At 53.4% G+C, this 140148-nt stretch overlaps 3 protein-coding genes across 9 annotated transcripts; 2 read left to right on the top strand and 1 right to left on the bottom strand.

The window, feature by feature from the left end:
• The first annotated feature begins 3419 nt into the window (after positions 1 to 3419).
• On the top strand, positions 3420 to 26439 carry GLTP (glycolipid transfer protein). 2 transcript variants are annotated; one of them, XM_061169539.1, is made up of 6 exons: positions 3420 to 3672; positions 19383 to 19441; positions 20408 to 20541; positions 23306 to 23456; positions 25278 to 25454; positions 26186 to 26439. In XM_061169539.1, exons 1-6 carry the CDS (start codon positions 3570 to 3572, stop codon positions 26246 to 26248), a joined length of 687 nt encoding a protein of 228 aa, XP_061025522.1. In that variant the 5' UTR covers positions 3420 to 3569; the 3' UTR covers positions 26249 to 26439. The 2 variants fall into 2 exon arrangements, with proteins under 2 accessions (XP_061025522.1, XP_061025523.1); XM_061169540.1 differs by having other exon boundaries at positions 3422 to 3672; positions 25278 to 26439.
• A 9958-nt stretch (positions 26440 to 36397) lies between these two features.
• On the top strand, positions 36398 to 76754 carry TRPV4 (transient receptor potential cation channel subfamily V member 4). Of its 5 annotated transcripts, XR_009697437.1 has the most exons (18): positions 36679 to 36756; positions 50639 to 51055; positions 54005 to 54177; positions 58594 to 58746; positions 59467 to 59607; positions 60267 to 60565; positions 62056 to 62235; positions 63526 to 63684; positions 64055 to 64147; positions 64290 to 64363; positions 65073 to 65238; positions 65478 to 65544; positions 68327 to 68643; positions 70035 to 70162; positions 71762 to 71883; positions 72354 to 72617; positions 74744 to 74998; positions 75930 to 76754. XR_009697437.1 is itself a non-coding variant. In XM_061170476.1 (16 exons), exons 2-16 carry the CDS (start codon positions 50670 to 50672, stop codon positions 72509 to 72511), a joined length of 2616 nt encoding a protein of 871 aa, XP_061026459.1. In that variant the 5' UTR covers positions 36398 to 36506; positions 50639 to 50669; the 3' UTR covers positions 72512 to 73053. The 5 variants fall into 5 exon arrangements, 2 of the variants coding, with proteins under 2 accessions (XP_061026459.1, XP_061026458.1); XR_009697438.1 differs by lacking the exon at positions 74744 to 74998 and having other exon boundaries at positions 75930 to 76753; XR_009697436.1 differs by lacking the exon at positions 75930 to 76754 and having other exon boundaries at positions 74744 to 75346.
• A 6859-nt stretch (positions 76755 to 83613) lies between these two features.
• Positions 83614 to 138938, bottom strand: FAM222A (family with sequence similarity 222 member A). 2 transcript variants are annotated; one of them, XM_061169725.1, is made up of 3 exons: positions 138855 to 138938; positions 110258 to 110389; positions 83614 to 85072 (listed from the first exon to the last, which is right to left on the bottom strand). In XM_061169725.1, exons 2-3 carry the CDS (start codon positions 110337 to 110339, stop codon positions 83790 to 83792), a joined length of 1365 nt encoding a protein of 454 aa, XP_061025708.1. In that variant the 5' UTR covers positions 110340 to 110389; positions 138855 to 138938; the 3' UTR covers positions 83614 to 83789. The 2 variants fall into 2 exon arrangements, with proteins under 2 accessions (XP_061025708.1, XP_061025707.1); XM_061169724.1 differs by lacking the exon at positions 138855 to 138938 and adding an exon at positions 115280 to 115348.
• Between the last annotated feature and the right edge of the window lie 1210 nt (positions 138939 to 140148).

Here is a 140148-nt window from a genome sequence, read left to right as displayed (position 1 = left end):
CCCAAATAAATAATAACAGTAATGGATTGTAACCCATGGAATCGAGAGTCTGTACTGATGGAAATAAATAAATGGAAAGTTTGATGAGAGATGGAATATTTACCTAGTCTCAGAGTACCTCCCTATGAAATATTTATTAATTTCAAAGAGGAAAAGAAGAAATTCAGAGTGAGAAGCCTGGAAGACACCATCTTATTCAAGTGATCACAATTAACATCATCCATAATCGGACAAATTAAAGTCACCTATCATCTGTTATGATGCAATAAGGACACAGCATCACTTCTGTGATATTTCATGATATACAGAATCCACAACTTGCATCTAATCTATGATGCATGGTCTGAACCCAATTAAGAGGAAACATCAGACAAACGTAAACTGAGGGGCATTCCCCAAAGCAACTGCCCTGCCTCTTCAAAAGAGTCCAGGTCACGAAAGCCAAACAAAGACTGGGGAATGTTCCAGACTGAAGGGGACTCAAGAGACAGGACCATTACATGCAACATGAGATCCTGAACTGGACCCTTTTGCCACAAAGGACATCCTTTGGACAAATGGCAAAAGTTGATGAGCTCTGAGTATTAGATACATTAAAAATGTATCAGTGTTGGGGGCTTCCCTGGTGGTGCAGTGGTTGAGAATCTGCCTGCTAATGCAGGGGACACGGGTTCGAGCCCTAGTCTGGGAAGATCCCACATGCCGCGGAGCAACTAGGCCCGTGAGCCACAACTACTGAGCCTGCGCGTCTGGAACCTGTGCTCCGCAGCAAGAGAGGCCGCGATAGTGAGAGGCCCGCGCACCGCGATGAAGAGTGGCCCCCGCTTGCCACAACTAGAGAAAGTCCTCGCACAGAAACAAAGACCCAACACAGCCAAAAATAAATAAATAAATTAAAAAAAAATGTATCAGTGTTAATTTTCTGCATTGATGGATGTATTGCGATTCTGTAGGAGAGCATCCTTGTTTGGAGGAAATACACGTTAAAGTATTTAGGGTGATGGGGCATTGTGTCAGCAACTTAGGCTCAAATGATTCAGGAACAAAAAGCTATTTGAATTGTACACCTAACTTCTATGTAAGTTTGAGATCGTGTCAAAAGAAAAAAGAAAAAAAATGTTTTGTGTTGCTCACATAGCGTTAAAAAAGTTTTTTAAAATTAGTTGCCAACATCTAAAAATCAAGAGATTTTGCCCTCAACTCTAGGTTTCTGACTTCCCTTGAGGAATCTGAAAAGCTAGCAACTCCGGGAATGAGTTGGGCCATGGTGCCCTTTAGATGGTCTTTGTGATCCCCAGTTCTCCACAGTCCCCTCCACTCCTTACTGTGTAACCCTCAGCCCACAGCATCTATTTATGCTTCCAGCCTGGCCCCTGGGACCGGCCCAACCCCTGTCATAAGCTATGGGAATCCATAGAGCAGGCACTTAAAACATTTGTTGGATGGATGGGTGGGTAGACGGATGGATGGAAGAACTTTCAAGACATCGCATTAACCCAGAGCAACAACCTATCGCAGCACCTCAAACCCATGTTCCATGGCAAGACAATTCTTCCAGACTTGAATTTTTTATATCAGCCATAATCTCTGGTGGTTTGGCTGCGATGGAGCAAGTTGAGAAATCAGGGCATTGTCTGAGGATAGAGGTCCCCAGGTGGGTTGTGATCTTTCTGTGGAATTAATGGCAGTGTCTGAAATGTAGGTGGGGTTCTGGCACTGGGTCAAAGTGCTGGGAGGGCTGGTGAGGGAGGCTTCAAGGAGATGGTATCTTAGGATGCCTGAGGGGGTGAGGTTGGGTGGGGTGGGAACAAGCCAAAGTTGATGGCTTGGGCTTCCTATTAGTGGGTGAACTGACTTTATGGGACATGTCAGGGTTTGGGTCATGGGTGAAAAGTGATGATAGCCTTGTCTCCCCCACACCCTCTCATTTCCTGACTGTATGTGGGTCGTGTCCTTGGTTTGGAACAGCCTCTTCTCCCATTTGCCCCCTGAAAGATTAAATTGAAAATATTGACTAAGGTCTGGCAATTATTTTTCTGACACCGGTGATTTCTCATTGCCCTTAGGATAAAATCCAAACTATACCACCCTCTACCTAACCCAACAAGCCCCTGCTCACCTCCCTGAGCTCAATTCCTATCCCTCCACTCCTCTGCCTCTTCCTCTCACTTGCTCCACTCCCATTCCCTCCCCCGTTCCCCCTGGCTCCTTGCACACGCCAAGCTTTTTGCTACCTTAAGGCTTTTGCACATGTCCCAGCCACTCTGGCTGTCTCCTACTTCTCCCTCAGGCCTTGGATCAAATGTCACCACTTCATAGGTACTTACTGCCCCTAACTCCCTACATCCTATCCCAGTCATGTCCTCAGTCATCCCCTGGCACTCCACCTTGTTTTATATTCTTCATTTACACTTAGTACTTGAAGTTGTCTTATTTGTGTATTGTGTTATAATGTATTGTACTGTGTTGGGTTGTATTGTCTCCCCAACTAGAATGTCAGCCTCACAGGAGCAGGGATTTTGCTATACTTTTCATCACTTTATCCTCAATGCTTAGCACAGTGCATGGCACATAGTAGGGGCACAGTTAATTATTTATTCTGGAATGAATGAGGAGCTCTCAACAACCGTGTGCTAGATTTTAGGACACAAGCATCTAGGTGGGTTGTGGCTGAGGTGAACTGCGCTCCAGGTTGTGACAGGCATGTGCTCTGAGCTATTGGGCTGAGGTCAGGTTTGAGGAAACAAGCACCTGTCAGGTGCTGATTGAGTTGGATTGTAAACTGGGCTGAATCCATCAGGTAATATCAGACTGTTGAAGTCAGACTCGACCCCAGATTTCAGGTAACAGGAGTCCCAGTTAGGCATGGCTGAGTTAACTTGTGACTTGAGCAGCGTCCAACAAGCATAGGATCACTCACGGGGAAGAATTATGCGTCCCCAGTGGTTGTAGCCAAAGAGAACTGTGACCACAGCAGTGTCCAAAAAGTCACTGGGGGCTGTTGGAGGACAGGCTCTGTTTGCGGGGAAACAGATGTCCTTAGGGACGATGGCTGGATTGGGCTGTAACCTGGGATGGTGGATGGGTTGTGAGTTGTGACCTCGCCCATCAGGCGAGGACCCGGCCCGAGCCAGCCCGCCTGGTTGGGGGTGCCACGCCGGGGGCAGCAGGTAACACACCTGGGGACGGGTCACCTGGGAGCGGCTCACCTGGGAGCGGCTCACCTGGGCGTACCTGGATCCACGAGTCGGAGCGCTTTCGCGCCCGGCGGGCTAGCCCCGCCCCTCGGCCAATGGTGACGCTGAGGTCCGCGACCGTGGGCGAGGATTGGGCGCGGGCGGACGGGCGGACGGGTGGGGCGGGGCGTCCGGCAGCTTAGGCGCTCTGCCTGCGGGCGGCGCTGAGTGCTCGTCTACGCGGGCGCGGCGCGGGCGGAAGTGGCGACGCTGGCGTCCCTTGAGCCTGCGGCGGGCGGCAGTGACGGCCCCGGCGCTGACGGCGGCGGCCCGGGGGGCGGCGTGGACGCCCGCGGCGCCGGCTGGGGCATCACCAAGGGCCTCGACCCCGAAATGGCGCTGCTGGCGGAGCACCTGCTGAAGCCGCTGCCCGCGGACAAGCAGATCGAGACGGGGCCCTTCCTGGAGGCGGTGTCCCACCTGCCGCCCTTCTTCGGTGAGCCGGGGTGAAGACGGGAGCTGGCCCGCAGCCCTGACCCAGAGCGCACCCGCATCCTCCTTCTCCCGAGCATCCCCCAACCATCCCTCAACTAGACACCGCAAATCCTAATTCCCCACGCATTCGAGATCCCCTTTTTCTCCAAGCACCCCAAATCTTCCCTATCCCGGCCCGCTCCCAAATCCTCTTTCCCCCGAACATGTCACATCCTTCATCTCTTCCCAGACACCCCCAAATCCTCCATCTCCCTCAGACTCTCCCAACCCTCTGTCTCCCCAGACACCTCACATGCCAACATGTCCTTCAGATGCTCGCGGTTCTCCACCCCCTTGTGCACCCCAGTCGTCCATCTCCCCACAAACACCCCCACTCTTCCAAATCCTCAATCCTCCAATCCTCCATCTCCCCGAAAACATCTCTCACCCTATCATCCCCCTCTTCCCTTTCAGAGTGGCTCTCAACTCCCCTCCTTAAAATGAATCCCCCCCCCATTTCATAAACCCCCTCTGTTCTGTAAATTCTCCCAGCCTCTCCCTCATGGGACCTTGTGAACACTTCTTTCCTTAGAATTCCCTCATTCCAGATCAGAGACACCACCCACCACCCCCACTCCAAGGGCAGGAAGCCTGGCAGGGTGAGGAGGGTCCTTTTGGAGACGGAGTCGCAAAACTCTGGGGCCCCTTCCTAGGGAGAACCACCTAAAGCTTTCCCTCCATTTAGAACAGGGGTCAGGACAGGGGGGCTGCTATGTGGGACGACATCAGACATGCAGTGCTTGGGATGGGGTCCAAAAGAAAAAGACCCCTCCTTCATATGTCATGCCCTGGGAGGTCATAGGAGCACTGAACCGGTTGCAGACCTTCCTTTCTCCCATCCCTCAGCCCAGCCCACACCCTGGATGGAAAATGGGAAACAGAAGACAGTACCATCGGCCCCTGCCCGTTGCTTTGCTGGTCCTGAGTAAAGGGTGCAACCTGAGCTGTGCTTTTTCCTCTTCTATGTGGGCTTGCCCAGCGCCCCGCCCTGCTGTTTCATTTGGTGGCCTTGCAGGAAGAGACCAGTCCGGAGGGCAGAGTCTAGCCGAAACCCGCAAACTGACAGAACCTTGACACTGACTTGGACTGAAGGGAAGTGGCACCCGGGGCAGTCACTCCCTTTCTCCCCTAGTGGGTGACCAGGGCTCACAGTGGGCAGTAGTCCCTGAAGTGCCGTGGGCTCTGGGGTGGTTGTGACTATGTGGAGTCGTGTGCATGCTCTCCTCCTCCACCTCTTGAGCCTCAGTATCCCCATCTGTGAAATGGGCATGCTGATCTCCTAGGCTAGCGGCAAAGAGTAAATGAGGTGGTGTGTGTAAAGTTCTGAGGCCTTAAGTGCCAAATAGATCTTAGCTGTTGGCAGGGGGAGGTGTGTGGCTGTTATACAAGTTCCTGGATTCAGTTTTGGTTCCTTCATAGAGTGGATGATTGATTAATGAGTAGTATTTGAGTGAGTGCCATTGGCTGGTTTGTACGATTCTCAGACCTGGCTCTTTTACATCCACTGTTACATCCCTGGTACCCAGAACAGTGCCTGGCACACAGTAGGTGCTCAGTCAGAACTTGTTAAATGTATAAAACATTCTTATTTTCTGTATCTCAGTGTTGAGATAACACTGACTCTCCAGGCAGGAGCTTGGGAGCTATCTGGTTTGAGCATTGAGGAGTTGTTGATTTTTGTGACAGGTTTTTCCCCCCTCCTTGGTTCTATGAGCATTTGCCCTGAACAAGGATTCAGAATCTGTTTAAGCTAGTCGTTCTCAACTGAGGGTGGTTTCACCTCCTCAGGGGACATCTGGCAATATCTAGAGACATTTTTGGTTGTCACAACCTGGGGGGGGGGGGCACGGGGAGATGCTACTGGCACCTAGTGGGTAGAAGCCAGGGATGCTGCAAAACATCCTCCAGTGCACAGCACAGCCCTCACCACAAAGAATTGATCCAGCCCCAAATGTTAGCTGGATCTCAAGGTGGAGAAACCCCGAGTTAAGCTCTGTGGCCCTTTCCTCCCTCATCTTCAGCAAGGTTGCCCATCAGTTCTGCATTTGGGGGCTTCTTCATTTGATGCGATTATCGGGCCGGTTTTAGAGGAAGGGGGTGGTGGCGGCTGGAGCTGGCGGTGATCTGGTGCCCCAGCTGGAGAGCACCCCCTCCTCCTTTCCCTGATCTCAAAAGACCCTTGTCTTTGCTGCGAGCCTGGTGCTGTGGGCCGTCACATCTGTTGACAGAAGCACCATTTATACAGAGGCCTCAGTGGGTTGGCCCACAGAGGATAATTCTTAGCACTATTAAAAAATCGTGATGATCCATTTATTTATTTATTTATTTATTTATGGCTGTGTTGGGTCTTCGTTTCTGTGCGAGGGCTTTCTCTAGTTACGGCAAGTGGGGGCCACTCTTCATCGCAGTGCGCTGGCCTCTCACTATCCTATCCCTCTCACTATCGCGGCCTCTCTTGTTGCGGAGCAGGCTCAATAATTGTGGCTCACGGGCCTAGTTGCTCCGTGGCATGTGGGATCTTCCCAGACCAGGGCTCGAACCCGTGTCCCCTGCATTGGCAGGCAGACTCTCAACCACTGCGCCACCATGGAAGCCCCTGTGATGATCCATTTTGAAGCATTAGGCTCTTCTTGGGGGAGAGTTCCTCCTGAGGGTTTAAGCTTTAGGAGGATGCTCCCACCAGTGGCTTTTCTCTGGCACTCAGGGGTCGATGGAGATCCGCCGTCAGCTCTGACACACGGGCTTTGTCTAGGTCTTGGGAACGTCTGGTCCCCTGGATGATCTGGGTGGCATGTTTCTGGAATGGAGCAGGCCTGGGATTATGGACACAAGAAGTCTGAAAGGCATTCGGTGCCAGTTTCCTCCAAATCAGGGTTTCTCCACCGTGACACTGCTGACATTTGGGGCTGGGCCATTCTTTGGGGTGGGAGTCTGTCCTGTGCTTTGTAAGACGTTTAGTGGCATCTCTGACCTCTCTCTACCAGATGCCAGTAGCACCCCATCTCCCCAAGTTGTAACAACCAAAAATATCTGCAGGGAGACCGAGTTGCCCTTGGTTGAGAGCTACCGCTCTTGATATAAATAGGGCAGAGGGCTGAAAGCTGTGTTTTTAAAAAGTATTTTAATTATGCAAGGAAGATCTGTTTCTCAAAGGAAAATTGAGCAAGAAGAAATGATAAATTAAAAATCTCCCTGCCATTTATTGAGCATTTACTGTGTGCTAAGCATTCTATGTTGATTAATTCACTTAATCGTCTCACAACCTTTTGAGTCAGAGTTTGTTGTTGTTGTTATTGTTATTTAAGAGAGAATCAATGCTGACATTTCAGAGTATTTTCATTCCAAACCCATTTATATCTTTATCTATGTTTAAGGGGAAATGTATAAGCTGCTTTTTTACACCCAACAATATAGCATAACCACCTTTACCCGTCAGTCAGCATTTTTCATAGCTGCCTAGAACTTCATTGTTTGAATGTGGCCATAATTTATTTAACCAATCCCCTGCTGTTGGACATTTACATTGCTTCCTTTTTTTTTTTTTTTTTTTTTGCTCTCGTAAACTGTGCTACAGTGAACATTCTTGTATATATTTCTTTGCATACTTCTTTGGTTATTTCTAATTTTTAGAAGGGAAATTGCTGGGTCGAAGGCTGTGAAGGCTTTTAACCTGTTAGCACAACCCCATTTCTTAAACCATCATCGGTGGTGGTTTGGGACAGAATTGGTTGGGCTTGATGAGTGCTGATTCTTTGGGCTGCAGGTCAGATGTAGCTCAGAACATCTGCATCCTGGTCTAACACTTCCATATCTCCAGCCTGAGTCTCCCGAGCTGTATAGGTTTTGCTATGTCCACTTAAAGGTCAGCCCTTTGTCCATCTTCTTTCTCTACCTTGACCCAGTAATTGGATCTCACCTCTGACTGATCAGTTTGCAGCTGACTTCTGTGAGGCCCTGCTCTCTCATCTTTTATGGTCAATTATGCAGCTGTTCTAGAGCATTTGCAATTGGAGGATGGGGGGGTGGAGGGAGGGGGAGGGAGAGGCTTAATCATTTAGTCTTGCCACTCCCTGCCTAGAAGCCTCAGTGGCTCCCTGTTACCCCGCCTTGATGTCTGTGCTGTAGCCTTTCTGAATGGCTTGCAGCCCCACAGAGGGTACCATGCCATCATCTGCCTCTGGCACTTTACCCGCATCAGTTTCTCTGCCTGGGGTACCACTCCTCTCTGGCCCACCACCTTCCTTTCACCTGGCTGGGTTCCACTTATCCTTAAGGAATCAGCTTAGGGGTCACCTCATCTGGAAAATCTTGCCTGACTCCCATGGAATCTACCCCATTCTGACACTTTGAGTTATTTCAGTGCCTAGCACTTGGCGAGCTAGTGATGTTTGTCGAGTGAATGCTTTTGGCTCCATTCCCATTTTTCTGGGTTCTTCTAAAAGTGTTTTGCTTTCTTCTCTCTTTCTAAGTTAAAATATAGGATCAAATTAAGATACATAACTCATATCCTGTACCCATGGCAGACGTTAATAATCAATCATGATGCTGTTTTTTTCCCCTTTAAGTCTAAACACAGCCTCGGCCACTCCGAGGTCCATTAGAATTGATGCATGAGGTGACACCTGTTTGCTCTCACTGTTTAGGGAGCAACCAAAGATTCAGGAGCTGAAAGTAATTATTTCTACCTCTTGGTTCTTGAGATCCAGATTCCAGGGGTGATTTTACTTCCTTCAGGCTTCTTAGCTTAATTAAATGGATGTCCATAGAATTGAGCCTTACAGATATCTGACACTCACGAAACAGTCCTAGAGTAGCCCCAGAAAGAGTGGTTTTGCATCACTTTGGTTCAATGCTAGCTCTATTTGGCGGGGAGTGGTGGGGGGGGGGAATGGCAGCCCAGAGCCACAGAATTATCTTGTTTTACAGCCAAAGAAACCAAGGCCAGAAAGGTTAGGTGACTTGCCCAAGGTCACACAGCCAGCAATTGACCACAGAGCCAGACTAGAACTCAGGCCTCTGGACTCCTTATGCAGTGCTTTTGCTGTTGTGCCTGCCTGCTTTCCTGGCTTCCTGTCTGGTCAGTGGAGCCAGCCTGTTTGGCCACCGAAGTCCTGGAGCTCTGCTGGCTCCACTGTGGCTTATCCAAGACGCTGGGAACCCCAGACCAGCTATGCAGGTTTCCTTGGAGCTGCGTGCCTCATAATCATCTTGCCAAGCTGGGACCATATCTCTTGCCTATTTGAACGCAGATTTGACGGCTGGGGCATGGAAGTCATCCAGTGGGGAGGCCCCAGACAGCTCAGTTTTTCCTTTAATTGGGACACTGAGTTAACTGCCTGGGGACCAGCCTCACCCACACCCCTTGGCCTCTAAGAAGTTGTTCTTACCATTGCAACAAGCACCTTTCAGGACTTGGGACCACAAGTTTTTTGGTATTTGTTTTTTAAGTTGATACAAATATATGTTTATTTTTGGTTTTGTATAGAATATCCCAAGAAAGAGAAACAAGAAACTGTATTAACCCTCGTCCAATAGCAGGTTAGTTATCATTTTGGTTGAGTGTCTGTTGAGAGCTGGATGCTGTAGGAACCGGAAGTAGACCGCTTCTAGGAGGAAGAAACAATGTACTTTGCGGAGGGCGGTGGATAAGTCACTTTCAGCGATGGGTTTTGCAATTTTGAACCGGCCTGCAGACTCCTCTCATCCCTTGGAAGTGTGTTTGCAAGTAGTGAGTGAGGATTCATTAGCCTTGAGGAGCACCTACTGCGTGCTGGTGAGACATACTCATGAGCTCACCTGGCCCAAGTTAGAGCCAAGTAACACCTGTATAGAGGGCTGCCGCTGGCCCTGTTGTCTTATCCCGTCCATCTGTATAACAGCCCATGAGCTGGCTGCTTTGAACCTGGGTCTATTGTCCACTGAAGTCCATGAATCGAAGTCTCTAGATAGATGGATATTGGCATCAAGCAGCCAGCCTGAGCTTGAGTGCTGGTTCCATGGTGCCCCAGCTGTGTGCCCATGCCCTACTGCTTCCCCTCTCTGAGCCTGCAGCCCCAACTGTACAAGGGGGAAGCTGGGCCTCCCAGGAGGGCCGATGGAGGCGGCCTCCCCCAAATGATGTTGGCGCCCCATGCCCAGAATTACTCCATCTTTTTGCACAGGTGGGACAGACATCCTCAGACCTTTAGAATCTGCACTTCTTGCCACACAGCCCTTGGGAAACAAGGTTCTTGCAAAAAGAAGCTGCCTCTGGCTCTTGCTAACCAGCTGCCAGGGCTTGGGGCCAGCTGAGCTGCCTGGCTACTGAAGCAATTCTCACTTAAAACATCCAAAGGCCAGTGCAGAGCATGGACAAATGGTGCCCACCTGCTCTGTTCCCCCAGTGATAAGGATGAAATCCTCTTGATCCTCTGGGTTCAGAAAAGTCCGGCCCTGAGGTCAGGGACGGAGGTCTGGCCTCTGCTCCTGGAGGGAAGTGGATGGAGAAGAAAGAGGGAAAAGACCCGAACGTCCACTCTGTCACCTGCTAGCTCATCCAGCCCCCGTTTCATTCCTCATCTGTGGGGTGTCTGTCGCATAGGGCTTCTTGGAGGAACAGTGCCCCATTGTGAATCGCCTCCCAGGCCCCAGCAATGTGCCTGGCAGAGCGTAGGTGCCCAGCCAACATGGGACTTGAAAGGGAATGGAAAGAATGCGTGACAAAGGGCTTTGTAAAATATAATGCATGACCCCATCATAGCTAGCGTAACCCCTGTTTTGAGTGACTCCCATGTGCCAAGCATCGAACTAGCCGATATCTCATTTCCAGTCCTTATCATGACCTTATGAATTAGGAGGAATTCGTGCCATTTTACAGAAGAGGAGACCAAGGTTCAGAGTGGTGAAGGGATTTGACCAGGTCACACAGCTAGTAAGGGCTTTGTAGGGGGCCAGCCCTGCCACAAGTCTTCCAGAGCAGAAAGGGCCTTTTTGAGCTGTTTGTCAGGGAGGGGAAATGATAGGAAGTAAGTTCCCATCTGGCAGTGTGCTTATTTCAATGAGCTTATTAGAATGGAAATGTAGGTTGCATTGTTTCAGTTTTAAAGTGGCCTGGATGGATGTTAACTCCTTGTGTTACATTCTTACAGAGTTACTTGTAACAGGGTTTTTTGTTTTTGTTTTTAATTGTTACAGTGTTAACTGTATCTGAGCTTTTAAAAGTCATTACAACGGATCAGCCCTCTCCAGGGTCCTATAAAACCTCTGCTTTCTGTCCCTGCAGTTGCGCAGCCAGCTCACACTTCCCCTGGCTCAGAAATGATTCATTTTCTGCACTGCCGTTCCCCCGAGTTCCTTTCTCCACTCCCTTCTGAGATCTCAGACATTAATGGTCAGGAATACATGGTCCTTATTTTATAACTGAAGGGCTCCTGTTAATTTTACCCATATCAATCAACTGATAACACCTTCTTTCTCTACCTCTCTCTCCTCCCTCCCTTCCTCTCTTTCTCTTTTGTTTTCTTAATCATTGGAATCACTCTTTTCTGGATTTCTTCTCTAAAGAATGATGATATAATGTATAATAATAGTTATTATAATCATAATCATAAAGAATACTTTTAAAAAAATTTAGCCAGAAACTATGAGGTGAGGCCTGTTATTAGCCTCATTTTACAAATGCGGAAACTGCGGCTCAGAGAGTTTAACTAAATTCTCCCAGGCCACACAGCAAGTAAGAGAAATCATTTTCCCATCTGCATTCCCGATTGAAGGCTGGTTTTTGCCAAAGGGGTCAATTTTGGATAAAGAGAGTTGGCATGTTATGGAGGTGATTTTTAAAAGCATCATTTTGTAAACATTCTTTTCTCTTAGATATTAGGATAGTAGAATTTAAAATGGGAACTAGTTTTAGAAAGGTGGGCATTCTCAGGGCTCTTATGCTTCAAAATAGGCCTTATTGCAGACTGAGCCATCTCTCACACACACACACACACACACACACACACACACACACACACACACCACATACCCGTGGATTAATAAATGATTCATCTCCATCAGCTGTAATTTGAGTGCCTCCCATTATGATCCTTGTAACCCAGGATCTGTAAAGTTAATCTGCCCCATGTGTTTAACAACAAAACCTTATTATCCAGCTATTGAAAAAAAAAAAATTGAATTTGAAATAGAACCTCCCCAAACCAGGCTCCTAGAGTCATGACACAGGTACCCTCTTCTTCCTTTTTCAAATAAGTATTTATGGGTTGGGTCTGGTATTCCCACACTGAATCACACAGGCTGAAAGTGAAGCTGTGCGTCTTAAAAATGGAATGCTTTTTGTTCTTGAAGGAAAATTATTCCTGAGATGAAATGAGAGGGCGGGCCAGGGCGGGGGCGATTCTGTCACTTTCTTGCCTAATGTTGGGAACATCACCTGTGGGAAGATATGGTTGTCTGAAGAGGCAGGCGTTGAGGCGCAGCTTGGATGGAAATTTCCAAATATGTGCTGGGGGCTTGCTCAGAGCATGATGGCAGGTGCTTTCCAACTACGCTGAGGCCAGGAAAAGAGGAAGTGAATGTGATTCTGTGTGGCATATGGTGACTGCTGGCTTACGGGGAATTCTGCTGTCTGGGCAATCTCAACCATCTGAACTATGACAGAGACCCGGGCAGAACTGTCACAGAGGTCATGCACAGAATGCTTGCTTGGTGCCTGTTTCCTCTTATTTTGCAGGCAATGGTGACAAAGTTGGCTATTTGTTTTCCAAGTATCTAGCAGAATCAAAGCACTGCAGAGAAAACAAGAGGAGTTTTTAAAAAACTACACAAAGCTGTCCTAAATCCCTGAAAACATACCATGTAGAGCCATTTAGAGAAGAGTTGAGGGGGCCTGTGATGTCACTGGGTCACACTTTTATCATAATTCCTGTTTTTGATGATGGCCCTGTTTAGAAAACTGCAAATGGTTTGCTGTACAAAAGCAGGGACATTTGAGTTACATTTTGAGAAGTTCCATCCAGAATGGCTGAATGTGAAAGTTCGTACATTCATAAAATTTGGTAGATGGAAAATATTTCACTGTTTTATTTTCTTTTTATTATTGAGATTAAATGTCTTTTCCTTTCTTCTTTTAATTGTCCATTTTTCTATAAGGTGGTTGTTGTTTTTTTCTTATTGATTTGTTCGAACTCTTTACACATTAGGGATGATAGTCTTTGGTCTATGGTATTTGTTACACAGGTCATCCCCTCCCCCAATCAGTTTGCTCTTTGGCTTAGATTGGTGATGGGATCCCCATCCCCACCCCGACCCCATCCCATATAGAAGGTTTCTGGGTTTTGTAATCAGACTTATTGGTCTTTTCCTTATGCCTTTTGGGTTGAGTAGCATGCTTAGAAAAGTCTTCTAAACAGAAGGGGCCATTTGCCAACGTGTTCCAGGTAACCAAGGCTTGACTGTGTTTGGAATCCGTGCCCATTAGAGTTGGTTTCATGAAGCGAGATGGTGAAATTGTACCTGATTTTTCTTTTGTTTTTGAGACAACTTCCTTTCACCCTGGAGGTAAGACGATGAATGAGAAAAGCGCCCGAGCGCCCCCGCCCCCGCCCCCTGCCCTTCCCTTCTGGCAGGTTCTGGGTGTCATTCTAAAGAGCCTGTTGGCTGACAACAGTGAAAAACAAGTTTGGGTTAACTGCAAAACAGGTAAAACAAGAAAGGTAATTTTGAGGCAGGGCTGCATTCTGTAGGAAAGGTAAAGCTGGATAACCCTCCAGAAGCATGTCGCGTCGTATCCAGAGCAGCGGCCAGTTTGAGTTTCAAGGCTTAGGCCACGGTGTGCTTGGGGGTTACAATCATTGCAGGGTTCTCCCGTCAGAGTCCTTTCGCTTTTGTTGAGTTCACACACACAGATAGAAACGTTCTAGAAAGAAAGGCTAGAGGGAGTGGTGGCACCAGCCTTGGCTAATTGTGTCTGCGTGCCTGACTCTCGCCGTGTGACCCTGGGCCAGTCACTTGGCTCTTCTGGGCCTAGCGGCCTCGGGCTGCGCCAAAGCAAACATAAACCCAGAGCCTTCCATGAGGCGTGTTGAAGCTGGCTTCAGCTTGCCTGGAGCGCCTCCTGTTTGCCCAGCACTTCAGGGCTCTGGAAAGGGAGGGGCCTGAGCCCAGCGTGGTTCAGGCACTTGTCCAGACACCAGAGCTGAGAGCTGAACCCAGGACCGGGGCTCCGGAGCATGACCGTGCTCCTCCCTTGATCACAGGTGGCCCACCCCCAGACGCTGCCAGCCCGACTCCTGTGTGCCCATCCACGTGTACACAGTGATGCCTTTCCTGCCGGCAATCGCCCCCTCGCCCTGGCCCCATGCAGCGGGGAAGTGGATTCTGGGGTCGGTCGGCCTCACCACCTCCCTCTGCTGGGGTCCATCTCCCAGCCCTCGACTCTCCCCTCTCTTGCTTCTGCTCTACAACTGGCTCCAGAAGTCCATCCAGACCCCACATCCTCCCCTACAGTAGAGCAGAAGCTCTGTCCCTGCATGGTAGCCACGACGCACAAGAACAGCTGCCTTGGGGCCCGGCTCCTGCCAACCACGGCAGCCTCATGACCCGAGTGACACGCTGTCGGGAGAAGGCGAAACAAAAAGCCTTTCTCCCCGCCATCGCGGGGTGGGGCGGGCACTCAGAACCACACAAGAGCCGTTTCTAGAGCCAGGGAAGCTGAATAACATTCTGTGCATGTCTAAAATGCATGCCCAGTGACCTGAGTCGCTGGGAAAAGCTAGGAAGCCACCCACGCGTGGTTGATGATGATCTGTCGCCAAGCCCTGGTTCCACATCTCCAACGTGGGATGGCTTTACTCGAACATCAGCCGGCGGTGGGAATCAAATCACGGCCAGGCTCAGGGCCCTCACTTGGCACATATGGCGCCTGCCCCATCACAGCAACTCTACAGGGGTGGTCCCTTTCCAGGCGGGGAAACTGAGGCCAAAGCCCCTTTCCATAGCCTCTGCCTTGTTAGTCACGTGGGTCCTTAGACCCGGTGCATTGGGTCAATCTTCACTACAAGAAAGTGGCTAGAAGAAGAACCTGGCAGGAAATGTGCCTCTAGATTCACGTTTCCTATTATCTGCCCCCTCGTTCATGCTGGGGTCCAGCTCCATGCCAGGTGCGGGGGGCACAGAGGGGGACTGAGGCCCCCTGGTCTCTGCCCTCTCTGAGCTCAAGTCCATGGCAGGGATCGGTGGAAAACAGAGTTACACGTGGAACCACAATCACGGTAGCAGTGCAGTGGACTTGGAGAAAAAGTGGAAGGAAGAAGTATGACTTTTATGAGCAGAAAAAAGTGTCTGACATTCTTGTTCTTTTTTTTTTTTTTGGCTGTGCCGCACGGCATGTGGGATCTTAGTTCCCCCACCAGGGATTGAACCCGTGCCCCTGCAGTGGAAGCACAGAATCTTAACTGCTGGACCACCAGGGAAGTCCCAAGTCTGACATTCTTTTCCAACTTTATATATGAAAATTTAAAAACATACAGCAACCCTGTTTGGGAAAAGCATCTTAGGAACTTGTGCAGAAATCAGCGATTTTTAGAAGATGGCTGCTGTCATCTGCCGATGCTGGCTTTCAGCTGCGACATTTCCAGCCTCCAGCCAACCCTGCTCACTTCAGACTGGCCCCCACAATCTGAATTGGCTCTGGCCAGTCCATCCTGTTACTGAAGGCAGTGGTTTGTGTATACTGACAGACTCCCTCGGTTTGTCTCAAGTCTGAAGTCAAGGGGAGATTCTGTCAGCAACCAAAGACCTCTGTTCAGTCCTGAATGGCGGGGCAGGTTTGTCTTCCAATTCCAGGGCTTGTTCCTATACTTGGTGCTCCTAAGGGAAAAGTCATACCCCTTCGATTGTCTAGTTGGTGAATATATGGTGCAGTGTTAAATACATCGCAGCCTTAAAGCTGTTTGCCCATTTTGTCTTTAAAAATCTGAACAAATGGCTAGCGAACTCTTGGTGAAATTTAAATGTTAATAAAATAGTATACCCATAAAAAAAATAAATAAATAAAAATAAAACGTACAGCAAAATTGAAAGAATTTTACGGTGAATATTCATGAATCTGCCACCTAGATTCTACCATTAATACCTGACCATACCTGTCTATCCACCTCTCCATCCGTCCATCAGTCCACCTCATGTCTTTGGACAACATACATTTTGAAAGATGTGGAGGTGAAGCCATTGGCCATCCCTTCGGAAGGGTTTTTTTTTTTTTTTCGGCTGCGCTAGGTCTTCGTTGCTGCGTGCTGGCTTTCTCTAGTTGCGGCGAGCGGGGGCTACTCTTCGTTGCGGTGCACGGGCTTCTCATGGTGGTGGCTTCTCTTGTTGCACAGCACGCGCTCTAGGCGCGCTGGCTTCAGTAGTTGTGGCGTGTGGGCTCAGTAGTTGTGGCTCGAGGGCTCTAGAGCGCAGCCTCAGTAGTTGTGGTGCACGGACTTAGCTGCTCTGCGGCATCTGGGATCTTCCCAGGCCAGGGATCAAACCCGTGTCCCCTGCATTGGCAGGTGGATTCTTAACCACTGCGCCACCAGGGAAGCCCCCCTTTGGAAGGGTTTCGCCAGTCCCTATGCTGCCCATCCATGGCACCTGCCCGGCTCCTGTGAGGCTCGAAATTGGTGACCCTTGGTGGCACAGTCAAGAGGGGAAGAGTCTCCAGTGGTGGAGAGTCCTGGCTGTCTTGCATTATTATTTTTTTTTTAAAGGAGGTTTCTTTTTATTTATTTATTTTTTGGCCACGCCGCTCGGCATGCGGGATCTTTGTTCCCCAACCAGGGATTGAACCCTTACCCTGAGCAGGGAAAGCGCTGAGTCCTAACCACTGGGCCGCCAGGAATTTCCTGCATTCTTATTTTAAGTCTGGAATGCGTTGTCCTTTGGGGGAGCCAGTGGTAAATGTCCCGGGAGAGAACACGTTGCAGGGCTAGCAAATTGCACAGCCTCCCAGGTTGGCCTTGCAGGATGAGGTCAGCGATACATCAGGGAAGATGAAAGGGTGGGTGGAATCATTACCTCATTAATGCCCTTGGCAGGTCCACCTGGGAGTGCAGAGCGCCCAGGATCAGGTGGGACAGGCAGCCTGCATCCCCCCACCCAGCACCTCGGAGCAGCTCCTGTGGCCACCCCGGGGGAGGTCCAGCGTAGCCCCGTGGAGGGAGATGTGCTCCCACAGGCGTGGGAGAGAGGCCGGTAGCTGAGAGCAGTGGGCTCACCTCTCGGCCCGAGGAGTCTGTGCCCGGGAGCCCGCAGCAGGGCGAGGCGGCCACCCCGGGCCCCATGAGGGCCTCAGTCGGGAAGCAGGAGAGTAGAGGTGGCAGGGGACACAGGCCCAGTGTTCCCACTCAGCGGAGGTCCTGAAGGACCTGGTGCCTTCCGAGCCTGGGTGACATTTGCTGGACCGTGGAGCCTGGCCCTGGTCACGCTACAAAGTCATAAAGATGGTCACAGTTCGTGCACTGAGGGTTCCTGTGCTGGCCACTCTGCTAAATGCGTTCAGTGCGTGCATTTTAATCCCCACGTCAGCCCTATGAAATAAGTAGCACTGCTGCCCCATTTGACATGTGAGGAAACTGAGGCACAGGAGACTTGCTCAACTGGATTCAAACCCAGGGTGTCTGGATTTCTACCCAACCTTCTTTCCATTGGGTTTTGGGGTATTTCATTTATAACATCCAATGCTGTTTCCCCAATGCACCTTTTTCGTAACGGCTGCGATTAGAATGTTCCAGATGGCCGGCCAGGTGTGCTGGGTCACCTTGGGTGGAATTCAGCCCACAGGTGTCCCTCCCCCAGTCCTCCGCCCCTATGCGGTCAGTTGGCACGCGCACCGAGGCCCCAGCCTGGCCAGCAGACAAGGGGAAGCTGGCGCTGGTGTTTCCCCACCGTGGGTTTGGTACCCACTTGTGGCCTGCTTGGGCATCTTTGCCCCCTGGGCTCTGTATCGAGGACGGTGAGAGGTGTTGGGGAAGCACAGCTGTCTTCAGGCTCTGAGGTGAAGTCCTTGTTGAGTCTGCTCAGGAGAGAACCGGCCCTTCCCCATGTGTTTCCTCCTTGCCCAGCCCTTAGCAGGGAGCTCTGACCTGTGGGCTGTCTCTGGTCCCCGTGACAGCCTGCTGGGGGATCACAGAGGAGGGAAAGGAGGAGAGACAGTCCACAGTCAGCTCACATTTCCCATGGAGTCCTGAGTTCCAGGCACTGCCAGTTTCTAGGTCCACATTTCATCAACTCAAAGGTGCCACCTATTTTAAAATGCTCTGTTGTTTTATGAACCACCAAGACAGGAAAAACGCCTCCAATTAAGAACATTCCGATTCCAGAGGTGAACAAAATATGTGTCTTGGAAGTGGGTTGTTTCACATCATCCTCACAGCAGCTCTGATCGGTTCTGTTGGCCCATTTGCTAGATGGAAAGCTGAGGCTCAGAGAGCAGAAGGGACATGACCAAGCCCACACTGCCAGTGTGTGCAGAGCGGGTATGGAGCCCCAGTTCATCGAGCTCTGTTAAGTGACCAGAGTCCCACTCCTGGTGGGTTCTCCTGGGCTCTTATGCAGAGTCTCAGAACGGTGGGGCTTCTGGGTCGCCAGCTCACTTCTTCCTTAGAAGCTGGTGAATGAGGCGGGTAGGATGAATTGGGAGATTGGAATTGACATATATACACTATGGGTACTATGTATAAAATAGATAACTAATGAGAACCTACTGTGTAGCACAGGGAACTCTACTCAGTGCTCTGTGGTGACCTAAATGGGAAGGAAATCTAAAAAAGAGTGGATATATGTGTAACTGATTCACTTTGCTGTACAGTAGAAACTAACACAACATTGTAAAGCAGCTATACTCCAATAAAAATTTTGAAAAAAAGAAAAAAAAAGCTGGTGAACGAGCTCTTCTTCCAGCTCGTAAGATTCCTCGAGCTGCCTCCTGGCCAGCTGGTTCATTAGTGGCCTCCGCCTTGTCAGCCAAGATGGTTTCTTAGAGTATTAGTTTTGCAAGATACTCTACACTGTGCTGTCCACTTTGGTAGCCACTGGCCACATGTGGCTATTTAAATTTAAATAAATGAAAGTTAAATCAAATTACAAATTCAGTTCCTCGATCACATTCACCACATTTCAAGTGCTCAATAGCCACATGTGGCCCACGTTAGACGGTGCAAATATAGAACATTTTGTCTTAGGAAGAGAGGGTGCCGTGGACAAAACAGTTTGCCCCCTAGATAGTCCAGTTGTATTTTTTTTTTAGTATTTATTTATTTATTTGGCTGCGCCAGGTCTTAGTTGCAGCACGCGGCCTCTTTTAGTTGCGGCATGTAGGTTCTTAGTTGCAGCATGCGGGAATCTAGTTCCCCGACCAGGGGTCAAACCCGGGCCCCCTGCATTGGGAGTGCGGAGTGTTAACCACTGGACCACCAGGGAAGTCCTAGTCCAGGTGTATTTTAAAGGCTCTGACAAGTCCTGCAGTAAGAAACTGGTCTCACTCAGAGCCCAGCACTCCAAATTGCCCATGAACCATTTTAACACTTAACAAACAGCTCTGCCTTTCCTTAAACACACCAAGTGACCTCCCCTCCTGTCCCCATGGCCCATGGAGGTCCTGAATATCACCCTCGTTGGGAATCTAAATCTCTCTTCTTATTTTGTCCCTAGATTGCCTCGGCTCCCCAGTGTTTACTCCCATCAAGCTGGACATAAGTGGCAACATCACAGTATGTACTTGGCCCTGCAGCCCCGGTACCCAGATCAGGACTCTGTAATCCCGCCCCGTCACCAGTGCCCTGCTCCCTGCCACAAGTTCCCCAGGCCGAGGAACAGGAAGGAGATGTGGAAATGGGCCTGGCCCCCAGCTTCTCTGACTTGGGGCTCCAGGTTCTTGGTCCTCTTTGCGGTCATGCCATCCAGTCATAGCCAAACTAGGACCACAGTCTGGAGGGTTGACCTGAGAAGGAATCTACTGGTTCTTGTATTCACTCTACCAAACAAAAAATAAACTCCAAGGTCCATAGGTGCACTGACCCTGCCCTTCCCTTCCCCAATCCTGAGAGTTCCAGATGGCATCCCCTAGCCACTGACCCTCCCCCCATGAGGATCCACTCTGAGGCTGGTTCTGTGTCATTATCCCCATTTTATAGACGAGGAAGCTGAGGCTCAGAGCGGTTGAGGGGCTCATAGCACGGAAGTGGCAGAGGTGGAATTCACTCCACCAACTCAGGAGCCTTCTTCCTGGACATCTCAGAATCCTAAGAACCTATTTCCATTTGTCCACAAAAGCGAAACTTCAGATGCTTGGGGTTTGAGGCACTGTCAGTAGTGGCTGGAGAACGTGGACTCTGGGGCCTGGCCAGTGCTGGAACCTGCTCGCACCTGCACCAGCTATGTGACCTTGAGCACGTCATTTCCCCTCTCTGAGCCTCAGTTTCCTCATCTGCAAATTGGAATTATGACAGCAGCATCAGGGTTGCTATGAGGATCAAATGAGGCTGTGCCCATAAAGTACTTCGCAAGTCCTGTAAATGCGAACAGTCATGGTTATTGTCATGACAAGCCCCACTGTAGGTCCTGGCGCTGCGGGGCAGGAGAGCGAGGCTCTGGCGGGGCGCTCCTCCACCCAGCACGCGGCAGCCGTCTATGGGGGCAGCCTTCCTAAGGGGGAAACCCTGTGTGCTCCGTTTCAGAAAATCAAAGCTGTGTATGACAACAACCCGGCCAAGTTCCGGACCCTGCAGAACATCCTGGAGGTGGAGAAGGAAATGTATGGAGCAGAGTGGCCCAAAGTGGGGGCCACGCTGGCGCTGATGTGGCTGAAGAGGTGATGGGCTCGGGTGGCTGGGTGTGTGTGGCTGGTGGGCCTGGAGGCCTGCTCTGCAGAGGAGGGACGGCCAACCTTGCCACTGCCCCATGGTGTCTGCTCTGATGGGGCAGGACGGGCACTTCCTGTCTTTCACATAGGCACTCTTCTTGTGTAAAGCTAGTTAGTGACAGAGAAAAAGCACCCTGGGGGCCAAGGCCAGCCTGATGGTGACGCTTCCTTGCTTGTTCCAGCCCCACCAGAGGCATAGCAAGCCGGTGGGTACTCTGGCCGTTGTGCTAAGCTGTTTAGACACCCAATCGCATTTCATGTGCTGTGAGTTAGGTGTGGTTATCCCCATCTCCCAGAGGAGGCCACTGGGGCTTCTGGTGGCCAAATCACATGCCCAGGGCACAGGGGCAGTGCTGGGACTGAGTGGCTGAGCACAGTTGTGCAGGTTGTACACTGCACAAAGATGTTCCGTCTAGGGCCGGTCACATCACACACATGGTAGATTTGTATATTATGACAGCTTCTTGACAGAAATACAGCATCTTGAGGACAAAGGACTCTAATTTGCACAAAATTCGTCCTGTGGCCTGGGGGCAGGGTACCCCGATATGGGATATGAACTCAGGCAGTCTTACCCCAGAGTTGACAGTGCTTGTAACCGTGATACATATTGTCCTCATAGCACATATTTGGAGCCGCATACAATTGTTCCATCTTACAGATGAAGCCATTGAGGCTCAGAGAGGCCAGCCAGCTTGCTTGCTGAGATCACGCTGCTCTCTACCAGCTCCAGAATTCTCCTTTAGCTGTGCAAACTGCACAGTCCCTGGCAACAGCTGTGAAGCCAGGGACCCATTCTCTGCCTCACGGATGTTCCCAATGTTGCCCTTTCTCTGGGGCCTTGAGTCAGGAGCCAGGAAAGGCGCTATTCCCCTGTCTCTCTCTGCATTCCCTGAAGCTACCCCACCCCTACCCCCATGCACTTCTTTGGTGAAACAGAACAGGAAGAATCTGCTCCCTGGAGGGTGTGGCCTGTGTGGGCATCCGGGGGTAAATGGGCTATAATTAACAACCTTATGGCCTATTTTATGACTCGCCCCCACTGAGCTACCTACTCTTGTCTGTCAACAAGAGAATCACAGACCTGGAATAAGGAAAGCCCCTGGGTCTATCCATTGGCAGGTTCCGTAGGTTTCTCAGGAAGAGCAAGCCAGAGAGTGATGTTCGGATCAGTTAGATTGTTTGTGTCCAGATCAGACATGGGCAGAGCCAGGTGACTGGGAGAGCACATGCCGGTGGATGTCAACAAATCGAGCACATAATAAGCACCTGCTGTGTGCTGTGCATGGTGCCGGGTGCATGGGATGATGCTTGGAGAGGCATGGTCCCTCTTAGGGTATCACAGCCTGGGCAAGGGGTCAGGCTGGTGGGTAGATCCTGACAGCTGGATATCAGACCCTGGAGCAGAGAGAAATCAGGGAGGGCTTCCCGGAGGAGGATCGCCAAGCAGCGTCTCCAAGACTGAACAGGAGGGTTCCAAGAGGAAGAGGCCTTGCAGAGGCCTTGGGAGGGCAGGAGAGGCACAGCATATCTGCCCCTCCAGGAAGATCTGGTCTAGCCAGGGCCCGGGATGCAAGGCAGGAGCAGGGAAAGATGAGATGGGATTGGACAAGGATGAGTTCCAGCCTCCTCAGGGGTGCTAGGGAGCCACTGAGGGGCATGAAGCCCATTGGTAACAGGGTAAGATGGGGCTTGAGAAGGAATCGTCCCAGCTGCTGGTTAGAGGGGGATCATTTGGGCTGGGAGAGGCAGGGGCTCAGGAGAGGTGGTCAGCCAGGGCAGGGCTGGGACTGGACCCTGAGCTCGCTTCCACACCCCAGGCTGATCCCCAATGGTTGAGGGTTGTGATCCAAGCATGGAGGATATCCCTTCACCTCATGGGTGATAAAGCTTAACTTTTATTCCTTTAGTCCTCGGGCCCAGAACTCTTGCCCCTAAGAACCCCCCAACCTGAATCCTACCGCCCTGCAGGGAGGGAGCAGAGGACCCCAGCTGGGGAGTGAGACAGGCTGGGTTCACATCCCGGCCTTTGATTGAGCTTTTGGGGTACCTCTGTGTTCCCTTCTATGAACTTAGTCTCACAGGGCTGAGGGGAGCAGATGAAATGATGTGGATTAAAGGGCTAGTACTGATCTGATTTTCAACTTGGTCACCCTGCCGTGACCCACACCCTTCTTCTGGCTCTTGAAGCATCATTCTACCCCAGAGGAAGGGCTCAAGTGGCCATTGGAGGATGCAGACGGTGGCTCAGGCAGTGATGGAGGCGGGGAACCCACAGGGTCAAAGTCGCCTGTGTTCTCAGCATGTCCCTGGTCTATGGTCCCTGAGCCCTTTGAGGACCAGAGCTGTAGCTTCAACCCTGCACTGACTGGCTTCATTCCTCAAGCACTGATGGCCATGTGGCCATGGAAATAGGCAAGACAGGCCCAGACCCTGCCCTCATAGACCTTACAGCCCAACAGGGACTGGCCCCAGGCCTGGTATAGACGAGGTACTTGGGACATGTGACGTGAGCCGGGGAGTCACGTTACACGGAAGCTGTTGTAGACACATGACAGTAGAGGAATCATCACCCCCTTTGGGGTGTCCATCCCCCCCGGCTCACTGTAGGAGGTTAATACAGAGCACATCCGGGTCTCCGCGTGCGGCGCTGGTGGGTGGTGCCGACGGGGGCGTGCAGGGCCCTGAAGCGCCGTCTCCCTTCCGGCTGCAGAGGCCTGCGCTTCATCCAGGTGTTCCTCCAGAGCATCTGCGACGGCGAGCGGGATGAGAACCACCCCAACCTCGTCCGCGTCAACGCCACCAAGGCCTACGAGATGGCCCTCAAGAAGTACCACGGCTGGATCGTGCAGAAGATCTTCCAGGTGAGCCGCCCCGCAGGACCGGAAGGACCACCGGCTCGCGGGGCCCGCCCTCTGCCCCGCGCCCTGTAGCTGCGGTCCCCGCCCCCCTCCCACCCCGGCTCAGGAAGGGCTCCCCTGTCCATCTGGGGTGAGGCTGGTGCTCCGAAGGACCCCTGCCGCGTGGCGGGCATTTTCCTAGATGCTCCGTGGTGGTTCTGATGAGGGGCCTGATTGGGAGGCCATGGGAAGAACCAGGGCAGAGACTGAGGCCGTCAGGTTGATGGTGGGCTGGCCTCACTGGCCCCTTGGATTCAGCTGGGACCCTCGCTCTGGGGTGGGGAGGGGAGGAAGGGCCCCTGTGCCCACGGGGGCGTCTGCTGAAAGAACATTGGCCCACGAGGCCCTTGGTGACTTGTGTTGGGGTGATGATGACCACAGGCCTTCAGCACCAGCCCGGCTTTGGGAGAGGTCCACTGGGGAGGTGTGGAGAGGCTTCGGGGTGCCCTGTACACTGTCGTGGCTGCCCTTCCTCCTGAAGCTTCCACCACCCGCTGTTCCTCACTCCCGTGAGAACCGGCATCTGAGGGCTGGTCTCTGTCCCACGTGGCACAGGTCGAGGGTAGGCTGGGTCGGGAATCTGCTGGATCCAGGCAGGAAATAGGGCCACATCTGGGCCATCTGCCCTGGCAGGGCTGGGGACAGTGCTTATCCTGGGTGGGTGCCGCAAGAGCCCTGTCCCCCACCACCCCCGGCAGAGCGTTGCCCCCCCCTTCCCCCGTGAAGGCCTCACGACCACCACCTCAGTAATAACCATGTGTCCGGGATGCCTGGCCTGGCGGGCTGCCCGTGGAGGGTGATCCTCACAAATGCACCGAGAGGTACTGTCCTTGCCTCCATTTCACAGATGAGGAAACTGACGCCCAGAGACGTTTAGGATCTTGCTGGAGGTCACACAGTAAGAGAAATGGGCAGCTGGGATTCTACCTCCTGAGCCTCGGTATCCTCATCTTGCAGATGGGTATAAAATAGGCCCTGCCTCACAGTCTCATTGTGAAGAGTCAGCGTGTTACTCTGTATAAAGTGCTTGGCATGTGGTTTACACTCAGCAAATTGAAGCTATTTCTATTTTGATTCCTAATGATAACGTTATTATTTGTAATTTCCTCACCTTCTCAAAAGGCTTGTAGCCTAAGCTTTTTATCTGGTTGCATCCTTTTCCTTCTGGCTCTGAAATTCTGTGTATGTCTGGTTCTCTGGACTTTTCAAGTTGTCAGGGAAGCCCTGAAATTTAGGGAAGTATCACCCCCTGAAGGACAAAAGAGGAACAGCACAGATCAGCCGTCCTCTCCCCGGCTCAGAAAGGTGGGGTCTCAGGAGGAAGCTGTTTACTTTCTCCAGGGCAGGGAGCCCCGGGGGAAGAGGCTCATCCACACCGAGCACCTGCTGTGTGCCTGGTGCTGTGCTGAGCACTTTGCATGACCTCCTTAATTCTCACAAAGGCAGCCCGATGGGGTGGGTGTCATTATTATCCCCATTTACAGATAAGGAAACTGAGGCTCAGAGAGGCTAAGTAACTTGCTCAAGGCTCACCGCTAGTCGGCGGCACAAGCTGGAATTTGAACCCAGGTCTGTCTGTCCCCAAAGCTTCCTGCTGTCTCTCACCGGGGTAGAAGGGGACACACATCCCCTTGGCCTTTCCCGTCCAGCACCACGAATAGCACAGACCCCTGCCCAGCACGGACCTCTGGGGAGTCCCCTCCCAGAACCCTGACGGGCCTGGCCCGGTGGCTCAGGGTCTCCACCTCCGCTAACACTGCGCACCCCCCTCTCACCCGTCTCAAGGCAGCACTGTACGCGGCCCCCTATAAGTCCGACCTCCTCAAAGCACTCTCCAAGGGCCAGAACGTGACGGAAGAGGAATGCCTGGAGAAGACCCGCCTCTTCCTGGTCAACTACACGGCCACCATCGACGTCATCTACGAGATGTACACCAAGATGAATGCCGAGCTCAGCTACAAGGTGTAGGCCAGACCCTCAGCGGGCACCCCGGGCCGCATGCCCCTGACCACAGCCCCCCGCAGGAACAGGCAAACCCGAATCACTGTGAATCCAGCCGGCCGGCCACCCCCAGCCTGAGGCGCCCCCCAGAGCAGCCCAGAGACGGACCAGGGTCTGCAGGGGACCGGCCCTGCTCTTTTAAAAGTCACTTTTGGGGTCTATCCTCCTGGAGCAATAAATAACGATCTCACTTCCGAAATTCATGACAGCACAGACTGACTTTATGCCTTCATTTCAGTGTGATAAAAATTGATTAATGTTTCTAAGAAATCAAGTCCTCGGGTTTTTTTGGTTTCCCACCACCACCCCATGCGGAGCGTGACTCTGGGGGAACCGGTGTCAGACTCCTCACTTTAAAAATAGGCACGTGTCCTGAGGATCTGGCTGAGTGATGTTTGGGGTATTTTAAGGACCATGAGGGGGTTTGATCTGAAATTATACAGGGCCCCTATTGTGGGATTTTTTTAAAGCAAACTGGTGTGTGTTCTCCGTGGTTTGCACAGCCCAACCTCACAGCACTGTCATTAGAGCCTGCTCTTTCTTACTGTCTTTTGCTAGACAGTGTTTTTATAGCTGAAACCAACCAGCAAGCCTTTGATGACCAAGGGGAGGGTTATTTTAAAGCTATCAGGCACAAATAATTGACCATAGATGACTGTATTTGCATTCTTCTCCATAATTATCTTCTTCAGGGACAGCTTTTCCAACCTGAGAAACTACCTACCATGTGTATTCTTTCAAGGGGAAGAGGATGAACCCAAGAACACGCCTTGCTGCCTTAACTGTCCTTCCTGGCGCTAAAAAGAGCTGTATTTTTGAAAGTGTTGGGGCGAACAGAGCAACCCCCAAAGAACTGATATGTGTTAAAAACCCAGTGAGGAACAATTGGTGATTTTTTTGTGGAAACTAAATAATCCTTAATAAATAAATCTCTATTTTGGAATCACATTGGTGTGCTGTTTTGGTTCTTGATTTTTTTTTTTTTTTTTTTTTTTCCCGTTCTTTCTGGATCAGAGGTTACAACTGGAGATAAGCCAAGGACCTGTTTTCTGGCCTCCAGGTCCTATTTCTGGTTTAAAAAAATAGAACTGGTTGCCACATTGAGAAACTGGGGACATGTCACAGAAAAAGCTTGATTTCTAGCTTCTTTTGAAAAATCAGACTGCCTGTCAGGAGCTGAGAGATGACTGCCCCCTTGGCTGGATGGGAGGAGTGGGTGGATATATTTTCCACTTTGCCTCAGTCCCCACCAATCCCTGTTGCCTCCCCAACCCAGTGACCATTGGTTATTTGAGCTTTATTGTGGGCTGATGCTTTTTCTGTTACTAGGGTTAAATGTAGAAGGAAATATTTTACTTCATTCCTGCTCCTACAGAACTGATAGTCTAGTGGGCAAGATGGACCAGTAAATCACCAGTGATGATATAGAGTGGTCAGTGCCCAGAGGGAGCCTGGGGCTACAGGTGGGGGGGGCCACATCCTGGGATGACACTGAACCTCGATGGAAGGGTTGGGGTTGGGAGGATCCCGGTAGAGGAGGAGAAGGAGGGGACACTGCAAATCATAGGCAATGTCCTGATGGCTTGACCCAGAGCAGGCTGTGTGTATATGAGACATCATGCCACTGAGGGATTTGAATTTGACCCTGAAAATTATGGAACGCCTTCAAGGGTCTTGCGCACAGTCAGTTGGATATCCAGTTCGGAAGGCTGCCTCTGATGTGGCCAAGGGTTGGCCGCCTGAACTAAGTTTTTTGCTGTCTCTGATTTTATTATATTTTCTAAGGTTGCTGATAGTAGGAATGCCACTGATCTTTCTAAACTCTAACTGCTTTTTAGGATTTTTCCCTTTGGATATAAAATTCTGCCAACAAAATTGTAAAATTCTGTGTATTCCTTTTTAAAAAGAGCTTTTCTTCATGTTTTCAACATAATACAGTGAGACCAGGAAGGCAGTTTCTTTGTGGAAGGTCAGAATATTCCCAGGAGAGCCTCCTTCAGTCCTGGTACCTGCCTGGCCCCAGGAACCCTTTGGGTTTTTGACCCCAGAGACAAAGCCAGCAGTGCATCTATGCCTTCTCATTTCATCCTTGTCAAAGTGGGACTGAGTTCTGCCCGGGGCAGGGAGGAAGGAACACATTGAGCACCAGCTGTATACCAGGCCCTGCACAAGTGCTTCATATGCATCATTTCACAAGCGCCCTGACATGTGGGCATCAGGAGCACCATTTATCAGATGAAGAAACTGAACCCCCCAGGGGTTCAAGAGGACTCGGCTAGGGTGATCCTGCCAGGACTGGAGGCACTGGGAGTTCACATCTGACTCCATATCTCCCCCCAGCCATGCCCACTCCGGTGCCAGCGGACAGAGTGAGCCTGCCTTCCAGCACACATCCTGCCAGGACACTCCCACTGTGGGAAGCCCCGGGTGTAACCCAGGTTAACATGATGGTGCACAGAAACCTGAGCGAGCCCAAAAGTTTGACAACGGCTGACTCTTCACTCACTTGTTGCTGCATTCAGTTAAACCTCATAAGCAATAGTTCAAATCCGTCTTAATACATCTCTATTACAGACAAGGAACTGAAGCTCACTTCTCCATAAAAAAAGCCTCTGTTTCCTTTTCTGTACCACGGGGGTCTTGCTAATATCCATCTCACAGGTTGTGAGGCTTAAATTAAATGTTACTATTTGTAGGGAATTTCCTGGTGGTCCAGTGTTTAGGACTCTAAGCTCTCACTGCCGAGGACCCAGGTTCAATCCTGGTCCGGGAACTAAGATGCTACAAGCTGTGTGGCATGGCCAAAAAAAAAGAAAGAAAGAAAAAAAAAAAGGAAAAAAGTTACTATTTGTAAAGCAATTAGAAGTGTCTGCAACGTAGTAAGCTGTCTTCGTAAGTGTTAAATAAAACTGCATGGATAGTTTTGGTATGTGATGAAGGGCGTATGGCAATGTATCGAGTGTTGGAGTCCTGGCTCTGTTATTTATCAGCTGAGTGACCTTGGACAAATCGCTTCACCTCTCTGAGTCTCAGTTTCCTCATCCGTACAATGGGGATACTAACAGTTCCTAGCTCACTGAGAGTCAATGAAACTGCCCAGGCAGGCGCTTGGCTGCTAATCGTTCAATGTTGATCCAATGATCATCATTTACAGAAGCTTAATAGGAGGACGGAGGAGGATTCCATTCCCTGGGTTTAGTTGGCTCGTTGATGGGTTCCTTTGGTTCATGCCGTTGCATCTTCGGGCTGCGCGCCCCACCGCCCTTGCGCCTGCGCGCTGACCTCCTGCAGGTCCCACGGGTTCCGGTAGGTGGCGCTGTTAGCTCCGCGCCGCTGCGACAGAGCTGGGAGTCCCCGCCTGTCCGCAGCTCCCGAACAGCAGCCAGAGCCCAAGGTGTGTGCCTTGCCTCGCTAACGTGTTCGGGGTGGTTTCCAAGGGCTACGTGAGGAGCCCTATTTGAACACTGTTGGAAAAGTTTGAAGCCTCTTAAGTGGGTGCTTTGGGATTCTGACTTCATGTCAGCCGCTGGTCAAAGGTATGTCCTATTACTTCTGCTATTACTACTAGTACTACTACTACTACTGCTGCTGCTACTACTACTGTTGCTACTACTACCACTAGCACCATCACCGTCATCACCTCACAATTTTTGGGTTCTAGTCCAGGTTCTATAACTTTGTTGCTGTGTGATCCAGGGAAGTCAATTCACCCCTCTGAGCCTCAGTTTCTGCATCGCTAAAATGGGACAGGAACACCTCTACCTTGCAGGATTACATAAGATAATGTGTGTAAAATGCCTGCCACAGAAAATGTTCAATAATTGGCATTTATTAATATTTTTATTATGATGCTATGGCCTGCCAGGGGCTCCTGAGGGGCAACCCGACCCCTAATGCAGTTAAACTGTAGCATGTTCACTTCTTGTTTTGAAAGATACGGCAGGGTGCACGGCAACACATCCACAGGAACACCCCAGAAAACGTCGTGCAACATGGCTGGGGTTCCTCGCTCTGCCCTAATCTGCTGTGTGACTCTGAGCAAGTGCCTTCTCCCCTCTGGGCCTCAGTTTCCCCATCTATAAAGTCAGGAGATTGGACAGTTCAAAGCTCCTTTCTAGCTCTGTCAATCTACAGTGGCCTGTCACTGCATCCAGTCCCTGGTTTGTATTCGTAATTCCAGGGAAATCAACACTCCACCCACAAGTGGGCACTTCGGTTTCTCCTTGTGACATCTAATGGGACCACATGTGCAAAGCACTTAGCACAGGGCCTGGCACCTACAGGATGCTTGATAAAGGGCAGCTATGATGATGATGATAACAATCAGCTCTCCACCTAGCCCAGAGAGGAGTGTCTGGAAGGCAAGTCATTCAACTCCTGTTTGCTGAACACCTACTATATGGGAGCCCCGAGTCAGATAAGTCTGCACCCTTCAAGGGGCTCACGGTCCACGGGAAGAGATTTAGATGGGGGAGGGCAGGGAGAGCCCCTCTGAGGAGGTGACGTTTGAGCTGGGATCTGAAGAGAGAGAAAGAGCAGACCAAGAAAAGAAGCCCGCTACAGGTGATGCAAAGACCTTGAGGCAGGAGAGAAAGCACCATGTTCTAAGGACAGAGAGGCCAAAGTGTCTGGAGCCTGGTGATCGAGGGGGGAGGACAGTGAGGGAGGAAACCTAGCGATGCTGAGGCCAGTGTGAGTTTGGTTTTTATTTTAGAGCAAGGGAAGTCATAAGCCTCTGTGAGTAGAGGGTGACAAAGCCAATTCTCAGTTTAAAAAGGTGTTAGCTAGGATCTTAACGGGTCCTGGCTGCTCCCTCCCCTGCCCCAACCTCTGCCTCTTCCTGGCTGGGAGAATTGAGCCTTCATCACCTATGTGCTGGGGGGCAGGGGTGGAGGAGTGGCGGAGGAGGGAGTCCCAGACCTCTGTGAAAGTCATGGACCTCTCAGGAACGTGTTCATTCACCCCCCCCCTCACAATTTCGGTCACCATCCCAGGGGCCTCCACGCGTCCCCAGTAGCTCACCCAGGGGCCCCAGCTGGGAAGCCTGGAATTACTCAAACCCCACTGGCGCCAAGGCTCCCCGCCCTCTCTAGGCCATAGCTCCAGATGAAGGCTAATTCCAAAATGCCCGTGGCCAGCTGTGGCTCGGCCACACCCACAGGCCACCAGGCCTGCTGCCCAGCAGCAGACTGGAATCACGGCCAGTGGCTGAGGGCTGAGGGTGGCTGTTCCCATGGCAATGGATGTCTGAGGGGAAGGGCTTCCTCCCCACCTGGCCTCAGGTTTCTGCCCCAGGGAGAATTCCAGAAGAACCTTATGGTCTCTGGGACAAAGCCAGCTCTTTGTAGGACCGAGGTGGACAAACCAGCTGAGTGTCCCCAGCCTCTTGGTATCCTGTCTCTGTGGCTTCTAGGTAAATGTGGGGGGATGTGATCTCATGGGGGGCCTGCTGTCCATTGGGGCAGCCCCCCGGAGGAAGACCATCAGACCCCACACCCTCCTGGCTCTGTGACCTTGGGCAGGTTCCTTCACCTCTCTGAGTGTGTTCCTCTCCTGTAGCTGGGAGGGATTGGTGAGGATCAAGCCCTATGCAGTGCCTGGCACACAGCAGGTGCTGCATAAATGCACATAGGCCAGCCCTGGTACTCCCCCACCCTCGTCCCCAATTGTTTCTTCTCCACATCACGACTTGAGCCCTTCCCTGGCACTCAGAGAAAAAGCCAAAAGGCCAACCAGAATTCTCACCCCTACAACCCCATGTTCCCCGATCTCACCCAGGTGGATGTGAGCAGGGTTTCCCATGTCAGAGGTGAGGGGACTAAGGCACAGGGGGCAGTGCCAAGTGGCTGCTAGAGGGGCTGGAGAGTGTCGTTTGAATTCATTGGTCCTGGGTTCAGATCCTGACTGCATCACCAGCAGGTACGTCAGGCAAAAGGCTTTCACTGTATGGAGGCTCAGTTTGTCTATCTGTGAAAAGGGCTGGAGAAACCCACCCCTCTGAGGTGTATTGGGAGGAGGGACTGAGATGGCCAGGGTCTGCAGGAATCCAGCCCCACATGGTGGTTTTGGCTGCATCCCTAACTCTGAGGAGCACTTCAGGCCCCCAGGAACCTAGACACCAACTCTTGGCCTAAGCCAAGCTCTGGAGCTGCGAGGACACCAGCAGGGCTAAGGGGGTGCCCAGGGGAGAGAAGGAGGGGAGAGGGCAGAGGCAGAACAGCATGGGGTGTGGGAACAGAGAGGAAGGAAGTTTCTGCCTGGGAGTGTAGGGGAGAGCCATGCCAGGGATGCCTGCTGCCTGCTGGACTCAGTAGTTCTCATCTGTAAAATGGAGACACTAATGCCAACCTCACAAGATGCGGGAAGGAAGATGTGTAAGGGAGAGTGTAGGGTAAACATAAGAGCGCTCAGAAGGGGATGTTGGTTTTGGTGGGGGAAGCATGGTGCCCACACAGGACTAGTTACTGAGCATTACTATGTCCTGGCATTGCCCGGCCCTCATGAGCATGATCATGTTTAATCTTCCCAGGTAGGGGAAGGGGTAGGGACAGTTGCTATTCCCATGTTATAGACAAAGAAGTAAAGCTCAGAGAAGCAAGGTCACCTGCCTGAGGTCACACAGCTTAGAAATACAGTACAGCCACTCCCAGGTACTTTGGACTCCAGAGACCACATTCTTCTTCTTCTTTTTTTTTTAAATCTTTTGTAACAGCTCTATTGAAATACAATTCACATACCATGCAATGCACTCACTTGAAGTGAACTATTCAATGGTTTTTAGTATATTCACAGATAGATGCAATTCTTACCACAGTCAATTTTAGAACATTTTCATCATCCTAAAAAGAAACCCCATACCCTTTAGCCATCACCACTCCAAGCCTCTCCAGCCCCTTGCAAACACTAGTCTACTTTCTTTCTTTTTTCTGTTTTTTTGGGATGCGTTGGGTCTTCGTTGAGGTGTGCGGGCTCTAGGTGTGTGGGCTTCAGTAGTTGCGGTACTTGGGCTCTAGAGCGCAGGCTCAGTAGTTGTGGCATGTGGGCTTGGTTGCTCCGCGGCATGTGGGATCTTCCTGGACCAGGGATCGAACCCGTGTCCCCTACATTGGCAGGCGGATTCTTGACCACTGCGCCACCAGGGAAGTCCCTAGTCTACTCTCTGTCTCTATGGATTTGCCTCTCCTGGATTTCATATAAATGGAATCATACAATATATGGTCTTTGATGTCTGGCTTTTTTCACTCAGTATAATGTCTTCAAGGTCCATCCACTTTGTATCAGGCGTGAACACGTCATTCTTTTTTTTTTTTTTTTTGGCGGCACCACGTGGCTTGTGGGGTCTTAGTTCCCTGACCAGGGATCAAACCTGGGCCCTCAGCAGTGGCAGAGTCCCAACCACTGCACCACCAGGGAATTACTTCATTCTTTTTATTGTCAAATAATATTCCACAGTATAGATATACCACATTTCATTTATCCGTTCATCATTTGAGTTGTTTCTATTTTGGCTAGTATGAATAGTGCTGCTGTGAACACTTGTATACAAGTTTTTTTGGTATTCATATGTTTTCATTTCTCTTGGCTGTATCCCTAGGAGTGGAATTGCTGGGTCATATGGTAAGTCTGTATTTAACTTTTTGAGGAACTGCCAAACTTTTCCACAGTGGCTGCACCATTTTACATTCCTACTAGCAGTGTATGAGGGTCCCAGCTTCTCCACATCTTTGCTAACACATATTATGATCTGTCTTTTTGAGACCATATTCTCATTGACTTTGCTATACTAGAATCTGCCCAGCTTGGGTTCAAATGCTACCAGCTGTAGGATCTCAGGCACGTGGGCTCTCTGTGTCCTTTTGTAGGAAATGGCATAGGAACCCCTCCCTTCCTGGCTGTCAGGAGGTGAAGTGGCAGCATCAGGGCTATGCTAACTGTAAAGTGAGGTGCATATGTCTTGTTTTTATAACCGGGGGTTGGGGCAGATGTACCAGGTATAAAGTCCCTGAGATGTGGACCCATCTGGCTCCCGATCTCTCCCCAGTGCCTGGCACTGATTCTGGCATACAGTAGGCGCTTGCTAAGTGTAGACCCTCGATGCTGCCCAGGAACCTCCCTTTTTTTGTAGTGTCTTTGTCTGGTTTTGGTATCAGGGTGATGGTGGTCTCATAGAATGAGTTTGGGAGTGTTCCTTCCTCTGCAATTTTTTGGAAGAGTTTGAGAAGGATAGGTGTTAGCTCTTCTCTAAATGTTTGATAGAATTCACCTGTGAAGCCATCTGGTCCTGGACTTTTGTTTGTTGGAAGATTTTTAATCACAGTTTCACCAGGAACCTCCCTTAGTGGAAGTGGCCGTGCCCCTGCTAGGGACTCTGGGACCCATGTGGGACAAGGTGCTGGGCCTGCCTATAGCCTCTATGGGACTCTCTGCCCGTTTTAAGGGCTTTGAAAAATTTTCCTTCCCTAAGAGGAAAAGTTCCTTCTGTTGAGAGTCTCTCGTTCTTCCAAGGCAGAGGCTGGAGAGTTTCACCAGAGACAAAAAACAGTGAAATAATGGCAGTCACATCCTAGCAGTGGCCCTTGTTCATATTTAGTCAAACCACTGAGTGTTTGCTGGGTGCCCCAAGCACCTCACTTTCTCTTCCCACTCCCCCCTTTCCTGCAAGGCAGGCCTGCATGCTTTCAATCAGCCAGTATTTTTTCCCCAATTTTTCTTTTATTGCGGTAAAATACACATAACAAAATTTGCCATCTTAAGCCATTGTAAGTGTACAGTTCAGTGGCTCAAAGAACACTCACATTGTTGTGCAACCATCACCACCAACCATCTCCAGAACTCTTGTCATCTTGCAAAACTGAAAGTTTGTACCCATTAAACTGTAACTCTATTCCCCCCTTCCTCCAGCTCAATCAACCAGTATTTTTTTTAAATAATTTTTTTAAATAATTTATTTGGCTGCGCCAGGTCTTAGTTGTGGCACGCAGGATCTTCGTTGCGGCGTGACAGATATTTAGTTGCGGTGTGCAGGATCTTTTAGTTGCAGCATGCGGTATCTTTAGTTGCAGCATGCATGTGGGATCTAGTTCCCTGACCAGGAATCGAACCCGGGCCCCCTGCATTGGGAGCACAGAGTCTTAACCACTGGACCACCAGGGAAGTCTCAATCAAACAGTATTTTAAAAGCACCTACTAAGTGCCAAGGGGCTGGTCCTGCAGCTGCAAATGAGACAGACGTGGTCCTTGCCTTGTGGGAACTGATACCAATTTTTCGTATGAGAAGACTGAGGCACTGAGAGGGAGAGGCTCTTGCTCACGGCTCCCACCTCATCAGTGGCAAAACAGAGTTTGAACCCACGGCTGGCATAGGGGCCAAGATCCAGCTTCTTGGCCCAAGATGAGTCACTTTTTTGCATGGGGCCTCAGTTGCCCCGTCCATGAAATTGGGTTCAAGAGGGAGTTGGGTTAACCATACGGATGCTGAGGGCTCATGCCTCTTCCCCCTAACTTTGGAGAAGAGCAGACACCCTCCCCGACCCTATCTTCTCTCGTCCCCTCCATCACCTTCCTACTAACCTGAATTATCCCTGTCATTTTCTTTTCATTTGAGAAGGGTCTTTCTGCAGAAATGGGCTGCAGACTAGCTATGCCCATGACTCCTCTGCTTCCCAACCTGGCCCAGCCCCAGCCCCAACCCAGAAGGCCCCCAACAGATGGGCTTTCCATCAGGGAAGTATGAGGGGCCCCCTGTTTACATTCCTCACTGCCAGATAGCTGCCTGTCTGCTCTGTTTAAGATCCTGGAAACCCAGAGTAAAAAGTTTCTCTTCCCCATCCCCTCATGGAGGGACCTTTGGAGAGGCCACACTACCTTCCAAGCCTCAGTTTCCCATCTGTAAAATGGGCACAGCAATCCCTACCTCATAGCCTGGTGGGAGGAAGGTTTACATGACACCCCCACCCCCACCCCACCCCTTGCTCAGCGAGTTCATTATTAAGGTTTCTTTTTGGTAAATGTTTCACACTGGTGGTTTGAATTTTATTTTAATTTTTTGTCTGTTCGTTTTGGCCACAAGGCATGCAGGATTTTAGTTCCCTGACCAGGGACGGAACCCATGCCCCCTGCAGAGGAAGCACGGGTTCTTAACCGCTGGACCACCAGGGAAGTCCTCAAACTGGTGGTTTGAACACATCACTTCCATTAAGGTTCTCTGTCTCCAGCGATTCTCAAATTCCACTTTCTAGCTGCCGAACCGACACCCCATGGGAACTATTTCTACTTGCAAGCTCAGGAGGAAGGACGTACCCCACTGTCTTCCCAGTGGGAGAGTTAGCTCAGTTTAGTAAAAACAATAACGATAAAAAGGGCTAAGAATGCTCCTTGGGCTCTGCACAGACCTGGTGCTCCCAGCATCTTCACTGTGATGTGAGGTGGGGACATATCTACACCGCGCTCTACAGAGGGGACACTGAAGCACAGAGAAGGGACCAGCTGTTCAGTTAGTGAGTCACAGAGCTAGGGCTTGGACTCAGGGAGTCTGGCTCGAGGCTTCCAACCAGTCCCGGCAGAAGTGAGCTGCCCGTCCCATGGAGGAATTCAAGTGTCTGGGGTAGAAGGTGTGTCTGGGTGGTGGGGCTTAGCTTCGCCATCTGATTAAAAAAAAGCACTCGTTGATCTCCTACTCAGTGCCAGGCTCCGTGCTAGGCGCTGGGTAGAGGTGAAGTTAAGAGGAGCTCACATTGATTTAGTCCTGGACCTGCACTGTCTGTAACACAGGTGCCTCCCCTCCTAGACGTGGAGCTACCTGAGGCCCGGGACCTACCGCAGACCTGTCTCTGAATTGTCTGCTGAATGAATGAACGAGCGAAAGCGGGGAGGAATCAGCGAGATGCCCATTAACAGATGAGGAAGGAGTCCCAGGCTGGCGAGGTCAGGAGCCCATGATCTCAGGATTCCAGCCAGAGCCCCCTCCACGGAGCGCCTGCCCCTCTACCAGGGATCATGACGCCCACTTTCCAGGTGAGAAAACTGAGGGCCCGCCTCTACGCCCCGCAGGGGAGCCGATCCCGGGTGCGGGGTAGGCTCGGTGCCACCGCTGCATGGCGGGCGGGGTGGGCGGGGTGCACTCCGCGGGCGGCGCGCGAGGTGGAACCTGAGCCCGGGGAGGAGGGACGCGGCGGCGGCGGCGGGCGGCGGGCGGGAGCTGGGCCGGCTGCCGGGATTCAGGAAGCGCCGCGCTCCCGGCCGCCGGCGCCGAGCCCTCCCGGAGGTGAGTGGGGCCTGGAACTTCGGGGCGGGGACCCCGGGAGGGACGGCCCAGCCGAGGACCTCGCGCGCCCCCGGGCACATCTTGGAAGCTGCGGAGTGGTGGCCTGGAGCGCGGGAGGCGCGGGACCCGCGGGGGGCCCTTGGGCCGGGCACCACCTCTCTGGGCTTCGGTTTTGTTACCTGCGAAGAGGGCGCCAACGTGGGCTCCGGGGATGCAGGCCCAGGTCCCCCAATATCCAAGCCCAGGAAGCAAACACAGAAGGCCCTGCAGCCCACCCCGGAGTCACCTCCTTTTTGGAGGGCTTGGGAGAGGGAGTTGGGGTCCTGATGTTTGCCCCCCACCTCTGGGAGGGAATTGGGAGCCTGGAACTTCCAAAGGCCACTTCTTAGTTACTGAGTCCCAGAGAGATGGCTCTTTCCCCACAAGAGACAGGAAAATCTTTACGCTCCCCTCCAGCTCTGCCCTGGAGACTCCTGGGAGGTCTCTGAGGACAGGGAGAGACCTCCCACCCTCCCCGCATGGGTGGCCGTTCCAACCACAGGCACCCCTGCCTGGCCCAGCCCCAGCGGGTTTCTCCATCTGTCTTCCCCATTTTGCAGATGAGGAAACTGAGGCTCAGGTCGGGGATGTAGCCAAGTGTAATTTAAACCCAGGGCTGTCCGGCTCCAACGTCCTCCCTGCCTGGTGCCCAGGGTGTGTCTTGGAAGTTACCCAGGAGGGGGTGGGCTTATGGCTGCTGAGTGTCTACAACAAGGGCTTCTGCTGGGAGGGGGGGTAGGGGCGTGATGTCGTGTGTGAGCTTTGATCTGGGACGCTAAGACCCACTGGAGGGTTTAAGCTTTGCCACTTTATCTCTGGGGCGGGGACAGTGGGGTGAAGAGGTGGCCTCTTCTGAGAGGTCAGGTACGAGGGTTGGCCCAGGTCATCTGTGAGGTTAAAAGTGGGGCTTGTGTGGGCCCGAACCCTCACTCTGCCACCCCACTACTGTGTGACCCTGGGCTGCTCCCTCAGCTGCCTGAGGGACAGAGAGCTCATCTGGAAAATGGGGGTCGGCTGAGGGTGACCCCCGGGGCTGGGGTGAGGACAGCGGACGTGTGAGGGGTCCCACGCCGTGCCTGGAGCCCCAGCTGTTACTATGCTCGTGCTGTTGTTGCCCCAGCGTCTTAATGGAAGGGGGTGAGAAAGGTGATTGGCCATTTCCGCATTTCTCTACATCATTCTGTTTGAATAATAGTGGGAACCAGAAAGGCTGGGGGCCCCTTTTCCCACCTTCATTGATCATTCGGAGCCGGGAGGGGCTCCCAAGACAAATGGCAAATGGCGGTCATGGGCCAGTCAGGTCCACGTTTGTGAAAGCAGGGTGGGGTCATTCCGAAGTGGAGTTTTCCGAGGTTTAGGGAATGGGCACCTGAGGAAAAAGCGTGCAAGAGAGCCCCGGTGAAGATGCCTGGGATTCCCCAAGCTAAATCCAGACCAGATGCCTTATATCCGGGCCGGGCCTGTGGACACCCCTCCCACCTCATCAGGTGTGAGCTGGGCCTCAGCCATTTCCTTTGTCCATCGAACCCTCCGGGAAAGCCATCCTGTGCCAGCCCTGGGCTGGGCACTGAGGCACCTCAGACTCAGCCTAGCCCCAGCCCGAGGGGCGTGAACTGAGCGGTCCAAGAGAGCCGGTGAGATGGGAGGAAGGGCTGCCCCTCTCCCACGGCTGCCTCCCTGACCCTGGGGTTGCCCCTCGTGCTAGCTGTGGCTTCCAGCAGGAGCACCCACACCAGACCTGAGAGCGCCCAGCAAAGGAGCACTGTGCTGGATGCTGGGGAGGGTGTGCTGCCCGTGAGTGGGGGCCAGGAGAGCGCGCTGGGGGTGGCACTGTGATGATCCAGTACCTGGGACGGCTTGATCAAGGTGGCACTTGAGGCTCACCTGGAGGAATAAATGCAGATGTTGGGCAAAAAGGTTTTTAGGTAAAGACCTGACTTCTACCTGTCACCAGGTGGTAAAACTAGGGTTTGTAGAGCTGAGACATTGTCCCGTTTGTCTGGAGTGTGTGACATGAACAGGAAGGACAGGGGATCAGACAGGCAGGGGCTGGGTCAGACCCAGAAACCCTACAAGTCCAGGCTGGGAGGGACTTGCCGGATGTGTGGTCTGGAAAGGTCCACAGAGTGGGGGCCAGGCGGGGAGGCCGGTCCCCAGGCAGGGGAAGTCCTCCAGGCCAGAGGTATGAGGCCCCAGGTAGGGACTGACAGGGGCGGCTGGAAGGTGTAGGAGGGAGAGAACCACGCCAGCCTTGGCCTCGCTGCACCTGGCACGTGGTGCTCAGTAAATCACTGTTGCACGGTTGAGTGACTGAAAACATCGTTTTGAGAGGGCCGGAGTCCTCTGAGGTCCTTCGTGTGTTCCCAGGAGGGAGGGGGCCACATGGAGCAGGCGGCTCTACCCCTCCCAGGCCCCCGGCCTGCTGTCTGCCGCAGTTTCTCCCATTTGACTTTGGGAAAGACACTCCAGGCCCCTCCCCAATTCATGGGGACCCAGGGACTAGCTCCTCTTCTTGTCACACACACGATCTGGGGAGCCAAGGGAACATTTCATGCCAGCAAGCCCTCTGGAATGCTCTGCGTCACCAAGTTGGGGCAGAATTCACCTGTTAAAGATTAATTCAGATCTCTTGAGATGCTTGTGGTCCTGGGCCCCGCAGCTGCCGCTCTGAACTCTGGGTGCAAGATTCTTTCTGGCATTAGCCAAGCGTGGGCTGCATTAGTGGTCATTACGATGGTTGCGAACATTTATTGAGCACTTAGTCTGTGCCAGGCACTGAGCCCAACACTCAGTACATTTGGATGCAAAGCTAGGATTGTACCCATTTTTGAGAGGGAGGAACTGAGGTCAAGGTGGTGAAGTTGCTTGCCCAGCTGGGAAGGGCCGGAGCTGGGATCTGAACTCCATTTATCTGATTCTAAAATCCATGCCCTTAACTTCCAAAGTGGCCTGTCCCCATTTGTCTGGATCTGGGGTCATGGGAAGATAGTCTGCAGTTTAGAGATAAGAACCTGAATTGTTCAGACAGGCCTGGGTTTAAATCCGAGGCCTGCTGCCTTCTCACCAGGGGAGCTCGGGCAAGTCACCTCATCTTTCTGAGCCTCAGTTTCCTCATCTGTCAAATGAGGCTGTCAACCCCCTCTTTTCAAGGACAGTCCAAGGCACACAGATGGGACTCTGAGCATTATCTTCTTCCTCATCCTGTCCCCCGGCCTGTGCCAGGGTGCATTTTCCTCCAGCTCATCTCTCTGAGAACCCCTCTGTGCCAGGAAAGCAGGTGGAAGGTAGCAGGGGCAGAGCTAGACTTGCATTTGGACAAGGGGTGCTGCCTTTTCAGCTACAAAATATTTACGGGCATTGACTGAGCTCCAGGACCGTCAGAGTTTCCTGCTTTCCTAATGTGATGCTTAAAAACAGGGCCAGAGCCTGGCCAGCTGGTTCAGATCCCAGCTCTCAGTAAGTTCCCTTACTCCTTGGGCCTCAGTTTCCTCATCTGTAAAATAGGATAATGTTAGTGCCTGCTTCGTGGGGTGGTTGTGGACAGTCTCCAGAGCAACACGGACTGTTCAATGTGTAACCAGTGTCTATTGCCTGACAGTCACCTTGATGGTGTCACGGCATCACCCCCACTGGCGGTGGGCAGGGCAGGAATACTGAGTCCCATTTTACAGCTGAGGAAACTGAGGCTCAGAGAGAGAAGTAATTTGCCTAGGGATACCCCGCTGGCTTATGGAAGAGCTGGACCTGAAAGCCAGATCCCAGTGACTCTGGACGCCTTGGGTCCCTGAAAACTCAGTGGGTGGCTCAGCTTCCTTCCTGGAAGGCCACTGGACTCTCCCCTCTTGGAGTCTGACCCACCTCTGTTCACATCCCAGCTCGGCCACTTGCTGCGGTGTTCCTGGGGCTGCCACCTGGGGTTTGCTGGAGGTCAGAGCTCTGCCAGTTGGGGAGATTTGGGTTATTCTGGCTGCCACTCCTGCCCTGGCCTGGACTCCCCCTGCCTTGGGTGCCCTTGGGTCCCGCTGAGCTGTCACCCTGGCCGAGCAGGAATGAGGAAGGGAGGCCAGGCCCTCACTTTCACTGTGACTCTGACTTCCTTCCCACCTCTGAGCCCCTTCCTGGTCATCGGCTTCCCCTTTCTGCTCCGAGCCCTGCCCACTGCAGGCTGTGTGACCTCAAGCAGGTCACCCCACGTCTCTGAGCATGTTTCCTCAATTGTGAGGGATGGTCACAGACAGCACACCAGGGGCATAGGAGGCCCTCACAGGTCTGCTCCAGGTGAGGTCAGAGGGTGGGAAAGCCTACGGAAGGAGGTGGTGGCGTGGCGGGGCAGACAGGAGGGCCATTGACCAAACGGGAATACGCTTATTTTTCTTGGGTGGTGAGTAACGGCCGCCCCTCCTGTCCCCGCCCTTGCCTGCCGCCACACAAAGGGCTCCTCAGTCTCACTGGACGTCTGTTTTTCCCTGAGGATGGAGTGGCCTGGCTTCCACCCGGCTGACCTGGAGGGCTGACCACCTTCTGGGACAGCTCGTCAAGGGTATATATGGGGGGGCTACTTCCAACGTGTGTCCCCGATGGGCTCCACAGGCTCAGGGGGGACCCCGGTGGGCAAGGGGCCAATTGACCTCAGACGGGGACCGGTTTGCCCGGTTCACTCCTGTCCCTGTGTCCCTTGGCAGAGAGGAGGGGCTGAGGAATACCTGTGGACAGAGTGAATGGTAAAGGAAGGAAGGAATGAGTGATTGAACAGATGAATCAGCAAGGCGGGGGCATCAGGAGAACCTGCCTGCTCAGATTCAGACTTGGGTTTGGGCAAGTGTCCTGGCCTCTCTGAGCCTCAGTTTCCTCATCTACAAAATGGACTCATGATAGCTGCCGCCCTCATGGGGGGACATTGAACCTCATAGGTCAGAGAACCCAGCATGCAGTAGGTGCTCAATAAATTATGTTAAAGGATGGGAGGGAGCAAGTTAGCTAGCTGGGTAGAGGTTCAGCTGTGGAGATCTGTCTGCCCTGTGGAGAATGACTTAGCTGTTTGTGATTCCTTTCACTTATATCCATGCGTTCATTCATTCATTTGTTCATTCATTCAGCAAGTATATCTTGGATAGATACTATGTGCCAGGCCCTGTCCTAGGCACTGGGGACTCAGTGGTGACTGGAACAGAAGAGGTCCCTGCCCTCCTGGAGCTTGTGTCCGCGTTCCCATCATTGGGGGCTGCACTTTCTGAGGCTCTGACACCCACAATGACCATGCAACCCAGCAGTGGGTGCTGTGATTAGTTCGCTTTTAGAAATGAGGAAACTGAGGCTCAGAGAGCTGAAATAATCTGCCTGGGGTCACACAGCTACTAAGTGGCAAAGCCACGATGGAAACTCCAAGTCTTTTTGTGCCGGCTTGCCCCATGACTTCCAAGGGGCGTGGCATTTAGAAGGATGACCCCAGGGAGAGGGCTTCATAGACCCTGAAGGGATGAACTCAAATGGGCTTAAAAGCAGATGGTTGGAATCCTAGCCACATTCCCTTCCTGTTGAGTTGTGACCTCGGCTGGGTCTCTTGGTCTCGCCGAGCCTCAGTTTGCTCATCTGTGAAATGGGGATGAGAAGTAAACACGAGAGTGCTCAACACATGATGGGTGTTGGATAAATGTCAGCCCCTCCCCTCCATTCTCCCCAGACGTAGTTTATTCATCTGACAATGGAGACGATGATATCTAACTTCTAGAGTTATTTTTTGGATTAAAAGAGATAGAAGATGCTGTGTGACATGTACCAATGGGAGGGTAGGCACTGCTAATGTGGGATTTCAGGCCTTACTCTCAGCCATAATTCCAAGCAGTTAGCCAGAGACACAGCCTACTGTTGGCATAGGCTGGTGGTGAGGCCGGCTGGGGCAGAGAGAGGATCTCAAACTGGTTTTCTGCTGCCTGGGGCTCCCTTCCCGGCTCCTGCCCGACCCATTCATTCCACGGGTGTCTGCTCTCTTCTCTGACTTGGTCACCTCGGGACTTTTGCACGTGGGTATGAGGTGGAGGGGTGTGTGTAGGTATGGGTGGGTGGGTATCCTGTCTCCTCTGGACCTCAGTCTCCCAGCTAGGAAGTGGGGCCGTGATGGAAGAGAGATGGAAACGAGGAGGGGAGAAAACCCTTTCAGAAGGCCAGGTCTTCGCGTAGAGTCACAAGTCCTGGGTCACGTCTCCCCAGCTGTAAATTGAGGGAATATTAACAATGAAAAGGCAGCTGCCTTTTGTTAACATTTACTATGTACCAGGCGCTGTCTTAAACTCTTGAATTATCAACTCAATCAATTATCTTCCATTATCATTCAATCCTCACAACAGCCTTTTGGTGTAAGAGCTATCATTTTATTTTTTAATTCAAAGCATGAATGTAGAGTCCAACCAATAACTATAAAGCAAATACGGGTTCACCCCTCCCAGGTGGCAGTAATTGTTTCCCCCATTTTACAGATGAGGAAACTGAGGCCCAGAGAGAGATGACTTGCTCCCGGTCGCCCTGCCAGGAAGTGGCAGGTGGGGAAGAGGACATAGGTTGGGTAGTTTCTGAGGCCACAGAATCCTCTCTGGGGGGGCTCTCTGTGGCTGTGACTGTCCTCCAGGAGAGGGGCTGGGCTAGGGAGAAGGGGCCTCCGTCTTCCTAGCTGGATCTGAGTAGCATCATGCTCTGAGCAGGGCTGAGTTAGAGGGTGGAATCCAGGGCTGTGCTCTGATGGAAGGGGGCGAGGCAAGGGAAGAAGGAGCCGGAGCCTCCTGGGACAGGGACTTCATGTCCTTGAGCCCCTGCTGTGCGCCAGCCCCTGTGCTGGACCCTTTATGAGCATCTAACCTCACGACGTTCCCTTGTTGCACCGAGGAAACTGAAGCTTCGGGAGGGGAAGTGACTTGTCTGAGGTCACCAAGCTGGGAAGTGTTATTGAGATGTAATTCACATGCAACTCACCCTTTCAACCTGTACAATTTAGTGGCTTTGTAGAGTGTTCAGAGTTATGCAGACATCACCACTGTCTAGTTTCAGTGCCTTTTCATCACCCCCAAAATGAACCCCGTACCCATTAGCCGTCACTGTCCCCCCCCCACTCCCCCCAGCCCCTGGCAACCACTCATCTGCTTTCTGTTTCTATGGATGTGCCTATTCTGGGCATTTCATGTAAATGGGATCCTATCACACGTGGCCTTCTGTGGTGTTCAGCATGGGCTCTTGAACCATTCAGCCGCACTGCCTCCTGGCGGCTCCCACCCTGGGGCCGGGGACCTTGGAAGCAAATGCGCGCCCGTGAGAGCTCAGAGGGGTATTTGTGTGCCCTGTTGGAATCCCTCCGGCCAAGGACTTGCAGAATGACCAAGTAACTGCCGTGGTCACATTGGCCTTGCCCTCTGTGGGGCCCAGTGAGTCACCCCAGCCCTGCCCCGCCTGGGCACCCTCCTGGGTGGGGGGACCCGACAGGACACTGGGGCTCTGTCAGCCCTGGTCAGGCAGCCACTGTGCAGCAAACAGGAAGCGGGCTGGGCCGAGACCTGCTAGGTAAATACAGGCTGTCTGGGGAAGGTGCCCGGCATGGCGTGATGCCCCCTGTTGCTGCTGCCCGCCAGGGCCCAGGGAGCCTCGGGCAGCCTGGCAGGCAGTGGGTTTTGCCTGGCCAAGGGGCTGAGCTCCCAGTGGCAGCTGCTCTGAGGTGGCTGCCAGAGTCCCAGGCTCTGGGCCCTGCCACTCCGCCCTCCCTGGCTATCATACCTTCCTTGGTCCTCAGTCTGTCTGTTCATCCATCTTCTAATAATGATGATGTAATGATACTGATGATGCTGACAACAGCCATCATTTACTGGGTGTGTGCTCTCTGCTGGGTGCTATCTTATTTAACCCTCTCAACAATCCGGAGATAGGTGCTATGATCATCACCATTTACAGGTGAGAAAACAGAGGCACAGAAAGGCCAGTGACTTGCCCAGGGTCACGCAACTGGTGAGTGGGCAGTTTGCCTCTGGGGCCCCTGGTCCCCACCACTCACCCTGAACCACTCTTCTTCCACCCCCATCTTCCACCCTTTTCTTCTCGAGTCTCCTGGTCCTTGTAAAGTATCCACTGAACGCATAGGTCCTGGGGCCACGTGGGTCCTAGACCCGCTTCCGCCTCTAAGGAGCTGGGCAACCCTGTAAGAGTGACTCCACCTCTCTGAGCCTCAGTTTCCTCACCTGGAAGGTGGGGGGTTGGACAGAGCGGGTGTTTTCTCTCGGCACCAGCAAACCTTGGGACCCATCCTCATCCTCCTCCCCACCTCCCCATCCGCCCACCCACTCACCCATCTTTTCTTCCTTCCTACCTTTCTTCTCTGACGCCTCAGGCTGCACCGTTCCTCAGTGCCCCCTGCACTTTCCCAGCTCCGTACCCTTGACCTTGCTGTCTCCTCTGCTCTTGTATCCCATTCCATTTCTCAAGCCCTCCTCCTTGCAGCCTCTCCCTGTGCCCGTCAAGTTTAGTGCTGCTTCCTCCCGCCTTCCTCCTTCCAGAACTTCAGAGGACCTTGCCTTGCAGTGTAAGAGTTTACTGATGCCTCGGCACGATGCTGAATGCTGGGGAGACAGCAGACACAAAATTGTCCCTCCTTCATGGAACTCAAAACTCTAGAGGAGAAGAGAGAAGATGAATAAAAGAATGATATAAGTAAAGGTCAAAGTCTAATCATGAGAAGCGCTATAAAGAGGGGCACAATTTGCTCTAAGAGTGAACACAAGGGAGCCGGTTTAGACTGGGGGGGTGGGGCCAGGAGGGCTTTTCAGAGGAAGTGCTGGTTGAGATGACACTCAAAGAAAGGGTTAGTGGAGGAAGTGCATCCCAGGCAGAGGGGACAGCCCAGGCAGCGGGGACAGCCCAGGCAAAGGCCTGGAGGGGGAAAGCCATCTGCCTTCCCGCCTAGACTGTGAATTCCCTGAGCTCCCACTCCTGTTTGCCCTGCAAGCAGGTGGCACTCAGCAGATGGACTGCACTGGTCCCAGCTCCCTGGAATTCCTCCCCCTGGGGTGGAGCAGCCCCTGCACGCCTAAACTTGCCCCCAGGTTTAAGCAGCTTTCCTTGGTCACGGAATCAGGAGGATGGGATTTGACATTACGTGCCAGGGTTTCCATGAGATCAGGCAAAGCCACGGGGTAACGGTGAGGATGGGTCCCTTCTTCTACCCTCTGCGTGGGGACAGGGGGATGGAGCAAGAGACTTCCACCCCACCCCTGCCGAATCCGGGATTCTCAGAAGGCACCTGCCATTCACGTACTCTTGCGGTTTACTGTTTACTGAGGGCTTACTCTGTGCCAGGTGCTTGACTCAATTCATAAAATCCTCACGATGACCCAGTTAAGTTCCTCAAGGAAAGGTGAGGCAAGCGAGCCTCGGAGAGGCTAAGTAACTCTCTCAAGCTCATCCAGCTGATGAGCGGTGAGTCTGGGAGCCAACCCCCTGATCTGTCTGACATCAAAATGCAAGTTCTTTCCATGCCCCCTTAGCTCCTACCAGGTGCCCCCTTCTTAGGGGGGAGGGATTGTGGGTTTGGCTGCTCTGACTGAGTCCGCAGGACCATCAGAGCAGAATGCATGACCTTCAGCCATGTTTCTGGAGAGCCTGGAGTCTGACCCAGGCAGAGAAGACGGCTTGGGGACCCTGGCTCAGCACTGTATCTCCTCACCCCGCCCGGGACCCCTGCACCCCTGAACTCGGCCACTCCCGAGCCCTTCTGGTCTAACCAGCTCTTACCACCAGACATGCCTCAGCTTCTTGCTTTGTCTAGCTGTTTCTTCTGTTTTCCCACCAGGTCAGCCCCAGCAGGGCAGGAGTTCTTTGTCTTGCTCACGTCTGTGTCCCCAAGACCTGGCACACAATAGGTGCTCAATAAACATTTGTTGAGTAAATACATAGGTGAATGGTTTCCAGTCCTGCTCCTTGATGCTGAAAACAAAAACATTTGAAATCTGCTGCGTTAAATGAACACAGCGGTCACACAGTGTGTGGGGATGTCCACGCTCTGCATAAATGTCCTTCGCTGAGCCCCAGACATGCTCCTGGTGCCAGCTGGGTGCTACCCGCTGCAGAGGCATTCCCAGGGCCTCACAGCAGGCACACCCGCGTGTGCCTGACCACATGGGGAGAGACAGGAAGAAACCGACAAGATATTTACACACAGAGGAGATGAAGGAGGACTCAGCCTCTCTCCTGCCCTGTACCCCTCCTTCCCTCTAAATCTGGCATGGGTTTGGAATGTGTAATAACAGCCTACAGGGCAAATTAGAACCGGGAGTGAACTCTATCCCCAACCACAGAGAACAGGGCAGTGTTTGGGGAGGGGATGGCCACAGAGCAGGCTGTGTGTGTGTGTGTGTGTGTGTGTGTGTGTGCGCGCGCACGCACGTGCGTGTACACGTGTATCTGTGTGTGGACGTGCACGGTGGTGTCTGTACACACTTGGGTTGTGTGGTGCGGAAGGAGTCCAAGGTTCGGAGTCCAGAGGCCTTCTTCAAGGCCATTCACTCTCCGTGTGGCAACTCAGAGTCAGTTTCCTCAGCTGTAAAATGGAAGCAGTAGCCCAGCTTTGCTCACCAGGCTCTGGCCGATTAACCAAGGGAGAGGCTGGGAGGGCTTGGTGAATGTTAGCCTGGGCCGTGAATGCCAGGCTGTAGCACTACCACCTGTGTGTGCCCAGCAGGTGGGGTGGCGAGGAGGACAGGTAAACTGGGACCGTATCATAATGACAATGATGATTAAAGTATTTGTCAAGTGCTTATTAGGTGCCCAAGAGACACCCGACTTGCCCATTACGGCAGCCCTACGGGATAGAAGCTGTTTTGCAACCCTCATTTTATAGGTAGGGAAACCAAGGCTCAGAGAGATTAGCATGAGCTGATAGTAATAATCCTTACCTCCCAGGGCTGTTGTGCACCTTGAACAAGATATTCTAAGGGTCTGGTGTGGCGCCTGGCTCCCAGGCCATGCCTTCAACTGAGGGGTTAGGGTAGCCCAGGCTCCGCAGCCAACTGCCAGGATTTGAATCCTGGTTCTGTCGCTAACCTGCTGGGTGGCCTCAGGCAAGTCACTTAACCTCTGTGAGCCTCAGTTTCCTTATCTGTGAAAGGGGAATTATAGCAGTACCTACCTCCAGGGCAGGATTTCTCAACCTCAGCACTATTGACTTTTTGGGCTGGGTCGTTCCTTGTGGTGGGGACTGTCCTGTGCATTGTAGGATGTCTGGCACTATCCCTGGCCTTGACCCACTAGATGCCAGTAGCCCTCTCTCCTCTGCGCAGTGTGACAACCAAACACGTCTTCAGACATTGCCGAGTGTCCCTGGGGAGCGGAAGGGCCCCCGGCTGAGAACTGCTGGTCTAAGGTTGCAGTGAGGACCGGATGAGAGTGCGTGTATGAAGCACTTGGGCCCGTCAGAGCCACATAATCACGATGATGATGGGGGTTTAGTTCAAAATTACTACTTCACCATAATTAATATGCTTATATTGATCTCTATGTGTCTTGTCAAGGCTACAAGCAGTGTGTGAGTGACTGAGGGGGGATTTGAACCTGGGGCTGGCTGACTCCAGACCCCCTGTTGTGGAGTCCCCAGAAACCCTGGATGCCATCTGAGTTGAGATTTCTTAGGGCAGGGGGTGAAGGCATGGCGGGGGTTTGAGTGGCTGCCTCCTCTGGCCCCCCCTAAGGCGGGGGCTGTCCTGTCCCCGTGGGGCCCTGGGACGGGGTGCAGTAATAAGGAGGGTGTTGACAGCAGAAACACGTGCCCAATGCCTCCTCTTCCTCTGACCCTGAGTCCCCACTGAGGTGAACAGGACCGTGCCGGGGAAGTCTAATCTTCCCCCTCAATGCCTGCACCCCAGTGGACACCCTCCCTGCCTCCACATACCCCCATTCCTGCATCACTAAGCCCAGACTCGTGTGGCAGCCACTAGGGGTCTCCCTTTCCCACCTGGCAGGTGAATAGGAACTAATGTCTCCAGAAGTCGTACTAAGTGCTGGCATCAAGTGTGTGCTTCAAATTCCTGAGGGCACTGGCATTTCCCAAGAGCTTTAGGAGGAGGTGTGGTTACCCTGGTTTTACAGGTGGAGAAGCGGAGGCCCAGAGAGAGGAAGTGATTTGTCCAGGATCACACAGCTGCTAATTAACCAGGGCCAAGATGGGAACCGGGTATATCTGATTTCAACAACTGTGCTCCTAACCCTTACTTACTCCTTTGATTATAATCATTGAGAGCCCCCAGTTTAATCCCAGGGTTGACACTGGACGTGCCTGATCTCATTTACTTCTTCCTGCAAACGTATGAAAAAAGCTACTACTATTGTACCCATTTTACAAATGAGGAAACTGAGGCTCAGGTAGCTAAAGTCACTTTCTCAAGGTCATGCTGCACATACATAGCAGAGCTGGGGTTAGAACCCAGGCCTGGAAGACTCTAAAATCTAGGCTCTCCCTACCCTCTGGTGCCTAGAAGGGGGTCTGTCCCCGGCAGGAGCTCTGACCCTCTGTGTGCGCTGCCGCGCCTGCCTAGAGAGGCCTCTTGCAGTGCCCTAGCCTTCCCTCCTGGCAGCCACAAAACAAACAAGGTGGGAACCAATCTTTATTTGTTTTTCTGCTAATGTGTGGGGAGGGAGAGCTATAGAAAAGAGGGCTTTCCAGACATTTTCCTGCAGCCCAGGTGGGATGGTAGGAGTTCCAGGAAACTCGCCCTTGGTGTCCAGCCCTCCCAGTGGCGTGCTGCAGAGGGCAGGGGGCTGACAGCCAGCAGGGCCTTGCCCCTCCCTTGCCCTTCTCCTGGCTAAAAGTTGGGCCTGGGAGCCAGAGAGAGCTGGGTTCAAGTACAACTCTTCTCCTTACAAGCTGTGTGACTTCCCCTCTTAAAGCTCCATTTTCCTCATCTGACAAATGGGAACAAATAATACCTTTGTCATCAGGTCGTGTGTCCATGTGGCACCCTTCTAGGTGTCAGGGACACAGGAGTGAACGAGACAGATGCATTCCCTATCTTCTGGTGCTCACAGCTCAGGAATTAACTAATCTCATGAACAAATGGTCAGGGAGGGCTTCCCAGAGGAATGGACATGAGCTGGGATCGCAGGTGGGCAGGAGTTAACCAGGCAAAGAGGGGAGGGAAGGGGTCAGCGCTTGGCACTGGGGAGCAGAGTTTGTGCACTGTGGGAAGTTAACTAAATTCTCGGAACCTTGGTTTCCTGTTCTGTGAAATGGGGTCATAATGATGGTACTGGGAAATTGAGGGCTACTGACTCCCACAGTGGGTTCATGAGTATTTCTGAGCACCTAGTGTCCCTGAAGCATAGATTTGATGGTTATGTTTTAGTAGGTGCTTACAGTGTGGCAGGCATGGCACTGGCCACTGGAACACGTGCTCTCTGCTTCAGCATCCCCATTTCACAGGTGAGGAAACTGAGGCTGTGAACCATCCACTTTCTCATCACATGGTTGCTAAATGTGGAGCTTGGAACTTGAACCCTGCTCTGGGGGCCCCGAAGCTGGCTTGGTTGGCCAGGAGTAAGCCCCGGGCTCCAGATCTGGGGACCCAGTGTGACTCTGATGCCCTTTCTCCTCCAGCTAACGTCCAGGGTAGCTGGACCCGAGGCAGACTCATGTTTCCAGGTCCCTGAAAGAGGCTCTGTTGCAGCTCCTGCCGGGGGCTGGCGGCCAACCACATCTGGGAGTGGCCACCCTGAACCCCTGTCATTACAACGGTGGCTTTGAAGAAGCTGGCAGCAGTGCTGTTTGCCCACGTGGGAGGGGGCTTCCTGGAGCCGGCCTGACTCCCCTCCTGTTCCCTTGCAGGCCGAGCAGTGCAGACAGGTCCAGGGGCAGCATGGCGGATCCCAGCGAAGGCCCCCGTGTGGGGCCTGGGGAGGTAGCCGAGCCCCCCGGGGATGAGAGTGGCATCCCCGGCGGGGAGGCCTTCCCCCTCTCTTCGCTGGCCAACCTGTTCGAGGGGGAGGACGGCTCCCCGTCACCCTCTCCGGCTGATAGTGGTCGCCCCGCCGGCCCAGGCGATGGGCGACCAAACCTGCGCATGAAGTTCCAGGGCGCCTTCCGCAAGGGGGTGCCCAACCCCATCGACCTGCTGGAGTCCACCTTGTATGAGTCCTCAGTGGTGCCTGGGCCCAAGAAGGCGCCCATGGACTCGCTCTTTGACTATGGCACCTATCGTCAGCACCCCAGTGACAACAAGCGGTGGAGGAGGAAGGTCATAGAGTGAGTATTGCTGGCTGCCTGGCCTAGGATCTCCTCTGTATTGAATCCATCCATCCATCCATCCATCCATTCACCCATCCATCCATCCTTCTATCCATTCATTCATTTGTCTACCTATTCACTCATCCATCCATCCACCTATCTGTCCACCTTTCTGTATACTTGTCTATCCATTCATCTGTCCACTTATCCATCCATCTGTATATCCATCCATCTGTGTATCCATCCATTATCTACTCATTCATTCATCCAGCTACCTATCTGTCCACCTAGCCATCCACTTGTCCAGTCCGTCCATCCATCCATCATCTACTCATTCAAGTATCTATCTACCCATCTATCCATCTGTCATCTATCTGGCCAGTCATCCACTCATACAACAAACCTTCCATTTATCCACCATATACTTACCCAAAATCCATCCATTCTCCCATCTACTCACTGTTTCTGTTCATCCAGCCAGTCAGCTATCAAACTATTCATAATTCATTCATTCATTTCATTTCCATGTCTTTCTTTTGTTCTCTCTTTCTCTTTCCCTCTCTTTCTCTGTCGTCAGCTACCCATCTTCCCATCTGCCCATTCACTTGTCCCGTCCATCTGTTCAACATCACTCATTCAAATGTCTATCGACCCATCTATTCATCTGCTATCTCTCTGCCCAGCCATCTGCCCATGAAAACCTCTCTCAGGCCTCTGTGTGTGTCTGGAGGACAGTCTTGAAGTCTGCAGATGTCCTGTTGTCACCTGGTCCTCCTCTGTTCCCCCTTGCTGATCACAGACTCATTTATGCCCTTGGATGAAGCCCACTCACCTCCTCAGCCCTTGCTTTGTTTCCTTTATTTATTCACTGAGCCACCGATTTGTTCGGTGACTGTTTCTGGAGCACCCACCACATGCCAGGTAGGGCGGTTGGCCCTGGGGCTCCAGGGGTGAGTCAGACCAGATGTTACCCCTACTCAGCTCAGACACTGAGTAGCTGTCACTGGTACCTTCAGTTTGGAGGGCAAGACAGGTAATAAGCAAGTGATTAGACAATTCACTTTGGGGGAGGTGCTGAGGTGGGAGAGGGGAGCTGATACAGGAAAGGTAGTCCAGGAGGGCTTCCTGGAGCAGCCGACATTTAAACCCAACGCTAAGGGGTGAAAAAGGGCAGCCACACAGCGGGGGGGTGGTGGGAGGAAGGTATTCCAGGTGGAGGGAAGTGCGTGTACAGGGGCCCAAGGCTACAGAGGCTCAATGTATCCAAGAAATGGGGCCTCGCAGTCCACATGCCGTACTGGACAAATTGCGTCACCTCCACTCAGAGGTGGAAACAGGCCCAGGGCAGCAAAGTGCCCTGGTGTCCCATCCCTCCAAGGTCCCATTGGAAGCTGGTAGGCTCCCTGTCTCCCTTTCGCCTCCCTCAGATCCCCTCCTTCAAGCCCTCATCCCCACCATTACCCCAGACAGCCAGGGCTAACAGCTTTGGGGGTGCTGCAGGGGAGTTGGGAGGTGGCTAAGCGGCTGAGGTCTTCAGAGACCCCGAAGGCTGCCTCGGTGAGGACTGGGGGCGAGGGTGTTATTTCATTTCATTTTTTGGCTCAAAGGTCACAGTTCAGGAGCAGATAAAATGGGGGCTGCCCTAGCCTGTGTACCCCCGTCATCAGGAAGCACCTCTTCCCCCTTCCCTGGCCCCCCATCACTGGAGGCGCTGCCCTGGGGTGTAAAATCTGGGGCCCGGGCAGAGGAAGGAGGGAGAGCGGCTGTCCACTCCCCCTGGTGAGCCGCTGGCTTTCTCTGCCCTGAAGCCCCTGCCTCAGTGTCCCTTCCCCCTCTGGCCCCGCCACCTCTGTCGTCGTTCAGTCTCTGCTCCCCTACAGCCCCTCTTCTCCCTCCCCATCTCCGCCTCTCCATCCTGTATTCATTTCACAGATTGTTCTTCGCCCTCATACGTCCCGGGCACTGGGTGCGTGAGGACACGACGCAGGGCATCCCTGCCCTCATGGTGCCCCTGGGCTACTGCTGCTCCAGCTCTTTGTCTCTCAAAACCTAACACACAGTAGGTGCCCAATGAATGTTTATTGAATGACTGAATGAATGTGTGTTTTTTCCCTTTTTTCTTTCTCCATCGCTTCCTTTCCCCCAGCCCTCTCCATCTTGTTCTATCTCCACCTGCCTCTGTAGCTCGGCATTTCTCCCACACATACAGACTCTGGACACACAGTAGGCACTAAATAATAACAGGAATATCAGCTAACATTTATTGGGTGTTTACTTTGGTGGGGCCTGGACTAAGCACCTATGTGCATGGCCTCATTTGTCTCAAATGTTTGTTGAATGAATAAATCAAGGAGTGAATGATTGAATAAAAGATAGAGTTGCTTTATCTTTCAGTCTGGTGTTCCTCCTTTATTTTCTTACTATCTTTGTCTCTTCCAGTCTCTGGATTCTTAAGTACTTAGTAAATGACAAATGGATGGATGGAGGGTGGGTGGATGGGTGGGTGTGTGGATGGGTGGATGGATGGATGGAAGACTGGATGGGTGGATGGGTGGGTGTGCGCGTGGATGGGTGGGTGTGCGCGTGGATGGATGGATGGATGGATAGGTGGATGGATGGATAGATGAATGGATGGGTGGGTGGGTGGATGGATGGATGGATGGATGGATGGATGGATGAATGGATGGGTGGGTGGATGGATGGATGGATGGATGAATGGATGGGTGGGTGGGTGGATGGATGGGCTGTGTGTTTCTTTCTGTCTCCAACCAACACACAGTAGGTACCAGGTAGAGTCTATTGGAATAAAACATTCCTTTGTGTCTCCAGATGTCTTTCTCCTCTCAGTCTGGTCCCTCCCTAGGGCTCCAGCTGCCCCCACCCCCCAATCCCTGGGCCCCTAAGGCTAGAGACTGTGGGGTGGGCAGAGGATGAGCCCTCCTATCACCCGGCTTCCTCCCCCTTCAGGAAGCAGCCACAGAGCCCCAAAGCTCCCACACCCCAGCCGCCTCCCATACTCAAAGTCTTCAACCGGCCTATCCTCTTTGACATCGTGTCTCGGGGCTCCACCGCTGACCTGGACGGGCTGCTCCCCTTCTTGCTGACACACAAGAAGCGGCTGACTGACGAGGAGTTCCGGGGTAAGCCACCCAGGAATAGCAGGTGGGCCAGCTGGGGGTTGGGGGAGGCCTGGCATTGGGGGCCCCCTTTCCTCTCAGCATTTTCCCTTGGGTTAGTGGGCTGCACTAGCCAGGAAGAGACTCCTGTGTGTCTCCTGGACAGGGAGTCTGGTCCTGTGTGTCCTTTACCATATTACTTAACCTCTCTGCGCCTTTGCTGCCTTTCTTTGTTCATTCATTCAGCCTTCATTTATGAAAAGATTAGTGTCATAGGTGAGCAGAGTCTACCCACCTGGATTCAAATCCCACCATTACCACTTAAGGGACGTGTGGCCTCTCTGGGTCTCAGTTTCCTTATCTGTACCCTGGGGAATAATAATAGCATAGTCCTGGCCTCTGAGGACAGAGAATTCCATAGTGCCAAGCACAAGGCAGCTGGGGTCCCAGGAGCTCCTGCCCCCTCTGAGGGGAGCTCTGGAGGCGGGAGCAGGGCATTCCTGCTTCTGCTTCTGAGGCTCTGCCTCCCTCCCCGCCCAGCTTTCTGGCTCCCCGCTATAGGCTGGAGCCCAGTCACCATTGCCCTGGGACTTACTCAGCCCAGACAGCTCACTCTCCAGCCTCGTCCAGGCTCAGAACACCCACCTCGGGGCACTAGCTCCCTCCGCTACCCCAGGGCTTCCCTGCAAATCAGGGAAGGTGGCCTGTGAGCCTCTCCACCCAAGTCAGCCACCTGCTATGTGCCGGGTGCCAGGTGAGCTGTAATTAACTGGCCTAGTGACCCCACAAATCCATATAAAATGTCGAGAATTGTGGCACCTGCTAGGAAGGAGGGCCTGTCTCGGGTGGGCCGGCCGTGGTAACAACTCGGGGCTGACGAAGCTTCAGGGAGATCAGGGACCATTTTTGGAGACTTTAGGAACTTCAAGTAAATTAAGTGCGAAAGTAGGCTGACCGGGTCTGCAGTATATTTTTCACATATACCTTTATCAACCAGATTCTTTGAACACCAAAACGATACGATGCTGTATCATTGTGTCCACCAGAAGAGAATTACCGGACTTATAAAAAATATTCATTCATGGTGCCCAGCCAGGTGGTGTGACCTCGTTTGGGGCACGAGCTTAGAGTTGCGGAGAGAGTCTCTGTGATGGTGTGAATCTCATTTGGAGATAACCCACATTTAAGCCCCGGACAAATGGCCCCACCTGGCCCCCAAGTTCACCAGGCAAAAGTGGGGAGCTTTGGGGCAGAGTGAACCCCTGTGAGATGGGGATCATGGTGCCTGTGCTTCGGTGGACAGAGCAGCGCCAGGCTGGGCTTGCCAAGGCTTCTGGCTTCTCCTGAGTTCAGGACTGAGCTGAAAGGGGGCTCTAAGCCTAGGCTGGGAACCCCCAGGCCAGTGTGTCTGCATGAGTGTGGGTGGGGGACCCTAAGATAGGCTGGGAGAGGGCCCTGAAATTGTACAGAATAATGCATCTGTAGAGGGGGATTTACCGTGAGGCCCATTAATTAGGCTTCAGGCCCCTTGCTTGCTCTGGCCCCTTGTAGCCCTGGACCTAATCTGGAACTTGTAATTGTGTGTTCGCTTTCATTAACAGGATCCCCAAATTGTGTAAGTCTCAGGCTCCACAAAACTTGGATTTGCCCCTGTGGGTTTTTCTAGCCAAAGGCTCGTGAGCTCATTGATTCTTAGGGGAGTCAGTGACCGGCCCTCCCCTCCGCCCACACATAACCTCGAACTTGGCAGTTAACTTAGGGCCCTTGGCTCCAGCCTCCCCTCATCCCCACCGTGGGCAGAGCCACTTCGCCACCTGCTGGTGGAGTCCATAACTGCAACCCCTCCCCATTTCTGGGTAGCCGCCGTTCTTGGTGTCTTATACCAGGACCCAGGCTGTCAGCCCCGGACCCTGCCACAGCCTGGGCCTGGGGGTGTGGAAGTCCAAATCCAGGGTCTAGTTCCACATCCCACACAAACCACTTGAGTTCCTGTGGTTTGGAATTCCCTGCAGTGCCCAGCTTGCCCCTTCGCTGAATGTGTATTAATTCAACAAGTGGTTATTGGGCACCTACCAAGTGTCAGGCTCTGTGCTGGTGTGGGGCAAAAATGGTGAGTGAAGCAGATATGACCTTGTCCTCAAGTTGCTCTCAGTCTTGAGGGTGAGACCAACTTGATCAAGCAATCACAGAAATAAATACACAATTACAAACTGTAATGTGTGTCCACAGGAGGCTGTATTGGACAATTTGACCTAATCAGGAAAATCTGGGAGAACTTCCGGGAGGAGGTGACACGAGCTGAGTCTGAATGAATTGCAGTTAGCCAGGTAAAAAGAGGTGGAGGAAGGATTAGAGAGGAGGTGAAAGAACAGCATGTGCAAAGGCCCTGTGGCTAACCATGACCAGAGTTGGACTCAGTCGCTATGTGGAAAGTGGATTAAAGGACGTCCAGAGAGGCTGGTGGAAACCAGGAATGTGAGAGAAATGGTGGCTGGGCCAGGTTGGCGGCAGTGGAGATGGAGCGTGGTGGAGGGGTTGGAGAAATAGGTAAAATTTGTGGGACTTGCTGGGGGGGGGGTGGATGTGGGGAGAAGGGAGGACAAAGATAAGAGTGACACAAAAGTTTTGGCTGGCTGGGGACACCATCATCTACGAAGGGGACACATGTAGACTGGGTTGGGGTTTGGGGAGGGAAAGATGACGAGGTCAGCGTGGAGAATCATGAGTTGCCTGACAATTAGAAAACGGACTGATTGAGTGTGGGTGTGCCTGGACAGAATCCCCAGGGGCCTCGGCCAGCATTTGGGGTCCCCTACCCCTTATGCAGATGGGGAACTGGAGTCCGTTATCATTCAGTACATAGTTACCTGGTGTCGACTCTGGGCTGGGCCCCAGGGGTGTAGCGAAAAGTAGCCAGAACGAGGCTTGTCCGAGCAACCTCACTCCTAGGAGTGGTGGGACAGAAATTCAGGTCTCTGCGTTTTCCCCACTTCCCAGCACCTAAGGAGAGGCTCTAAAGCATTTCTCGTGGAGTAATAACTGCAGCAGTATTACTTATTGAAGACTCCTATCTGCCTGGCTCTGGGCTCATCAACAAATACCTATTAGCTCACAATTTCCCTTTTATATATATATATATATTTATTTATTTATGGCTGCGTTGGGTCTTTGTTGCTGTGCGCGGGCTTTCTCTAGTTGTGGTGAGCAGGGGCTATTCTTCGTCGCGGTGCACGGGCTTCTCATTGCGGTGGCTTCGCTTGTTGCGGAGTGTGGGCTCTAGGCGCGTGGGCTTCAGTAGTTGTGGCTTGCGGGCTCAACAGTTGTGGCTCGCCTGCTCTAGAGTGCAGGCTCAGTAGTTGTGGCGCACGGGCTTAGTTGCTCCGTGGCATGTGGGATCTTCCTGGACCAAGGATCGAACCCATGTCTCCTGCATTGGCAAGCAGATTCTTAACCTCTGCGCCACCAGGGAAGTCCCACAATTTCCCTTTGTAACCTCAACTTAGCTAGACAAGAAACTGAAGCAGAAAAGGTCACACAGAAATCAGGAGCAAAGCCCAATTCGAGCCCCCAAAGACCTGGCTCCAGAGCGGGCCCCTCAGCCCACACCTGCCTCTCCCATTCCTCATCCCTTTCCTGATCCCCTTCCTGCATCTGGCCGTTTTGCCCCCTGCCTGATTCACAGGGGAGTTCTCTTTTCATTGACTTGCTCTTTTAAAGATACAAATCAACTCATGTCACCATAAAAATTAATACAAGGGAAAGAAAATTGCAAAGGAACAGTAAGCGTTAGTGGGAGGTGTTAAGGTCCCATTAGGACAAAATGAAGACCGACTTCACAGGAGGGGTTTGACAAGAGGATGAAACCTTGCACACTCGGGTTTTTACTGTTATTATTGCTGCATCTGCAGAAGCCCCAAAATCCTCTAAGGTAATTTCACGTTCACTATGGCTCACGGCCTCCACTTTGGGGAACGCCGCACTCCCTTCTCCCCTCTATGGGCACTAGTGTAATCGCTTCATGGGAAAAGGATCTATGTGCAAATAGGCAGGCAAAGACTGCCTCCTGGGTCTGCTTTTAGAGGTTCACAGTCCTCATTAACAGATTAAAGGTTCTGAGAAGTCCTGTAGTGAAGAAATACGGTTGGCTTTGTTTAACCCAGCATTCCCCCTTTTTATTTGCTTTTTTAAAATTCTCTCCAAATATGCTTTGGTAAACACCAACCTCTCTACAGGCTGCAGCTTCCCACGTTTTAAAAAACTTCTGCTCCTCTGAGTTTATTTGACCTTCTCAGTACCATGGGGAGCAGATAGGGAACAGGCTCGGAGAGGAGGACCGACACGGCCAGGACGTCTGGCTCCCTGCCCAGTGCCCTGTCCCCAACTGCCCAGCAGTTTGGACCATGAGCCAAGCGCCCCTCTCCTGCACGTCTCTCCTCACAGAGCCATCCACGGGGAAGACCTGCCTGCCCAAAGCCCTGCTGAATCTGAGCAACGGCCGCAACGACACAATCCCTGTGCTTCTGGACATCGCTGAGCGCACAGGCAACATGCGGGAATTCATCAACTCGCCCTTCCGGGACATCTACTACCGAGGTGAGGCCCTGGGCCGGGCGGGCGGGGGGGGGCACCGTCTTCACTTGTCCAACCATCCCCACAACTGAGAGCTTCAGTCTGGGCCCCAAGTGCCAGCACGTCCCCAGGAACCAATTGTTGAATGAATGAATGAACGGACGAAAGAACAATAACTACCCCTTCCAACTTTGATATTTTGAGTTTCAGAATCAAAGGTTCCAAGGTTCTCAGATGCAATGAGCCAAAGGGGCCATGAACTTGGAAATCTGGACCCAAGATGCTCAGGTTCTGGGTACTCTGAGGCTTTGTTGTAATAGTTCTATGAGCCAACAGCTCAGAAAGGCACAGATGTCACCAGTGCCAGCTCCCTGGGTCTAAATTCTGAGATCTATGAATCCAACTTGACCTTTAAGATTCCTGGATATGCAGATTGAAAGGCTGTGAATTTTATATCCCAAATTCTGTGAGACCATGATGCCGTTGTTTCCTCTAGGATGAAAGCCTCTTATGAGTCTGAAAAGTTCCCACATTTGGGACCCTCCAAGTTGGATATCCCTTGAGCCTAAGATTCTGCTTGCATGATGCAGCAGATCTGGGACCTCGGGCATCAGAGACTCCACATCGGGGAATGTCTGAAGGTCTATTTGCTGCCCTTGGGTGGATTTCTCCCTTTTGCACCCCAGTGCCTCCCACGACTGGTCGGGTCTCTGCCCCTGGTGACTGTCCCCCACCCCATCCCAGGCCAGACCGCCCTGCACATCGCCATCGAGCGCCGCTGCAAACACTATGTGGAGCTCCTGGTGGCCCAAGGTGCCGATGTTCACGCGCAGGCCCGGGGGCGCTTCTTCCAGCCCAAGGATGAGGGAGGCTACTTCTACTTTGGTGAGGAGGGGCCCGGTGGGGCCTGGGGCCCACGGGGGAGAGGCTGGGGGCGGGGGGTCTATGGTGGTGCTGGCAGCCCTGACCCCTCCCCAAACAGCCAGGGCTGCGCTGGCCACGGGCCCAGACAGCACCCGGTACACAGGCCGCCTTACTGGTCTTGGTCACTGAGGTCTTGTCTTTGAGGAGTAGAGCATCACCACACAGCCCTGAGCCTCAGCTTCCCCATCTCTACAGTGGGGATCGTGATGGGATCAGAGGGCTGTGATGGGGTGTCCCCGCCCCTTAGCACTCGCACCCTCCAGTCTGACTTAAGCTGGGACTGATGGTCGGATTGCAGGGCCCAAATTCCATCACCGCCATGGGTCCCAGTTGGACCCATGAAAGATTTTAAATTTCACCCCTGCTCAAAGGCGCATGTTATTTGGGGTTCAGGCACAAAGTCCCTTAAAGAATCCCTCACGGCCTCCAAGTCACACGACCCCCCCGCCCCCCCCCCCCCCAAATAGCTGCCTCCGTCTACCCGGGGGCATCGCCTCCAGACACGTGCAGTCGGCCGGGGCTCGTCCACGTTGACCGTGGGCACTGCGTCCATTGTCACGGCGTCTGCCCCTGAGTGTCCACCCCCGGGGCCCCGTCACTGACCGCCCCCCCACCCACAGGCGAGCTGCCCCTGTCGCTGGCGGCCTGCACCAACCAGCCCCACATCGTCAACTACCTGACAGAGAACCCGCACAAGAAGGCGGACATGCGGCGCCAGGACTCCCGTGGCAACACGGTGCTGCACGCGCTGGTGGCCATCGCTGACAACACTCGCGAGAACACCAAGTTCGTCACCAAGATGTACGACCTGCTGCTGCTCAAGTGTGCCCGCCTCTTCCCCGACAGCAACCTGGAGGCTGTGCTCAACAACGACGGCCTCTCGCCCCTCATGATGGCCGCCAAGACGGGCAAGATCGGGGTGAGTGCAGGGCCGGGGGCACACACCCATTCTTGCCCCTCCATTCACACACACACACACACACACACACACACACACAGGGGAGGGACTGCTGCTGGCATGCATTATTATTGATATGCCACCCACCTCCCATCCTGCCAACCCCAGTGTGCAGATGTCCCAGCTCAAGAACCTGCTATGGCTCCCTGTTGTCCAGCCAAGCTATTCAACCTCATCCCAGAGCCTCTCTGCTCATCCCACCCCACTGGATGCTCACTGCCCCATTCCCACCAGCCAGGGCAAGCCACTGACAGAGAACTGAGTCCCAGAGCTGCAGCCCTGCAGTACTCCCCTCTACTCCATGGCAGGGGTCCTGGCTCAGCCTCTAACCTGCTGAGTGGCTGTGTGCCAGTTGCTTCCCTCTCTGGCCTCACAGCACAGGGCCTAGAGCAGGATTTCTCAGCTTGGGCACTACTGACATTTGGGTCTGGATGTTCTGGGGTGTGGGGCTGCTCTGTGTCATTTTGGGATGTTTAGCGGCATCCCTGGCCTCGACCCACTAGATGCCAGTAGTACCCCCCACCGATTGTGACAACCCCAAATGTCTCCAGACATTGCCAAATTGTCCCCTGGTGGGGGACACCCATCGCCCTGATTGAGAACCAAATCTGGGGTTCTCTAGAGTCAGGAGCACCTGGGTCCAAGGCCAGGATCTGCCACTTCCCAGCATGTCACCTCAGGCATCTCACCTCTCTGTGCCTCAGTTTCCTCATCTGTAAAATGGGGATAACAATAGTGCCCTGTGGTATAGTGTTCTGACAACTCAATGAGGTGATCCACTTAAAGCTGTTAATAGAGATCCTGGGATGGGTAATAAGTGCTCAATAATCGGTAAGGGTTATTATTCCTCTATTAAAAGTATAGCAAAAAATTACTAAAATCACAATTATACCAGAGTCCTGAGGCGGTAGAAAAGGCCTAGGTTTAAAATCTGTCTTTGCCTATTGGGCTCTGTGGCCTGGGGGGACTCCCACCTGGATCTGTTCCCCAGTTCCCCTGTGTGTAAGCCAGAGATAGTAGGAGTAGCAATAAGAAGGACCGAATAGGATAATTATTACTAGATTTAACTGATCAGTAAGATTGATTAATTGCTGTTTTAATTACGTAAAGAAGATACTCATGATAACTCAGGTTTTTAAGGCTGACCTGGGTTCAGTCTGGCTTCAGTGGGCTGTGTGGCCTCAGGGGACATCCTTCTTTTCTCTGAGCCTCTGTTTGCTCATCTGTCAACCAGGATGGTAAGGGTAGGAATTAAACAAGATGATGTGAGGAAAGGGTCCGGCATACAGCAGGTGCTCAGTAACTATTTTACCCTTCCCTCCATCCTGCTCTCTGGGGAGGTGCTATTTGATGGGCTGGCCCAGCTCCCAGGGTCCCTCCAATGTGTGTGGCCCAGCAGCAGTGCTCCCCGCCCCCCAGAGGACCCCCTGACCCTCCCTCCTCCCATGCAGATCTTTCAGCACATCATCCGTCGGGAGGTGACAGACGAGGACACCAGGCATCTGTCCCGCAAGTTCAAGGACTGGGCCTACGGGCCAGTGTATTCCTCACTCTATGACCTCTCCTCCCTGGACACATGTGGGGAAGAGGCCTCTGTGCTGGAGATCCTGGTGTACAACAGCAAGATCGAGGTAGGCATCAGGGCAGGAGATGGGGCCCAGTGAAGGACGGGCCCAAAGTGGTGGGTCTGTGAACTGGATGCAGAAGAAGAGGCCAACTAAGTGCCAGAACAGCATCTGGCACTGGGGGGAAATGGGAGGTTGTAAAGGTCGGGCTTCAGGGGCAAGCAGGACTGGTTCAGGATCCTGGCTCTGTAACTTACATGCTGTATGACTCAGGACAAACTACCCAACCTCTCTGAGTTGCAGCTTCCTCTTTTGTACCATGTGGATAAAGATAGAGCATTTCCCATTGGGCTGCTGGGAGGACCAAATGAACAGCCTGGCGCAGGATAAACATTATGTGTCAGCTATTATCATTAGCATTTGTTATATGAAGTTTTTAAAAGCTCTTTTTTTTAACTTAGGAGTATTTTATGAACATCGTTCTGCACCATTAAATATTCTTCTGCAATATCATTGCTGCGTGGAAATGTACCACATTCTAATTAACCATTCCTCTATTCTTGGTCATTTGGGTTTGTTTCTGCACTTAACTATCAGGAATAACACTGCAGTGGCATCTTTGTGACTACGTAATTGCACAAATCCTTGATGATAAAGAAACTCAAGTTGTTAAAGGGACAGGATGCTGTACAAATGGGGCAGAAAGTGCTGGGTCCTGGGTGCAGGTGTCCCTTCTAGCCCCGGCTCTGTGAGCGTGGACAGATGCCTTTCCCCTACCAGAGCTCACTTCCCTCATCTTTGAAATTAGTGACCAACTTGATTTAGATTGGGGATGGTGGGAAGTTTAGCATCTCTGCTGCAAACTCTGACTGATTGGTAGTGTCTGCCCAGGGAACTGTATAGAGAACTATTGTGTGGGACTCAATTATTGATGTCTGTCCTGGGTTCAGAGTTGGAAAATTGTGGTGAGTCAAGTATTTATTATCCTTGGGCTAAATTTCCAAGTCCCACTTCCTGAATCAGAACTTCTGAGGTTGAAACCCAGGGATTTATATTTTTAACAAGCTCCATAGGTGATTTTGCTGCCAGCGGCTTGGCACCATCCACAGATTGGAGTTTGGGGACCACAAGAATAGATATTCTTTAGGGATCTTTCTAGCTCTGGGTTCCATGAGTCTAGAACAGGCTGGAAAGGTAAGTTGGGGCAGAATTGGGCAGAGCCTCGAATGCTGAGCCCAGAAGTTTGGGTGTCGTTGAAGAATGAATTAGGAGGAAAAAGTGCTCCCAGGGCAGAGGGTGGGGGAAGGCGTACTGGAGTCAGCCTGTCTAGCCCCCTAACCACCCCGCCTTCCACAGAACCGCCACGAGATGCTGGCCGTGGAACCCATCAATGAACTACTTCGGGACAAGTGGCGAAAGTTCGGGGCCGTTTCCTTCTACATCAACGTGGCCTCCTATCTGTGCGCCATGGTCATCTTTACCCTCACCGCCTACTACCAGCCGCTGGAGGGCACTGTGAGTGACCGCGAGCCAGGCAGAAGCTGGGGCACAATGGGGTCCCCCGTGGGAGGGACTGGAGAAGGCTTAGGGATGGATAGGGGGAATTCCCTGGCGGTCCAGTGGTTAAGACTCCGTGCTCTCACTGCTGAGGGCCTGGGTTCAGTAAATCCCTGGTCGGGGGAACTAAGATCCCACAAGCTGTGTGGTGCAGCCGAAAAAAAAAAAAAAGAAACGGATGGGGAGGTGCCTACCCCACACCCAGGGGGAAGAGGGTGAGGGAGGAGGCTCCACAGGACGTAGATGTTCGGGGCATTGGGGAACATATGGATCTGGGACCCGATGTTGGTGGGGCTGGGGGAGGACTTGCGTGCTCCCTGCCCCCCAGCCGCCATACCCTTACCTCACCACGGTGGACTACCTGAGGCTGGTCGGCGAGATCATCACGCTCTTCACCGGGGTCCTGTTCTTTTTCACCAACGTGAGTGCTTGGCCTCCCCCCTCATCCCCCCACCCACCCTGCCCATCCCCCTCCTCTCCCTCCACCTCTTTTAGCTCCATTCTCCTCCCCTCTGCACTTCTGTTGGCTCCACCTCTCTCACATGTCCCCTCCCTTCCTCCAGATCAAAGACTTGTTCATGAAGAAATGCCCTGGAGTGAATTCTCTCTTCGTCGATGGCTCCTTCCAACTACTCTAGTGAGTAGAGGTCCCTGGGGTGGCAGCTTCTGGGTGAGGAAGGTGGGGTTGGGAGGGACATCATCCAGGTTTGGTGGTGGGATGGGGGCTGACTCTGTTAGGAGTGAATTCACCCAACCTGATCAGGACAAGGCCAGTGTCAAGCAAAAGGGTCTTCTGGTTAAAGCAAGATTCTGGTTGCTAAAGAGTTATCACCATATACACCATGGATAGAAATAATTTAACCTCTTATGCTTGTGATTAATTGCTAATGTCTGCCAGGAGTGCCCATGTTAAGAATCTTGAGGCTGTGTCTGTGTTTAGTGGGAAAGAGTGCTGGGATTGATTAATGATGTCTGCCTAGGGCACAGGATGTGTTGTTACGTGTGTGTTACTTCTTTTCCCTTTTCCTTAGAGTTAGAGAACAATGAAAATTCACTTAGCCACAAAATCGCCACTGAACACCACTGAATCTTTCTCTACCAATTCCAAAGGACATCACTTTGGGTTCTGGTAGGGCCTCAGGGCCATTACACACGTATCAGTTGCCAATTAATTGAGCGCTCTGGTTAACAGGATGCTGGGGAACCCAGTGAATCCACATGGTTTCTCTTCCGGGTGTCATTGGACTGTCCTACTACCTAGAGGGCTTGAGGGCATGCCTCCCCCTCCAGGGCCTCATTCTCCCCTCTCCCCTTTGGCCCCTCTTGTGATCTCTGCTGCCCTGTAGCTTCATCTACTCTGTGCTGGTGATAGTCTCGGCGGCCCTCTACCTGGCGGGGATTGAGGCCTACCTGGCCGTCATGGTCTTTGCCTTGGTCCTGGGCTGGATGAACGCCCTTTACTTCACCCGTGGGCTGAAGCTGACGGGGACCTATAGCATCATGATCCAGAAGGTATGGGGTGGGGGGGTTCCCTCTGGACTTGCACGTCCTCGGAGGAAGCCACACGCACCACATATGTACAGACAGTGCTGGCGGCCTTGAGGCTGTGGAGTGCTGTGGGGGCAGTGGGCAGGGCCTGGACATCGGAGAGGGACAGAGTGGAGCTGGAGAGAAGATTTGGGATGAGGTGTTGGGAAAGCAAGAAACCACGTGTCTCATCTTTGCCTCCATATTCCCGCCGGGGTCTTTAGATCCTCTTCAAAGATCTTTTCCGCTTCCTGCTGGTCTACTTGCTCTTCATGATTGGCTACGCTTCAGGTGAGCTCCGGGTGCCCAGGTGGGCCTGGCGGGGGTGGTACCGGGACTGGAGCGGCCACCACAATGTGTGGAGGAAAATGACCAGCGTTTGTAGAGTTCTCATTGTGTGCCTGGCACTGGGCTAAGTCCTTTCCCATTCCTGCCTCATTTAATCCTCCCAACAAGTCTGTAAGGGAAGTGCCTTTCTTATCACCTTTTACAGATAAGGAAACCGAGGCTTAGAAAGGTTAAATAATGTGCCCAAGTTCAAAAGCTAGGGAATGGTAAAACTGGTGTCTTAGCTATTGTTGCAAAAGAAGCCACCCAAAACTTAGTGGCTTAAAACAACCACCACTGATGATTACGTTCAAGTCTGTGGCCCAGCTGGGTGGTTGTGCCGACCTGGGCCAGGTTTGGCTAATCTTGATGGGCTCCTGTGTCTGTGCTCAGCTGGCGGGTTGGCTGCTGGCTGACTGGTGTAGCTAGGGGGTGGCCTCTGTTGGGGGTGACTTCGCTGTCTTCCCCAGGGTCACTCATCTCCAGCCGGCTAGCTTGGACTTGGTCACATGGTGGTCTGAGGGTTCCCAGAATGTGAGCAGAAGAGTTCAAGGTCACTGCCTGGCACAGCATCAATTCTGCTTCACCCTATTGGCCAAAGCAAGTCTTAAAGCCAGCCTTGATTCAAGGAGTGGGGAAATAGACTCTACCCTCTTGGTGGCAGGAGCTACAAAGCCACATTGAAGGGGTGTGGTTACAGGGGAGGGTGCCTTTTAATCATTCATCTACCAGCCCAGGTCTTTCTTTTTTTTTTTATAAATTTATTTATTTTATTTTTGGCTGCGTTGGGTCTTCGTTGCTGCGCGCGGGCTTTCTCTAGTTGCTGCGAGCGGGGGCCGCTCTTCGCTGCGGTGCGCGGGCTTCTCACTGCAGTGGCCTCTCTTGTTGCGGAGCATGGGGTCTAGGTGTGCAGGCTTCAGTAGTTGTGGCTCGCAGGCTCAGTAGTTGTGGCGCATGGGCTTAGTTGCTCCGCAGCATGTGGGATCGTCCCGGACCAGGGCTCGAACCTGTGTCCCTGCATTGGCAGGTGGATTCTTAACCACTGCGCCACCAGGGAAGCCCCAGCCCAGGTCTTTCTTAAGGCTCAGCACTGGCTCCCTCTAATAGGCTTTCTCCTTGATGACCTGATGCTGTGGGACCTCAGTGGCACAGACCATGGGGGAAGGACCAGGGATGGGGAAACTAATCAAGCTGTTGGGCTGGTTCCCAAGGGGTGGGTGATTTGCCATCCAATGCCCAGTATCCAAAAGGGAGTGGCCAACTGAGGCTTCACTAGGCCACATTCACATCTGAGGAGGTTGGTCTAGGAACCAGCACTGGCAGCAGGAATCTGATGATGGTGATATTTTAACCCAGATGGTGCCAAGGCTCTGTGTGGATTATTTTGGAGAAGGAGAACTGTGGCCTTAGCTTAGCTGGGGCGAGAAGGACAGGGTCCAACTGCCCCTACCAGGAGTAGGACTAGAAAGAACTAGACAGATTGTCAAGGGTTCTCCAGTGGTTTGAAAGTCATATCAAGAGTCCAGCCGTACCACAGTCCTAAATATAGAAACTGAGGCAGAAACCTAGGGGTTAAAGTAGCAACTTAGTGGTCAGCTTGGTCCCAGGGCTTCTCCTGCTAGGGAACACTAGATCTGCATTCTGAGGCTGACACATCCCAAACATGGTACATGTGCTGCTGTTTCCCACTATTGTGCCCATGACAGACATTTCTAATGGATCACAGACTCCTTCTCAACACATATTTCAGCAGTCGCTACAGAATTGAATAGCATTAGTGTATGAGTTGGAACCTGCTTACTGTAATCCCAGGTTGAAGGCATGGTGACCGTCTATGCCCCACTGACTGAAGGGGCTCAGCCCCCTCATGCTCCCTGCTGTGAATGGTGTAGGAGCAGATGCAGATGTTGGTGCTAAACTGTGTTGAGAAGGACTCTGAAGCTTCGTCTGGGTTTAGTGGGAAGGGATGAACACCACGATCAGTTTGAGATGTCTGGAGGGGATGAGGGCCTTAGTGAGAACGGCTTCTTCCACCCTTCCTCTCTGAGCTGCCGTGAGCTGGGAAACAGGAGCATGCGAGAGAGTCTGCCCCCAGAATGCTGGCATTCCAGGCTCCCAAGACCTCTAAGAACAATAGGCTCGATGAGGTTTTTCTTAGCCTTGGCACTGCTGACATTTGGGATCAGATAATTCTCTGTGGTGGGAACTGTCCAGTGCATGGTGGGATGTTGAGCAGCATCGCTGGTCTTTTTTTTTTTTTTTTTTTAATTTTTTTGGCCATGCCGCATGGCACGTGGTATCTTAGTTCCCTGACCAGGGATCGAACCCACGCCCCCTGCAGTGGACGTGCAGAGTCTTAACCACTGGACCACCAGGGAAGTCCCAGCATCCCTAATCTTTACCCACTAGGTGCCACTAGTGCTCCCCCCTCCAGCTGTGACAACCAAAAATGTCTCTAGACCTACCAAAGGTGCCCTGGGGGAAAAATGACTCCTGGCTGAGAACCACTGGACTAGGTCCTGGGAGCCTCTTCCTTGTTAACAAGAGTTTGTGGACAGAGCAAAGGCTTTGCATGCAGGAGGGCCCAGATGTGACTGCTGGCTTGGCTTCCATGCTCAGTAACCTTGGGCCAGTGCTATCCCCTAACCAGGCCTCAGCGTTCCCCTCCATCAAATGGGAAGGGTCCTCCCCACTTCTCAGCCGGCGTCCTCACCCTCGGTGAACATCACCGCCGTCCCTCCCACAGCCCTGGTCTCCCTCCTGAACCCGTGTGCCAACATGAAGATGTGCAGCGAGGACCACACCAACTGCACAGTGCCCACGTACCCCTCGTGCCGTGACAGCGAGACCTTCAGCACCTTCCTCCTGGACCTCTTCAAGCTGACCATCGGCATGGGCGACCTGGAGATGCTGAGCAGCACCAAGTACCCCGTGGTCTTCATCATCCTGCTCGTCACCTACATCATCCTCACGTTCGTGCTGCTCCTCAACATGCTCATCGCCCTCATGGGGGAGACGGTGGGCCAGGTGTCCAAGGAGAGCAAGCACATCTGGAAGCTGCAGGTGAGGCCCCAGGACTCCCATCCCCACCCTGCCAGCCACTCTTCTCCTTCTAAGATGGGCCCACCTGACCCGCCTCACCTCCTCGGCCTTGTGCTCTGGGCGAGCCACACCATCTCATTCTGCCTCCACTGCCCTGTCTGTAAAATGGGCACCGAAGACTGCCATCTGTTCCCCAGAGCCGCCTAACACATTTCCAGGTGGCTTCTTGCCTGACCACTAGCAGTGGGCTCAGATTCCCTGGTGGTCCAGTTTGTGGTATACAGTCAGCTTCACCCGGCTCCACTGAGTGAGCTCTGTCGGCACAGGAAATGCTCAAAGAGCATCACATTTCACATTTCAGTGAGGGTTCTGCAGTGAGCACAGGAGGCAGCTTCCGTGCCCCACCCTGGCCCAAGAGACAAGGCTGGCATGCGTACAGGCCACCCCAGAGCCGGGAAGCGTCAGCATTCTCATCAGAGGGGCTTTTACCAGCCCAGGGGTAGCTTCCAGGTTCCCCACCTGCCCCCCGCCAAGCAGATGTGGTTGGATGTAGATGCGGGCCTCGTGGGTGCTGGGGAGCTGCTGCCTTTGCTTCCCACAGGTTGCCGTGCAGTCCTAGACAGCAGAGGCCCTGGGGGTGGGGGTCACAGCCCGCCTGGGTCCATGCAGTTCAAGAACTGGGGTTCCCAATAAATTCAGTGTCTCTGCAAGGCCCGGGAACGCAGCGTCCACATTTACCATCACGTGGTACATTTCCAGGAAAAGGCGCAGTGAGAAAAAGCTCCTAGGTCCTCCTCCCAGGTCTGGGTCTCAGGGAACCATCTGGACCTGCTCTTAACCTTTATCCATACCGCTTACTTCCCTGGGCCTCAGTTTCCCCACTGAGTATAACTCATAAGATGCCACTGGCAGCCTATGGACTGGATTTGACCAGCCCAGATTTATTTTTTTCCTGCATCACCATACTTTTTTTTATTAATGCAGAACTTTTAAATTAAGAGATGTCATAGAAGAATCCAGATTTCTGGCCTTTCTTGAAAGGTTGGAAGCCTGGCAAGGTGAGCTCACATTCCTGCCTGGCAGCGCTCAGATAGATGAGAGGTGGCTGCCCCCTTTACATGGGGTGGGGGACCTGCACCCCCTGGTCTGCCCCAGTCCCCACCCCTCCCTGGGGATGCCCAGCACCGAGGGGACACATGGTGTCCTGGGGCACAGGATGCTGATCCTTCTTCATTCATTTTCTTCTGCCAGGCCCCTGTTGGTATTTGAGTTTTTAATCCAGAGGCAGTGGGAGCTGGGAAGCCTAGTTCTTTGCCCAGACTGGCCCATTGAATCATTCCTGCCTTGAGAGCAGTTAGGCGAGGCTGGGGGCGGCTCACCCACGCCTGCCCGCCCTCCCTCCCTCCCCGCAGTGGGCCACCACCATCCTGGACATCGAGCGCTCCTTCCCTGTGTTCCTGAGGAAGGCCTTCCGCTCCGGCGAGATGGTGACAGTGGGCAAGAGCTCGGATGGCACTCCAGACCGCAGGTGGTGCTTCAGGTGAGGCCGGGTGAGTGGGCAGGGCAGGACCATTGGGCCTCCTTACGTTTTCTACCCATTGCCACTTCCCGAGCCACTGAGGCCCCTATGGGCCCAACCAGAACTCAGTTCCACCGGCTGATCTTGAGCCAGTTGGTTTAGTTCTCAGCCTTGGTTTCTTCATCTGTGAAATGGGGACAATGATAGCATCACTCCCTCAGCCATCTGTGTGGATTAGACGGGTTGGCACGTGAGATGTGTGCGGCCAGCACCTGACGCACGTTGGGACAGACTCCCCCCACACCGGCCCCCATGCAACCAGTGTTACTGCTCTGTCCTTTGCTGGAGCAAGCAGACTCAGAGGCTGGTTCTCATCACAGGGCACCACCCTCTGTCGGCGAACCAATGGGGTGGGTTTCAGGTCTCCGGCTGAAAGGGGGAATCTGAGCTATCAGCAGCTTCCAGGGCTTGGGATGTTACCCAGATGCACAGGGAATGCCAGCTTCTTAGGGGAACCCCTGGGTGAATCTTTTCTTTTAAGGGGACTCTGTAATGTGGTTGCCAGCACAGAGCGTAAGCATCATGTTTGGAGTCAGGCAAAGTCAGTTTCCGCTATGATAGCCCCCACCTCACAGGCCAGCTAGTCAGTCCTGTTCAATTTGAATTTGAAGTTCAAGCCCCGACTGTGATTTATCAGCTTTGTAACCTTGGATGAATAGTTCAAGCCTCAGTTTCCTCATCTGTAAAATGGGAACAGAGAATGTATCTTCCTTGCTGGGTCCTGACCCATAGGAAAAAATGCTCAAAAAATGGAAACTGAATGAAAATAACTTAAAAATAATTTTAGAAAGGAAAAATTATCTTGAGCCCATTTGGGCCCAAAAGGGTATAACCTGACTTTAGGAGGTTGTCTCAATAATAAGAGTGAGAATATCAAGAAGGAGGGTGTCCATCTTCAGATGAATGGATATATACCCGTACAAATAAGATCTTTCCACACAATGGAATATTATTCAGCCATAAAAAGGAATGCAGTACTGATCCAGGCTACATTGTGGATAAAACTTGAAAACATGATGCTAAGTGAAAGCAGCCAGACACAAAGGCCACATGCTGAATGATTCTACTTACATGAAATGTCCAGAATAGTTAAATTCATAGAGAAAGAAAGTAGAACAGAGGTTACCAGGGGCTGGTGGGAAGGGGAAAGGGGAGTTATTGCTTAATGGGTACAGAATTTCTGTTTGGGGTGATGAAAATGTTTTGGAAATAGATAGGGGTGATGGTTGCACAATCTTAGGAATGGATTTAGTGCCATTGAATTGTACACTCAAAAGTGGTTGAGGGGGACTTCCCCGGCGGTCCAGTGGTTAAGACTCCGTGCTTTTACTGCCAGGACAGACACCTGGCAGGGAAACTAAGATCTTGCAAGCTGCGTGGAGCAGCCAAAAAAAAAAAAAAGTGGTTGAAATGGCAAATTTTATGTCATATATATTTTATCAGAATAAAAAAAAGGAGGGTATGCTGGGAGGCTGGAACAGGGATGCTGCCTGGGGGTGGGGAAGGGGTGCTGTCTCTGGGGGGCTCCCCTTGACCCTCCCTCTGCTGTGGCCCCACCAGGGTGGACGAGGTAAACTGGTCTCACTGGAACCAGAACTTGGGCATCATTAACGAGGACCCCGGCAAGAACGAGAACTACCAGTATTACGGCTTCTCGCACACCGTGGGCCGCCTCCGGAGGGGTGAGTAGAGGGCGGAGTGGAGGGGTGGGGGACATTCAGGGGTGCAGAGGGGGAGCCCTGGTCCTCCTCATCACTGGTTTGTTTTGAGCAGTCCTGTTCCTTTTCTGGGACTCTGTTCACATCTGTAGAATGGAAGGGTCCGATGGGCTGGCCACCGAGCTTCCTCCGCTGCTTGTGAAGGCCTGGGGCCCCTCCGTTCCACTCAGCTGAGTGCATGAGATGCAGTGGAGAGGTCATGGGCACTCAGGCCTCCTGACCCAGGCTTGAATTCTTATTCTTTCATTTACTCCTGTGTGTTCCTGGGCGGACTCTGTGACCTCTCTGAGCCCCACTTTCCACCTCTATACAACAGGGATAATACACTTCCCCCTTTAGATCACTGTGGAGTGCCCGGTACACAGAAGGTGCTCACTATATGCATGTGCACTCTCCGCCAACCCTCACCCTTCCCTCCGCCGCGCTCACTACAGATCGTTGGTCCTCGGTGGTGCCCCGCGTGGTGGAGCTGAGCAAGAACTCGAACCCGGACGAGGTGGTGGTGCCTCTGGACAACGTGGGGAACCCCAGCTGTGACGGCCACCAGAAGAGTTATGCCCCCAGGTGGAGGACTGACGACGCCCCCCTCTAGGGGCTGCCGGCAGGAGTAGGGTCCCCTCCACCGCCCATTTCTAGTCCACCCGCATTTCGGCGGCGCCTCCTGGGGGGCCCCCCGCACCCTCCTTCGACCCCCAGAGGTGAGGGCCAGGTGGAGATGCCCGGGGGGCCCCAAGACCCTCTGGTCCCCAGGGTCCTGCCTCCAGCCCCACCTCCCCACCCGGGCACGGGGCTCCTGGCCGCCTGTCTCACTCCCATGGAGTCACGTAAGCAACACCAGTCTCTCTGCCCACCGGGGCTCAGACCCTGGCCTCTCCATTTATTTATTCGCTCTGTTCTCAGGAAAGTGGCACAACCGCCGCCCCCAACTGGAGCCTGGCAGAGGCCTCAGGCCCCCGTCCCAGGCGCACTGCCGCCGGCTGAGCCCCCGGCCCCGCCCCGCGCCCTGGCGGCACGGCCACCCTGGGCTGAAGCGGGGCGGCTTCGCTGAAGGGCCGGGCGCTCGGGGTGGGGCTGCGCCTTCTGTGTGTTCTGTAGGGGATGGTTGGTGCTCAATAAATGTGCACGGATTGTGGAGACGGTGGGGAAGACGGTAACGGGCACGGGGATGACAGCACAGAGATGGACGAGCTAAGAGATGCTCGTGTCGGGGGGATGGGGCGGTGGGGGTGAGAACAGAACGAGGGTTAGTAGTAACGACCAAGGTGATGTTTAGGGTGATGGTTGGTGGGGGCTGGACGGGGGTGGTGGCCTGAGAGATGGAGGTGAGAGTGGAGTGTGATGGGAAGGTAGAGACAAAGGGAGTGAGGAGAGGAGGAGTGCTGGCGGAGGGATAGTGATGCTGGGGGGAGATAGTAAATCTATCGAAATGCTGGGAGTGGGTGATGACACTGGTCGGGGAGAGTAATGCTAGTGGGGAGATTGTAAAGCTCATCATGGGATAGTGATGCTGGTGGGGGGACACTGATGTGCTGGTGGGTAGGAAAGCTGCTGGGAGAGGGCAGAGCAGAGGCGGAGACGACAGGCACAGAGATGGGTGAGCCATCCAGTGTCAGCAGCGGGGTGATGGTGAGGATGAGAGCGGCCTTAGTAAGGACAATGGTGGTGACTGGAGCCGTGAGAGTGCTTGTGGATGGGACCGCGTGCCATCGGGGCTGTGAATGTGAGCTGGAGTTGAAGGCCGACCTGCTTCCCTTCTGAAGGCAGCCATTCTTCCCAGGGTCACACCCCGCTGCTGATCAAGCCCCCAGGGCAGCTCCAAGCCTCTGGGCATGAGGAGGGGCCCCCAAAATACCCCACCCTGCTGCTCCACGCTGAAGTGGAGGAATCTGCAGCCAGCTGAAGTTTCCCTCTGACCTCCCAGGTTCCTGGTCCCGGCTTGGACTAGGTCTTACTTCCTCTCTGAAGCTTCAGTTGAGAAGAGCTTGGGTCTCTGAGGACCTGGCCAAGGGCAGCTGCAGTGGGAGACGCACAGGGCGTGGGGCCTATAGACCCGAGTTCACACCCTCAGCCCAAACTGTGGCAATGGGTCACTTTACTTTGGGCCTCCATGTCCCCGTCTGTCAGAAGGATGTCATATAGTCTGTTCAGCTATGTGAGAATGAAGGGGATGCTCATTGTATTACCGCTGAGGGTGGCTGAGGGGCGCCAACCTTCCCACAGACGCATTCTTTCAATCTCCCTCTATGTTGCTGATGGGCAGGGGCTGATGGGCTTCCAGGGGCTGATGGGCTCTCCTCGTGATCCAGGGATGACCCAGCTTCTCCCAGGGCTACTTGCTTCCTCATTCCACCATTCTCAATGGAGGTCCCAAGAGCCACTCTGATTGGACGGACTTGGGTCACATGTCATGCCTGAGCCAATCCTGTGCTGGGGGATGGGATGCCCTCCCTGGCTGAGCCAAGCCTTCTGGGTAACCGTGGGTAGGACCTAAACGCTGATCCTCAGTGTCCTCATCTGTAAAATGGGGCACAGCTTTTGTGAAGGTCAGGTGATTCCCTGGGCTTTTCAAAGAAGAGAGGATTGTGGTTGTGGTGTTCAAACAGTTATGTGTTTGGGGCAGCAAGTCAGAAAACTTACACTGGCTTGAAGAAAAGAATATTTATTGTCTCGGCAGGAAGTCCCAAGTTAGGGAGGGCAGTAAGGCTGGTTAATTCAGTCTCTGTGATTCATTAAGGGTTCTGCCAGCTCATTTATCCCTTCAAACATTTATCAGGCACTGTGCTAGGCGCTACCCACCAGATGTGCTGCCTTTTTCCTCACACAGGCCTCCATCAAAGAAACAAGATGGCGCCACTGTTTCAGGAATCACATCCAGATTCGGCAGCATCCAGAGGAAGAAGGAGAAATGGTTCTTCCTGTGTCTCTTTTTATGAGGGAGGAAACCTTTCCCTGAAGTCCCCCAGCCAACCTCCCCTCTTGTATTATTGGCCAGAATTGTGTCATGTGTCCCATGCTTCAGCCAATCAGCAGGCTGGAAGCAGCAGTTGTCCTAAAGCAGCAGAAGGCAATATGGAGAAAGGTAGTTTGCCCAGCCAGGTCTTGGTTCTGTGGGAAAGGAGGATGGGGAAACCAATATTGCCTAGGCAGCCAGTAACATCTGCGACAATCCTTCTCCCAGATGCCCACCCTCCACCCCATCTGGGCAACATTGTCATGGAAAACGGCTCTGTCTTATTCTGGGGCTATAAAGAGGTCATTTCTCTAGGGGGTTTTGTGATGGGCTGGCCCACAAAATCAAAACACCCTCTCAACACAAAGAGACTCCATAAATTATTGAGGTGAATGTTTAATTCATTCATTTTTTAAAAAATAATGAAATAATTATAGGCTATGAATTTTCCTCTGAGAACATTTTCAGCTAAATACATAGTAACTTTTTCAACTGTGATTTTCTAAATATTTGATGGTTTGGGTGTTGATATTCTATGACTCAAAAGCTGTTTAGGGGGAACTTAAAATATTTTCAGGCCATTGAGATTTTGTTTGTTCCTGTAAGATCTGAAAGATGACCTTTCCCAATGTCCTTCAAAATATAGGGCGTGTACTGGTGGTATGTCAAAATATTTTCAGGGGACACATTGGACATAGAATCACTTAGAGGAAGATGTCCCTCCTGATTAGGACATGGTCTCAGTTTGATGTTTCTGGGCTTTTGATACCTTCCTAACACTCACTAATCTCTCTTTAATGGAGAAAAACCTGAGGCTCAGAATCTCTGACAGGCAGAGCTAGAACCAGGGATGATGTTAACTTCTCCCGGACTACAGGGACTGAGGATGGGGAGGGGGAGTTCCCGAGGAAAGTTGGAGTGTTGATACGTGTGCTAGACTGCTTCAGTGGCCCTGACTCTTCCCTTTAGCCATTCCTTTGCAGTACAACTTTGTCTTTCGACTGTGGGCAAAGCATAAGTTTGCATCCCTGGGCTTAACCATGTGACTTGTTTTAACCAGTGGGATGTTAGCAGACGTGCCGGCGCCAGCACCCAGGAGGAGGATGAGAGAACGTGGAATAGAGCTGTGTCATCCCAGGCAAGCCTCACAGAGATCAGAGGGACCCCACAGATGCGGGACCAAAAACATTTTTTTTGTATGTCATTGAGTTTTGTGATTTTTTTCAAGTGCAGGCATCAATTTTGTGGCAATAGCTAATGAATACAGACAATAGAAGAAAGAGTAACTAGAATCTGGTGAGGCCAAAAAGAAACAAAAAACAAAAACCGAAAAACTGAATGTCCACTGCACTCCATGTTATGAATGGGGAAACGGAGGCTCAGAGAGGGGAAGACACTTGCCCAGGGCAGCTGGCTGGTAAGTGGTGGAGGTGGGATTTGAACCCAGGCATTCTGCCCTCAGACCCCATCCTGGAGAGAAAACACTCTGACCCCTGAGGGGTGAGAGGTGGTGAGGCCAGATCGCTTCTGCAGTGGGGTAAGACCCTGGCTGTTGCCCGCCACTTCTGCTGAGCCCTGGAGACTGTCAGTTTGAACATACCCCTAACTTTATTCCAATAAGGATTTCTTATTATGTGCGTGTATGTGTATTTAATAATGTTAAAGCACTTGTATGTCATATGTGACAGCAGGGTTTTTTTCATCCCAACTTTAAAGCGCTACTGGGAAATAATTAGTGCTACCAGAGTCAAAAACAATGGGACCCCATCAGAAAAGACAGTCTCAGAAACTCTTGGATCTTAATTGAACAATTACCTCTTATGCCTGTGAATAGTTCATTATTACATGCCCTGTTATTATTAGCTGTTATTATTGTTTTAGATGAATGCTGGGGATTTTTTTTTTTAATCAAAAGTCATTTTCAACCATACTGTTCATCTCCTCCCGGCGTTCGCACGCTTCTGACATTTCCGAATGTAATAATGTCGTAGTTGGCAGTCAGTCTCCACACCTTGCCTGGATAACGGTGTATTCTGATCACTCTGGTTGCTTGGACGTGGTGGTTAAATACTCCAGGCCTCTGTTTATACTGTTATTAATTTTTGACTCCCTGGCAAAAGCATTTGCATGAGAATCGAGCACTTCCTGTCTTTTATTTTTTAGGAATCTGAAGTCATGGGGGACAATGGGGAGATCCTTGTTCATCCCAAGCTTTTGAGACAGAAACAAAAGGAGGTGGTGGTGATGGAACCAGAGGACAGGGTAGAAGGGGCATTGGGCAGTGGAGACCCCAGCCCCCGGGATGGAGGGCGGGAGGCTGGGTCAGGAGAGGCCAGGCTGGGAGTCTTGTGTTTTTGGAGGGAAGCACAAAAAGGAGAGAACAAATGAACACACATAAGGCACCTGCCCTGTGTTAGGCGCTGTGCCGAGTGTTTGGCATTCATATTTCAGGAACCATGTGTGGGACCTCATGGACTGGTGTGGATGCCTCTCCAAAAGTCATGACTCTCTTCCTTATTCACAGCACCTCATTTTGTTCAGAGTTCTCCACTCTGCTCTACAGTCATGGCCTTTCGCCGGGCCAACCACTGTGACTCTATTTCCCTTACTAGGTATTGGTATAGGAATAGCCATGTGAACCAGTTCTGGACCATGAGACAAAAGGGGAAGTCTGCCAAAGGAGGAAGAATTCTGGGGAAAAAAAGAGAAATATAAAAAACACTGTCTTCTCTTTTGCTGGGCACTGTCAGGTCTGGATGTGATGCCCAGAACTGCAGCAGCCATTTTGTGACCATGAAAGGGCTTGGTGGAACAGAAAGATGAAAAGGACATGGGTCCTTGATGACACCATTGTGCTATTGAATTAACGAACCCTGGAGCTACCCTACCATAGGGTTTCTTATGATTGTTTGAGATAATCAATTTTTTTTCCTCATTTATACCAATGAGTCAGGGTTTCCTGTTACCCTGCCAAAATCATGAAGATACAAGAACAAATTTTTCTGCCTATTTTACAGATGAAGAAAGTGAGATCCAATGAAGTAAAGGCATTTGCTTAAGTACACACAGCCTGGATGTGGTGGACTCAGGATTTGAATCCTCTGGCTTAGAAGGAGACCCCTGCTGGGGGGTAGCAGGATTTTTTTTCTTTCTTTTTTTTTTTTTTTTTTTAGCGATTTGGCCTTTCCACAGCATGGGGACATTCTGTTTTTCTATAGCAACAGGCTGCTGTGATGGCTTCTAACAGGTGAAGATGGGACAGGTTGGGTGGAGCTGGGACTCAAACCCAGGTCCCCATATCCCAGCTCAGAGTCTTCTCAGCATCTCAAGGTGCACAGTGACATCAGAGACTCCCCCCTCTATCTCAGCCCCCCTCAGTTTGGGATATACCCACTGGATCCCACAGATCTGCCTTTGGCCACTACAGGGTGGGGCGGCTGGTTGTGGAGATTGGCCACCAGGGGCTGCTGTAGTCACACCCAGGAGCCTCCTCGGAGGAGGCCTTAGGGAAACTTGGAACCTGGGGACGTGGTCGGGAGGAGCGCCTAGAGTGAGCTCCCCATTAAGTGAGGCTGACGCTACAAGACTGAGGAAACCCTGCCACTGCCACTCCCACAAGGAGAAAAAGGAGTCTATATCTGCCTCTGGAAAGTCTAGGACCTAGTTGCTGTGTGCTCTCAGGCAAGTTGCCTCCCTTTTCTGAACCTCACTTTTTTAATTTTCAAAATGGAGGATCATCCCCAGTTCTCAAATGAGGGCTTTCTTTCTCTCCCTGGTGGTCTTTCCCTTCTTTTGGGCCTAGCTCTACACAGTGGACAAAGACCAATTAGGATGTGAGGCCCAACGACTCAGGTCAGGGTTGGATTCCAGTTCTGGCTCTGCAGCAAACTCATTAGGAGTCTTTGTGTTGCAATTGGGGAAACTGAGGCCCCGTGAGGAGAAAGGACTTAGTTTCCCCAATTGCAACACAAGAGTTAGGACTCAGTATTTCCTGAAGTCCCATTTGTTCCTTGGGATGCTAACAGATAGAAACAAAAACTTGGGTGATCGGAAAAAGTTAGGGAAATGCTGGGTTAAAGCTGGAAGGGTATCTTGCCTGCAGGACTTTTCAGAGCCTTTAATATGCTAATGTGATTTATGCATCTCCAAGGTGGTGGGGGGAGTGGGACATAGGCATCTATTTCTCAAACTCTTTTAACCTAGAAACCCACTTTCCAAGGTGAAAATCAGCCAGACTAGGTGAAGACAGAAATAATACATCTACAGAACAGGATCTGTGCTGCCTAGCAGATATGACTACCCGTCTCCTCTGTTCAACACCACATGGTACGTGTATTGTAATATTAGTTTCACTTTACATTTGAGACATAGGTGGCTCAAAGAGGGGCAATCACTTGCCAAAGGCCACATGCTGGTGGGCGGCAGCCTCAGGACTGGAACCTTTGGGCCCCACTGCTCTGGGGGTGGGTCCCACTCACAGGAACAATTTGCCCTGTCATCCTCATCACACATCACCTGATGCCATCCCAGTCCTTCAAAGGCCTCCACTCCCTTTGACAGAGGCTCAAGAGAACTGGAACCAAGGCTCAGAGAGGCCACCCAGGTCACCCAGGGTCACACATGGAGTCTACGAGGACACTGAGGCCAGTTTTTCCTGACTCCTCCCCTCCTCCTGCCACACTTTAGTGAGCTGGTGATGGTGATGATTTAAACAAAAAACCTTTTGTCCACCGGGTTTGCCCGCCCCCCTGGCTGGGCCCCCTTCCAATGGCCAGCGAAGGGGGCCCTGTGGCGGCCGTGTGGGCCCTTTAAGAGCACCCGGGACGCGCAGGCGCAGGCGCAGTACAGCGCATGGGGAAACCCAGGCGCACGTGGAGTCTCAGATGCAGCTCAGAGCTGAGCGGTGCGGGGTTCGAAGTCGCTGCTTGGAGGCAAGGCAGGGGTCGAAATGGGAGAGGGAGCTAAAGGCTGGGATGAGTCAGGAAAACACGGAGCCACCCTGAAAAGGTGAGTGTTCCCCACGTGGATTCCCTCCACTCAAATGTTTGTCGAAGCCCTGCCTCCAGTCTGATGCCTCTGGAAGATGGGGTGATGTTCTAATTGTTGTTATGACCGGAAGTGGTAGTAGTAGACGCGGTTCTGGGCCAGCCACACGTGGTTACCGTATTGGACAGCTCAGCTCTAACTGGGGGTGAACCCAAGACAGCTACACGGAGAAGAGGCTCCTAGCGTCCTTATGAAGAGAAAGGCTTGCACCTCGGGTTGGGGGAGGAGGCTGGATCGGCTGGCAGCGGCTCCCCTCTCCCTCGTTCACCCAACATGAAGTCCCAGCAGCGTGGGGTGTGGCAACTGAGACCGGACCTGCGTTCTGGAGCCAAGTAGGCCATATTTGGGGGTCGGTGGTAGTTTTAGTCGCTGCATAGCACAGCAGTTAAGAGCTTAGACTCTGAATCAGAGGGCTGGTGTTCTACCCGAGCTGCTTCTCTGAGCTCCATCCTCAGCTGTGTGACTTTAGGCAAAGTGATTGCTCTTCTCTGGGCCTCATCTGTGACGTGGCAGTGTGCACCCATATCAGGCGCACCTGAACAGTTGTGAGGACTAAATACCATTTAGCGCTGAGCCTGGTAGCCAATCTGCCTACAGTAACTGGGCTGTCTGTAATTGTAGTAATGATAATATCGCTGTCACCTGTGCTGCTCCTCCAACGTGATATAAAGGGCAGGGGTGCCTCATGCCAGAATGACGAGGCTGGAGGGCCCTTTGACATCAGCTAGCTCAGCTCCCAGGGAGAAGAAACCTGGCCAAGGCACCCAGGGAGCCAGTGCTAGGACAGAGCTAGAACCCCAGCTGGGTCCTGGGGCCATGCCCCGCCTGGCTGTGCTCCGTGCCTGCACCTGCCCTGCTTGTAGACCCACCCTGCAGAGGGTAAGATTTTTCCCAGGATAGGGGGCGGGTCCTCACCCCCGGTGTGAGGGACCTGACCTGCAGGGTGGCTCCCATCTCTGTCCTCTCTCCTGATGCCCCAGTGTGGGCGGGCCTGGTGGTGGGCCCAGGACGTGGGGACCTGGGCTACCTAGAATTGGTGCTGGTAGCCCCTTAGAACAGCCGAGCCACAGGCTGCCACCCAGCTGTAAACCTGGCTGTAGACCCTGCTGCTCTGCTCTGCGCCCCTCCCAAGTACCCGCACTGTGCTGTAGTCTCCTTGAATCCCATCTCTGGTTCTGGCGCTGCCCCCTGTGGGGATGGACCTGTTCCGGGTCACTCAAAGTACCATTGGTAGGATTTGCACCCAGGGCTAGCTCACTCCAGGGGCTGGGTTGCCCTGGGCACTGCGATGCCCCCAGGCGTACTTCAGTGATGGATGAGGGTGGAGTGTCGAGGCAGCCTGGCCCAGGGTGTGGGGCTTGATGCCGGAACCTGGCTCCCTCTTACCATCCTTGTGGCCGTTTCTCAGATTCTCTGCGTCATCTGTAAAGTGGGGATGCTTTTATTATATACCCGAGGAGGCTGTCATGAGACTCAATAATGTATGGTCAGAAAAGCACTGTGTCAGCTGCCGTTTACATCCTATTTGTGATAACTCCCAGTGGCCTTTCACGCAGCGCTGACTTCCCTAGCTTGTCACCCAGCAGGACCCCTGCTCCTGCTCTCCAGGGCCTGGGTGGTGTGTTTGGTTTATTGACCCAGCTCAGAAGGGCCTGGGTCCCGCCCTGGACACAGCCTCTTCCTCTCGGAGCCTCCGTGTGCTGCCAGGCTCGGGGGTCTGGCCTTAGGGAGGTGGATGTCTGCACTGCAAGGTCACATCCAGGGTGTCCTCTCTGTCCCTCTTCTGCCCTGAACCTGCCATGCCAGGCATCCAGACAGGGCTCCATGCATGAGGGGGAGGCCTGAATCAGACTGGGGACTCCCCCTGTTCAGACATTGGGCCAACAAGCCAGGGGAGAAGGTGGGGACAGGACGTGAGGAAGAGTCTGTGCTTTGCTGCTTGAACTACAACTTTCCACAGACTTGCTGTGTGACCTCAGGCAGATCGCTTCACATCTCTGAGCCGCTTCTTCCTTGCAAGCAGTGGTGAGGCTCCAAAGAGCTGCTGTGTATAGGAAAATGGCCAGCACACAGTAAGTGCCTGATAAATGCTGAGCATCCCGGAGCAGGGATGGTCTCCTGGACATCCCCAGGCACCAGGGCACGGGGTGGGTGTGTGCTGGGGCTGGCCAGGGAGATGGCCACTGCTCAGCCACTTTGGCCTGTCCCCAGCCACTCTGCCTCCAGGGAAGCATGGATGGTGCCAGGCACATAGGAAGAGCTGGAAAGGAATTTAGTGATGCAGGGGAACACCAGCCCCAGACCACCTCTGTACCCCTCAGGGAATGAGCCAGAGTGGCCCGGGCTCAGTTCTGTCTCGGCTGCTCTAGGACCGATCACTGACCCAACTGAGTGGCTGACAAGTAAACAGGGTAAATGACAGTGTCCACTTCGAAAGAGCTGGAGAAGTAAATGAAACACTGCATACAAAGTGGCCCAGCAGAGGAGGGGCCAGGAGGCTCCTGGCCTGCTTCCGAGGGCTCCAAGCCCAGTCAGCAGGGGAGGAGACAGCCCGTTTTACTCCTAAGGGGAGGAAGGAAGAACGAACAAAAACAAGAGCTACAAAACATCCCACAGCTGAGACACCATCTGTGTTTTCCTTTTTTTTTTTCTTTCTCTTCGTTTTTAAAACAATATAGTGCAGACCGCACTTCTCACAGTAGAATATAATGGTCAATTTTAGTATAAAAAAAAAACATTCTCAGAGATTTGTAAATGCACTTAGTGCTTGAACAGGCCTTGGAGAGAGATACAGTACCGCTTCCGGAGTGCCAGAGGGGCCAGGACTTGGGGAAATCGGGCCTTGGAGACTTAATAGGGGGACCCCCTGCCTGCCTTATCCCCCGGAATGGTGTGGGGCAGGCCTTGGAGGGTGGCTTGCAGGAAAAGAGTTGGATTGGATCTCCCAATTAAAACCAGCAGGTTGCCCCCGCACTGGCTCCTAGGAGAACCCCTGAAGGAGGCGGGGTCTGGTCCCTCTGACATTGTTAGCCCCTATGGCGCCTTTGTGCACATAGGTAAATGGTGCCCCTTCCTCAAGATTCAGAAAATTGCTGTAATAAATATACAAGTCTAGGATGCAAATGGTGTCTCCTCAGATGAGTTGCCCTTGTGCAGTACACAGCCTGCACAACTGTGCCCAGAAGCCCTGTAAGATGTACTGAAGGGAAGGGAGAAGGTGGTAGTCCAGGGTTTGGAGAATGGAGATGGGATTCTGTGTTGGGAAGGAATGGTGGGGAGGGGAAGAGAGTCTAGAAGAGGAGGAACAGGGGGACCTGTAGTCCCCAGAGCCTGTATTAGAGTGGTCTTCGCCTGGAGAGGGCAGTGAGGGCGCTGTGGGCTCGATGACTTCCTCTAGGCCCCCTCTGCTCTTTTTCCAGGAGATTGGGGAGCTCGTGGAGGGAGGAGCTGTCTAAGCCCCGGGGGCCACTCTGATCCCACCCGACTCTAGACCCTAACGTTTCCTTCTGCATCCCACTGTGGTCTGACACCCCTCTCCTGGAGAGCCGGAAAGAACCACTCCTGTTTTAAGTGGTTTCTCTCTCCCTGCCTCTGCCAGCTTGGATGGAGGAAGGCGTGGACGTCGGCAGCTGCCCCTGGCCCTCCGCGTGTCCTGGGGCAGCTGATGGTGGGGAGGGGCCTTGGTGAGTGAGGTCACCTTGCCGCTCCCCGTCGGCAGCAGCCGGCAGCAGCCGGCCTGGCCTCCCTGTGGGCATCAATGGGCACTCGGACACAGGGCGGGGCTGGCGCCCCCGCCCCGCGTGCTGCCCACCCTGTTCTGCGGCCTGCCTCCCCCCTGGGCGCCCTGTCCGTCTGTGCATCTGCCAGGCAGGCCTTATCTGTAGACGGGCAAGCGGATGTGGGCGTGCTGGTGGTCGAGCAGCCGGGGCACAGCCACCGTCTCGTAGCCCTTGCCCAGCATCTGCTCCTTGATGCATGGGGGCCGGATGTCGTTGATGAGATACTCCAGTGACTGCAGGCTGCTGCTCAGCACGGCCGTGTTGCACACGCTCTTGCTGGGCAGGCCTGAGAGGGTCTCCGCCGGGGGCCCCGCCAGCTCCCGGGCCACCCCCGGCCCCAGCTCGGTCACGGCCACTGCCGCGGCTGCCGGATTGTAGCAGTCGCTGGTCGGGGTCACCAGCACGCTGTTCCAGGGGGCGGCGAAGTACTGGCCCACGGTGAAGCTGGTGGGCAGCCCCACGCCGCAGTTGACGGGCGACCCGCCGGCCCGCTCGTATACCCGCCCCCCACAGGCCTCGGGGGACTTGCTGGCCACTGTGCCGCCGCTGTAGGCCCGCAGTGGCTGGGGCGGCGGCGGTGGCGGCTTCTGCGGCCACAGCAGGTAATCCAGGCCCCCGTCTGCGTACCCTGTGGGCTTGGTGGCCCCAGCCAACGTCAAGGCCGGCGTGCTTCCCTGGCCCAGCTCGGCGCCCTTCCGGCAGTCGGGCGGGCCGGCAGTGGCTGGGTAGGCCAGGCTGGGGAAGCTGGGCACCGGGCCGTGCTTGGCTGGGCTGGGGTGGGGAACGGCCACGGCCTGGCAGGCGGCGGGCGCAGCGCCTTGGGCCTGGCACTGCTGGTTGAGCTGGTAGAGGATGCTGTGGATGGAGGGCAGGTTGGAAGGTGGCAGGGGCAGGCCGCGGCCGGGCAGGGGGATGACGGAGGCGGCGGTGGCCGCGGCCGCGGGCAGGCCAGGTGGCGGGGCGGGCGCCTCGGGCGGCTTGGGGTAGGCCAGGGGCCCCAGAGTGCTGGGCGCCGGGTAGGGCGCGATGCCCACCTGCACGGCGGCCGGCGACAGCTTGGTCCGCTTGCCCTCGGCGCTCTTGAGCACGCTTTTGGTGAGCCCGGGGGGCGCAGCCACGCCGGAGGAGGAGACGGCGGCCTTGACGACAGCGAGCAGGCCCTGGTAGCCGGCCGTATGCGGCGGGTAGGGGCTGTAGCGCTGGCCACTGGTGTCGTAGCCGTTGACGGTGCGGCTGAGGTGCTTGTGCTGGGGCACGCGGATGTTGGTGGGGAAGATCTTGATGGAGAGCGGGCTGTTGGCCACCTTCTCGGCGTAGGCGTCCAGCTCGGCCGGGCTCGGGTAGCGGGAGGAATGCATGGAGCTGGCCACCGTCTCGCCTGTGGGGACACGGGAGGGGAGGAAGCACAGGTCAGAGCCGACCCTGCGACCCGGGGAGGCCCAGAGGCTGCACCCCGCCACCGTCCCCGGAAGAACTCACCAGCCACCCCTCCCTTGCTTTTTCCATCCAGTCACTTGCTCCTTCATTCATTCTAAATCGTTAAGCTTCGGATCAAAGTGTAAAGTACATAAAGGAAACTGCATACATCACATGCTTGCTGCACTTTCACAAACAGAACACACTCGTGTGACACCTAGGTCAAGGGAGAGGCCTGTGCCAGTCCCCAGAGGGCCCCCTGCGCCCCCTCCTAGTCAGTACCCACACCAAGGGAACGGCTCTCCTGGCTCCTAGTGGCGCGGGCTCGTGGTGCCTGGGCTCGGCACAGCTGAGCTGGGATCCCGCAGTGCATGCTCGTTTGCACAGTCGGGTCTCCGCCACTTAAGGTTATGTTTCGAGGTTCATCCGGGTGGCCATGGGCGCGGCGGTCCGTTCATTCTCATGGCCGTGTGATGTTTGAGTGTGACTACATCACAGTTTACTCATCCTTCCCACTGCTGATGGCATTTGGGTCATTTCTGGGTTGGGGCTGATACAAATAGTGTGACAGCCCCTGGGGCACGTATTCAGCGAGTCCTGCTGGGAATAGGCCCAGGAGCAGAACTGCTGGGACAAAGGAGAGACGAGAATGCTCAGCTTCGGTCGAGAATGCCCAACTACTTGCCGAAGGGACCGTGCCAGCTGCGGTCCCCGCCCCCCCTGCCCAGCACGGGAGTTACGGGGGCTCCAAACCCTCCACTCCACCTGCCCGGTACCGGCGTTCATGGTATTGGCTTGGCCAAAAAGCTCGTTCGGGTTTCCCTGTGCCGTCTTATGGCAAACCGGAACGAACTTTTTGGCCAACCCCAGTACCACCACTCTGGTGGGTGTTCATTCCTTCCGCCCCTTTACGTGTCCTCTCGGTGCCTCATCTGTAGAATGGGGTGATGATGACCCATGGATGGTTCAGTCAGTTGCTGCCTGGCGCTGGGCAAGTTGCCGCAGTTGGCTTTCATCCTGGTGCCCACCAGGCAGCCGGGAAGGAGGGGTTTTGCCCCCACTGGCTGCGCATCCCCTCCCCAAGTCTGCCTGTCACCTGCAAGACCTGTGTGGTGGCCACTGCCTTTTTTGTGAGCTGTCAGCACGTCAGCTGAAGGGTGTACTTTATTTTATTTATTTATTTTTATTTATTTATTTTTTTGGCCACACCGCAAGCTTGTGATATCTTAGTTCCCTGACCAGGGATTGAACCCGGGCCCTCGGCGGTGAAAGCGCGGAGTCCTAACCACTGGACCGCCAGGGAACTCCCTGAAGGGTGTACTTTGTGTGACAGGCTGACTGTCCCCACTGTCAGTGGGCACAACTGGGCCCTGCTGTGGGGGAGGCGGGTTGCCGGTGGGCAGACCCCCTTCTCCCATCCAAAGCCCTTCCCTGGTCCTAAGACATTCCTCAGTGCCGCCCAGGAACCCCTCTGGGGCGGGGGGTGGAGCAGGAGGCCTGCGTGAGGCAGATGGAAAGACCCTGGGCTTTGGAGCTGGCTGCCTAGGTGGAGTCCTGCCTGGTTGCAGGGCTGTGTGGCCCTGGGCAAGTTGTTGGCCTGGCCGAGCCTCAGTTTCCCCACCTGTGGAATGGGGATAAGGACTGTGGCAGATCTGCAGGGCGGCCTCAAGGAATGTCTGTGCCAAGGGGCCGAGCAGGGGGTGAGACAAACAGTAGGTGATGGGAGATCATGACCTGGCTGGGCCCTTGGGTGAGGAGGACCCTACAAGGTCTCATGGTGCACTGCCTTCCTCTCGGCCCTGTGGGTACCCCTGGGACCCAACAGTGCCTCCTGCGGGGGTGTGGGGGGGTGTTCACACTCTGAGCCTCAGTTTCCTCATCTAAAATGGGGTTATACCGCTGCTAACACTGCCTCCCAGGATGGCTGTGAGGCTTTCATGAGTCGTGCGGTGGAGCGTTAGCAGAAGTGGGTCTCTCTAAGTGTGTTCAGACCCTTCCCATCTGCCTGGCGCACGGGTCTTCCTGGGAGAGGAAGGGGTAGGGCTTGTGCATGGGTGGGCCTGGCATTGTGGCTGGGACACAGTGCAGACCCCACCGCCTTCCTTAGGCCTTCCCACCACATCCCCTCCTTCCCGAGCCTCACCCCTGACTCCCTTGTGGACTTACAGCCAATCTGAGCAAAATGCATGCCGTGATGGGGGAGCCTCACCCCCAGGGCTTCAGAGGCAGCTTTCTGGAAGAAAGAGCATCCCTGCTAAAGGCAATGGTGAAAGGAGGGAGGAGAGAAACATATTTCAGCAGAAGAAACTGCACAGGCAAAGGTCCAGAGGTGAGGAAGCCTGTCCCAGTGGGAACTATAAACCAGAATAAAAGCAGAAGCCCAGAGCAGGCATGCGGGGGAGGAAAGACCACGACAGGCAGCTTAGGATGGTGTCGGGCCAGAGCAGGGCCTCTTCGCTGTGGGGCAGTGGTTCTCAATGGTTCTGTCCCCAGGGCACACTGTTGACATCCGCAGACGAGTTCGGTTGTCATAGCTTGCAGAGACGGTTCTACGGCAGCTAGTGGGTACGGGTCAGGGATGCTGCTAAACATCCTGCGATGCACAGGACAAAGACCCCACCACAAAGACCTGTCAGGCCCCTAGTGTCTGCACTGCTGTGTTGGGAGCCCTCGCCCAAGGCATCGGCAGCTGTGGAAGGTTCTAAGCAGGTGAGGGGCAGGGCAGGCCTACGTTAGGAAGACCATTCTCCTCTGCCCTGAGGTGCAGGGATGTGGTCTGACCTGGGCAGGACAGTGGGGAGGGAAGAGGCTGGTGGCACCGAGTACCCCAAGGAGGCTGGGGCAGTGCCACTCCATCCGTGTGGCCTAACCTGGGCCAGGTGGGTGGAGCTGACCCCAGGCCCCCCATCCTGACCCTGCCTGGGGCAGCCACCCTCCTAAGTGGCCTAAAATAAACTCGGTGTGGAGAATGGAAATGTCACTTTGGCCAACGGGGGAATCTTTCTCCGAGATTGGATTTAAACTACATTATACAAGCAATTTCATGGGCACTTAGCGCCGCTCGGAGAGTCCCGCAAAAAAGGGACCAGCTCTTCATTTACCAGCCATAAATCAGCAGTTGCTATAATGAGCACAAAAATGTCACTTTTATGCAATTTTACAGATGAACAAAACTGGTGAAATTAACTGTGGTAACCTACTATAGTCAGCAAAAGCGGCTGCGGGGGAAAAAAATTATATCTGTATGTATTTTTGTTCCTCTTAAACTCTCTTCCCAAGCAAGTTTCTGCCATTGTGGTGTGAAAACTCATTTGTCCTCACCATTATACTTTCATTTGGAGTTTATCTTGAGTATCCAATGAGCCACCAACTGTGAAAATGATTAAATCTACAAAATCTATCTAATGGATGGAATAAATTAGGTGTTTAAAACCTTAAGAAGAAAAAAAAAAGAAGAGCAATGCCTGTTACTAGTTTCCATTCATTGAAAGAAGGGGCCCATCTGGCCCCTCTGCTGGTCAACAGGGCTCAGCCAGGGTGGGTTGGTCCCTCCAGTTTGTTGGAGCCGACGGTGGTGCTGTGACACAGAGGCTGTCCTTTGGTGAGCGCTTAGTATACGTGAGGCCCCGTGCCTACAGCTTTTCTCCATGCCTCTTGTTTGGAGCACCTGACAGCTCCGAGAGGTGGGAGGTGGTCCCATTTTACAGATAAGGAAGCAGACAAGTTGTGACATTTGGCAGGCGGCCTCCAAGATCTGTCCCCGACCCCAGTGCTTCTCACCTCCTGGTGTTCACGCCCTTCCACTCCACACGGGGCTGACCTGTGTGACCTGTAAGATACCGTGGAAGTGAAGGAGTGTGACTTCCAGGGCAGGGTCGCGAAAGGCTCTGTGGCCTCCTCCCCTCTTGGATCACTTGCTCTGGGGAAGCCGCTGCCTGTGAGGATGCCGGAGCAGCCGAGGGGGAGGCCCCCATAGAGGGCCACATGCGCCTTCTCGGAGGCAGGTCTTCCAGCCCTGGTCGAGCCTCCAGAGGACCGCAGCCCCTGCCGACATCCGCCTGCAGCCTCACGAGAGACACGGAGCAGAGCTACTGGCTAGGTGGCTCCTGAGCTCCTGATCCACGGAAGCCGTGAGAGACAGTACATGATCACTGATGCTTTAAGCCACTAAGTTTTGGAGCAACTTGCTACACAGCAGTAGATAACTAACCCAGGCCCCCCCCCCATTGTACAGAGGAGGAAATGGAAGCTTCCCGAGAATACACAGCCGGGGAGGGGCTGAGCTGGGATTTGCCTTCCATGTCATCATCACGTCACCTGCACCCCAAGGCAGGCCCCAGCTGAAGCCAGGAGACTCAGGAGGCTCCCCCTCTTCCTCCTTAGAATTAGGAGGCGGACAGTCCTGAGGAGGGACTATAGAGTCAGCCCGGAGGCTCAGAGAGGCAGGAAGTGACCCATCAGAGGACACACGGCCGGGCAGCTCTCACGGCTGCCCTCGGCTCCCAGAGACTGCCGGCTGGCGGCCCTCGGCAGGCCTCCCTTGGACACGTGCTTGTCTCTGGGTGGGCGTGGACCAGGGTCACCCTGTTCCAAACCTGGCTTGATTGCTGCACCCCTGTGAGCCTTTGCATCTGCGGCCTCTACTGTCTACCTTGTTCCTGAAGGGCTTTCTCCTGAGCCACCCCGGGGGCCTCAACCCAAGCCTTGTCCACCAGCGTACAGTGGCCATGGCTTGGAGGGGTGGTCTCTGGCCACTCGGGCCAGGCTGGGCCCCCAAGTCCGTCTGGGCGAAGGCTCCTGACCCTCCCCTGGAGGTGGGTGCCACCACCAGTGTTCAGTGCAGTTGCACAGCCCCATTATGGCAAATGTCATGACACAAAAAAGGCCTTACATGAAGGAACCAGCCAAGCCAGCTGTTTGTGGCGGGCTTCTACACAGTGGCAAGGATGGGGGGGCAGCGCTCACAGGGTTGATGGGCAGAGGAGGGGACCCATGGCCCTATGGGCCCCCTGGGGAGCCCCAGGGCCCACCTTCCCTGGTTCCCCGAGTTGGCCAGGGGACCCCCAGCGAAGGTTCCATCGGCGCCTGGTGCATCGCTGCAGGCACCACGGCAGATTCTGACTGCCCTGGGCTTGTCCTCTGCCCCAGCAGACTGGGCTCCCTGAGCTGGCTTGTTCAGTGCTGTCCCCACTGCCCACAGGACACGGAGTAGGAACTCAGGAATGTCGCGTTGAAGGAATGACGAGGCTGTGGCTAGAAGGACCCGTCCAGCCTGGGAGCCCCTGTTCACCGCCGGTCACGACACTTGGGAGAGTTGGTCCTGGGAGGAACTAAGCCAGAGACAGCCCCATGGAGAGACGCCTCCCCCGCAAGCCTGCATCCCCCGGGTGTCTCCTGAGCCCTCCCACGTGCAGGCACCGTCCTGGGCTTGGAGACAAGCAGCGGTCAAAGCAAACCAAAGTCCCCGCCCTCTCGGAGCTGACATCTAGTCGGGGGAGACAGACAATAACGTGTAACGCGTCCGGCAGCGACAGGCCCCGTGAACAAGGAGAGAGGTGTCGTAGTTTATGTCCACAATTCTTTGGCGCTCCTCCCACAAATAGCGGAGGCTAATTATCCTTTACTTAAACATGAACTAACTAAGCAACTCGATTCTACTGAATAGAACGCGGCAGAAGTGGCGCTGGTGACTATCATGGCTCAGTCCTGAAGGCGCATGGCTGCCTCCTGGAGCCCCAGGTGGATCTGTCTCTCAGGAGGTCCATCCCTGGAGTCATGTCCATCCCCGCCATCATGTTCTGGGAAGCCCAGGCCACGTGGAGAGGCCACGTGTGGGTGTTTCAGCCAACAGCCGGCACCCACCACCCGATGTGTGAGGGAGCAGGCCTTCGGAAGACTCCAGCCCCGGCCCGGGTCTTCCAGCAAGGCCCCCTCCCCCAACCCCGTGCCCAGCGACATCACGGAGCGGAGACACCGCCCCATGGTGCCCTGTCTCTAGTCCTGAGCATAGGACAGAGCTGTGTGAGGCCGCTGAGCTTTGGGGTGATTTGTTACACAGCCGTAGTCATTGGGACAGCAGGGCGTGGGGGACGGAGAGGGATGGGATGGAAGGGCGCCTCGTTTGGACACAGCAGTCAGCGCAGAGGCTTCTCTGATAAAGCAGCTCTTCAGGACTGCGGAAGGAGGTGCGGGAGTGAGCCGCGTGGACGTCTGATGGGAGAGTGGTCCCGGCAGCAGAGGCTGAGGGAAGTGGACGGGCGCCCCGGCGCCTGGCCCAGCGGGGCCGGCGGGGGAAGGTCATAGGAGATGGACCAGAGAGGCAGGGGGTGCACAGAGCAAACGGGCTGGGCCTTGGGGCCATTGAGAGGACCTGGGCTTTGCTCCACGGGGGAGGGTTGGGAGCAGAGGAGGGACATGACCTGATGTGGGTTTTAATGGTACCCCTAAGGCTACTGGGTGGGAAGCAGGAAGAAGTCATCCCGGGAGCAGCCTGACTGTCCTTATGAGACAGAGCACCCAGGAGGCCCCCGGCAGAAACATACCTCGCTGGGCACTAACGCTTAGGGTGTTGGAAGGCTCTGACGATGCTGGGAAGCGGGTACAGTACAGGGATGCGGCAAGAGGTCACAAAGGGGGCTGTCTGTCTTCCTGCTTCCCTCTCGAACCAAGACTTGAAGGAAAAAAGCCCTGGATGCCAACAGGGGCTGGCCTGGGAAGGAGGCATTTTATTTCTTCTCTGTGCTTTTCTGTAATTGCCGGTGGCCAGCTACACCTGAGTATTGCTTTAGGGTGGGGGAGAGGCACAGGCTCGCATTCCTCCCAGGGTGCTGCCTTTGATGTCTGCTTCAAAGCATCCTCCACTGCCCTTGGCCTTGAGCAGCCTGAGGCTCCCCGGCTCCCCAGGTCATAGGGCAGCGTCTGCTCCTGGGCAGAGCACAGAGGGTGGTCGGCAGCCTTTTGAGAAGGAATCACGGTCAGATCCCAGCTCTGCCACACACTGGCTGTGGGCCCTAGGCAGGCCGCTGCCCTCTCTGAGCCTCGGTTTTCTCTTGTGTAAAATGGGGATGATACTGCTGTTGCTGACCTTCGAGAGTTTTTGTGAGCACTGGAAAGGGTGCCTGCCTTCAGTGGGTGCCAAGGTTGTTGGTGATGAATTCACTAAAGCCCCTTCACCTTCAGGCCCCCAGCTGCCTTGCCTTTCTCTGTAAAACCCTCCCGTGAGCCCCCCCATTTGCGTGAAGTCTTAGCTGCTCAGGGTGGCATTCAGGCCACCTGGCCTTGACCTCCCTCTGCAGCCCCCCCTCCCCACAGGCCCCTGGACGCCTGCACGGTGTCCCCGGGCCTCCTGTACACGCTGACCGCCCCCCTGTTGAGTGCCACCTCTGGGCCCGGCATCGCCCCAAACACCCGGGCCTCGCCCCTCTGCCAGCCCCGTGGAGGCCCCGGGAGGTGGGCCCTGGGTTCCAGAAGAGGAGGGTAGGCATTCAAGGGACAGGACATCAGTGAGGGTTGCAGACGAAAATCCCTGCTTGGTTTGCTGACTGCTGGCAGACAGATGGGCTGCCAAGGAGCCAGAGCCCAGGTAGGGCAGGGACGGAGGTGGGCGGGGAAGGCGTGCCCTGCCCCAAGGTGTTCTCTTTTGTTTTTTTTAATATTTTTTGGCCGCGCGGCATGTGGGATCTTACTTCCCTGACCAGGCACTGAACCCACGCCCCCTCTGCATTAGAAGTGCAGAGTCTTAACCACCGGACCCCCAGGGAAGTCCCCAGAGGTGTTCTCTTTTGAAACAGTGTTCAGACACCAGCAGGACACACCACACACCTGGTGGGCAGGTTGTGGCTCGTGGGCTGCCAGTTCGAGACCTCTGGTGGCAGAGAAACAATTTGTGAGCCAGGATTTGAGCCCCGGGCATCTGTGCCCCGGGCCCCTGCTCTCAGTCACTGGGCACCATGGACACCATGGCTGGACCGGTTCTCTCAGGTTGATGCCGATGGCCTGGACACCCTGCTCATCTAGTCTGTGTCCGTCTGTCTCCCCTGCCCCACACCCCGAGGAGAAGTGCCCCATCTCTGGGTTCCCCCCCCCAGTACCTGATCTGGAAGGGTGAACCTGGGGCGGGGTGGAATTGTCCATGCAGTGCCCAGCACGCAGTAGGTGCCTGAGTTATGTGCCGAGAGGATGAAGAAGAGGTGTTGCTTACACCCCCTGGTCTGCTGGCTCTGACCCTCCTGGTCTCAGCCGAGACACGCCCCCCCGCCCCCATCCGGGCAGCCTTCCCTGCCTGCCCCCCAGCACTCCCCTGCTGTAGCTGTTGGCTTGTCTCCTGGGCTGGATTTGGAGTTGTTTGAGGGCAGGCCTTGCTCCTTCTCAGCACCCTGATGCCTAAAAGAATGTGTGGAACCATGGCAGGTGCCCGGGGAGCATTGCATGAATGACGGTGCGGGGTCTAGCGAATCTCCCCCCATGAACTGGGCTGCCCCTGCCCCCTGCCCACCCGCCATGGCCCCTGTGAAAGCCTTGTCAGGCTGGCTGGCGGTGCAGGCAAGCCGTCGCTGCCGTTAAATTAATGTTATGGGCCTTTTACAGGTGTGTTAAATAGACGCAGTTATTAACGAGTACATTAAGCCAATTAAAAGCAGCCCTTTGAGTGGGATTTAATGTTGCTACAGGGAGACAGGAGAGCGGGCCTCAGTGGCACCCTGCCTTCCGGAAGCTGGAGGGGGAGCATGGGTGGAGGGGTGAGACCGGGGAGAGGTGAGCAGCTCGGATTCCGACTGGAGGCAGGCCATGGCCTTTTGACGCCCAGCTCAGCCACTTGCTGGGGGTGACCTGGGGCAGCCGCTGGACGTGAGCCTCAGTTTCTCATCTGTAAGGGGCTGAAGGGGTGGGCGCATCAGGCGTTGCCGAAGTCAGCGTGATACTCCGTACGGGCAGGCACGTGGTACCTGCCCATCAGGGGGCAGGTGGAGGTGGGAGGGGTGGCCAGGGCAGGACGCCAGCCCAGGATTCCTGCTCCCACGCCCCGGGCTTCTCTGTGCTGCCCCGGTGGCAGCCCCAGGTGCTCCCAGGCACCTACCAGCCAGACGCCAGTCCCTGTGCGGCTGAGTGCAGCTTCCTGCTGGGCCACTGGACGTCCCCACCAACCCCGGCCCCGGCGAAGTTGTTCCCTTGGTGGACCTCAGACTTTCTGACTGTAAAATGGAGCTATTGGTAACTGTAGCTTTCCTAGAGGAGGGGTGGGAGAATGAAAGGTGTGCCGGGCACTGGAGCACAGCAGGTGTTTGGTGAATATGCCATTTCCTTCTCATGCTGTCACAGATTTTGCCTATCACCTCCTCCCTAAGGCTCAGGAAGTGGACATGATCTGTGTTGAAATGGGGCTGGGGTGGGGTGTCCAGGACAGGAGAGGTGGGCCCCAGCCCACCGGGAGGAGCAGCCCATATCTGCATTCCCCTTTGCTGCCGACACTCTGCCCTTGGAGGTGGCAGCCTTCTGAATGCTCAATTAACGTGACACTAATTAGCTGGTGGCACCGGCAGAATCCCTAATGAGGCTGCCCCAGAGGGGGGGCAGGGGAAGGCGCTGGGCCGGGGCAGACGCAGCTGTTCTCTGGCCTCTGCTGGGAGGGAGGCAGGGAGGGGCAGGGCGGCGGCCAGCCACCCCGACCTGCCCCCAGCCCACTGCCCCGGTGGCAGCCCCAGGGCCTTGGAGGTCAGGCCTGGGTGTCACTCCAGGTGCCCCAGCTACCAGCTGGGGGACCTCAGAGGGGAGTGACCCCAGCTCGCTGGCCTCCATTTCTCCTAAGGGGACGGAGTGAGGATTAAATGAGAGGATGCGTGTCAGAAGGCCTGGTACGTAGTGGTGCTCAGAGAAGGCTGGCTGCCTGCCTTCTAGCTCTTTCTGTGCCAGAGCAGGCAGTACAAGGTAGTGGTGGTCATTGGGCGCCGCACAAAGGGTCCTCTCATTCTCTAAGCATGTTGTGTGTACACATGTCCAAGCTCACACACATGCTCAGATGCCTAGGGTCACACATGTGAGCCACGTGTGCCCAGATATTCAGGGATGTCCTGCACATGCAGAGGCTGGCAGGTGCTCGCAGGCACACGTACCCGTGTCTACATCCTCCTTCCCCACCTCTGGAGCCCCAGCTGGAGCCCTGCGGTGGCCAAGGTGTCCCTCCCTGTAGGCAGGTCTGGGAGTACTTCAGTCCCTCCCCAGTCTGACTTTCCTGCACCTCAGTTTCCCTGACCTGCTCCCTGACTGGGCTCGGTCTTTGGGAGCCCACTCCTCACTCTCTCCCAGGACCCAGCAATGCCCATCCCCCGCCCTGGGCTTTGCCTGTGTTCCCGTCTCACCCGGCTGCATTGGCCGTGTTGCATGTGGGATCTTAGTTCCCTGACCAGGGATTGAACCTGCGCCCCCTGCAGTGGAAGCTCGGAGTCTTAACCACCGGACCACCAGGGAAGTCCCTGTCCCTCTGTCTTCGTGGCGGCTGTCTTTGCCCTTTGGAACTGCTGCCTCATCTCTCCCTCCTTTTGGCCATTTTCCTACTCCTGTCTGTCTCCGTCCACATCCATGCTGGTCTGACCCCCCATCCTTTCCCTCCCCCCTCCAGTCTCTGTCTCCAATCCTTAGTCTCACCCCCTCCCACCCACCACTGGCTCCCTGCCCCTCCCCGTTGCTGTCTTTCTGCCACCACATCGTGGCTCTCTATTCTGGATACTGGTCCGTTGTAAGTGCTGAAGACTTCCTCTCTCAATTTGGGGGCTCATCTTGACTTTTTTTTTGGTGTATTTTGCTGAGTTTTAAATTTTACCGTGGTCCAACCTGTCTCTTCACTTGTGCTTTTTTTCCCTCTCAGTTTGCAAATCCTTCCTATCCTGAGGATGATGTTCTCTGTCATTTTCTTCAAAGAAGAAATCTATCTGTTTTCCATGGTTTTTTGGTCTGCCTAGAATTCCTGTTGATGTATGGTGTTGGGTAAGGCTCCAATGTCATTTACTCCATATGGATAACCAGTTGTCCCAGCACTGCATATTCATCCCCGGTGATCTGCAAGACCCACTTCATCCTAGATGGAGCTGGATAGTGTGTGGATCCATTTCTAGATGCTCTGCTCCATCCCCTTGTCCCCTCTTTCCCTTTGTTAGTCCCATGGTTTCAGCCTTAAGCCATGGCAGTACTGGCCCTTATACTTTTTTTTTTTTTAATTATTATTTATTTGGCTGAGTTGGGTCTTAGTTGCGGCACACGGGATCTTTCGTTGCGGCACGTGGGCTCAGTGGTTGTGGTGCGTGGGCTTAGTTGTTCGGCGGCATGTGGGATCTTAGTTGCCCGACCAGGGATTGTCTCCTGCGTTGGAAGGCGGATTCTTAGCCACTGGACCACCAAGGAAGTCCCTGGTCCTTATACTTCTTTGTCAAAAGCACCTTGGCCATTCTTGGCCCTTTGTTCTTTCCTTATCAACTTCCACATCAGGTTTTCAAGTTATACACAGGATGGCCAGGATGTAGGGATTGGATTGAAGTTTTTCCATATTGAATCTCCATGCACAGGACCTATGTCTAAGTTTGTTCTGGTCTTTAAAAACTGTCATTATATAAACTTAAATTTTTCTCCATAGAGGTTATTTACCTCTTTTATCAATTTATTTTAGGTTCCTTAATAAATTGTAATAGTATCATAACTTAGATAAAATGGACAATTCCTACATAGACACAAACTACCAAAACTGACTTAAGAAGAAATAGAAAATCTGAATAGACCTATAACAAATAAAGAGATTAAATTAGTGATCAAAACATTTACCCACAAAGAAAAGCCCAGGCCTAGAAGGCTTCACTGTTGAATTCTATAGAACATTTAAAGAAGAATTAATGCCAATTATTCCACAAACTCTTCTAAAAAAGAGACTAGGAGGGAACACTTGCAAACTAATTCTGTGAGGCCAGTATTACCCTAATGTCAAAACCAGACAAAGACACCACAAAATAACTATAGACTAATATCACTTATGAATATGTACTTGGTCCTCCATATCCACAGGTTATGTATGCATCCATGGATTCAACCAACTGAGGACCAAAAATTCCAAAAAGCAAAACTTGAATTTGCTGTGCACCAGCAACTATTTTCATAGCATTTACATCATATTTACAACTATCTACATATCATTTACATTATATTTACAACTATTTACATAGTATTTACATTGTACTAGGTATAAGTAATCTAGAGATGATCTAAAGTATATGCAGGGGAATTCCCTGGTGGTCCAGTGGTTAGGACCCCACGCTTTCACTGCCGAGGGCCAGGGTTCAATCCCTGGTCGGGGAACTAAGATCCCACAGGCCACGCAGTGCGGCCAAAAAAAGAAAAAAGTATATGCATAGATTATACTCAAATACTATGTCATTTTATGTATCAATATAAGAGATGTGAACATCTTGGATTTTTGTATCCATCTCCGGGGGGCAGGGGGGAGTCTTGGAGCCAGTCTTCCATGGATACCATGACTGTACATGCAAAAATCAATAAAATACTAGCAAACTTAATCCAGTAATATATAAAAAGCATTATATACCATGACCAAGTGGGACTTATCCCAGGAATGCAAAGTTGGCTTAACATCCAAAACTCAATTAATGTAATACACCATATAGATAGAATAAAGGACAACTACCACATGATCATCTCAGTGGATGCAAAAAAGCATCTGATGCAATCTAAGATACCTTCATGATAAAATATACAACAAACTAGGATAGAAGGGAACTTCCTCAACCTGAGAAAGAGTATTTAGGAAAAATCCACAGATTATGTCACATTTAATGGTAAAAGACCGAATGCTTTCCCTCAAAAATCAGGAATAAGATTGCCACTTCTATTCAACATTGTACTAAAGACTCTAGCCAGGGCGATTAGACAAGAAAAAGATAAAAGTCATTCACATAAAAAGCAAGAAGTAAAACTATCTCTTTCATAGATGACATAATCTTGCACATAGAAAATCATATGAGGGCTTCCCTGGTGGCTCAGTGGTTAAGAATCTGCCTGCCAATGCAGGGGAAACGGGTTCACGCCCTGGTCCAGGAAGATCCCACATGCCGCGGAGCAACTAAGCCTGTGTGCCACAACTACTAAGCCTGTGCTCTAGAGCCTGCAAGCCACAACTACTGAGCCCACGTGCCACAACTACTGAGCCCACGTGCCACAACTACTGAAGCCCACGCGCCTACAGTCCGTGCTCCGCAGCAAGAGAAGTTACTGCAACGAGAAGCCCGCGCACCGCAACGAAGACCCGATGCAGCCAAAAATAAATAAATAGATAAATAAGTTTATAAAAAAAAGAAAATCCTATGAAATTCACTAAAAAAACTATTAGAATAAACAAGTTCAGCAAGTTTGCAGGATCAATATACAGAAATCAACTGTATTTCTATACATGCACAATGAACGGTCCAAAACAAAATTAAGAAAATGACTGCATATACAAGAGCATCAAAAAATAAAACTTAGAAGTAAATTTAACAAAAGAGCAAAAGTTATAATCTGAAAAAAAATTTTTTGAAAGAAATTAAAAAAGATTTAAATAAATGGAAAGACATCAGACATTCATGGATTAGAAGACTTAATATCAAGATGATAATATTCCCTAAACTGGTGTACAGATCCAACACAGTCCCTATCAAAATCCCAGATGGCTTCTTTGCAGAAATTCACAAGCTGATCCTAAAATTCATGGGACCCAGAAGACCCAATACAATCTTGAAAAACAACAAAGTTGGAGGATTCACAATTTCTGATTTCATGACTTACTACAAAGCTACAGTAATCATGACAGTGTGGTACTGGGATAAGGAAAAACACGTAGATCCAAAGAATTGAGAATCCAGAAATAAGCCCTCACATTTATGGTAAACTGACTTTTGCCGAGGGAGCCAAACGATTCAATAGGGAAAGATTGGTTTCTTCAACAAATGGTGCTGGAACAAGATATCCACATGCAAAAGAATGAAGTTGGACCTTTCTTCACACCATACACAAAAGTTAACTCAAAATGGATCACAGACCTAAAAGTAAGAGCTAAAATTAGAAAACTCTTAGGCAAAAACATAGGAGTAAATTTTCCTCCTTAACATAGGGTTAAGCAAAGCCTTTTTAGATACAACACCAAAAGCACAAGTGACAAAAGAAATTTTTACTTCATCAAAGTTAAAACCTTTTGTACTTCAAAGGACACCATGAAGAAAGTGAAAAAGGCAACCCTAGAATGGGAGAAAATATTTGTGAATCATGAATCTGATAAGGAACTTGTATCTAGAATATATAAAGAACGTTTACAACTTAATAAAAAGACAGCCCAATTTAAAAATGGGCAAAAGAGCAGAGCAGACATTTCTTCAAAGAAGATATACAAAGGCCTATATGCACATAAAAAGATGCTCAACATCCTTAGCCATTAGGGAAATGCAAATCAAAACTACAGTGATACCACTTCATATGCACTAGGATGGCTGGAATCAAAAAGATGACAGGTTTTGGTAAGATGTGGAGACAATGGAACCCTCATACACTGCTGGTGGGAATGTCAAATGGTGCAACTGCTTTGGAAACCAATTTGGCAGGTCCTCAAAAAAGTAAGCATACAATTACTGTGTGACCCAGCAATTCCACTCCTAGGTGCATATGCAAGGGAAATGAACACATACGCCCACACTGAAAATTATATACAAATGTTCATAGCATTATTCATAGTTGCCAAAAATGTGGAGATGACCCAAATGTCCATCAGTTGATACGTAGATAAACAAAACATGGCATATCCATACAATGGAATATTATTCGGCACTAATAAGGATGAAGTACTGATGCATGCTACAACATGGATGAACCTTGAAAACATTAAATTAAAAAAGCCATACATAAAAGGTCACATATGATTTCATTTATATGAAATATCCAAAGTCGGTAAATCTAGAGAGACAGATAGTAGTTTAGTGGTTGCCTAGGGCTGTGAGGGGGCTGAGGGGTAGCTGGGCAGTGACTGCTATTGGCTATGGGGTTTCTTTTGGGGGTGTGGAGAAAATGGTCTGGAAGTTGATAATTGGTGATGGTTGGACAACTGTGAATTTATGCTAAAAAGTATTCACTAGTATACTTTTTTTTTTAAAGCAAGTTTTTTTTTTTTTTAATTTTTATTTATTTATTTATGGCTGTGTTGGGTCTTCGTTCCTGTGCGAGGGCTTTCTCTAGTTGCGGCAAGCGGGGGCCACTCTTCATCGCGGTGCGCGGGCCTCTCACTATCGCGGCCTCTCTGGTTGCGGAGCACAGGCTCCAGACGCGCAGGCTCAGTAATTGTGGCCCACGGGCCCAGCTGCCCCGCGGCATGTGGGATCCTCCCAGACCAGGGCTCGAACCCATGTCCCCTGCACTGGCAGGCAGATTCTCAACCACTGCGCCACCAGGGAAGCCCCACTAGTATATTTTTAATGGGTGAGTTGTAGAGTCCCTGTTACCATACACGTAAAACTGTCCCCACCCCCAACTGTAATAGTATCTTTTTGTAATACATATTTCCCAACTCTTTGTTATAGATACAGAGCTGGCAAACTACCACCTGCAGGCCAAATGGGGTGTGCAACCTGCTCTTGTAAATAAAATTTTATTGGAACCCAGCCATGCACACTCATTTCTGTGTGTCTGTGGCAGTTTTCGCACCACAATGCCGCAGAGCTGAGTAGTTACAATAGACACTGTATGGCCTGCGAGGCCGAAAATATCGGCTCTTTACAGAAGTTTGCCCACTTCTGCTGTAGAGGAATGAAATAGCATTTGTATGTTGATATTCTTTTTTTTTTTTTTTAATTTTTTTCTATTATTCCGCTTTTATTTTTTAAAAACTTTGTTGAAATGTAGTTGATTTACAATGTTGTGTTAGTTTCAGGTGTACAGCAAAGTGATTCAGTTATGTGTGTGTGTATATATATACATATATATTCTCTTTTAGATCCTTTTCTATTATAGGTTATTACAAGATATTGAGTATAGTTCCCTGTGCTATACAATAGCTCCTTGTTGGTTATCTACTTCATGTATTGTAGTTTGATGTTCTGTCTGCAAATCTTGCTGAATTCTTGTTCTCTTGAGGTTTCTATGCAGACAGTCTGACTTCTTTCTAATCCTTAAAACTTGTTATTTATTATCCCCTGTCTTACTGAGATGGCCAGGACCTCTGTACAGTGTGGGAAGGCAGTGATCTGGGTCTCTGTCCTCCTCTGATTTTATCAACCCTTGGGTTGGTTTGTGGTGGATTGTGGTTGTATCCTCCGTAATAGAAGAAGGAAGTTGCCTGCCGTCCTAGTTTGCTAAGAGCTTATTTTTATTCATTCAATCGTAAAAGGAGGCTAACTCCATCCGGGCCTGTCCTGGACGTCACCTCTGAGCGTCTCTCCCCTCCTGGGCTCGGTTCCGAGGCGGGGGTGGCCCTGGACCATCCCTCCATCCCCGGGGCTGTGCTCAGCAACAGCTCTGTAATTGAATCTGCTGTGCGGCCAGCGGCGGGTTTTTAATTTTATTGGAATTTTAAATTGCTTTGTTTCTTCCTTATTTTATTAGTGTTAGTGGAAGCAGCTGCACCTGCAGGAACGCTTGTGGGGCTACGGCCCGCAGGGGCAATGGCGCCAGCCTTTGGGATTGGGGGTGTTGGGCAGGAGTCAGGTGAGGAGGGGTGGGCGTTGGGGAGAAGCTTCATCTGTGAAGATGCGAGGGATGGGCTGGGGAACCTCTTATCCCTTTGTGGGTATGGGTGTGGGGAAAGGGGTCCTGCCCTCTGGGGGAGATGGGGGCAGGTAAAGGGTTTGAGTCTGCTGCCAGGCCCTGAGGATTCTCTCCTTTTCTTCTTATTCCCACGTCACAGCGGAGGAAACGAAGGCCTAGAGAGGGCCAGTCCCTCATTTGCCCAAGACCACACATACATCCCATTCAGGGCACAGCCAGGATTTGACCCCCAGGCCATCTGGTCTCAAAGCCTGTGCCCTGGGGGCTCCTGGGGAGGCGGGCAGGGCAGTCACTCAATCCTCATCTTCAGAGGACCAGCCTGAGGCACAGAGAGGCTGCGTCCCTCACCCAGGGTCCGGCAGAGCGAGGCTGGACGCTCACACCAGGCTCCTGGGGTAGCTGCCACGGCCCCTCCCTCCCTGCATGACAGGTCCCTGAGTCTACCCCTGCACCAGCTGAGCCCCCATGGTGCCTCTCTGCCTGGCCCGTACTTTTAGCGGCGTGTGACTCAAAGTTTATGTATCAAAACCATGATGAGAAAGTCAAATATTTATTAGGGGCACGGTCCTGAGCAGCTGAGAAGAACAGGCTTCTGTCCCAGGGGTGGGTGGGTCCTGTTTGGGACCCAGGGACTCTACCCAGCTGGGAGTAGCCCAAGATCTTAGGCCTGAGGTAGGGAAGGGGGATGGACTTTCCCTCCCGCCACATCTTTTTCCCTTTCTTTTTCTCCAGGTCACTTTCTCCGGTTAGCTGGAACAGGCTACAGCAGCCAGCCGCCTGGGCTCCTGGACACGTGGCTGCCCGCGCCCCCGGCTCCTCCACCTGCCTGACCTCAGGTCCTAGAGAGGTAAACTGCAGCCATTTCTGGTTCACTGGCTACGTTCTGGGCGCTTGTGGAGGTCAGTCCTCGTGCAGCCCAGTGTAGTCAGGCCGCTCTGATCCCATTTCACAGGAAGAAGAGGGAGGAGGGCTCAGACCAGGCCACGTCTTCTCCCCACCGGGTTTTTGACATTATCATCACAGATGGTCAGAGCTGGATGGCTTCTTAAGTCCATCTGATCTGACCCCTTGCTTTACAGAAGGGAGAATGCGGGCCCCAGGAGGCCAACTGACTCATCCAAGGTCACGCTACATGTGGCCCAGTCAAGACCTTTCTCCCTTAGTGAGAAACAGCACAGCCCGAGGTCTGGTCACGAAGCTCAGGGCCAGCCCTTCCTGTCTCGGTTCTGCCTGGGGGCCACAGGGACAAGAGGGTCAGCCTAGGCCTGAATGCCCGGGAGTCTCGTCCAGGCCTTGACCAGGCAGCAGGGCACCCAATTCAGTTTGCTTATCTCCCTTCCTGCCGCCGTCTCTCCTGTGCTCTTCAGTTACAGGCAGAGTCATTGTCTTTTCCAATAAGTGCAAAGATGTCAAAGGGTCTGAGTGGGCAGGGGAAGCAGGACGTCCTTGGTGGCCCTCCACATTCTCTAGTTCCGGCCTTGGAGCAGGAAGGAAGGACTGGCCCAGGTCATTGTGCCCAGCCCTTATCTCCAGCCAGTTGGCAGCAGAGGGCAAGGCAGGGGACAGTGGCAATCAGAGGTTAAAACGCACAGATCCTTTAAACCAGCAAGCCCATCCTGGAAGAATTTTTTGCACAGATAGATATACGTACGTGTACGAAGCTGATGTTCATTACAGCACTGTTCAGAATAGCAAGAGACTAGAAACAACCTAAACGTCCATCAACAGGGAGATGGTTAAAACATTATATTCATCTGTACAATGGAATACGAGGGTACTCTTTCTGTCAGGTGAGGAATAATCTCCAAGACACATCGGTAAGAAAAAAGGCAAGGAGCTGAGAAGTATGTCGGGGTGCAAATGTTTACATAAAAGGTATTTACTGCCCCTCCTACGTGCATGCATTTTTCAGGAGGGTATTTAAGAAACTGCTAATGCTGGTTTCCTCTGGGAAGGAGAGTTATTTTTCACTGTAAATCCTTATGCCTTCTGAGTTATGTGCCACGGACAGTCTATTCAGTGGAGTATCTAATTTTATAAAAGAGAACGTGTTCTCCCTGGAGGCCATGTAAAGGAGGGAAGGGGGCTGTGCAAGAAAAACATTTTTCCTTGAAACCGAAGGCCCTTCCAGATTATCTGTCATTGTTCTATTTTTGATGAGGCAGACATGTATTCTGTAAACCCCTATCTCTGAAAGAACACCATCAGAGGACCTTCAGTTCTGAGGATGTTGATATAACATCTTAGGTCCCCCTTGTCTTTCTGGAAATACCCTCCAGAGGCAAGTAATCAAAATTGAACCAGCACAGGACCTAATCAAAATATATAAGAAAAGGGAAGGAAAGGCAAAATATAAGTAATGGTTGGCAAAAAAACACTTCCCATCAGAAAAATGTGGCCACAGAAGAGATGAAGATTATAGCCAAATATTTCATTGTGAAGGAAACAATGTAGTAAGCAACTGTTTCCATAAAGCAGAAATGCAAAGAGTAGGAGGAAAAAACTTATCATAAAAGGAGAAATGGAATGAGCACAGGGAGAAAAAAAAGAAGTCATAGAAAACAGGATGAAAAGTGATCAAAATGAAAGGGAAATAGGGAGTCAGAAAGTCGTAATTAGAAGAGGGTACATAGGGAAGATGGGCAAAAGACAGCCAATCTGTGCTTAACTAGAGTCCCCAAAAGAAGGAAAGTGAAATAATACAAGCCTTGGATCTGCCTGTTGAAAGGCACAGACTGTTCCAGGAGAAACAGACTCTGAAGGGTCAACCCCAAGACACAGGCTAGTAAAGTAATGGCATGAAAGATGTGGAAAGATCAAAATGAAATATAAAGGAGGAGGACTCAGGCTTCAATTTCTCCATGGCAACATTCAACATTAGAAAAGAACAGAACAAGGTCTACAAAAATCCTCAAGGAAACAAAGTGACCCAGGAATTATTTTTTTGCTCATTCAAGTAGAAAGTCGACAGACCATTCTGAATGTGCAGGAATTCCAGGAGTGTTGTTCACAGGAGGCCTTAAGCCGTAGACTAGAGGGCAACTTCAGATGGTGGAAAAATAAGGCAAAAGAACTGGTGATGAGCATGGACCCTGTTTATCTAGGAGACTGAGATGGATAGAACTGTGGGAGTGTGGTGATGTAACCAGATGTTAACATCACAAGCCCTAGGAGTAAAGTAATGGTATCACTAAGAAGAGAGGGGATGGGGAAAGAGGGGAACAGTAGTATAAGTACACAGGTGTCCTCATTTTTAATAGCTGGTATCAAAAGATATTTAAAGCTGATGTCAGTTAATAGAGGTTTAAAAGGATGAAGTGAATGCTGAGAAAGTGCTGTAGGGAGAAAAAAGAAATATACTAATTTCATCATTTTGTTCATTTTAGGGTAGATGGAATAGATGCTGTTACAAAGAGACAAAAAATTAGGGGATTATTTAATGCTACACCACTAGAACAAGAACACCAGCCTTCCCTATGATTAGTAGGTACACAAAGCAGAGAACTTAGATCACATAGGGAAAGACTTTTCAAAGCAATTAAAACAAAGCACAGCATGACTGAACTAATACCAGACATCTGTTATATCAATAAATGTAAATGGGCTAAACTCTATTAAAATTTTTTTAAAGGGCATTCAGATTGGATCACAAAGCTTAATTCAACTCTATATTATATGAGTCACATCTAAACAAAGTAATTCAGAAAGGTTGAAATAAAAGGACTGGCAAAGGTTTCAAGAAAAATGTGAATTAAAAAAGCATCTTAATAGGCAGTTACCATCTTAATAGATAAGATTGAATCCAGGCCAAAAAGTATTAAATACAGCCAAGAAGGATGCAATTCACCATGGAGATTTAAGGTACTAATACCTGTGCATTAAATTCCATTGCAACTTGGATACACAAGACCTAACTAATGTAATTAACAGGGTAGATATAACTGGTTAACACCAAACTCTGAATCCCGGAAACAAAGCCACATCTTTTCAAATTCCCATAAAAAGTCACAAAACTCACAAAAATCACCAGAGATTATATCACAAAGAAAACTTCACTGAAGTTCAAAAAAGTAGAAATCATAGATAGCATTCTCTGATTATAATGCAATAGAACTAGAAATAACAAAACACAAAGGCACCTACTACCTGGGTGGATAGATGGAACTCAAATGAGCCTGAAGCCAAAGAAGAAGAAATCAAAGCCAAAGTTATGAAGTTATCTAGAAAATACTGATAATAAAAATACATGCTAGAACCTACAGGATACAGCTAAAGCAGTGCTGAGAGAATTCACAGCCTTAATTTTCCTTTTTTTCTTGTTTAGCAGTATAAAGATTTAAGCCTCTCAAGAAATTTTTTAAAAAGGAAAGCAGGAGGAAGATTTTAATAAAGATAAATGCATAAATTAATGAATTAGGAACCAGAAAAGGGTAATTACTGATAAATGGATCCTGAAGATGGTTCTTTGGGAAAGAGGGGTAGATAACCTCATTAGCTAACTAACCTAATCAAGAAAATGCAGAGGGGAGCACACACAAAATATACAATATAAGAAACAAGGGTAAAGTAATCATTTAAAAGAATTTATTTTGTGCAACCTCATGCAAATAAATTCAAAAACCTGGATAAAATGGGTACTTTTCTAGAGAAACATAATTTACCAAACTCATTCAAGAACAATTAGATCAATCATTACAGAAGAAATAGAGAACATTATCTCAGAGTTACCCAGCCCTCCATCTCCCAAATAAATACACTAGCCCAGACTGCTTCATGAAGGATCAAACAATCTTTAAAGAACAGATAATCCATTTCTACTTAAGCTGTTATAAAGCACAGAGGAAGAAGGAAAGCCTCCATTGTCTTTATGAAGCAAATGTAACACTGATAGCAAAACCCAACAAAAACTGTTCCAAAAAAAGAAAACTAAAGACTATTCTCACTGATGAAATTGAGGCAAAACTCCTAAACAAAATATAAAATCCAATTCTGTGGTATGTTATAATGTAATATTTATCGTGACCAAGTGGGAACCAACCAGGAATGCAAGGATGGTTCAATTAAAGAAATCTGTTATCATTATTCATATTAACAGAACAAAGGAAAAACCCATATGATCAGTTTCACAGACATTGAAAAGTCATTTGGTAAAGTTCAGATTCCATTCTTGATTTTTAAAATTCTCAACTAAATAGGAATAGATGGACACTTATTTAACCTGATAAAATATCTGCCCCTAAACCAGCATTCTGTGTAATGAGGAAATCCTAGAAGCTTCTCAAGGGCAAAGACAAAGCAAGAATGTCTACTGTCACCACTATTATTTTTCACTGTTCCAGGGATAGTAGACAACACTATTAAATAAGACAAAGAAATCAAGGTATAAAACTTGCAAGGGGCTTCCCTGGTGGTGCAGTGGTTAAGAATCCGCCTGCCAATGCAGGGGACACGGGTTCGAGCCCTGGTCCAGGAAGATCCCACATGCCGCAGAGCAACTAAGCCCGTGCGCCACAACTACTGAGCCTGCACTCTAGAGCCCGTGAGCCACAACTGCTGAGCCCGTGTGCCACAACTACTGAAGCCCACACACCTACAGCCCGTGCTCCGCAATGGGAGAAGCCACCGCAATGGGAAGCCCGCGTACCGCAACGAAGAGTAGCCCCCGCTCGCCTCAACTAGAGAGAGCCCACGTGCAGCAACGAAGACCCAAAGCAGCCAAAAATAAAAATAAATAAATTTATCAAAAAAAAAAATTAACTTTCCAGAGGAAGGAAACTTTAAAAATGTGCAAGATCTAAATGAAGAAAATACTAAAACATTCCTGAGGGACACAAAAGAAAGTCTGAACAAACAGAAAGGTATAGATCATGTTATTGGAGGGAAAGACATCATCATAAAAATGTCATTTCTTCTTAATTTATAAATTGCATGCAATCCCAGTAAAAACCCAAACAGGATTTTGTTCTTACCTAGATAAGTTGATTCTACAGTCCAGACAGAAAACTAATGGAACAGCCAAGGAATTTCTGCATAAGAGGATGGTGAATAACAAGCAAGAAGCACCAGCAAATATTAAAATGTTTTATACACATGCTTACAGCATGGATGAACCTTGAAAACACTATGCAGAGGGAAAGAAGCCAGTCACAAAAGGCCACATACTGTATGAGTCCCTTCCTAGGAAAGTCCAAAATAGGGGAATCTATAGAGAAGGGAGGAGCCAGGGGGATGAGGGAGTGGGTAAGGGATTTCTTCTGAGGTGATAAAAATGCTCTAAAATGAACTGTGGTGATGGATGCAAAGTTCTGTAAATACACTAAAACTACTGAATGGTACACTTCAAATGGGTGGATTGTATGGTACGTGAATAATATCTCAATAAAGCCATTAAAAATGTTTAAATGTGTTATAATGCTACAGTAATGAAAACAGTATTGCACTGATATTTGAATACACTTGCATCCATACCCCACACTTTGCACCAGATAAATTATCAAATAATCAAAGATCGTATATTTTAAAAATTAAACCAGAGAAGAACTAGAAGAATCCCTGGGGACACCTTTTTTTGTTTGTTTTTTTAAATAATCTCAGCATGAGAAAGTACATTCTAAGTATGACACAAAATCCAAAGGCCATAAAAGGAAATACTGACAAATTTTAGTTCACCAAAAAACTACTCCATGGCAGAATCAAAGACAAATGACAATTTGGGGGAAACATCTGCAATTCATATGACAGACAGAAGTCTAATTCCATCATATACAAAGAGCTCCTATAAATCAATAAGGACAAAACCCAATGAGAAAAATAGATCAAGAAGATGAATAGATAAGTCAATCAAACCACATCCATCAAAATTACAAATGCACATACCTTCGACCCGGTATTTCTTCTTGTAGAAATTTATGCTGTAGTTTTATTCACACCTTTGTGACACATACACAGTGACAGAGTTTGTTGCTGCATTGCTTGTAATGGCAACAGGTTGGGTATGGTTCGTCTTAGGGGACTGGTCAAATAAATTATGGATCATCCGTGCTATGAAAAACTATATTGCAAAAGAATGAGGAAGCTCTTTAGAGGCTGACATATAGGATATACTGCTAAGTGAAAAAGTGAGGGGTAGGACAGTGGATAAAATATGTATATACACACATATTTGCTGGGATGTGCATAAAACGTCTCCTGAGAGGACACACAACAGCGGGGAGAGGACGAGTTTTATCTCTATACCCCTTTATTCCTTTTGAATACTGGACCACGTGAGTATATTACCATGTCTGAAGATAAAATACATATTAAAAAAGCAAAAAGCAACAACGTAAACACTATGGTAAATGGCAACCGCTCCTGCACTATAGGACAGAGGCAATAGGAAAGGGTGGGGACTGCGGTGAACTGGAGCTGGGTGTCCCCTTTAAAGAGGCAATAGTTACATTCTAACCAATAGCTACAGGACAGGAACACAGGCTTATGTTACCAGATCCTCTGATTTGTGTTCAAGACACACTACATCCAGATTTTTATACAAATCTCCCCATTTTTAAATGTGTCTAAATACTTGGGAAAAATAAAAACCCAAACAACCTATGGTGGTTAAAAATAATCAGATCAGAGGGTTTGGGAGCCCTGTCCTGGATGGTAAAGGAGGACAGACCCTTGGAGGTTACCAAGTCCGGCTCCCTAATGGCCCAGAGAGGGAAAAGACATGCCCAAGATCGCCCAGCAATTCAGGCCCCAAGCTGGGATCCCATTCAGGACTACAGTGAACTTTTGAACAACGTGGTGGTTAATTCAGGCATAACTTACAGTTGGCCCCGCATATCCTCGGTTCCTCCATATCTGCGGATTCAACCAACCACGGACCCTGTAGTACTGTACTATTCACTACTGAAAAAGATCCACCTATAAGTGGACCTGCACAGTTCAAACCTACATTGTTCAAGGGCCGGCTGTGTTTGCTTCCCCGTTATCCTCTCTGCTGATGCAGAGGGAGACAGACAGGACACACGGTCAGGTCACAGAAGAAGTGCTGGGGTCGGGGCCATGGTGCTGGTAGTGGTCAGAGAAGGCTGCTGGGGAGAAGGTCACGCCCAGTGGCAGTCAGCCAGACCAGGGGAGTGGGAAGGGACCCCAGGGAGGCAGCACAGACTGGGCAAAGGCCTGGGAGAACACGGACGGTCCAAAGCAGGGTGGTGGTGGGCAGATGTGCCGGAGCGTGGACGGCTTTCCCCGCCTGGGAGCTGCCCTGCGAGGGCCCGAGGTGGGGAAAGCTTGGTGTGTCCAGGAGAGAGGCAGCCCCGTGGACTCGGGGTGGGCAGAGGAAGGGGCGGGGCTAGGGCCACAAGGAGGGCGTGTCACTCACACTTGCGCAGCTCCAGGCTCTTGGTCGGGCAGGCCAGGTGTTGGCCGGGGGCGTTCTGGGTCCTCTGCAGGCAGGCCAGCATGGCTGAGCTGGGGGCCCGCGGTGGGGGGGATGCGCTCTGCGGCAGGGTCCCTGTGAGGAGGGAGAGGAGGCGCTGGTCACCGGGGCTGCTCTGTGCCCACCTCCCCCGTCCCCACCCAGCCCTGCTCACTGTGTGGGCCGCCTCCTCCAGGGGGCTTCCCGACGCCCCCAGGCCTGCTCAGACCCTCACCCCCTCCGTGTTCCCCCAGCAGGCCGTCCTTCCAGGGGTGGTGGCCTCCAGCTCTCCTGTAACCGCCTGCCAGCAAATCCATACCAACCTCCCCACCCCTCACCTTCAGCCTTGAGCTCATCAAGGGCAAAGACCCCATCTGGTCATCTTGGGAACCAACATGGACGGGTGCCCGGGAACGGCCAGTGGGCGAATGGGTGTCCCCACTTATTCAGGTGTTGGTCTGCCCTCACCCCCGGCCTGGAGACTTCTCACAGTGCCCCTGGAGGGGAGATGCCCGGGGTGGTGTCCCCGGGAGAACCAGAGGTGACCTGTGCTGAGCCCTGAGCCCAGGCCCCGAGGGCCACCAGGGCCCCCTGACCGAGTTCCCTACCCCGAACGGAAAGGGCGGGGCCACCCAGGGCAGCTCTGCCAGGCTGGGGCGAGGGCCCCCACGGGCAGCAGCTCAGATGTGGCTCCAGACAAGTCCACGTGTGCTCACGCACCCAGATTCACACAGAAACGAGCATTTTTATCTTCACAGAACCCACTTTCCTGAGAACCCAGAGCCCCCGAGGGGCAGGGTGACACAGCCTGCCCTCGATGGATGGGGAGAGGGTGGGAGGTCTCCTGCCAGGGTCAGGGTAAGGAGAAGGCGGGCTCAACCCTGGACACTGCTGATGTCCACCCAGCCTGGGCGCCCCATGCCCACCCCCTCCCGCTCCCATGCCACCGCCACTGCCAAGGCCTGAGCCACCAAGCTGGGCTGGTTTGAAAAAAGAAGAAAGTGGAGGGGAGGGTGTGTTGAAGGGGAAGAAAGAGAAGTTATTTAACACTAAACAGGTGTCTGGAGCCCTAAATTCTGCCGCTTTCTTCTAATAATGAAGTATTCATGAGGAAAAGCCTTTTTTCACTACTTTCTTAAGATACTAATTTCACAACAAGCTCCTTGTTACGGCGCAATTATTCCAATCTTGTATTTCCCCGAGACGGGTGCAGCCTCCTGTCTGTCCTGGACTCCCGGTAAATGAAAGACAATCACGTACCCACCTTTCATTATGCTCTATTTTACTTTCAGCAAAGGTAGCCTGAAAGAAATGATTTACTCTGAAAGGGACTTTTATTCAGTTTCAAAACCAATTTTCTCCTATTACTGTCTCAGAAAAAAAAAAAAAGAGAGAGAGAAAGTGGGGGGTGGATGGGGGAGGGTCGGTGGTTCTCATGCGCCACCCCGCCCAGTCGCCAGCCTTAACGCAGCGATGCAATGAAAGATCTGGTATCCACTTCCTGGCTTTGATTTCTGGTAATTTTAAAATATGCCATTACAATCAGGCAGAAATTATACAGTTTAAAAAGGGAATGAAGTAGGGCTATTGCAGGGATGAAAGCCCTTGACTGCGGGAACGAGGCGCCGCTCCCTGGGGACGCGGGCAGCGGGAGCGGGCCATGCTGGGGCCCTTTGGGACACACCCGCACACATGGGGGCAGCCGGCCCCCCGGACACCCGGGGACACGTGGACATGCTGCCCGCCATGCTGGGCATCCACACGCATCCCGGACGTGCTCGCTGCATATGTTTTCCTGCAGGTGGGCACATCCCGTCACACCCTCGCCCACCCTGACTGACACGCTCCTCTGGCACCTCTCAGCACACGCGGGAGGTGCACGGACACGCACAATCACGTGCCCACCTGGAAGGTAAGAGGCCTGTGGTGACCCTGGCAGCCCGGCCCCTCGCCCCTACTCCAGCCCAGAGCAGCGGCCACTTCTTGCTGCTCTGATGCAGGGGTTAGGGGACAAAGGGGATAGCTGGAAAAGGCCAGCCGGCTGCAGGGCCCAAGCAAGCCCTCTCCCTCCACAGATGGGGAAACCCAGGCCAGAGGGAGGCAGCACCCTCCCCGGGGCCACCCAGCAGACAGTGACTGGGTGAACCTGCCCCCTCTCCACTGGGCTACACGGCTTCCCACAGGCTGGGGCAGCGCTGGGCCAGGAAGGAGGGAGGCCAGCCACCTGGCACACTGAGGAAACCTGGGCTGGAAGCCTGGAACCTCCCCTGCCCCAGTGCCTGCTGTGTGACCCCAGGGGAGCTACTGCCCCTCTCTGGCCTTGTAAAAGCACTTCCATGATCCTTCCCAGGTCATTTTTCTCCAGGGTCCTGGCCAAGCCCAGCCCCACTTTGGGAGGTCCTCCCCACCTCTGGCCTTTCACCAGGTGCTGGGGGCCCAGAAGCCCAGCCCCTCTCCAGCGCCCCCCCTCCCCAGGGGCCATGCACCCCAGCATGCTTTTCTGTTGAAAAGGGCAGGCTGGGATTGCAGTGCTAATCGGGTGAGGGGTAGGCTGCCTGTTCTGGGGCCTCTCTAGACCCCATCAGCTGCCCTCCCAGCAGGGTTCTGGTTTCCGAGTGCTCGGATGCTGGACGACCGGGCAGCTCTGGGAGCTGAGGTCACGTGGCCCAGCTCAGGGGGCCACAGAGGATTCCCCAGAGGGGACGGTATCCACGTGAAGGCCTCAGCTCAGCTTTTCTGGTGCAGCCACCTGGATCATTTCATCCCTCGCCTCTGGAGGACCAGCAGCCTAAGAGGCTGTCTTCACTTGGAGAGGAGCGATTTCTCTCTCTACACCCCCAATCCCCCCAACCCCCTGCCCATTCTCCCAGGAGCCCTGTGCCTGCTGCTGGGGCGGGGGGGCGGGTGCAGCGTGGGACGTGGGCAGGGGCCAGTTCGGTATCCTCCACATCATCTACAAACAAGACAAACAAAACAGAGCCCTCTTTTTGGCCATAAAAATTCTCTCTGGTCCCAGAGTAGAGCCTAACCTCCTTTACCTGGCCCTCAAGGCCACTATGACCTGTCCTCCCCGCCTCCCACCCCCATCTCTCCTAGCTCCCTCCTAGCGCTCCCTCCAGCCTGGCAGCCTCCCACCTCCAAACCTTTGCCTGTGCTGGTCCCTCTGCCTACAGCACCGCCACCTGATCCATTTTAACTCAAACTCTGGCTCCCCTCCTCTGGGCATCCCCCCTCACAGCCCTAATCACACAGAGTTGTAATTGCCAATTTTCACGTCTGTCTTTCTCCACTGGACTGTGAGTTTCTCAGGGGCAAGGACCGTGTCTTATTTGTCTCTTTCTCCCCAATGCCTGGCAAAGAGTAATCACTTAATAAATAGGTGTTGAATGAATGGCTAAATTAATGAATCCGTTATTGTCAGATGAAGTGATGGAGGCCCAGAGAAGCCAAGCGTCCTGCACAAGGTCACACAGCAAGCTTGGAGACAGGACTGGAGCAGGTGCCTAAAACACTCATGATCTTCCCATGACCCACCCGCCGCCCCCCGCTTGGCATCATCCCATCTGCAGAAAGCCAGCCCCTCAGAGCCCCCGCCCGAACTCATTACTCCCCCAGCCAGGGACCATCCTGGGAGCGCTGCTCATTCCGAAACCCTATCAGCAAATCGGGCTGTTTATAAGCCCAAGGTCTTTTGTGACTTTAATAATAAAAAAGGGGGGGAGGGGGGAAATGTCGCAAGCCTCAATGATTAGAATGCTTTGGCACCGTCCCTGACATGGGGGCTGATAAGACACCTTATCTTGGAAGCACCCCTAGGAAAAAGTCCCCTCCACCAGATAACGCCCCCAGCTGTCGATATGCCCTTTCATAGCTGAGGATTTAGATAAAGAAAATGTGACAGGGGAGGGGAGAGAAAGGAAGGAACTTTCCAAGTCCGAGGAGGAACTGAGTCTGTGCTGCTGCCTCGGCAGAACAATGCATAGCAGAAGGATGTCTAAAGCCTGTCTTTATTTTTATTAAAAGAACAGGGAATTGGGGCCTTTGGCCCTGCCCGCCTTTTGTCATCTCTCCCAGCCTGTCCGGCTGCAGAGGGTGTTGGGGAGCCACCCCTGCCACCCCCCACGCTGCCAGTGGGAACAGGGAGCTTGAAACTTACAATACGCATGTTAGTGCTAATAACAGCAGCGCACATTTATTGAAGGCTCCCTCTGTGCCACGCCCCATGTGCATCCTGTCTGTTCTGTCTCACAGCATCCTCCTGGCAGCTGCTGTGGTGGGTGCTGGTTTTAGCCCCATTTCACAGATTAGGAAATGGTCACAGAGAGCAGAAGTAATCTGCCCAAGGTCACACAGCTTTTAGATGGCAGAGCCCCAGGGTGTCAACACGGCTCCACACTGTGCGGCCTCCAGCCCTGGCTCCAGAAGCAAAGTCCTGCTTCTCCCCGCTGCCCAGGGCTTTGGTTCCACTCCGGGAGGGGCTGGGGTCACAGAGAGGGAGACGAGAGGAGGGAGAGGAGGAGGAGGGGCTCTCGGGGGTCCGCCTACTCATCCCATAAACATTCACGGAGGACAACGTGAGAGGCCTGCGTGAGCAGAACAATACAGAGGTGGCTAAAGCAAGGCCCTGCCTCCAGGAGGGAACTGTTTCGAGGCAGCTGTCATTTACCCAGCCATTCATTCACTCATTCATTCATTCAGGCAGCAGGCACTCCCTGAGCACCTTTTGGGGGCCAGCCCTGCGCCATACGCTGGGAGTATGGGGATCGGTGAGAACATCCTGCCAAAACAGAATATCCCACCGGAAGTGACCGCCTACTCCCAAGGCCAGCCTGTTCAAAGTGGACTTCCCTGGCCTCTCCCTCCGGCCTCCAATATTTCTCTGAAGTGGCAGGTGGGCAGGACTTTCCCCCATGTATCCTGTAGGTCAGCAGTCTGCCCCTCACCAGGCTGGGCTGGCCCTGGAGCACGTGGAATGCAGGGACGTACCTGGGCTCCACAGCAGGAGGCTGTGACCCTGTGAAGGCCACGAGCGGTGCCGCTGCCAGCCCCCGTCCTTCCCTCCTCCCTGGAGCTCCCTACTCTGGCCTCTATGGCTCCACTCAAGGCCAAAGACCGGCTGTGGCTTGGAGGAGAAGGTCATGTGAGGCCTTCCCGGCGTCCAATGGGACTAGGAGTTCACAGTAGAGGGCCAGCCCCCGAGGCCTCAGGGTTGCACCTGCCAGGCAGGGGCCAAGCACCAGGGTTCTGATTGGCTGAGTGACCTTAAGGAAGCGACAGCCCTTCTCTGAGTCTCAGTTTCCCTTGCTGAACCCTGACGGGCAGTGGCCCAGCCGATCGTAGGAGGGCCTTTGAGCCTTTGAGGGGATGTTACCATGTGGTTTTCAAACACAATCCAGTGCACTAGCTGTGTGCAACACACAGGGCTGAGTCCACACAGGGCGGGTTCCAGATGTAGTCTGCTCTTGAGGGATTTGGAATGTTGAGTCAGGAAGCCGGTAAAACCCAGCATGTTAAGTGCTGAGTGGACAGTCAGGGCTCTGAGTTCCCTAAAAATAGGCGAAGGAGAAGCCTGCTATTCCCAGGGCCTCACAACCTTCACGGGGAGGGGGCAGGAGTCCCCCCCCTCCGCCCCCCCAGTTCTCACCTCCATCCCCAGTGCTGCACTTGAAGCCTTGCTCTCCTTCACCCTGTCCTGGCCCCAGAGCCTGCCCCCAAATGCAGGGAAGAATTTGAAGTAGAGGCAGAAGGCCGAGGGCCTGGGGAGGGGAATGAGCATTGGATTGAGAGCCTGGAAGAGCTGGGTCGGATCCTGGCTGTGTGGCCCTGAGTACTGGTTCCCTTCTCTGGATGGGTCCCCACCACCATGAGCCAGGCCAGCACAAAGCCTCAGAAAGCTCAGTGCCCCCTAAACCACAAGGGGCAGGATTTGCCTGCCCTTGGCCAGGACAGAAGGGTGGAGGGGCCCTTGCCCGAGAGTGCCATAGGGAACCTTGGTGCACAACCCTTCCCCAACGACAGGCGGATCCACTGTCTGTCTGTCTTTCACTCCTGTCTCTATGGCTGTCGCTCACTCCATCTGCCTTCCTATCCTGGCGCTTCCCTTCTTCCTCCCTGCTGTCTCCTTTCTCACTCCCTTCCTGACCCCACTCTCCCCTACCCCTTCCCCCTCCACCCGCCCCAACTCTCTCCGTAAGGCAGCCAGAGTAGAAGCCCTCCCCCACCCCCTCCCCCATTCCTGTTCCAAGCCTGAGCCCGAGGCCTTCCAAGGGACCCTGTTAATAATTAAATGTTAATCTAAAAAGCAATTTGAGCTGCGGCTAGGCAGATCTGGTTAGAGATTACATTAGCATGGAGGAGGCGAGGGTAATTTTCTTTAACCCCTCTCCTGATCTCTCAAGCCCGGGAATCTTCAAGTCACACTGGCACTGCTGATTAAACTGGCGCAGGGCTTGGCTGTGGATAAAGGGGCCTGTGAAAAGTGATTATTTCCCACTGCCATTTGGGCTGCAGCACCAGAAAGGGGAGTCTCACTTTCTTTTTTTTGAGGTTGGGGTGGGGGAGGGCACTGGCCCCTTCCAGAGAGGCCTCATCTACTGCCAAGTATTCCCGCTGCATCCATCCCCACCCCCAGAGGCCGGAGGTCTCTCTAAAATGCAAATCTGGCCACTGAGCATAACCTGGCTCCCTCTGTTGCTAGGACAGAGCTGCCGGCCTCCTGCCTGGGGGACAGCACCCCTCCATTTAATCCTCACTCATAGTTTCTAGCACCTTGTCTAGGCCCTACCCTGGGCAGACCACTGGAGCCACAGATGCTGGTGGCTCTGGGCTGCAGGGGAGGCCAAAGAGTGAACCACCAGCCACGAGTTCTGGATGGCGGGCAGCAGAGTCCAGAGGCGGGCATCCCTCAAGACATGCCTCTCACCTGCACACTTGCAGGCCTTTGCCCATGCAGTCCCTTCTGCTTGAAGCCCTTGAAATTCTACTCAGCATTCACCTGAAGCCCAGGTTCCTCAAAGGCTTCTTGGAGACACACGAGATGCCTGATAAATGTTTGATGAATAACTGGAGTGCCCCGAGCGGCTCTGCCCGATCCCTCCTCCATGGGTTCACGGTGCCATGACCAGTGCTTGTGAACAGTAGGCCCTCAGGAAACCCTCTCATGAAGGAAGGATGTGCGAGAGGCTGGCCCAGGGAGCTAGGGCAAGGCGGGATTAGGAAGTATCCGACTGGGACACAGGGCTGCGGGCTAGGGTGTGCGGCGGTCCCCAGGCCCTTCAGCACCATGGCCAGCTCCCAGCACAGGCGCCCTGGAAAGAGGGGCGGGGCGGAGCCTGGGAGCCTAATGATGTCAGTCGCCATGGGAACTACCTTGACATTATCTGCCCTGGGCAGCACTCCAACCTTCAGAGATGACTACGTGACAAATTAAGCACCTACTATGTGCCAGGTCCTGTGCTAGATGCTGAGGCAGATGCCAGGAGAGGGGTGTGTGCGTCAGAAGCGCAATTACAAGGCAGGGTGACAAGTGTACCCTTGATGGAGCCACCCTACCTAGCTTGGGGGCTGTCAAGACAAAGGGACAGCCCCACTGCCTCATAAGGAGGGTGACAGTATTGTGTCCCAGGCTTCAGAGCCAGATGCCTGAGCTTTGTCTCTTAACTAAATCCCAGCTTTATCCATTAAGTCTGGCCTTGGGCAAATGCCTCCATCTCTCTGAGCCTCAGTTTCCTCGTCTGAAAAAGGGGTTAATTCCTTACCACAGCTCAGTACAAATAAAGTGCTAGGGTCACAGTAGTAACTCCCTAAGTGGTAGCCGTTACTAGTATCATTTATGATTATTATCAACAGGTAAGTAGGAAACAGCCAAGTGAACAAGGCAAGGGGGAGGGGGTCCCAAGCAGAGAACTACACAGACAAGCTTATGGAGACCTGAAAGAAATCAGTGAGTGTGGAGAACCTGAAGCAGCTCTGGGTTGCTGGAGAAGACCGAGAGCATCCCGTCCTGGCCGGGCAGGGTCACCAGGACAGAGAGGACAGCGGCAGGGTCCCCCAAACCTCAAGGTGGGGAGAGCCGCTTTCTGTGGACACGTGCTGGGTCAGGGCAAGGAGAGGCTAGGAGCAGGTGCTGGGTGCATGGGTAGGTGGGGGGCTCACAAAGGCTCAAAAGCCGCCCCCTCAGTGATGGGGTGAGATGGGCAGTCACTGCCACCAGCAGCAGACCTGGCGGGCTCTATCCCAGAGGCCCCCTCCACAGTACCTAGGGAGTGAATGCGGGGCTCATTCGCATGAAAATGAACCTTCGGGAAGCCCTGGCTGGAGAGCAAAGCCCCCAAATCTCAGAACCCCTTGGCCAGTTTCCCTGAGAGCCTTCTTCTCTGAGAGCCAGACCCCAAGGGGGGAAGTCTGGAGCGGGGTCCCATCCTACAAGTCATTTGTTCCTCTCCTAGTTCTGGCCTTGGCTCTTTAATGACAAAGTGGCAGTCACCTTCCAGCAAAGGGGTGGGGCGTGCGGTGAAGCCGGAATCAATACCAAACGTCATCAGTGCTGTGATGCTACTACAATGGGGGCCGGAGCAGAAAGGCCCCAACCCAGTATTTCTGGAGGGGGGCATGGACCCTTCCCAGAGGAGCAACATGTTACCAGATGACTCTAGGGATAACGGGTCTGGAAGAAGAAACACTGTGTGCAAAGGGCATAGGTAAGATCCACTGTAGAGCCAGGAAGGGCTGGATGCGCCCAGCCCTCCTCCCGCCTACTCCAGGTCCCTACATCCGCGGTTCAGGGTTAACCCAGCAACGGAGGAGAAAATCTAATACTCAGAGCAATAATAGGAGCTTGTTTTTATTTTTAGTGTTCCCCATGGGCTCAGCACTTTACAGACATCACCTCATTTAACCCACCCCAGGCCTGGGAGAAGGAGAGAGATGATTACCATGGTGTGTGTACCCGTGAGGAAACAGGGGCCCGAGGAGGGGGAGGGGCTGGAAGAGGTGGGCCTGGGCCAGACGAGCATGAGGTTTAGACCCTGGGGGGAGGGGAAGAACGGTGGAAGATTGGGCCCTGGCAGGAACAGCCAGGAGTGCTTAGGAGAGAAGAGCCTAGGTGGGGGTGGCCGGTGAGGGCTAGTCTTTAAATCAAGGATCAACAGATGCTGCTGGGGATCAGGCTGGGGCAGAAATCAGTAGAGCCTTCCAGGCAGGGGTGGGGGAACAGGACAGGACACTTGGGACCAATAAGAGCACAAACATAAAAGTATTAACCCCTGAGAGGCCAACCACACCTCTGTGTGGGCCAGGTCTCCCCATTCTGCCCTTGCTGTGAGCGAGGCCGGGGATGCAGTGTCCCTAAGCCCTTCTCTGGTAGGGGAGCTCCCTCTGTGTCATCTGGCCACAGGGCGCCATGATTTTAGTGCTGGGGTGCAGGGGCCAGACCACCTGGGTTCAAACCCCAGCTGGGCCAGAGCCTCCCCTACCTCTGGGGAGTTTGATTTTTCCTCTTTGTGCTTCTCTGCATTTACAATTTTTCTATGGTAAATATGCCATCATTTCTGTTTTCTTAAAAATAACTTTTCGGAAGGGATTTCAATCACTGACCACCTGGACACAAAGCTGGGGTGCTGTAAATTCACTGACTTGACAGGGAGACAGCGGCCAAGGAGGGTAGAGGTGGGTGAGGAGAGAGACAGGAGGAGGGGAAGGCATCGAAATCCAGGAGTGGACAGACAGATGGAAGCATATCGAGTCTAGCCCAGCTTCCAGCAGGTCCTGTGGACCACTCTTCTACAACAGGTCCCTGCTCCCACCATGCGCCCCATCACCTACAGGCCTCCACTCAGGCCCCTTCACTCCACACTCCACCCTGCAGGGGCCAGGCTGAGCTTTCCTATGTGGAACTCACTGCCTTCCCCACTCAAAACTCCCCCGCTGGCCTCCAAGACATTTCTAACAATATCCTCTGCGGCCCTGCGCGTACCCCTTCCTCACTCCTTGCCCACTCTGTCACTCTCCCCTGGTGCACCTGATCCTCTCACCGGCCGACCCTGGTCTCACCCCAGGGCTTCTGCAATTACAGTTTTGTCTCTACCTAAATACTCTAGATCCAGTGCTCTCCCATAGAAATATAATGTCATTATAAATTTTCTAGTACCCACAGGGGGAATTATGTTTAATAATATATTTTATTTAATCCAATATATCCAAAATAGTATTACTTCAACATGGAATCAGTATTCAAAAATTACTAATGTGGTATTTTATGACCTTTTTTCCATAGTAACTTTTTGAAATCTGGGGTGGATTTCACACGTAGAAGACATCTCAGTTCAGATGGGGCCGCACTCTCTGTGCCAGCTCCGTCCCCTCATTTACACCTCAACTCAAACATCACCTCCGCCAAGAGGCCCTCCTTGATCACTCTGTCTAAGCTGGCAACCCTCTGCCCTGGCCACTATCCTGTCACCACTGTAGTTCCTTCACTGTCATTACCACTTTGAAATGATCTTATTGAGGAATGGTTTAGCATCTACCTCCTGTACTGGAGCACTGACTCTGCTGTGTTTGCACACTGGGGCACACAGTAGGTGCTCAGGGTGAGCAGGTGGTAGGGGGTGGAGGTGGCAGCCTGGGGCCCTCATCTGCCTGCCTCATTCCAAATTCTACTCTCAGCGACGAGAGGCAGAGGCCTGTGTGTGTGCGCACATGTGGGGGGGACGTGCACACACACACGCACACATAAAGACCCCCCCTCCCCCTGCTTCTGAAAAGCGGGCCCAGAAGATGGGCCTCCTTTCAAAATCAGCCCGGCGCAGAAAAACGGCTGTGACAGCACAAAGCCGAGATTGAATCAGCGACGGGGCCGATTGCCTGGTGACGGTTACAAATGATCTGATGTGGAAAAGACAGGATCAGATGTGTGCAGAACAACGGCTGCTCCGGCCCCTACACGCCAGACAATGGGCTGCTGGGCGGGCAGGCGAGCGGGCAGGTGGCTCCAGAAGCCCAGGCCGGAACATGCCGATCGTTGCGGGGCCCAGGAGAGACTTGGCCGTGTCCCTGCACCGACTCACGTGAGGTCTGCTTGACCAGGATGGTCGTTCACGCCACGCAAGAACAGACCCTCCCCAAGTGCCCTACACCTGGGAAGGAGGGCCCCAGTGTGCGACCAAGTCCCCAGCTCTGGGCAGCTGGATGATGGCCAAATTTTTCGTGATCAGACTTGTCATTTCCAAACACTTAAAGAGAAATATTACTTTTGTCATGGGGGAGGAAAAAGAACTTTCTCCCTACTTCTTGTACCCCACTGGTCCCCGGCTTCTGCTCTCAGAGCCAGGAGCCATGCCCCCTCCACACACAGCCACCAAAGCGGCGCCCACCTACCCCCAAGGGGCGGGGCAGGGCAGGGGTTTGAACCTCTGAGGGTGGAACTCCGTGGCTCTCAACCACCTCGTACTGAATGTCGTCCCACCTTGACCCTCTCCACAGCCCCCTGGGAGGAGGCTGGGTCCAGAAAGACTGCCTGGCTTGCCCAGGGGTGCACAGCCGGGAGGCGGCTGAGCCTGCGGCCTCACAGACCCAGCTCTAGTCTTCCCACTCTGAGGCCAGGCACAAAGCAGATGCTCAATAAATCTGCACTGAACAGAGGATACACTGGGGCCTTTCTTTCCCAACCACTCCTTGCATGCCCGGGGCTCACAGCTCTCCTCTCCGGTCATCTGCCCTGGCCCCTGGGGTCTCTCCCCTCCTTGTTTCACTGCACAGTTTACCACTTCAATCCAACAAACCCCTCTGCACGTCTGGAACACCCGGGCCCCCAGAGAACCGAGCGGGTGTTTGTCAACGCAGGTGGGTGAGTGGCACATCGGATGGGAGGCCACGCGAGCCCCATCCCAAGCTGTGTCCTGAAGGCGCGAGGGCTGGGAATCCTCTGGAAGAGGGGGAGGGCCGCTTCCTCACAGGTCTGAGCAAGGGGCTGCTTCAGCTGGCAGCGACCACATGCTGGAGCCACGTCCCAACCTTGAGCCCATCCTGAGAGGTGCGGGCACAGCCATGCCTCCCATGCTCCCGGGGGACAGAGGACAAGGGTTTGTCTGAGGCCAGCTGGTGGGGTGGGGGCATGAAGCTGGGTCTGCTGGACTCTCAGGCCTGTGGCAGGGCCATGACAAGGGAGGGCTGGGATTCCAAGTGGGCACCCAATGTCCCACCAGCCACCCCTGGGGTGGGCACTGGGTCACCGCCCTCAGGGGGCCACCATGGCCCTGAGTGGTGGGCGTGACTGTAGACCGAGGCTGATGCCAAATAACCTGAGGCCAATGAAGTTAACCCTCTACCACCACCACCAGGACGGCGTCCTGCTGGTCCTCACCGTCCAGACCTGCTAGACATTGCCCCCTTCACCCCTGACCGGTGGCATCCAGGAAGGGCCAAACAGCACCGCGGCTAAAGCGCAAACCCAGAACTGCTGTGTTTGAACCCCAGCCCTGCCACTTACCAGTGGGACTCTCTTGAGTCTGAGTTCCTTGGGGCCTCAGTTTCTCCATCTGAAAAATGGGGCTAGAAACCTCCCCTCCCTCACCCAGTCGTGGTGAGGACTAAGCCAGGTGATCAAGTACTGTCACTTGATCTGGGGCAGAGGCTACTCTGTTGTCCTCTTAGCAACTTCAAATCCACTGCCCACTAGGTGCCCACCGTGCTGGCGATGTCCACCCTCAGCTTTCACCGTCATGGACCAGAGACGAACACAAGGGGCTTGCAGAGGTGAAGGGATTTGTCTGTGGTCCGGCAGGGCAGGGGGAGGGGGCTGGGGAGGCGTCCTCAGCCCTGGCCTGGGGACCCTTGAGCCCCAAGATCTTAAGCCCCAAGTCCTTCCAGCACAGTTTCTCCTTCAACTCCCAGGGACAAGCCCCAGAGATGCCCAGGTGGGGGTGGGAGCGAGGGGATGGCTCCATTCACAGAGCCTTGCCTGAGCACCGGCTGTGCGCCAGGCTGTGGGGACCTGAAGAAGAATCAGACACAGCAGGGAGGATCAGGCGCACGCAATCCCACCCCCGGGTCAGACGGAGCTTCGCGGGAGCCCAGAGAAGAGGGCTCATTCCCAGGACAAGCGGCTTCCCAGCAGAGAGGGCCCCTGAGCCCCTTGACTGCGTGCTCCGGGGGCAAGGGCAGCGCCTGGCTCGGAGCCCAAAGGCCCCCAACAGGGGCTCCTCTGACGAGCCAGGCCTTGGAGGGCCAACTAAACGGTGTGGGGCTGGGAAAGACCCCTCCCCGTGGGCAGGTGCCAGAGGTAGTACTTTGCAGTCATTCACCTACCAAATCTCCTAACCTCCCTGCGGAAGGGACCATTATTATCCCAGTCTTCCAGGAGGAGAAACTGAGGCACAGAGAGGGCCAAGTCACTTGCCCAAAGCCATCCAGTGAGGGACTGACGGATCAGGGATCTGAACTCATCTCCACGTGGCTCTGCGATCCTGACCACCACACCCTCACAGCCCTCGGAACGAGACAGCGCGCCGGGCAGGGGTGGGCAAGGACTCCAGGGCTGATCACTCTAGGTTCAAACCCCAGCTCTTCCTCTCCAGCTGTGCAGCCTTGGGCAGGTCAACTAACCTCTGCGTGCTTCAGCTTCCCCATCTGAAGAAAGGGGTTCAGATCAGTGAGGCTGAATTTTGGCATACGATGAATTTCGTGCGTTTATTAAATTGGAAAAGAAAAGAAAAAAGTGAAGAACGTGAAAGCCGGTGGACTTAAGACAGTGCCCAGCCAGGTGTGGGGACAGTCAGGTCGCTGGGCCTAGGGCACATTTTGGCCCTGGGCCGTGGGCTCAGCCTGGGCCGGCCCAGCCCTGCCAGGTGGGTGCCAGGCCCGGGGAGGGGTGGCAGCGGTGTCTCCCAGCCTCGCCCGGGCATGCGCCAGCACGTGCGTGTACGCGGCTGTGTGTGTTGCTGCAGCAGTTTCTAGGCAAACATGTTAATTTGTTTTCATTTTGTGTTTTTTTTCCTCTCGCAGGATAATTGGGTGAGTTTGAAGTCTTGGCGAGGCTGCTGATTATAGCTATTTGGGTGGTGCCCTCGTGGGGCTCGGGCCCTGCCTCCTGCCTCTGGCAGTGAAGGCGGTGGCTGCGGGTGCCTTCAGGGGTGCGTGGAGCTGCCGCTGGGTTCTGGGGACTCTTGTTGGCCGGGGATGGGGATGGGGAAGGCAAGACATCCTGGGAGCCCCATCGTTCCCGCCACCCAGACAACACCACATCAGTGAAGGGTACAAATCCTGCCCACAAACATCTTTTCTGTGCTCTGTTTGTTGAAGTAAAAAGAAATTGTGACATGGTTGCCAATATTGAAAAGAAAAGAACTAAAATTCCATCTAAAATTCTCATTGTCTGGTTTCTCTTGAAAACAAACTAAAGCTGGCAGCTCTGGAGCCCACGTTCCCACGAGGCCCAGTGGCAACTGCTTTGTTCATTGTGTCACCTGGTTGGCCCCTGTGGGCACCTGAATTTTCCACCCGGGAGCAGGGCACAGGCTTTGGGGTCGGATGGTCCAAGGCTCCAACAGAGGCTCCACCCACAGAAGCTGTGTGACCTCAGCCGGCATCTGCCTTCCTGAGCCTTCTGTCTCATCCGTAAACCCCTGCCTCGCCCTGGGAGGATTAAACCGAGATGGCCGAGCTTTCAGGAGCATAGTAAGGGCTTGCAAGTGTTCGCTCCCTTGGGTGGAGGAGGGAGAGCTGGGGTGGGACCTGCCTGCTCCTTGGATGTCCTGCACTTGACCCCATCCCCAGACATGCAGCCTTGTCACTGATCTGTTTGTATCTGTTTCTTCCACTAGGCTAGGCAGGGACCTGGTCCTGATGGCCAGGGCTGCATCTTTGTTTAGACTGCACTGAAAGCCTACCACACGCCACACTGTGGACGGAGAGCTTGGAGAAAGAGGCTTGGGGCTGTGGCATTGGTGAGCAGGGTACAGGCCCAGAGGAGGGACTTGGAGCCCTGTAGGGAAGAGGAGAGTTGGAGTCACCCCTGAAGAGAAGGCATGAGTGTGCCCGCATGAGCGTGGGGTGGGGAAGGCACTCCCGGTGGGAGCCCCGGCCTGAGCAAAGGCACAGAGCAGGGAACGACCTGGTGGGTGCAGGCTGGTCCTGGGTTGCTGGACTATGCCATGGGAAGCCAAGTGGCCTTTGGGGGCTTCCTGTGGGTGGTTCTGGGCCTCCCACAGGGCTGAGCTCACAGACGGGACTTGGTCAGTGGCTGCAGGCCAGGAGGGGGTCAGAAAAACACTAAGAGCTGGGCTTTCTGGGAAGCTACCTTCCCTGTGTTCCTGCGCTCCTTAGGGCCCTGGGACCCTTGACAAGCCACTTCAGCTATCTGAGCCTCAGTCTTCTTACCTGCAAAATGGGGCTACGGCAGGGACCCAGTGAGCCAATCCCTGCCATGTGCTTGTGCTCCTAAGAGTTACCCTCACATCCCTGCCACCCACCCACTGCCTTGTCCTCTCACCTCCCCCAGGAGGTGGTAGGGGTGCCGGGAAACCCAGGCCACATTTGTGCAGCCTGAGTACGTGCAGGCACTGAGCTCGGCACATTACTTGCCCCCTGGCCCAGCATCCCTGATGCTCCCAGGGGTGGATTCTATTTCATTCTCATTTTTAAGCCAAGGGGATCGAAGCTCAGAGAAGGTTTAATGGGTAGGGCAGCCCTCAACAGGTCCCGGGCTTGGTCTCCACTAAAGCTGCAGCTGCTAGCCCAGAGCCTGGCCAGGATGGAGGGATGGAATGGACGCCTGGTACCCTGTTGCCCAGGCAACAGAGACAGCCAGCAGCCTTCCTCAGGCCACCCCGGCAACTGAGGCAGCACCTCAAATTGCAGCTCTGGGTCCAGGCCCAAAAGGCAACTCCATGGGAAGAAAAGGCTTTGAAGTCGGCCAAATCCTGGCCCCAGGTCCAGCTGTGTGACTATGACAAGTGGCCTGTCCTGAGCCTCAGTGTCTTCACCTGTAAGTGGGACTATTGCCCTTGACCTGCAGGGTTGGTGGAGTGTCTGGCCCAGTGCTGGCACACAGTAGGCCCACGACAAACCAGGTTAATGGCTGCCCTTGGCTCCTCTAGCAGCCGGGGTCCCCAGAAAACAAGAGGCAGGCAAATAATGGTGGAAGGAGGTGGCAGGGAGAAGATGACAGGCTCCCTGGCCAGTCCCTTGGGGATGGCGGCAGGCCTCTGTGGAGGACTCAGGCCTCCCCGGTCACACAGGGTGGCAGCTGGCAGCACCCCCTCCCCCACTGAGTACCACACAAAGGGGCCTCTATTCCTGCTCTGAGCATTTGTCCCTGGCCGGCTGGGCTGCACCGCCTCTCCCCACTCCACTGGCTGCCCCGCCTGGCCCAAGCCTGCCCAAGCCTACACAAAGGCCGGTGTGTCCCTGCCGAGCCAGCCTGGCCTCAGAAGACCCCATCCACAGAGAGCTAGAGAGCTCAAAAGGGTCCTGGGGAGGGTTCATAGAGTTGGCCAGGCCTCACATCCAGGCCACTGATGGGGAGGGGGCTGGAAAGGCATAAGAAGGGCTTTGGAGTGGCTGAACCTGAATCTGGCTCCAGCTTCCCCACCTCCTAGCTCTGCAGCCCTAGGTCAGTTTGGACCTCAGTTTTTTCATCTGTACAATGGAGGCAATGATGACAACCTGCCCAACTTTCTGGGCAGTGGAGGGTTTGGTTAGGTATGCGGGCCTGGCGTGCAGTTAGCACCCAGCACCTCCGAGGCAGATTAGAGGCAACTGGGGGAGGGGGCGGCAGGCAGCATCCCCCTATAGACCACTCCCCTCACTACCTCCATCCAGCAAGGTCCATGTGTGTTGGTGCTGTCCCTCAGGCCTGGGCCTGAGCCCCTTACTGCCCCTGGCCCATCTGCAGGCAGTGGGATGACAGCAGCTACTGTTTATGAAAACACCTACTGTGTGCTGGGACTTTTAGCTCCATCATCTCCTTCTGACCCTATAGCTACCCTGGGAGGGCACAGCAGGATGGGCTCTGCAGTCCAGCAATCCTGGCTCCACCACTTCTGGCTGTGAGACTCTGGGCCTCACACTCCCTGTTGCTACTAAGAAGAGCAGTCCGCCCTCAAAGGGTCTATGTAACAACTAAATGAGAAAAAGCCTACTTCATGCCTGCAGCCCAGAACTTGGCCCCAGCCAGCTTGAAATCCTGACCTACTGGGCTATGACCCCCAACTCACAGGTGGGGAAACTGAGGCCCGGCTGGCAAGTGGCACAGGGCCTGGCATGCAGGGGGAGGACAATAAACCTGATGGATCATTCTAGGAGATGGGATTCAAAGCCAAAGTCTGGTGGACACTGAGCCCCTCTTTTCTCCTTGAGGATTTTGCAGACGTATTTTAGGCGGCTTTTTTTAATTTTTTTTCTTGTTTCACAGTCATCCTCAGCCTGTGAAGGGTGTGGCTGGAGACCCGGGCCGGGCGCCTGACCCATCTCCCTGGCTGACCCCCAGGAGCCCTCACCCTGCCAACACAAAGTCCCCCTTTCTCCCTTCCATGGGCGCGGGGCGGCCAAGTGAACAGCAGAATCCCAAGTAATTAAGCCGGCGTGCACCATCCGGGCGCCCGGGAACACTGTGGAGTTTCCCTTTTATGTTTATAGCAATTGTATGAAAATGTGCAACACGGAGCGGCACCAGCTGACAAATGAGACGAAACAGACAGGATTCCAGGCCGGCTTTTTTCCGGCCCTGATTGGCATTAATTGTGAGCGTTTACAAAGCACAACTCGGCGCCTGACATTTGCTTCAAGCGAACGTTTCCTTCTAATAGTTTTAATGATTACAACGGGAGCTGGTGATCACTGCCAGGTGGGGAATGGGCTGCCTGGTGTCTGGCCTGGGCTCCTGCCAGGGGCCTGGCTGGCCTGTGCTTGCCCGGGTCCCGAGGGTCCCCTTTCCCCCGCTACCTGTTGCAGGAGGGCTGCCCCAAGTACCGGGCCTCAGGCCCCAGGACCCCAGCATGCGGCCTGGAGCTGCCAGTTTATGAAGTTGATGGGGAAACCCACTGGCACAGGGATCCTGGTGCAGGCCTGGGGGAGCTGGAGGGCAGGGGAGGAGGGAGGACCAGCACACTTGGCTGGCCTGGCTCTGAGGCTGGAGGGGCTGAGTTTCCTCAGTTTACAAGGGACTAGGAAGGACCCCACAAACGCTGCCTGCTGTTTCCCTGTCGTGTGACCTGGGCTGAATCCCTTCCCCACTCTGGGCCTAACCTTCCTCACCTACAATGTGAGAGTCAGGAATATGGTCAGATCAGAGTTCCGGTCCCAACTCGGGCCTCTTTCCAGCTGCATGACCTTGGGAGAGGCCCTGGCTCTCTCTGGGCCTCAGTTTTCCCCATCAGTAGAATGGAACTCATAATCCCCACAGTTTGCAGAGTGGTTTCTAGACTCCAATAGAAAGGGTGTAAAAACCCTGAGTTTCTGGCTGGCCTGGAGCCTGTGTCTCATTCCCTCCCCAGAGAGTCCTCCAAATACTTCACTCACTCATGCGTGCATTCATTCACTGACTTATTCATTCAATAAACATCGAATGTCCTGATTAGGAACCTGGGAAGACATCAGTGAACAAAGACCTTCACTTGGGGAAGAGATATGACAGACAGATAACAGAGGCTTTTCACATGCAGTATCGCATCCACTTCTTATCCCCATTTTACAAAGGAAAAAACTGAGGCATGGAGGGGAAAAAACAACAGTCTGACATCCCCCAGCTGGGATGAGGTGGTGCGGCAACAGAACCCTAGCAGGCTGCCGCAGAGGTGAGTGCTCTCAGATGACCAGCCCACTCAGCCCTTCCTGAGGTCCCAAGGAGCGCTGACCCCATGGACAGGGCTCATCTGCCCAGCTGGGCTGGGCACCATGCCAGGTGGCCAGGACCAATAGGAAGAGCGGAGTCTGTGAGGCCTGGGCAGCCTGGGGGAAATGAATTCCTGGGGCTGCATTTCCTGGGCTAGAAATGGAAGAAGCGGCGCCGCGTCCGGGAGCCCCACTCATGCCTACATTTGCATCGACACTGCACAGTGCCCATTCCATGCCAAGAAAGAACAGCAGATACTTGGACAGCTCCATGGCACGTGCAAAGGCCTGGAGCCCAGAGAAAACCCAGTGGGTTCAGGAACTTCTGGCAGTTTGCTGAGGCCAAAAAAGCCTCCTCTCAGCAGTCAGGCCCCATGGGGCCTGCTCACCCCTGCCCCACCTAGCCCCCTGACTTTGCCGGGGCCACACTAAAGGAAACCCCCAGGGTGGATCCCAGCTCCATGCTTGGCTCCAGCCAGAAAAACCCTGGCAAATGTTTCTTTTGGAGTCAGTTTGGGGGATGGGGCAGGGAGAAACGTTTTTTCTTTTTTATGGGAATTTTTTTTTTTCCTTTTGCATATGGTGGCACAGATGGGCCCATGATCCATAAAAACTGTTTGCAATTAAACTCCCACTTTGCATGGCTGGATTTGTCAGTTGTGTGAGCCACAAGCACGGGGCTCCACACTGACGGAGAGATGGGACTTGGGGCAGGACGGGCGGAGGCCCACGAACCTGCTCTGGGCTTGTGGTCCAAGATGATGGTGTGCTGAGACAGCCATGCCAGCTCCCTCTCTGGGCATCCCCCAGCCCTCGCCAGGAGTCGGAGTGTGGCCAGGCAGCTGGGGTGGGGCTTGGCAGGGCTCCCCTGCCCAGCGGAGACTTGGCCAGTGCTGGGTGCCCCGGCTGTGTGGGTAATGAGGGTGGAGAGGGGGGAGGTAATCACCACTCAGCCCCTGCCAGAGACTGGGGCTGGGACCCAGGACAGGCAGGAGGGTGGTCGGGCAGCACGAGCCATAATGGGGGTCTAGCGGGCAGAGTGCAACGCCAGGTTCAAGGCTGAGGAGCCAGAACCTCTGGCCCAGTTGGCAGAAAGGATATCAGGTGGTGCCAGGAAGAGCTGCCAAGGGCCAGAACTGGCTCCTTCCTCATCCCCAGGGGAACTGGCAAAGCCTCTTTGTACCTCTTGGAAGCAGGTAGGGAAATCGAGGCAGTCACTAAGAATATCTCAAGGGCCTGGGCTTCCCCTTGCCACACCAAGGGACCCTCTGCATTTGGAGCCATTTCCAAGGGCTTCCAAAGTGGAGGTGAGGGGCCTGCACCCCTTCCACTAGTCCTGGCCTCAAAATGCCACCCCAGCTGCCGAGCTGGCATGCCTGCTTAATTTGGGTTAATAAATGCATCATTTGGCTTTGGGAAATCCCGCGTTCACTAATAATTGTTCCCCAATGAAAAGAAATAAGGCCCCGATACCCCCTTTCCCCCCACCCCCTCCAAGCTGGGAAAGAAAAGTCATAAAAATAGCTTGTTATCTCACCTATTGAGGCCCCGACTGGATGTTACTGCTAATTGGGTATAACATCCTTGTCTTGTTCTCTTAGAAGCTAAATCAAGAAAGCGCCACTGCTGTGAACTAATTATATCTCCGGCCTGCAGCCTGCAGCTTGTCTCTCCCTTTATTGAGTTAAAAAATGGTCACGAACCTTCATCTTTTATCCCCACCAAGCGCTGGGTCCAGGCTGCCTGCCACGCCTGGTGGTGAGGAGAGCAGACAGCCCTGTGGGAAGGTCTAGGAGGGCTTTGGGGACACGCAGCAGGGTTGGGGAGGGCGGGAAGTCCCTGCCCCAGGTACCTGCCTGGTTCCCTCCCCCAGCCCTCACCCCCAGGCCTGGTGTTCAACTTTTCCTGGAGAGAGAGACTCTGGCCTCTCTCCTCCTTGCAGCTGGGCCCACGGGGACACCAGGAGCATTTCAGCCCGGCAGGCATTTTCATTCATTGATTCATTCAACAAATATTTCTTGGATGCCTACCTACTATGTGCCAGGCAAAGGTTCTAGGCTAAAGCCTCCAGTAGACCAGAGGTAGCCCCAAGCACCAGCTGACCTCACCCTGGGTTCATGGAGGCGCTGAATAAATACACTTAGACAGGATTGGATCATTCCTCTGCTCCAAGATCTGCCATAGTTCCCTACTATGGGAGGGCAAAGTCTAAATGCCAAGACCACCACAGTCTCCTCCACAGCCCCGTCCCCTCCCACATTCCAGCCACATCCAGCCATACACTAGTCCCTCAACCTGAACACTCTTGCCTGTGGCCTCTGAGCTGCTTCTCATGTTGTTCCCTTCACCTAAAAGGACCCCCTTCCCTTTCCCAGAAGGCCCAGCTCTGTCTGCCAGAAGTCCACCAGCCTTTAAGGCCTTGGCCTTTAATGACACCTCCTCCAGGAAGGCTGCCCAGTCTGTCCCAGGCTGTGGACTTCAAGACCTGGATTTGAATGCCAGCTCAGCCACTCAGTAAGTATGTAACCCTGCTCTGTTTAATGGCTCTTAGCCTCAGTTTCCACATCTCTAAAATGGGTTAAGACTTCTTCCTAGGAGTGCTGAGAGACACACTGCAGGTGCTCTGGGGAATGATGAATGAGAGGGTGCCCAGGAAGGACCTGGCTCTCAGGAAGAGCTCAATAAATGCTATTATTATTATCCAGACTGAAAGCATCTGCAATCTGCTTACAGCACTCCATGCTGAGCATGTGATGGGCTGTGCAACTCTGGGAGTTGGAGGAAGGTAACAGACTCTCACACCTCAACAGTCTTCATGGCTGAAGAACAACCCATATCCTCAGAGAAGATTCCCCAGAAATCCCTCGCTCTGGTACCCTGGTCCTCTGAACCGTACAGAGATGGGCTAAAGGGACCCCTGAGCTTATTGAGGCCAGGCAGGCAAGCAGGCTTCAGCACATAGGCCCCACTGATTGACTGGTGCCGCCTGCCCAGAGCCCTCCCTGGCAAGAACCCAAGGTCAGGGGAAGAACTCAGCGGGGGAAGAGGGCAGCAACTGACTGGCGATGTCTGCCAAGGGCACAGCAGTGTAAAGCAAGCCAGACCTGCCACGGATTTGCTATCCTTGACATCTTACAGAGGACACGGCTGAGGCCGGGCTAGAGTGGAGGGTGACTTGCTCAAGGTCGTGAGCTCATGAAAGCAACAGCTGGCCCAGAACTGGTCCCCTTAGCTCCTGCCCAAGGATCCTCCTGTGACAGCCCCACCCAGCCCAGCACCCTCACAGGCAGAGGACAGGCAAAACTTGTGTGGATAACAAAGGGGATTCTGTTGACCTGCCGTGTGGCCCTGGGCTGAGCCTCAGTTTCACCATTTACACAACAGGGACAAAACCTTGCTGAGTCTCAGTTTCTCCATTTACACAACAGGGACAAAAACACCCTTCCCAGAACCACATGAGAATGTGGTTGCCAAAGCGGAAAGCTCTGTCTGGCACACAGCAGACACCAGCCGTGTCCTGTGATTCCCATAATAGGTGAAGGTGTTTAGACAGAAGCCCCCAAAGCTAGCAATAGAAAGTGTCTCCTCCTCCAGGGAGCCCTCCCTGAATACTACAGCTGGAAGTAGTCATTTCCACCTCTGATTTCCTAGCGTGCTTTTGAAAGACTGGGGGCCCCATAGGGCAGGGGCCATATCTGGCTTGTTCATTGCTGTCACCCCGCCTCTGGCACAGTGCCTGCACACTGTGAATTCCTATATTGTGGCGACCTACCCACTGTACTGTGATGGTGTGTCTAAAGCCTCACCACCTCTCAAGGCAACTGGGCTTGTTCATCTTTGCATCCCCAGCTCCTGGCAGGGAGCCTAGCACAGAGTGGTGAATCTCCCGGAATGAACGGATGAATAAAGAGCAAAAATAGCAGCTCCTGTTTACTGCCCGCCTGCTGTCAGTTCCTGCCAAGCCTCACAGCTGCCCTCCAAAGTGGACCTCTGACCCATCTGACAGATGAGGATACTGAGGTCATGCAGATGCTGAGGGGCAAAGCCGAGCCCCCAGTTCAGGCCTGGGGACTGCAGGCCAGGAGGCTCTGCCACCTCTTCCTCTCCCAGTGCCAAGCTCAGGCCTGGACCCTGCGGGGCAGCTGCCCCTGCCTTGGCAGCGAATCCTGGAGCAGACAGCTGGTGGCTGGACCTCCCTCCTCCTCCTCCTCCTCCTCGGCCCCCTGCCCCACAGACTCTAGGTCAGTAAGTTCTGAGTCATTAAGTTCCCATCCTCAGGAGCCTGTTCACAGCCAGCCTCGGCCTTACCCCCTGACCTCCCAGGCCTTTGTCCCCTGTGCCCTCTGCACAATGGCAGGGGCTCCCAGGGCCCCAAACAGCTGCTGTGGCCGGCATGCTGGTTTGTTGTGAGGCCAGGATGACTGGCTGGGTCCTGGGCCTGAGCCCACCTAGCTCTGAAAGGCTCAGTCAAGCTCCCCCAAGCACTCCGCACACTCAAGCTCATCCCACCCACAAGCCTGTGAGAAAACTGCTATTACGCCCTTGAACAGATGAGGCAAGTGAGGCCCAGAGAGGCAAAGTGACTTGTCTGAGGACACACAGCCAGCGAGAATGCAGTCAAGGTTCATCCCAGTCTGCAACGCCCAAGCCCCTACAGAGGCTGCCAGACTGACCTACGGGCACCCAGATCATATTGCACCCCTCCCTGCCAGACACCTTCACTGGCTTCTGGCTGCTCTTCCCCTGGACAAGTCAGGTACTTAGCGCAGCACTCCTAGCTTAACTGCACATCCTCCTAGCTTAACTCCCTTTTACCTCCGCCCTCTTATAAGCTCCCCCTGCCCCTCTGGTCATGCCCCTGGGTTCTCAAGCTCCCTCCTAGTGACATCCCCATTCACTCCATACTGGGCAGATCCACCCAGTCCTCAGGGCCCAGAGCAAAAGCCTCCTCTGCAGGAAGCCCTCCACGACCAGTTGTAGTTTCCCCCTCCTCAGTGTCTCTCCTCCAGCCCTGCTCTGGCTCTGTCTGTAATTCGAGTCAGTTGCAGACTCATCTTACTCCCCATGGAGGCTGCAGGCCATCTGATTCCTTAGAGCTTTGCCACCCAGACAGTGGCCAGCAGGGTGCCCTCAACCCAGGCTGATGCCCGTTGTTTACCAAATGGAAACACAAAGGGGTGAGGGAGAGGGGAGCTGGAACCCATGCCTGCCCTTTCACCCTTCTCACTGCCCAAGCTGCACCCCTATTTCTGGCCATCAACAGACCTCACACTTCTGCCCCTCCCTGGCTGTGTGACCTTGGGTAGTAATGTAATCTCTCTGTGCCCCTGTTTCCTCCCTGGTAAAATGGGGGTAGTAATAGCATCTGCATTTCTTAGGGCTATGACATAAACCCTGGGAGGTATCAGACAGGAATGATTACTATTATTATGTCTGTCTACACCCTACTCCAGTGGCCAGCGCATGAATTTAGGGTCAGAGAGACTTAGGTCCCGACCGACCACTTATTATGTGTATAATTCTGGGCAGGTGGCTCATCCCCAGGGCCTCTATTTTTCCCATCTCTAAAATGGTACTAACTCCGCCCCTAGGAATGCAACCCGCCCCCCTCACCCCGGCCTTTTGTTCCACGCACGCAGTAGGCATTCAGATATTTCTCAACTAACAAACCAACCAACGGGCCCAGGTGGAAGGAATCCCTCCCCCTTCCAGCCTCCTCCCTCACCCCACCCCTCCAGCCTCCAGAATCCCCCTCCCCACCCCCAGCCCGTGCAGACTAAAATAGTCATTAGGCAGATTTCAAAAGATGTCAGTAGCTTATAATTATAGTCGACATCCTTCTGAGATAAAAGTGATTACCTTGGATGCAAATCACTTAGCAACCAATCAGGGCGGTGGGCGGCGCCCGCAGAGGTGACCGGCCAGCGCGAAGCCCTCCTCCCGAAGCCCGCCCCGCACCGGCAGAGAAAGCGCACAATAGCTCTTGACACGCAAATGGGTTAACACAATAAAGGCGGCTCCGGCCGCTGCTGGGGCAGAGCAGCAATCCCCGGCCCGCGGGAGGTAATAAGGCGGCCCTTTTGTGTGCGCCTCCCCGTTCTCACCCCCGCCCCCGAGCCCAGAGGAATCTCCGCCTGATTGAATTACGGTCCATGAATATGAGCTGCTCCGCTAGCTTCCTCCGGTTTGAGAGGGACTGGAAGGCGGAGGGGGCAGAAGGGAGATTGGGCAGGGGGGCCCCTGGCCAGGCCCCAGGCCCCCAAGGGCTCACATGGGAGCCACGTGTGCTCACCACGTGGGGTGCTCTGGGAAGGTGGGTGGGAGACACAGCACAGGCAGCTGGAAGGGTGGGGGTCCCTGACCTGCCCTAGGGTCTTTGATCTTTGGCTCCAAGAGGGACTGGGAGAGCCATTCAAGGCCCTGTTCTGAGGATAAGGCTACCAGTGGCCATGAGAATGTGCATTTATGGAGGGCTTATGGTATGCCATCGCCTGTGCTCAGCCCGCACTGAATCCCTAACATGAGGCTGGGCAGTGGATGCTATTATCTGCTCCTTCTCACAGATGAGGAAACTGAGGCTCGGAGAGGCAAAGCTACTCACCCAAGGTCACACAGCCAACAAGGTGGACCCACTCCACAGCCTGGCTCTTAATCACGAGCCACTGGGCGTTAAGAAACCCAGCCCAGTGCAGCCCCGGTCCAGAGCAACTGTGAAGCTCAGAAGGGATAGAGGGTGGGTGAGCTTATATGGAATTAGACCTGTGATAAGGATTACTGCGGGTGGAAGGTAGGGAGCTAACCTTGAGAGAGGAGACTGCTCAGAGATTTGAGAAGGTTTCCGCCCCCCCCACCCCCCCGCCCCGGACTGGAAGGGATGTCCAGGGTCTCCGTCACTGTCAAGGGAGCCCTCACTGGATCCTCTCCCTGCTTAAATCTCTCCCATCACCTCAGCCTCCAGGACACACCCACCCCAGGGCCACCTCTTCCCCTCAACAGCACACTCCAGCACTCAGGCTTGCTACATGGCCACTCCCAATGCCCAGAACACTTTTCCACTCCCCTGCCTGGCAGGTCTCTATTTGTCCTTTCTGAGACTCACATGGTACCCATGCTAATAGGGCCCTTCCTGACCCTCAGGCTGGGTTGGGAGCCAAAGTTGTCATTGCCCCATCAACATCCTTGATTTCCCCACCAGCTGAGTGCCAACCAAGAGGGTCCCCAGAATGGCTGAGGGCAGACTCACACCCCTCCCTGAGGTAAGCCCAGAGGGGCAGGTGATAAGGAGCCTAGGGCTGGCTCTCTTGACCCTTCCTGGCAGGCAGGTTTCATGCCATACCTTTCTTACCCCAGTACTGGAGAAAGGGGTGCTGGGGGTGAGGGGAACAGGCTGCCCACAAGGCCAGGACAGAAGTTGCTACTCTGCTCAACACTGTCCTGTAGGTAATGGGGAAGCAGGATTCAAACCCGGGTTTCAGTGTGGGAAGGCATCGCAGTGCCTCCATAGCAGATGGCCCCTGAGTCTTACAGGGACCCTTGTCCAACAAGTGGGGGTGCCTCCCTCCACCCATGGAAGGGGGTGGGAAGACCTGGGGACTCAGGAGCCAGGGCAGTTCAGAGCTGAACCTCTGCAGCTGCCTGGCTGAGCACCTGTAGCCTGTTGCTTCCTCTGTTTGAGCCTCAGTTTCCTCATCTGTAAAATGGGCCACAGCACATAAGCTACTCCAAAGAGTAACTGAGATCCTGTAAAATGCCTGGCACGTAGGGAGACGCCGGGTAAGCTGGCACTCCCTCCTGCTTGTCGCCTGGTGCTATTGCCAAGCCCAGGGAAGGGAACAGAAGGAATTGCCCAATTCTGACAGCCTCTCCCTCCGCCTTGGCTGTGGAAGTGTAAATACTCCACGGAGGACCTCCGACTGCCTGTGTTTGTGGATCTCTGGCGCACACTCTGAGTTTGTTTCTAAACTGGGAAGCTTCTAGAGGCAGCGCAAACAGCCCTTCTGCCCACCTCTCCCGCTTCTACCCCCATCTGCCGTTGCTCTGTCCTTGGAAGCCTGTGTGTTTAACGACACCATTTCAGCTGGAAATATCATCTCCCTGCCAAGCCCCCCAAAGCAGCTCCACTGATACTTATCGACCTGTTAAATCTAGCTAGAGAGCCTGGTAGGAGAACTGGGCCGGGGCGGGGGGAGAAAAAAAGCTCACTACGTAGAGACTGGGGCCTGGCTTCTCATGATGACCCCCACGCACTCCCCTCTGCTGTCACCCCACCCCGCACCGCTTAAGCAATGACACAGTTCTCTAACCTTCTCCTAGAAATGTGATCACAGCAGTTTCACCCACATCCGACACCGGCAGCAACTGCTGGAAGGAACTTAGAAGAGGAATCAAAGAGCCAGCAGCAGAATGCTGCTCCGGGCCTTCACACGGAACAGGGCCAGGGCCGGGGTGTGGCGGGGAAGAGAGGGCTGCTGCCTGACCCCCATCAAAGCTGGCCCCTGGCAGGGGCACGCTTATTCAGACCTTGGCACTGATGGGCCTGACTTACCCTCCATTCACTTAATGAGCACCACACTGTGCTTGTCAGATCATCTTAAACACCAAGAGGAGAGTGGGGCAGTCAGGAGTTCAGGCTTGGCCAAGGCCCTGCCATCTTGGGGTCGAGCAGCAGGGGGAACCCCGGGACTGGAGGGGCAGCAAGCAGCAGCTCCCCTGCACCTTCCCGGGCTGGGGGTGGGTCACCCCTGTTTCCCTGAGCAGAAGTAGCCTGCTTTAAGGCTGGGGGCCCACATCACTCTGGGGACCCTGGGAACTTCAGCCTGCTGGTTGGGGTTCAGGGAGCTCTCCTCTGTAGCATCCCCTTCTGAAAGCAGAAAGTTGCTCTGCTTGGGAGTCCTGCGCCCCCAGGCACTGCCAGGCTATATGGGCAAAGCTAAACACCTGTCTTTGGGGGAGGGGCATCAGCAGGGACAGCTGGCACTGCCTCCCTCCCCCACCCCATCGGGGCGCTGGGGATTTAGGTCAGAGGACTGCAGTCGGAGGTGGGGGAAGTCTGCTTTCACCCCTCCACTACCCAAAGGCATCCAGCCTCGTCCCAGGTTACCACGACCCCGCCCCCTCCGGCCTTGGGTCAGGACAAGTCGCGTCGCCACGGCAACCGCAGCGACGTCAGAGGTCTGGCAGTGACGTCACGCCGTGACCCCACTGGGGAACCCATCGTCCCTGCGAGCTCTTCGTAGGAACGCGGCGGTAAGGTGAACCCTGCTACAGTCCAGCCTCAGAGGGCACAATCCTCAACGCAGCCACCTGCATGGTCGGGACACTACGTCCCCCTCTGAGCTAATGTCCCTTGAAGATTTCAGAGGCTACTCGGGAGAAGCCCAAGGTGTCCCATCCTGGGTGCTCCCCCAACCCCTCTAAGACGCGAGAACTCCCGGGGAATTTTCGAATGATTGAGCTGCTACCTTTGTCTGTTGGCTTTAGGGGTGGGGTGACCTTTCCTCTCCGGCATACGCCCCACCCAGGGCTCTGCCAGAGTCCTCACAACGAGTCCCCGTGTCCACTCCGGCCGACAGGCCGGTCTAGACAAGTTGTGAGCGGGGGGAAAGGGGCAGACAAGGGCCACTGCTGCTTCAGGATCCCCAAAAGCCCAGGGCCTCTTTATTTCCAATCTGGCTGCCCCGACGCCAGAGGGTGCCCCCAGCTTCACCCCGGAACCCCGCCCCGCGGAACTCACCTAATCAGCCAGGCCGTCGAAGGGCACCAGGTCTCAGCGGCTACGACTCTCCGCTCGCCGGGTCGCAGCCATGCAGAGGTGGCAGAGGCGGCAGAGGCTGCCTGAGGAAGCCCCCTTTGGGGGCCGATGCCTCTCTCCGGGTGGGAAGAGACGCTGTCGGTGTGGTCTATCCAGGCGCCGGCCCACGCCGTCCGAAGTCGGGGGTTGGGGTTCTCTCGGCTCAGCGAGGGTCGTGCCCGCCCGGGACCCGGGCCGCGCGGGCGCTCAGGCGGCGCATCCTCGCCGGGGGCCTGTGCTCACAGCGTCCGGCGGGAGGCGCTGCGCCTCCCCTCGGGGTCCTGCTCGGGGCTGCAGCTCCCCGGGGCGCCCTCTCTGCCCGCGCCAGGAGCCCGGCGACCACGGCTCCTCTCGCCGGCCCCAGCTGCAGCCTGTCTTTGTTGCTTCCTCTCGCTCGACCGCCCGCCCGTGGCTTGCAGCCCCCCGGTTCGCCCGAGGGTGGGGGGGTCGCCTCCTCCGAGGCTGCACGCACCTGCAGCGGCCCGACTCCTCGCCGGGCATGCACCGGCCCCCGCAGGTTGCAAAGAGAGGCGGCGAGAATGCACCGGCCCCTCCTCCTCCTGCTCGGAGCCCCGGGTGTGGGGGGAGGGGAAGCCGGAGAGCAGCGGCAGCCGCGGCGGCGGCAGCGGGCGGTGGAGGCTCGGGTGCAGCCCCGGGGGCCTCGGCGCCGAGAAATGGTCCGGGTGGCGCTGGGCGGATGTGAGGACGGCCCGGAGGATGGTGCACTGGGCGTTCGAGCTCTCGAACTGCAGCAGGGGCGGCGCGCGCCGGGCTCTCACGCGCCCATGGCCCCGGGAGGCGCGTGGGGGCTCCCGGGGCCTCAGCCTCAAGCCGCCTGGCGCGCGCCGGCTCCTCGCCTCGCCTCGGGCCCGGGTGCCGCGCGCCGCGCCCCTCAGGCGGCGTGCCCGGCTCTTCGCCTCCCCCGGGTGCCGCGCGCAGCCTCTCGGCGGAGCCGTCAGCCCTGCAGTCCTGCCCGCTGCTTCGCTCCGGTCCGACTGACAGGCGCTAGCGCCCGCAGCCGCCGCCGCGTCTCGCCCCCCGCCCGCCCCCTGCGGTCTGGCCCAATCAGCGACGGCCGAGAGGCGGTTACCAGGGTGACGCGGCGCCGCGTCCTGCGGGGGGCGGAGCCGGGGGCCGCCACGCGCGCTTTTCGCGGCAAAATTCAAAGGCCGGCAGGGCGGCTCTCCAACTTCCTCCCCCAAGCTGGGGCGAGGCGGAGCCTGCCTCGCGAGGACTG

The sequence above is a fragment of the Eubalaena glacialis genome, chromosome 15 (assembly GCF_028564815.1).
Source record: "Eubalaena glacialis isolate mEubGla1 chromosome 15, mEubGla1.1.hap2.+ XY, whole genome shotgun sequence".
In the NCBI taxonomy this organism is placed as follows: Eukaryota; Metazoa; Chordata; class Mammalia; order Artiodactyla; family Balaenidae; genus Eubalaena; species Eubalaena glacialis.
The sequence above is the reverse complement of the archived record's forward strand: the minus strand, read 5'-3'. Positions and strand labels throughout refer to the sequence as shown.

Excerpts from the sequence above, each read along its gene's own strand:
- GLTP (XM_061169539.1), top strand. The coding sequence starts at position 3,570 with ATGGCGCTGCTGGCGGAGCACCTGCTGAAGCCGCTGCCCGCGGACAAG. Across the intron at positions 3,673-19,382 it reads CCACCTGCCGCCCTTCTTCG|ATTGCCTCGGCTCCCCAGTG; the intron begins GTGAGCCGGGGT and ends TTTTGTCCCTAG. Across the intron at positions 23,457-25,277 it reads TCGTGCAGAAGATCTTCCAG|GCAGCACTGTACGCGGCCCC; the intron begins GTGAGCCGCCCC and ends ACCCGTCTCAAG.
- FAM222A (XM_061169725.1), bottom strand. The coding sequence starts at position 110,339 with ATGCTGGCCTGCCTGCAGAGGACCCAGAACGCCCCCGGCCAACACCTG. Across the intron at positions 85,073-110,257 it reads GAGCCTGGAGCTGCGCAAGT|GCGAGACGGTGGCCAGCTCC; the intron begins GTGAGTGACACG and ends GTGTCCCCACAG.
- TRPV4 (XM_061170476.1), top strand. The coding sequence starts at position 50,670 with ATGGCGGATCCCAGCGAAGGCCCCCGTGTGGGGCCTGGGGAGGTAGCC. Across the intron at positions 64,148-64,289 it reads TCCTGTTCTTTTTCACCAAC|ATCAAAGACTTGTTCATGAA; the intron begins GTGAGTGCTTGG and ends CCCTTCCTCCAG. Across the intron at positions 68,644-70,034 it reads AGCACATCTGGAAGCTGCAG|TGGGCCACCACCATCCTGGA; the intron begins GTGAGGCCCCAG and ends CCCTCCCCGCAG.